At 37.1% G+C, this 124,154-nt stretch overlaps 1 protein-coding gene and 1 long non-coding RNA gene across 5 annotated transcripts; both read left to right on the top strand.

The window, feature by feature from the left end:
- Positions 1-22,451: 22,451 nt before the first annotated feature.
- Positions 22,452-105,901, top strand: UBE2E3 (ubiquitin conjugating enzyme E2 E3). Of its 4 annotated transcripts, none has more exons than XM_035007611.1 (6): positions 22,452-22,618; positions 24,078-24,296; positions 26,097-26,147; positions 99,925-100,057; positions 103,774-103,921; positions 105,130-105,901. In XM_035007611.1, exons 2-6 carry the CDS (start codon positions 24,103-24,105, stop codon positions 105,225-105,227), a joined length of 624 nt encoding a protein of 207 aa, XP_034863502.1. In that variant the 5' UTR covers positions 22,452-22,618; positions 24,078-24,102; the 3' UTR covers positions 105,228-105,901. The 4 variants fall into 4 exon arrangements, with proteins under 4 accessions (XP_034863502.1, XP_034863498.1, XP_034863500.1 ...); XM_035007607.1 differs by lacking the exon at positions 22,452-22,618 and adding an exon at positions 22,688-23,043; XM_035007609.1 differs by lacking the exon at positions 22,452-22,618 and adding an exon at positions 23,214-23,443.
- An 11,224-nt stretch (positions 105,902-117,125) lies between these two features.
- LOC118012266 lies at positions 117,126-120,568 on the top strand. The gene is made up of 2 exons (XR_004679660.1): positions 117,126-117,753; positions 118,110-120,568. It is a non-coding gene; the product is annotated as an uncharacterized LOC118012266 (long non-coding RNA).
- Positions 120,569-124,154: the final 3,586 nt, after the last annotated feature.

Raw genomic sequence — 124,154 nt, 5'->3', positions numbered from 1 at the left:
CACATCAGAAATAGGAGGTGGTTAATACTTCATGGTAATATTACCTTAACTGCTAGCTTATTTTAAGGAATTACACTGAACCACCTAGAGACATATGTTAGTGTGTAAGAAGAATATGGTTAACCTGATAATTAAAAGAACATTATTTCCCCTTCAGTTAAGAGAAAAAGTCAAATGATGCTAATGGTAATAGTTAAATACAATATCCATAGCAAATGATTGTTTTCATTTGCTCTATTTTGGTGGTAAGGAACCTTTTGGAGTATGTTTGTAACTAAAGCACTAACCTGACTCTAATTCCAAAATAGGCAAAATTGTAACAATTTTAATGACTATTAGGTAGGTTGTGCCCACAATATATTGTCTCACAAGCCACCTCTATATAACATACATCCATTTTAAACATTGAGTTTAGAAAGACAAATACTATCTTCCTTCTATGTGGAATCTAAAAAAACAAAACAAAACAAAACAAAACATAAAAAACAGAGATCAGATTTGTGGTTGCCAGAGATGGGGGTGGCAGATGGGGGAATTAGGTGAAGGTGGTCAAAAGGTACAAGTTTCCAGTTATAAGGTAAATGAGTTCTGGGGATGTAATGTACATCGTGATGACTATAGTGAAAATATTGTATTGTATATTTGAAAATTGCAAAAAGAGTCGATCTCATCACAAGGGAAAAGAAACGTAACTATATGAGGCGATGGTTGTTAACTAATCTTATTGTGGTGATCATTTTGCATGTATACATATATCAAATCATTATGTTGTACACTTTAAACTTACACAATGTTATTTGTCACTTATATCACAATAAAACTGGAAGAAACAGTTTAAACATTATTTTAAGGACTTTCCTCTTTGCTATTTATTTTCACCACTTAAATTTTTGCACGTTTTAACCTGTGATGCTGCTATTTTGTTCTGCTTAAAATATATCTGAAATATAGAGAATATGTATTGGTTGGCAGCCTGTAAGATGGCCGGCAGTGATCCCCACCTCCTGATATTCATACCCTGTATATCACCTCCCTTTGAATGTGCACTGGACTTGGTGACTCACTTCTAACAAACACAGTATAACAAAAGTTATACCCCTTTTGATATTAGATTATAAAAAGACTGTGGCTCCTGTCTTGGGTATTCTTGCTCACTCTCTCATTCTCTCTTGAGTCTTGTTCTCTCTTGAATCACCTTGGGGATGCCAACTGCCATAATGTGAGACTGTCCTGTGAAAAGGTACATGGGAGTGACCTTGGAACTGGATCTTCGGAGGCCTACCAAGAGCCACATGAATGAGCTTCGAAGTGGATACTCCTTCAGATGAGACTACTGCCCTGGCTGACAACTGGATTGCAACCTTAGGAGTGAACTTGAGCCAGAACCATTCAGCTAAGCTACTTCCCGATTCCTGATCCACAGAAACTGCTTGAAGTGGTAAATGTTTGCTATTTCCAGCCACTGAGTTTTGAGATAATTTGTTACATAGCAATAATAACTAATACAGCATAACATTGTACACTATGTAGTAATCAGTTTTCTTTCTGTCTTGAAATTTGCCCAGTCAAGTTTTGGGTATTGGGAATGGGGCTGCTGACTATATTAAATTTGGTCTTCTGTGGATAAATACATCATTATGTAGTCTAATTTTCAGTGATTTCCATAATTAACCTTAGTAGATTACAATGCCCTGTTGTGTTATGTGGATAAATTTATTTCAAAGATCTTGGTGAAATCTTAAAATGTCAAAAACCTCCGTATGTTTGGAATATATGACTTGTTCACTCCTGCATTCATTCCATTTATCATTAATTTAGTTAGAAAGCATCTGTTGAATCCCTGTTATAATACTAGGCATTATACTAGGCATTATACTAGGCAATTCAGATACCAAGTGAAATATTATTAATCTTGCCCTCTAGAAACTTAAGGTTTAATAGGATAGCAAACCAATGGCAATCATAATGCAGAGTGATGATCGACAGAAATAGCAGTTGGTCCTGGATGCTATTAGCACCGAGGGAGGGGCATTAGGGGGATGAGAGAAAGCTTCCTTTAAGAAGTCATGACTGGGGCACCTAGGTGGCTCAGTTGGTTTATCGTCCAACTCTTGGTTTGGCTCAGGTCATGCTCTCATGGGTCATGATCTCATATGTCGTGAGATCGAGCCCTGCATTGGGCTCCACACTCAGCAGGGAGATTGCTTGAAAATTCTCTCCCACTGCCCTTCCCCTAACATGTGCATGCACATGCTCGATCTCTCTCTCTAAAAAAAATAAATCCTAAAAAAAAGTCGTAATTGATTTTGAATGATAAATAGGATTTAGTCAATTAAAAGAAAGCATGAAGGAAGTATTTCAAGCAGAAGAAAGATGTGTGTCACAGCACAGAGTAGAAACAGAGTTTACAACCTTAAGGGCACTTCAGGTTGTTTACTGTAGCTATAAGGAAAAAGGTGTGTGGTGATGGTGAGACAAGAAGCTAGAGGGGTTGGCAGGAGCAGATATTAAAAGGATTTGTGAAACAATCTAAGAATTAAGGTAAACCAATTTGTTCCCAGCAGACTAGCTACATTAGAATCACCTGGAACACTCATGAAAGTTATAGATTCTCACATTCCCCCTGAGACCCATTTAATCAGATTCTGGAAACTGAGAATTAAACATTCTAGTAAGCTCTCCTGGTCAATGTTTCTAAAATTAATGTAACATAGGGGCAGTTTTTATAGGAAAAACAAACTGGAACTGACCACCAGTATTTCCAAATGAAATATAAACAAAAAACTGTGAGACCAATAAAATTTAAATCTAATAACCCATTTCCATTGTGGGATGGAGTTGTTTGTTGAGCTAAATTGGTGCTTCATCAGTGACTATGACTCTTCCTCCTGTTGCAGCACTAGATCCTTCAAGTTTAGCATGTCAATATGATTATGCATCATGTAATGATGCTGTTCCTCCCACACTTTTTCCTATTTGAACTACTATGAATTCTAATTTATACAGCCCACTTTGACGTCATTTGACCTTTGCTTAAGAATGTTTTGAGTATTGAATCTATGTACTCATGAGGATAAGTTCACTTACGAGTGACCAAAACCCAAACACTTAATTTAAACAGGATAGGTGTTTATTATGGTCTTGTTATTTATTACTCTCTTATATATGTCTGGGAAGGCACCACATGTTAGTATAGTCTCCACTGTGTCAGAGACCTGGGCTTCTTTTGCACTATCATGTTACTTGGCCCTATATGGCCCCAAATAACTCATCAACTAAGAAAGGTACTCCAGCTTCAGGCATGAGCATATATTCTACACAGAAGAATATAGAAAAGTGAAGGAAAAGGACATGCTTTCTCTCTTTAAGGACACTCCCCAGAGGTTGTACATACCACCTTCGATTATAGCCTGTGGTCACACCTAGCTGCAAGAGATGCTAGAAAACATAGACTTTCTTAGAGGCTGCTTTGTGATTCTGTCACTGAGGAAATGGGAACAACTGATTATTGACAGTTTGGTAGACAATTTGTAATCTCTGATACACATCTTTATTTTTTTCATCATTAGCCCACAACACAATTAGTTACACTATTTTTCATACATTTTATCGTAAACATAAAAATAGACAAGGACATTGCACAAGGGAGTCATTGAGATCCTCCAGAGTACACTTGTTTAAATTGTCTTAGATCTGGGGCGCCTGGGTGGCTCAGATGGTTAAGCGTCTGCCTTCAGCTCAGGTCGTGATCCCAGGGTCCTGGGATCGAGTCCCGCATCAGGTTCCCTGCCCTTTGGGGAGCCTGCTTCTCCCTCTGCCTCCCTCTCTTTCTCTCTCTCTCTCTCTCTCGTCTGTCTGTCTCTCATGAATAAATAAATAAAATCTTTAAAAAAAATTGTCTTAGATCATCATGAAAGTGAAAATACAAATGTAAAAATAGTCATGAAATCCATGACAAAATGGGTCCCAGCTTAAGTAAAACTACCAATGTTACGAAAATCATGAATTTAAAAATCAATGCTAGATGATGTAGAACCATTAAAGAATTTCAAGTAAGTTTATGTTAACAATATTAGTTCTCAAAATGTGAGGGGCTATGGAGAGCCAAGCCCAAATCTTGGGGGATTTGGGAGAGAGAGAGAAAGAGAGAGAGAGAGAGAGCACACACACACACACACACATGTGCTCGAGTGGGGAAGGGAGGGGCAGAGGGAGAGGGAGACAGAATCTTAGAATCTTAAGCAGGCTCCATGCCCAGCACTGGGCTTGATCTCAGGACCCTGAGATCATGATCCGAACCTAAATCAAGAGTCAGTCGCTTAACTGACTGAACTACTTAGGTGCCCCAGGGGATTTGCTTTTTAAAAGCATATGAATATGTATCTCCTGTTTTTGTGATATGAACAGCAGAAAGTAAAGTTTGATAATATCTCTGTGGGACTGCACTGAAGGTAAAGGGAGAAACATTTTAGAAGGCATAGGTTGGAGAAGTTGACAAATATTGCTTTAGAAAGACCACTCTGATACGAGTGTGAAAAACCATTTGAAAATAAAAGCAGTAGAAAGGAGTCCAATAAAGAGGCAATCACAGTTATTCGAAGAAAAAAAATAAAAGACATGAACTGTCGCTGGAGTGGAAATGAAGAAGAGCAAGTCTGTGTTAACTTTACATTTTCTGGCTTGGACCGTGTGAATGTGGATGGTCTTGTTATTTACCAAGTCACTGAACACAGGAGATACAGGTATCATTTACTCGTACCAAATGATTTTTGTTTGTTTCAACTATAAATCACACACTGTTCTACATACTGGGAATATGGTGTGAACAAAATGAACTTCCTGCCTCTTGGAACTAGCACTTTAGTGATGGAGAAAAATGTATGAGCAAACAAATTATTGAATTACAAATTGTGGTAAAAGGAATAGAAGGGAAAACTAGTGTGCTAAGAGACAGGGAGGTGATTTATATGGAAGAGTGTTACTGGGGAAAATAGTTTTTAGACATTTATTTTTTAGATGATTATGGAATATCTTCTTAGAAAAGTCCCAATACAATGTATACAGAGAATGGAACTAGGAAGAGAAGCTGGTCTTAGGGTTAAAGACTTGGGTTTCACCAGTAGATTGACATTAGTTAAAACCGTGGATCTCAATTATGACTCAAGAGAAAATGTGTAGGGTTATCAAACTGTCAAATATTTAAGGAAAGTGCTTTTTGAGGTAGATTTTCAAAGTATCTGATTAATTTTAATCTGAGAATGTTACTTTTTTACATCAGATCAGTACAGGGTTTAAAAACAATTTCAAAGACTTTTCAGTAAGTTATAGTATTAGCAACCACAAAAATGGTTACCAATGCAATGTGCATTCAGAAGTTCCATTTGGTAAGTTCGTAAGACTAAGAGGCAGTTAAGTTTAATGCTTAAAAAGTGCGGAATGTTGTGAGGGCTGCCTGGTTTCAAGTGTAGGCTTGGGCACTTACTGTGTGACTGCAGGTTAGTTACTTAAAATCTTTTCATCTCGGTTTGTCTCTCTGTGAAATGGTGATAAGCCTTGTACATTTATATTGAGAAAAAAATGAGAAAATACAGGTCAAGTCTCTAGCACACTCTATGTGCTCAATTTAAAAATAGTAGCAACTCCAAATATTATTTTTTTAAAGATTTATTTATTTTAGAGAGAGAGAGAACACAGGTGGGAGGGGCAGGGAGAGGGAGAGAGAATCCCAAGCAGACTCTGCGCTGAGTACGGAGACCGATGCAGGGCTAGATCTCACTACCCTGAGATCACGACTGAAGCCGAAACCAAGGATCTCGATGCTTAACCAACGGCACCACCTAGGCACCCCCAAATATTATTCTTAATGCTATGAGTATTATTACTTGTGTCTCAATGCTTATTCTTAATGCTATGAGTATTATTACTTGTGTCTCAATGCTTATTCTTAATGCTATGAGTATTATTACTTGTGTCAGTAGTAGTAGTAACAGTAGTAGTAAAAATTGTTCTGTGACAACTTTCTGAAAATTTGTGGGATATTTTGGGCTATAGAATTATCAATATTCTGATATTTTCTCATGGTTATTGCTTTAGTTTTTCATATGACCACAAAGGAGAGATGTGGGTTTTTATCTGTTTGAGATAGGGACAGGGGAAAAAGAAAGAGGATTGTGAAAACACTAAAAAAACAAGGTCAAGGAACCAAACACATGCCTTCTGCCATGGGATCTAAAAATCTTAGGATTTCTCAAGATCCCCATTTGCTCCTGGGACCTCAGATGCTTGGTATTGCTAAGAAATGTGCAGATTTCTCACTCTGAATAAATGTGGAGATTATTTCTTTATTGCATATTGCATTATTTTAAATATGAAAGTGTTATTAGATTTTCTCAATTGTTGACACTGTGAGAGAGCTGAAGATGTGGTAGACACCTTTAATTTACGTTTATCTTTACCCCTTTATTCTCTTTGAGATCCAGATTTCATTTCTTTTGGATATATACCGTGAAGTGGGTTTGCTGGAACGTATGGTACATAGTTCTGTTTTTAATTTTTTGAGGAACCTCCATATTGTTTTCCACAATGGCCGTACTAATTTATATTCCCACCAACATATACAAAGTTTCTCTTGTCTTCACAACCTCACACACTTATCCTTTGTCTTTTGGTAATTGCCATTCTAACAGGTGTGAGGTGATATCTCATTGTGGTTTTGACTGGCATTTCCCTGATGAGGAGGAATGTTGGGCATCTTTTCATGTACCTGTTGGCCATTTGCATGTCTTCTTTTAAGACATGTCTATTCACATCCTTTCTCCATTTTTTAATTGGGTTATTTTCATACATATTTTATAATTCATATATTGAAATCCTGATCCCTAGTATGATGTTACCAGGAGGTAGGATCTTTGAGAGGTGATTAGGTCATGAGGGTGGAGCCCTCATGAATAGGATTTTGTTGTTTGTTGTGATGCCAATCTCCCCCTTTTTAGAGGACTCTAAAATCCTCACACTAAAATCAACAAAATGCAGCTAATACAGTTTCCCAAATGTTTGATCATAGAGTAGCACTGATATAGGAATATTTTTATTGGTTCTTGGATGAAGTGAGGAAAATAATGTTTTTTCTAAATTAAATTTATTTAAATATTTGCTCCTATATGTTTTATTTATCTTATTATTTCTTTTTAAAGCTGTGTTATAATATGCTGATGTTATGATATAATTCTAAACAGTAAGTTTAGAATAAGGCAGGAAAATTAAAAACTGGCAATTGGCCCTAACATTTTTTGGAGCTTTTACTGGCCTATTAAATTTACAAGTCTAGGAACTATTTACCTAATGCAGATAATCAATCATAAAAATTTTTCTACCTTATCAATGTTATTAGTTACTTACTGCTGATGTAATAAATTGCCACAAACTTAGTGGCTCTCACCAACAAACATTTATTATCTTGCTGTTCTGTAGGTTAGAAGTCTGATCTGGCTCTCGCTGGGCATCAACATCAAGGTGTTGTGAGGGGAGCATCCTCCTCTAGAGGCTCTAGGAGAGAAAGCGTCCCCTCGCCTTTGCTTTTGCCTGACTTCCAGAGGTCTCCTGCATTCCTTGGTTTGTAGCTCTTTCCTCCATCCTCAAAGTCACTAACAGTGGATCGAGTCTCATACCACGTCATGTCACTACAAGCTCCTCCTTCTTTACATTTCCTTGTCAGAGCCTTTTCTTCTGCCTTGCTCTTTCACTTCTAATGATCCTTGTAATTACATTGGGCCCACCTAGATAATCCAGGATAATTTCCCTACTTTAAGATCCACTGATTAGCTACCTTAATTCACCTGCAACCTTAATTTTCCTTTGCCATGTGACCTTACATATTCATAGGTTCCAAAGATTAGGGTATGGACTTCTATTTTTTTTTTTTTTTTGTGGGGGTTGGGGACATTATTTTGTCTATCACATTAACAAACTTAGTCTAAACAGCAATGGAGAGAGAAGTATTAATGTGATTTAATTTTGATTATTTCCTTAGAATGAATTATAAGCTTTGGCATTGCTGGATATATGCATATTGTAAAGGTTTTGAAGCATATTTGGCAAATTGTTTTGCAAAAACCATTGCAAAGTATTACACAAAATATATCAAATTAAAGTTTAGATTCTAAGAAGCATTATTATTTTATGTGCCATTAAGGAAGAAAAAGCACTGCCAGTTAAACTGTGACACTATTTTTTATCACTTAGAATTTTTATTTTATAATTATTTAAAGAATTTTCTTAAACTTACTTGGCCTTGGGTATTTATTACGCATTGCAACAACATAAAGAGCTATGGCCCAGCTCATGCAGTCACGGGCAATGCCAACCCCGTCAGAAGTGCTTCCTGGCTGAGAGTGATTTAAGACATCATTGATTGGACGGTACATTTTGATTTCAGAGATGTTCAAATGTGCACGTTGGAATCAATGAAATGCAATATTTATAGAATCAGGAGGTCCTTATAACATGATGATTTAACATTCTTGATTCCCACTCTTCAGTAGTCCCTGAGATAGTCGGTGATGGGAGGTGATTTCACCTTCACTGAGACATATGTTGCACGTTTCCTGTTTGGTCACAGACCCAGGACCTCAGTTTGTGAATGAGCGTGGTGAGTTATGCACTCGATTCACATAGCCCTGAATGCACCCATGCAGCAACTCACATTTTCCCTGCCACTCTGCACCTAAATTTAAGAATATGCAAAGATTTCCTGTAACCTTCAGAATGTCAAGTGTGTGGTGGGCAGTTACAAAAAATAGCATATATTACTCAGGGGAAAAATAGGCCTTCAAAAACCCTGCTTGAGTAATTAAAAAATAACTACTATTTCTTTAGGGCTTATTATGTGCCAGGTACTATGCTAAGGGCTCTGTCAATATTTCCCCATTTAATCTCTCACAACTAACAACCTTGCACAGAAGATACAAATATACCCCTTTTATAGCTGAAAAACAGTGAGTCTTGGACTAGGTAAATGATATGTTCCAGGAAACATGGCCAGGACGGCAGAGCTGGGTTTTGAACCCTGGCTTATTTGAATCCAATCACTGTACTATTCTGTCTTTGATATTAATTATATTGATTGTTTCTAAACAAATAAATCACTGCTTCCAACTTACTGAAATTACATTAAAGTTGGGAGAATTTTTCTGTCTCTACAGTAATTCATCTTTCTTACAGGATAATGCTTTTAAGATAACTCAGGAAAACATACTTTAGGAAAATGAGCAAGATTCAAGGAGTAACATAACAAAATACAGATTTATTGTTTTTTCCCTAAACCGAAAATGGCTAAAATCCACTTCCCAGGGACATCCCTGCTACCTCCAAGTACCGTTTGGAAAATATTCATTCTATTTTATGACTTACACAATAGTATGTATATTGTAAAGGTTTTTTAATTGATAGAATATTTTTGCTAAGCACCTATTCAAAACCACTTCTTTGAAAAAGAACTCCACAAATTAGAAATAATTACTAGATATTGAAATATAGGGAAAACTGATATCAGTGCTGTACTTCAATCTTAATAAATAGGTGAATACTTCTAATCTCTAGAAATTTACCCTTTCATGTAATAAACAGAACTGAAGTTATGATTTTCAAAGAAATCTGAAAAAAAAAATAGCCTGATAATCTCTTTCTACATATCATTGGCGTACAGCAATTTGAACAATCACTGACATTTACTCTCTAATTTAGCAGGTAGACCTTTTCTTATTGTTTCTCCACCTCACCAATTCTCAGCATCCTTACCACGAAGGAGTTCTCCACCTTGACCGTATATTGGAATCACCTGGGGGAACTTTAAAAAACTACTAATGTCTGGGTCTCACCCCTGGAGCTTATGATTTCAGTAATTGGGAGTGTGACCTGTGCATCAGGATTTTTAACAGCTTCCCAACCACCAAAGATGATTCTAATGTGCAGCCTAAGTTAAGAACCACTAATAAAAGGGTTAGATAATAGAAGACACATCTGTGAGTGTACGAAAAAAGGCTGATTCTAATGGCTTAATAGTGATGCTTTTGAATTAGTTACAGATTTTGACATATATATTACATCTGTTCCTAACACCATAGACAATTGAGATTTAGTTATGTTGCTAAATACTGTAGGCAGGTCATGGACCAAGAAATATAACCAGATCATTATCTCATTGTAACTCTGCTCCTAAAATTATCTTATTTGCTCCTGGAATTTTGTAACAAATTTGTGTTTGGATTATAGCACCAAGAAATTCAATGGTACTACTGTCTTGGGGGAGAGGAGCGGGAGTGTATAGTAATAAGATTTAAAATTATAACGTACCATCTTGGGCAGAAATCACAGCCAATTTCCTTAAAAGGCAATTTGACACACTAATAAAACTTCTGCCAAAATAATCTTTTGCAGGGCCAAAGTAACTTTAGGTATGATAAATTGGCCCCAATGCATGAATTTATGAAACAAACAATTGTAATAGGCTATCTGTCCTTCTGATATTGCTGTTTTCTCTAAAAACACACATAGGGGAAGGCAAGATTTTGTATAGCAAGTGGTAGTGATTTGGGGTAGGCCCCAAATAATAATAATTCCCACTGATACAGAATTTTATAATTTTTTTAAAGCTTCTTCACAATAAAGTTCTTTATTTGGTTTCTATGGTGATTTAAAGTCACCTCACTTCATGGTAATGTTCTTTCTTAAATAAATGTTTTTAGAACTCAAGCAGTGTACTAATGAGGTAATTTAAAAGAAAATTCATGATTGGTTGATTAGAAGCTATCATGATGTTGTCGAGAAGGATAAGGTAAGTCACTATGATGTTTATATCTGGTGTTATCGCTGTTTCTAATTAGCATATTTACCTTTGGTTCAGACTCTACATCATTATACATCAATACGCCACTTTACATAGCTCCTTAGTGTTATGTCTTCTAAATAGACAATTGGCAACCGCAATGGCAAACACTCCGTAAGAGGAAAATATGACCTCTTAAGAGGAAAGTGTCATCTACTGGGATTTGATGTCAGCGAATGAATATTCATTCAAATAAACATCTGTTACTTCCACAAGCCACTGCAGTAAATCAGTTTTAAGAAGCTGTACAGAGATAAATATCACATCACCTTCCCTCACCCCAAATCAATCTCTTTAAAATGGGATCTCTTTTGTTTGGATATTATATCGCACATACCACACTAAAACACATTGTAGCTACTTAGCTTAGGCAATATAGAGCCTGGGCATATACTCCTGATGTCGGTCCCTGATATCGGTGTTTACTTATTCCATATCTGCAGCACCTAAGTTATGTGGTTATCAAGTTATGTGGTTGTGAATGCTGCAATGTTGATCCTTATGTTTAGTCTTTAACAAACAAGTGCTTGCTCTTGTGGCAAATTGACTATCTGTGTGCACATGCACAATACATATGTGTATGTATATTTGCACTGTTTTGCTAATTAGACTAAGTATGTTCAGGTTAAATCATTAATCCAGACACTGTTTGTACCAAATTGCCTGGTAATGGTGAGAATTTTCTCTAGACAACTCCTGTTAATGACTATTATTTTTATACATGCACATGATTAAATGCACAAATGTAATTTATCAGTTTTAGTGTTTTTTTTTCAGAAACTGAAAAACTTCAGTGTTCTAAAAGCAATCCCTTTGCTGACATTAGGCACAAGTGAACTCTCTTATTTTAAATGAAGAGTCTAATTAATGTTAAAATGTTCTTAAATCTAAATTTGGAAATATTTTTTAATTTAAAAGAAAATGTTAAATTTCAACATGAAATGCTTTGTATTTAAGATTTGGCAATCTCTTCTAAAATTGAATTGATGGAGTGCCCAAGATTTATTTTCATAATCTCTTACTTTTTAAGAATTAGTCCATTTTGGGAGACTTTTCTTCTATTAAGAGTCATTGATCTGCATTTACCACACTAAAAAAGAACAATCTTGAAATAACTTCAGTTGTTTTCCTTTCATGGAAGTGCAGAGAGAGAGTGGGATGATATATACATTTGATTTAATAGATACAATAATTTATTTTTTTAAAGATTTTTATTTATTTGAGAAAGAGCGAGAGAGAATGCGAGCGGGGTGAGGGGCAGAGGGAGAAGCAGACTCCCCACTGAGCAGGGAGTCCAATGCAGGGCTTGATCCTAGGACCCTGGGATCATGACCTGAGCCACCCAGGCACTCCTAAATACAATAATTTAAAATTTAGGTCAGCATTAAAACAGGCTAAAAGGGATAGTAGAAAAAAGGACAAAGGAAGAGAATGGCATGAAGAAGGAGGATGAACTAAGGAGAGATTGGCTGAAGAAAAATTGCCCAGAAGGACACAAATAATTTCTGATTGTTATAGGAGCTTCGTAAGTGTCTCTTTCTCACTGGGCAGTCTCTGTCAACCCCACTATCCAAAGATTGTCCAAAAGCTACCCCCTTGGGATGCCAAAAATCACAGCACTTCCCCATTCTTCACTGACTATCAACATCTCCAGCCTGTCCTGGGGGTCCCAATTCTTACCCTTCTGACTGTGGGGCCAGTGATGTTTATTGGTTCCTTCTCTCCTCCCTCCCATCTGATCACTGGGAAGGACAGTTATTTAGAAGTCGCATAGGGGCGCCTGGGTGGCTCAGTCAGTTGGGCGTCTGCCTTCGGCTCAGGTCATGATCTCAGGGTCCTGGGATCGAGTCCCACATTGGGCTTTCTGCTCTGCGGAGAGCCTGTTTCTCCCTCTCCCCCTGCCCTTCTCTCTCTCTCTGTCAAATAAATAAAATCTTAAAAAAAAAAAAAAAAAAAAAGAAGTAGCATAGCATAGTGGTCAGAAGCATGGGTTTCCTAGCCAGGGTCCATCGTTTACTAGTCAGATGACCTTGGGCAAGTTACTTTAATCTCTCTGTGCCTCAGTTTCCTCATCTGTAACATTAATATATAATCATAGTGCCTGCCTCATTGAGGCTATTGAGAATATTAAATGAGTCAATGTATATAAAATACAGCATAAAAAAGATTAAGTATTACAGAGTGCTTATTATTCACCAGATATTTATTGAGCTTCAAAACAGTGCTAGGCACTGAGGATACAGTTGTAATGTCAGGAAGTAAGTGAAAGAAACCAATATCTTAGCTGGAAGGTTGAACTCTGAACTCTGTTCACCTAAAATAAATAAGTAAATAAATAGATAAATAAATAAGAATAACTTGCTGCAATGCAAAAAATAATTCAACTGCTGTTTTTTAACCATGTAATTTAACTCATTTTCCATCTATTCAAGTAATGCCTACTTCTTCAGCACCTGCTTCGTGTGTGTGTATGTATGTGTGTTGAAGGACATCCTATCCACATTCAAAAATACAGTTTTCTTATTTGTTGAATAGGTACTTAGTGTTTGTTTGTTGAGTAAGCCTATAAATCCCTCTCTTACGTCCTCTAGCTTCTCCTCGAACGTATTTGAAGGCAATTCTAAGGCATTGCTTATTACATGAAGAATAGGTGAATGAAATTCTGCCATTGTTTTGTTTTGTTTTGTTTTTAAGATTTTATTTATTTGAGAGAGAGAATGAGAGAGAGCACATGAGAGGGGGGAGGGTCAGAGGGAGAAGCAGACTCCCTGCCGAGCAGGGAGCCCGATGCGGGACTCGATCCTGGGACTCCAGGATCATGACCTGAGCCGAAGGCAGTCACTTAACCAACTGAGCCACCCAGGCGCCCCCCTGCCATTGTTTTTTAGACGGGAAACTCCTGTTCTTGTACTGTGAAAGCCTCCCTCTTAAACCATCCTGCTAGATTATAAACCTGACAGCAGAGATGGTATCATATCTTGTTTGGCACATAATCTTCTAACACTGTGCTTTGTCCTTTAAAAGGCCTTTGTTACATTTGTTAAATGAGGAAATAAAGTCTCAGCTATGCAAATAATTGTATTTCCGAAGTTCCATTTTGTGAGGGTTTTTGTGTGTGTGTGGCACAAATAGGGGCAAGGAAAAATTAAGTTTAGAATTAATCTGACCAGGAAGTGGGCATCTCACCTGGTGTAAACAACCTTATTAAAAATAACATTGATTATTTTCTTTACAAAACTTCAAACAACTAGAATTTCTAGCATATATTTTCCCACTTAACTTAGTAGCTGGTTTGAATGCATAGATATTCTTTTAGCCAAAATAACGGGGTGGGGGGGTGGGTATGGAGCAGAGTGGCTGGTTATGGTAGCCTTTATTTAAGAAAGACGTTCAAATTTTTAAAAGCCAGATTGCATTTTAGCAGTTAATCAACTTGTGTGGATACATATGGCCTTAAATCATTGTTGGCATAAGTCTTGACATGAAGCACTGTTAGTGTTTTAAAAAGCACTACCAGCCTTGTTAGTTTATTCAGTTTGTTCAACAGCACTTACTTACACAATAGCATAAACCATACAGATTCCAGAATTGGAAAGAATCTCTGGACTCTCTCATTTTGCTGATGAGGAAACTGGCATCCAGAAGGCTGAAGCAATGTAATCAGAACTAAAACCCCAGGATGCCAGATTTCTGGGTCACAGACCACGATGTTCTCATTAAGAGCTAGAGAAAGTTGAACCAAATATTTAACAGTTTTATTTTTCCATCAGTCCTTTTAAATATCTCTGCCAGTGGGTCTGAAATTGACTGAGGTTGATTGATTTTACTCTTCATTGCTACCATTTAGCTTTATGGAGCACATAACTTGATCTCCTCTATGTAGACATTGTATAAACAGGGAAAACAATTTTTGCTGCCCTACTGTATTTTTAGAAAAAAATATAAGCCAATATTCATTCTCTGACCATGGTTCTATTAGAAGTTTGGTGAGAAAATGTGGTCATTGTTCTCCTGACATCTATTTCAGAGGTTAGGGTCATATGCCAAACACCCTTGATTCATTTGAATGTATGGTCATATTGTTCTTTGATTTATCTAAATACTTTTGGACTCCTGTATTGTCGGCCTATACTATTTTTTATAAAAATCAGGTTAGGCAGTGTAAAAAGATTGTTTCTTGTTGTTGTTGTTGTTGTTTTTCTATAATATTTCCTTCAATTGACTTTAAAAGTGTGAAGGGAACTTGGCCATTCATTCATTCAGGAATTATTTACTGAATATTTTATGCTAGGCACTATTTTGGACATAAAAACCAGATATAGTCCCTGCTCTCATTCTAGTAGGGAGAGAAAAATATTAAAGAAATAATCACACAAATAAGTATTTATTTAGAAACTGTGGTATTTTAGAATATATATAGGGTACTAGGAGTGATTCTAATAGGATTACCAAATTTATGTCAATGTATCAGAGAAGATCATTCTCATGCTCTCAAGGGTGAGCAAACATTGTTAGAACTTTCTGATGACTTCCTTTTAACATCTCTACAAGAGCTGGTGATTTGGGAAACTGGACTATATGCCTTGGTGGATATGACAGTATTGTAGAATGGGGACAAAATTCCAATGTTCTGTATACAGTTCTGTCAAGAGCTACCTTTAAGACTTTAGGGAAATTATTTAGTATCTCTGAGTCCAAATTGGTCATGCTATTTACCTCCACCACACACTGAGTATATATTCTTACTGAAAATTATTTGTCACTTTTTCAAATCCACTTATATCACTCTGTGATATTTACTTTACCTGAGTTATTCTGGGACATTATAATACAGAGAAGTTAAAATGTGCACTCTGACATTTTACTACGCATACCTTCGAGATCTTTTATAAACTATGACAAACTTCTAGAATTTGGACCTGAAAAAACGGAAGTATAACTCTCAACACATTTAGATAATATCCCCATTTTAAATATATTGTTTTACTTCTTTAGTTATAAAGACATTCAACTAAAATGTAAACTTGTTTATTCTGTCAAATTAAACCACTTTCTTTGCAGCCCCACATTAAAGCATATTGTTTCCTATTAGATCTCTTTCAAGTAGATAACCACTTGTATAATATAAAAAGGTAGCCAGAATCACAAGTAAACAGGCCCTTAACCCGAAATGATTGTTTGCATATTTTTTCCAAATCTCTTTTATACATTTTCAAGATAATCATATTGTGCATTTTGTTTTCTGAAGCATAAAGCATAAACTTAACCTGATTTTACACTTGAGATACTGTAAAGCATCTCAGAAAAGTTTAAGTGACACAATGTTAAGTAAAAACATCAGTCAAAAAGATGATGCCCAACATCTTTTGTTAGTCTTATTAACTAAGCAGGACATGAGTTGATCTCATAGAAAAGGATTACCGTGAGAAGGAAATGATGTCCAAAATGATAGTTATAATACTCACTATTTTATATTCATGTATATTCCATTGAGTGAATGGACCATAATTTACTAAAGCATAGCCTTATGTTGGACAGTTTGAGTGGTTTCCATTTTTATATAGTATAAATTACACTGGGATAAACATTGTCAGGCATATGGCATTTTTTAATATTTTCGATTATTTCCTTAGGATAGATTCCCAGAAGTAGAATTACTAGGTTAAAGGGTATGAACATTTTTACGACTCTTGAAATACATTGCCAAATTGCTTTCCCAAAAAAGGTTGTATCAATTTACAATGCCACCAGCAATATAGGAAAGTGCTCTTCTCATAATATTCTCACAGGTATTTGGCATCATAGAATTTCTAGATTTGCAAATTTTGTGGACAAGAATGTAGTACCTCACTTTAATACATTTCTTAGTGGGGTTTTTTGTTGTTTGCTTTTTGTTTTTTTTAAGGCAACATACTGTTGAATAACTTCGAATTTCTGACATGTTCTTTAACTGTCTATGCTGATTTGATAATTTTATAAGCTTATACAGAATTATATGTGATTATATTAAACCTTATTCATAGTACAAACTTCTGTTTTGTTGTTTCTTTTTTTTTTTTAAGATTTTATTTATTTATTTGACAGAGAGAGAGACAGCGAGAGAGCAAACACAAGCAGGGGGAGTGGGGGAGGGAGAAGCAGGCCTCCTGCCTACCAGGGAGCCCGATGAGGGTCTCCATCCCAGGACTCTGGGATCACGACCAGAGTGAAGCCGAAGGCCTAATGACTGAGCCACCGAGGTGCCCCTATTTTGTTGTTTCGGTTTGGTGCATGTAGGTGTATGTATGTCAGGAAGCATATTGAGGATTTAGTTTTTGTACCTGGTCAAATACTTGTTTTCTTCTGTGATTTTTTTTTTTCCTGTTGGTTTTTAGCATAACATAACTCCTCTTTATCTACATTAAGTATGTAAGTTATCTAATTTTTCTAAGGAGTGACTTTTAAAAAACATAACTCTTGAATTCATCTGTAATTTATATTGATGTATGGTATAAAGCATGGATTCCAACTGATCTTTTCTCCATATCAGTTACTAGTTATGGCAATATCATTAGTTGAGTAAGTCTTCATTTTTCTGTGTTTTAGGTGAAGTTTCACTTGTTACATATTAATTCATCTAATTCTTTTTTTTTTTTTTTAGATTTATTTATTTGACAGAGACACAGTGAGAGAGGGAACACAAGCAGGGGGAGTGGGAGAGGGAGAAGCAGGCTTCCTGCAGGGCTCGATGCGGGGCTCGATCCCAGGACCCTGGGATCATGACCTGAGCCGAAGACAGACGCTTAACGACTGAGCCACCCAGGCGCTCCTTAATTCATCTAATTCTTATTTACTTCTTCTGTTCCAGTGATCTATACTTGAACCAGTGCTTATTTTTTTATTTAATGTAGAGTTCCCCCAAATGGCTTTCTAAGGATTTAAAAAATGGTCTTGCCTTTTTTAAAAATATCAACCTGAAAATCTTGACAAATTCTAAAGCAGTCTGCTTGAATTTTCATTTAATTTATAAATAACAATTTAAAAAAATCTGTTCATAAAAATTTTTTAAAATTAAAAAAAACTGTTCTCTCAGAATTTTCACCAAATGTATGCCTTTGCAATTATTCACATCTTTTTGTTCATTATAAAAGTAGTGCCTATTTAAAAATGATTAGAAAAATACTGACTATAGAATGAAAAAGGTTATTCATAGTTGCTTTAAAATATAAGCATAGTCAACCTTTTGTAATATGTTCCTTTCAGATAGTTTTGTTTGTAAAGATGTGCGTATTAGGCAGATATTTACTGAGCACTTACTTTGTCCCAGATACCTTACCAGGCATTGAGTCAGGCTCTGACCTCATAAAATAGACAACCCCTGCCCTCATTAATATTTTATCATAATCCATTCTTATATTTTGCATACTCCTCATATATCTTCTTTTAATAACTGCAAATTTCATTGTGTCATATGAATCACTTTGAGTAATAATTTTCCTAGAATTGGACATTTCCAATTTTTCAATGTTATTTTTTCTATATTTAGAATGTTTCCTTAAGATACATTTCTTGGAATGGAGAAAGCTGGTTAAGGGCATGAACACATTTAAGGTTCTTGACACAAACTTCCAAATTGCTTTTTTAAAGGTACTAACTTTCACTGCCACTGGAAATGGACAAAGGGAAATTTTTTTACCAATTTGCACTCAGTGACTATAATCACTAAAAATTGTTTTTGTTGTTTTGACTAGTTTTAATTTTCCTTTTTTGATACCTAGCAAGGTTTGAGGTTTTTTTAATAAGGTTAAACAAACGTAGTTCTTTGAAAATTTTTCTGATCATGCTTTTGCTCTATTTAAGATGCTTATGTTTTATTTTCATGCATATGAGCTCCTTATGGAATAAAGACATGAGCCTTTTTGGTATTTACCCTCCTTCAGAGTTATCGCAAAGGGGAAGAGCAAAATGATCACTGAGTTTGGGGCCCTGAAGTACCTGAAGTCAAACGGAGGTTTATACACCTTTCCATTTCCAGGGCCCAACTTAGGGTTGGGCCGGAAAACAGCAGGCCCAGTGGAGGAGCACACAGATGTCAAGCAGTGCATTGGATTCTGGGGGTCCAGAGACACCGAGACTGACAATGGCAAACATGGCTTCTTAAACTAAGCCTGGGCCAAGAAATGACTTCCTAGTAAACCAATCCATTTTTATTGCTAGAAAGAAAAAATTTTATAGCCAGAGGGCAAAAGGATACAAGTAACTGGGTAGCATCTAAAACAGCCTGAAAAAAAGAAAGGGGTGGGGCGCCTGCTGGGTGGCTCAGTTGGTTAGGCGACTGCCTTCGGCTCAGGTCATGATCCTGGGGTCCCAGGATCTAGTCCCGCATCGGGCTCCCTGCTCAGCGGGGGGTCTGCTTCTCCCTCTGACCCTCCCCCATCTCATGCTCTCTCTCTCTCTCTCATTCTCTCTAAAAAAAAAAAAAAAGGGGTAAAATGAAGGGATAGTGAGTGGAAAGAAACAAACAAAAGCATTTGGAAATCAACAAAACAAATTAAGTGTTGATTCTATATCCATTATGTTGTGGGGTATGTTGCTGTGGTGGGTTATTAAAAAAGAGCCTCACCAAAGTTTATATAATTTGTCAATTCAGAAACTTCGTAGGCAACTCAAATGATATAGTCCTGTAAAATTCCTGGTTAAACACACAAAAACTTAGGTACACATATAACACTAAGACTCACTGGAAGGTTCAGGAGAAAGCATCTCCCAAACTAAAGAATTCTGGGGCCTGCCTTCTTTGCCCTTATAGTGACAGGTCCCTTTTAGTCACAAAATCTGAGGGAAAAGGGGAGAGAAGGTAATTATGGCACTATCTGTTGCCATTGGATTTAGAATCTTTCTTCTTACCCCTGCCTCTCTCAGGGTTGTGAGTGAGAAGCTGACAGGACACCATACCAACAAGAAAAAAACAGGAGACTGAGAGGGGACAACCTTCTTGGGGTAGCTGGTGTCTGCTTTGTGGTACTATTTTGATGGGTCATATGGGAAAATTTTTATTACATACTTTATGGAATAATTTACATTAGGTCAAATTTATATGCCCTCAGGAGTGCCTATAAAACATGATCCCTAATTTCAAGAGTAGACCTGGCAAAAACAAGAAAGAGATAAAATAATTACAAAAAAGGGTGTCTTGTGAGGAAGAACTTCATGTTAGAAACAATTCATAATTTACAAGTTGCTTCCGATCAAGATGGTGATGTGATCTTACCTTGGAGATATGTGGGCTAGAAAGAATCACTTGAATGATACCTTTAGTCAGGTGAATAAAGGCAGCTGGGTACCTAATATTTTGGGGGCAGGCCACTACTCTCCCTAACCTTAAGGAGCCACTCATTCTCTTTATGGTGACTTTAACAATACGGTAAGTACTATTTATTGAACATCTATTATGTCAGGTACTTTGCCAAGAGCATCATCTGTATTATCACCTATTCATTCCTCCAGGCCCAGTTCACTGTTCTTTTAACGCACCCGTGACTTATACCCCAAGCTGAATTAATAATGCCATTACTGATTAATTGATGATTAATAATGTTCTTCTCATCCTGTTCACTCCTTTAATGCAGCACTTCTTTTCATAGCCTACATTTCTAACTGTTCCACTACCTGAGCTTGATAAGACCAGCATCCGTGTTTTATTCCAACTGCCCAGCATCTGGCAGTTCCTAAGTACCATATTCTGTTGAGTGAATGTTGAGTGGGACTTCATGACTTCAAACTCATTGAAGAATCATGGAATTGTTGAGCAGGAGAGCCTCTGGGACCTTTGCTAGCTACAAGCTTCTTTTACATATGAGAAAAATTAAGTTAGAACAAGTAACTTGCCTGAGGTCACATAAACCTGGTGGAATGAGATTAGAATCCAGTTCCCTTGCTCTTCAGCCGAGTATAGATGCTACCGAAACACAACTAAGTATCTTTATTTCCCAATCTCCTGGCCCCACCCAAATCCTATCATCAGTTGGCCTTTGGACCTTCAGGCTATTTCTGTGATGTATATTTTCTAAAGGAACCCACTTCTATATACAGGTTTTCTTTCATAGCTCCCCATTCCAAACAAAGCCCAAACTCCAAATTAGCTGGCTTGCACTGTAGCATCACTGTAGAAGTTGGGGGGGGGGGGGACTGTCTGTCTATATTTTTACTAACAAGCTCTTTCCACAAGCGCCCTTTGATCCACGCAAATCAAAATGCTTGTCAACACGCACACCACACCATGCTCTTTCTTCACCATCCCTTGAGACATGATGGTCATTCTGACTAGAGTATCCTTCCTCCTTATCAAGCTGGTGAACTTTAATGATCTGTTCCCCCTCTGGACTGGGAGCTTCTGGCACAGAACAGAGAGAACTGGCTTTAGTCTCAAACAGCATTTGAATGAGTGGATTTTGTGTCCCGCACCTAGCAGCATGGCCCTCAGTAAGGTTCACTACATGACTCTGTTTGGAAAATTACAGAAATGTAACTTACTCTTCAGGGTTGTAAGCAGCCCTCAACCAAAACTTTTCTGTTTGGAGGAAAAATAAGTAAATATGTTGGCTCATTCAGTCTTTTTCTCCTTCTTTTTCCTTTTCGTCTGCTTCATCTGTTATGGCTGCCATTCTCACTCCCTCTGTGAACTGTACATTCTCCCAGCACCCCTGCCCCTGGACACTTGTGGGAGAGGAATCTACAAATTCCTCTGGGGCTCCATCAGTGGAGCAAGTTCTCAGTAGCTGGAGGAGATCTGGGCTGCAAACAGGAAGTTTTTGAACTTCTGGCTACTTTGTGCCTGGGGCAAAAACTGCAGAGTCCACCTGGACACCGTAAAAGAGAATGATAGAACAAAACTAACCTTCATTATCCCCATCTGAAGTTTTTTCTGTGTGGACATTCTGACCCAGTATCACTCAGGGCTTCTTTTACCAGAACTGTTGTCTAGCATGCACATCAAAATAGCCCCGCAGGAAAGTCAGGTTTGAGCCCCCCTAACTCCCTTCCTTCACTTTAAAAAATCTTGAGCAGGACATTTAAAATAATGTTTCGGATTTTTAAGTTTTTAAAGCATCTGAAGGACTGTTCCCTTTGGAAGCCTGAGGGCCAAAGAAAAGCAGAGATTGGTCCCCCGGTCTCTAAATCCCCTTTTCCTCCTTCTATGCCCTACACCTCATCTTGCCCCTTTGACTCCAAGGGGGCAAGAGGCAGCTTTCCTCCGCGGGCGTGCCTGGCCTCGTCCACGACACCCATTAGTTTCCAGCCTTCCAGGGCAGAAGGGGACTCCCGACCACGCGTCCAGGGCCCTTCCCAAGCTTAGGGGCCTCGGGGTCCACGCCGGCCCCAGCGCAGACAGAAATGAATGTGCCCAACCCTAGGGATGACCTCGGCGCGCCCGCCCCGAAAGCACCCCGGCCCCAGCCTGCGGGGCGGGTAGCCCAATGGGCAGCCTCGCTCCGGAGGCGGGCTCAGGCCGGAAGCCACCCCGCGGCACAGCGGCCCCACGAGACGGCGCCCGCGCCCCCGCCCTCTCCGGCACGGGCTCTACGGCCAAGGGCGGCAGGGGCCAGCCCGCTGGGTCCCCGCCGCGCTCTTTGTCCTGGCCGCGCGCGGGCGGACGCGTGCGCCCCCCGGGTGAAAGGAGGCGCGGAGAGCGCGCGCGGGAACGCGCAGGAAGAGCTCGCGCCCGCCGGGCGCCGGGGGCGCGCGCCCCTCCGCCAGGCAAGCAGCGAGCACGCGCGCTGCCGCCGCGCCCGCCCCTCCCCCCGCGCTCGCCTCGGAACTTGCTGACTGCGCGGCCGGGAGGAGCCGAGCCGGGCGGCGGCGGCGGGAGGCCACAGCGCGCGGGGGTCTCCCGCGTCCCCTCCGCCTCGCCGGGAGCTCGCGCCCTCGCCCCGCCGAGCTCCTACCCCCCCTTTTTTCCGAAGGCGCTGGGCGGCGCCACCCTCCGGCCGGAGCCCGGCACTGCACAACCCCCTCCGACTTTCAATGTTCCACACTCCCCGGCCAGAGCCTCCTCGGCTTCTTTTTTTCCCTCCCCCCCCTTTCCCCCCCCCAGCTGCCTCCATTTCCTTAAGGAAGGGTTTTTTTCTCTCTCCCTCCCCCACACCGTAGCGGCGCGCGAGCGGGCCGGGCGGGCGGCCGAGGTAAGGCGGAGGGGCCGGGGGGCCGCGTGGGGGGCGGCCGGGGCGGCGGCGGTGGGGGAGGGGGCGGGGGCGGGCAGCTTTGTTCGCGCCGGGCGCCCGCGCCGCCGGTGTCCGCGAGCCGCGGCGGGGCCGGCCGGGCTGCTCGCATCACTTGGCGCCCGGCGCGGCGAGCGCTGCCCGCGGCCCCCGCGCGGCCCTCCCCACAAAGGGCCGCGGAGCTGCGTGGCCGCCGCCGCCGGCCGCGGCTCGCCTCGGCGGGCGCGGAAATTTGTTGCACTTCTTGGGGCTTTGTTTGTTTGTTTTGCCTGATTTTTTTTTTTTCGTTATTTTGGACAAAATGTCGGTCCGTGATGTAAAAATTGAGCGAGGAACCTTGATGGCATTGGGAGCTTTGCAGAAGGTGCAGTTTGGATTCTGCTTTTCCCAGGGTGGCAGCTCGGTCTTGGCCGGATGAATCTTCGCTGCTGGCCGTGGAAACGGCTAGAGCAGCTTGTTAGTTGATTTTTAAATTCCCAAGTGTTGTATTTAAAGGCTTACGTGCACAGAGGAGGAATCGCCACCTTAAATAAGCATATGGGCGATTAACAGGGTATGTTTTCCTCTCGGAAAGGGAATTTGGTAGCTTTGACCAATGTCAGTGTGTAAATATTTAGACGTTATTAGTGACTTTTTAACATTTTTCAGCGAGATCTGTTATTTACAGTGTGTCATATGTTATTAATGCTCGTTGCCTAAGTTCCCTGGCAAATCTGTTTCATGCCTTCTGAGAAAGTAGACAATTGATAGATTGTCCAAGGGATGGAAAAAAATGTGAGTGGGTTTTCTAACTTGAGTTCGGTAAATCCTTGAACGCTGGTGTTTTGAGACACATCACCTCCCCTGTAACCTTGCTATGTGATGAGATAAGTGTGAACACTTTGAAGTGTTTTGCATTAAAATACGATTTTAGGTGAATATTGAGAGAAGAAAATGCCATTGGTTTATTTCTTAGACTTAACATTTCCTTTCTCCCCCCACCCTTTTCTCTTTAAAAGTTTTCCAAGAAATAACTTCACCAAGATGTCCAGTGATAGGCAAAGGTCCGATGATGAGAGCCCCAGCACCAGCAGTGGTAGTTCAGATGCGGACCAGCGAGACCCAGCCGCTCCAGAGCCTGAAGAACAGGAAGAAAGAAAACCTTCTGCCACCCAGCAGAAGAAAAACACCAAACTCTCTAGCAAAACCACTGCTAAGTTATCCACTAGTGCTAAAAGGTAATGTGTAAAAGGATTAAGACATTATCAGGTTGTCTTCCAAATGGTTGGACACTTTTGTTGGTTTTACATCAGTGGCATTGGTTCAAAAATATTTACTTCGTGATCACTTTTATTTGCACTTGAATGGGTTGTCATTCTTTAGGTGGTATATAAGCCACCTCCCTGGAATTGTACTTTTAAGCGAACTTACTCTGTACTTTGGTAACTTCAGTAAGAGTGTCCTTGAGTAGAGAGCTTGGACTAACATTCTGACAGATTGTTTTAGGAGTTGGCAAGGAAAATTTGGTGAGCCCAAATTAGCTGGTACATTGAGGATGTTCCTTTTTATGAGTCATACTCTTCTTCTTTGAAATTGACACTTCTAGAGATCAGCAGCGCTTCTCCATGAAACTTAATGATTAGAAATGATTGTTTGCTAGAAAATTTGTAAATTCAAGGCCTTGGCTATATTTGAAAGCAGATTTAAAATTTTGCTCCAAATTTGCTTTCAATTTTACAAACATGACTTTAAGCCATGCATCTCAGGTACTACTTTTTTGTAGCTAACTTATGGTTATGCCTTATATTCTTGTGAATGCAAATAAAACCAAAAAGTAGCCATTTACAATTTTGGGTGGCACGTGGCTATTGAAAACTTTCATTGTGCTTGTGACTCTTCACTCTGAAACTTGTGGATATGCTTGACATGTTAGTACTCAACAGCAGAAGAAACATATTTTGTTGGGTATATATGAAAGGTCATTTGTTTCCTGTTGATTTATATTATCTTTGATGGCAAAAAAAAAAAAAAAGATTCTGTCAAGGGGACTCCATTGGTAGTAGTAGGGGAATATCCATGAATTCTATTAATTATACATCAGATATGTCTATAGCATTAGCCAATATTGACATTTTGTTCATTTTTATTGATCACAACTAAAGGAAAAAGAAAATATAAAAACTGTTCAAATATTGTGTTCTGTCGTGATTTAGAAGTAATCTTATTTTTCTATGGACTTTCACTTCTATCAATAACCAAGTATTAATAATTTGAGAATATTTTATTAAATAACAGCAGTCTTTTAAATAATTTAGAGTCCTCCTCAATTTGCTGTAATCCTGTTGAGGAGCATGTTAAACACATCTTAAGTTTTGAAAGCATTTTAAATTTGAATAAAATCAGAGAACTGCTTTTTTCCCTCTTAACTAGGCTATATATCTTATTATTTCTTTCCTTCCAAATTTATTCAATTTTAGTGCTGTACTTAAGGTTAAGGAAAACAATTGGTTAAATAAGAATGTCAGAGTCCTTTAGAAGTTTTTCCCTGGTAAAGATGTTTGTAAATTTTAAACTTTTTTTCACATAAAATATTGTCAGAAGCGTTAATGTACTCGTGTAATAGCTTGTTAATACTTACCTCTGTAAAAGTGACTTGAAGTCATTGTCAAATATTCTAGTGCTTTCCCTCCTCCCTTCTTGTCTCATTTGCATATAAGCTTGAAAAGAGAATTTCTTTGGTAAAAAGTGTTTTAAAATAGATTTTACAGCCATTATTGAGTACTAGTAGAGGACTATTTCTCAAATCAGGTGTGAATGTCATACTTATTTACAGTAGCAAGTGAGAAAAAGAGCTGCAAAGTTTCTGTTAAGGGATTTGGGTTATGCCTCTGAGAACAAAGAGGAAGCAGCCATGTTAGCATTACTGAAGGCAAAGCCAGCCTTGCATTTAACTGCATGGTGGTAGAGGGCAGTGTAATTCCCCGGTTATTCTGTAGACTATCTCAAATCCTTTTTGTCTGTTCTCATTTCACTAACAGAATTCAGAAGGAGCTAGCTGAAATAACTCTTGATCCTCCTCCTAACTGCAGGTAAGAAAGAAATTTTGTTGTTTTGATTACAAAATGTGGAAAAATATCAAGAGATTAATGCATCGGCTTTGGATATGTGTGCTGGGGAAGAAGCTACATTTGCTTCTCTTCAGCTTTGCAAGTGGATTAAATAAAAATTGTCTAAGGTGAATTAAACAAGTTTGGGGGAAAAAATACTCTTTAGCATGTATCATACATTTTAGATTTCTGAATATACTGATTTTATGCTCCTTATTGAGATTAGTGTGAATGGTGCTGATTTTTGTTCTGTTGTAACATTTCTGTAGAGTGTTTATTCAGAAGTACATTGCAGAAACTTCTAAAATTTTGCTAAGCTTTAAAGTTACTGTTTGTGTGCAATCTGAACTGACCTTCCAGATTTAGAAATTGCTGAATGTGGTGTTACAAAATGTAAATGCAGTAAGCAAGAGTATAGTTTCTGTTTGATTTATTCGGTAATGTGCCTTAAGGACAAATTTTATGTGCTAAGCTAATGCTTTTAGTTGTTTTCTAGAGAATGTGTTGTTGGAATTATTTACATTTTAATCAAATGTCTTAATTACTTTGGAAAATTCTTAGTAATTTTGGTCCTTGAAATATGTGTATGAAAAGGAGTAAATGAACTGGAATTTGTAGGAGGAATTCATTTCAGTGAAACTCATGTAGAATAATTTAAAATTGTTGGTTGATGTAAGGTGCATTAAAAGTAACTGGTTGACAATTTAGTTTGTAAAACGTTTTTTCAGTTTGTCTTACTTAGTGCTCTGTTTTCAACAGTGACTATGTGGCTTCCAAAATTCGTCAAACTTAGGAAAAGCAGTTTTGCAGATAATTTGCATACAGATATGTGCTCAACAGCGAGAGTGGTGGCTAGGAATAAGGCAGAGTTATGGCTTGATATGAAAATGTATTCTCGTCTTACCTGTATTTTTGGTATAAGTTGTGTTCACTTGTGATGATCAGACCTATCTCTGAAGTCTACTTGAGATATAATTGGGTTTAATTCAGTTGCTTCTTGTGTGTATTAACCAGATCCTTAGATAAGGTGATCTGATCCTGATTTGTGTAGTGAATTAACAGTTTGGCTCATATTTATAATCAGCTATTTTCAGTTCAAAAGGCAAACATGAATGTAAACTAATTTTAAGCAGGTAGTGGTATGTCAGATCTCAAAGGATTAAGAGCTGTACTGCCCAGTAATGCAGCCATGAGCCACCTGTGGCTGTTGACCACTTTAGTTGTCCAAAATGAGATGTGCTCTAAGTATAAGATACACATTGAATTTTGGAAACTTAGTATGAGAGAAAGAATGTAAAATACCTTATTGATTTTTAAAAGTATCTATTACATGTTTGATAATATGTTGGATATGTTGAGTTACATAGAATGTTTTATTTATTTTTTACCATTTTAATGTGGTTATTAGAAAATTTAAAATTATGTATGTGGCTTGTATTACATTTCTGTTGAACAGTGCTGCTTTAGAGAATAAATAAAAGTATTGCTTCCAGCCTTCTCATTGGTATGTCAAATCTGTAGCCATTTAGTGAGGTCAAGTTAAATTTGCTCCCTGGAAGAATCACTTACCTTGCAGAGTGTATTCTGATATTTCCCTTTATAAAAGATATAAAGATCTATCAGTTCAAAACTCTTAAATGTTTTAAAATTGCATGTAAGGTCAAATATTTTTAAAGGTTTCTGTTGATTTCTTACAAGTGGCGCAAACTGGTGTACGTGCGTAAATCTATAGAGCCCAGTAGACGATGTGTTGAAGCAGGAGTGTAGGGTTGCTGTTGCTGAAGATGTATGCTTTGTATGTTTAACCCAGGAATGGTTCTACAAGGGCACTGAGGATTATTGTAGAGGAAGTAGAATGTTTCTAGGAGGCAGAAAGTTTAACTTGTTTATTTTTCTGTTTATATACGATATTTCATTTCAGTTCAGGAAGTAATGCTTCACATTTAGTGATCAGTGAAATAGCGAACCTGTGGGCTTGGGAACAGTAACATGGACTACATCATCTGTGCTTTTCCTGGTCACAACTTGTGATGATTGTGAACTATTGCAAGTTACATATTTCAGGTCTTCAGTTCTTTTAATATTTGAATTTCTTTGTGGCTATGTGACTGAAGAAAAAACAAACAAAATATCAGTCTTAACAGGGAACTGGGAGAAGTTGTTGTTTTACTAGTTTGGGGACGGTCTTCTTTATATGACTGACATGTAAAATAGCCAGATACTTCTGTGTCTTTTATTATAAGTGTTAGAAATTTTTTTGGGTGGAAGATGAACTAGTTCTTGTCCTTGAGCAGGGATTTGGAATATTGACTGTTCAGTGGAGACATTTTAGAATTTTGACAGCTAAGGCTGAATTTGTGTTGTATTTTTACCTTCATATCATATACAATTATGGTGTTCTTGTAATTTGGTGCATGGGTGAGGATTTTAGCTTTACAGTGATTGTACAGTTTAAATTTATTAATTTATGTTATACTTTAAAATGGGATTCTATATTAATAAATTCTAAAATGTGTGAATTCATATTGTTTGAAATCTATGAAATCTAATACTTTTTTGACTTTGATGTTTGACTTTCATGCGGAGCTAATTAATCAGAATTCCATTATGGTTTTAAAAATAATTTTTACAAGTTTGTCAAAGTATGTGACAGATATAATTCTTCCTCAGGGAAGAAATGTAAAGTATATCTGTGTACATTCAGGAAAAAGTTGATTGAAATACAAGAAAACGCAGCAAAACCAAAATTACTCAGATGAGACTAAGAATTCTCTTAGATCCCTTCCTCCCTTCCTGTGTTTTATTAATAAAACATCCTTTTTTTATGTTATATATTTCTTTACTGTTATATAGCTGTGTCTAATATGTGTACACTGAGAGTGATCTTAGGATAGACCTAACTGTTGAATTAAGTGTGTGGCTTTAAACAGGTTTGAATATATTTTGATAATAATGATACTTCTTTTCCTGATAGTATGAAAGTTTGATAAAATGTTATTTCCAATGATTTGACAGCATTTCAGTTTTTAGGTATTGGGAGTTCCTTAGGCCAGAGCATTCTAAACATTAGGGATTTAATATTTATGTAGTGATTTTAATTTTTATTGTTTACATACTGTATTCTAAATTATGGAATAAATAGTTCATACATCAATGAGAATGAAGGGAACTTGTGTTATGGGCATTTCCCTATCTGTTTTTGGAGAAAGTGATTGACTAGAATTGTTGAGTAATGTGCAATTAAGACATTTATGTTCCCTCTGTTTCGCAAAGGGTGCCTTTGTCCTCACAGTAACCACTTCTAGAAGTGGCAAACATTTAGGAAGTTGCTGGATTTTTAACTCAACCTCTAATTCTTTCCATATATGAGAAGGCACAAATACACACTCAAACTATTTTTCAATATGTTGAGATTGAATCTGTGTTAAAGTTAAATTCAGGGGCATTTGTAAATAGTTTGTGGCTGTGGGAAAGGCCTTATTGGAGGGAGATGTAATAGTATTAGGTTACTACAGTATTGATGTGTGTGCTTGCAGAACTTGAAAGGTACTATATTGTAAATTTTGCTAACCTCCTTCTTTTAAAAACAAAATTAATACAAGAAGCAATTAAGTTCTAAACCAGAAGCTGGCAACTCTTGATTTCCTCATAAGGCTTTCATTGTCTAACTGTGCGTGAACTTTACCTCCTGCGGGTTACTACCACGTGCCACTATTTTCTAGGGTAGACTAGCTTTGCTGCTCGTAGGGTGATCTTCAGATCAGCAGTGTCTGCATCACAGGTAAGATTGTTACATTCCCATACTGCAGAAGTACTGAATCAGAAACTGAATTTCACCAAGATTCCCAGGTGAATTGTATGTATATTAAGTTTCAGAAACATTGGTCTGGGTTCAAATCCCTGGTCTGCCTCTTACTAGTTTTATGTTATTTTAGATCAGTTAGGTTATTATTTCTTTGTTTCACTTTTCTTAAATGTAAAATGGAGATTAAAATAATGCCCCCCAATAGGTTTATTGTGAGGATTAAATGAGTTAGTATGTTTTAAAGTTTTATAATGGTGTAAATTGGGTCAGTAAAGTGACCACAGCATAATTAAAGGGAGAGAGGCAGTTTAGACACATGCCCTCACTCTTGCTGGCATTTTCTCTAGTGGGTCAGCATCGTACTATAGGAGTAATTTTATTTTAAGCAGTTTAGCGCCTATTTATTTGAGAATACATCAAGCAAAATTTTGTGTTTGTATATATATATGTGTTTGTAGACATATATGTGTCTGTTTACATATATATATATGTAAAAGGAGTTCCTTGGAACTTGAGTAAAAAAAATTAATCGAGGGCATTGGGCAAAGATGAAGAAATAGTATACCCCTTTCAAAGGAATATGCATGAGGTTAATGATAACTTAATTCAATAGAGAATACTCTCTCTGCAGTAAATTATAATGAAAAATTTTAAAATAAGGGTGATAGTTATGTTTTCCCTTTTAAATACCCTGTTATAAAAATTTGCAGTTTTACTGAGAATGAGATTATATCAGTATTTGGAAAACTTAGATTCTGAATTGATATAGTTTGCCAGTTATCTACACATAGCAGTTTTTTTCCTTGTCTGTGATTTTGGAAGCTTTTTGTAATAAACAAAAGGTAATAATCAAAATAACATGTGATATCTGCATAACTTGGTTGCTTATACAGCCCTTTATTTAATTTAATTTTAATTTAATTTGAGGGGACAGAGGGAGAGGGAGAGAGAGAGAATGTTAATAAGCAGGCTCCACGACCAGGACAGAGCCAACTTGGGGCTCAAACTCACAACCTTGAGATCATGACCTGAGACAAAATAAGAAATCGGGATGCTTAACCTACTGAGCCACCCCAGTGCCCCTGCAGTGCTTGATTTTAAAGCCTCCCACATACATACATAGATTGCTTTTTTCTTTTTTACTTACACATGTGATTGCTGTTATTGTTGATATTAGGCAGTGTGTGCTATGTGAAGGAAGATACCCTCTTCTGTAAAATGAAATTATATCTCTTTAATCATCTAGTCCTTTTATTTTCAACTCTTCAAAAAAAATTTTAGCACTCCTTTTTTTTACAAAAATTAAATCTTAATTGGAAGCTCTCTTTCTAAAAGATTAAATATAGAACTACTCTCGTTGAAGGTGTTTTCCATACCACCCCATTGTGGTCATCTACTGATGGATAGTTCTTATTATTTTATTAATTAAATTTTGGCATCTGCACAGACTCTCAAAAATCCTGAGGATTTTTTTGGAGACTTGGCCATTACTGATAATTTTAAATGATGTTTTATGTTTCATTAAGCTAATACGAGCTTCAACACAGCTGAAACACGTAATACAGTATGATGATGCTGTCTACTATAAGTATTGTTGTCTACCTTCTCTAGTAGTGTTCCTTTGAAAGGAGGATGGTCTTATACATTTTTGTAACTCTTGCTTTACGCCGTGTTTTGCTTGTGAAGATTTGTTAAATTAATAGATAAATTGAAGTCTGTCAAATTGACAGGAATAGAAATTCCAGGCAAAGCTGACTTTGGATTGGAGAAGATCTATTAAAAATCCCGTATAGGGGCACCTGGGATGCTCAGTCGGTTAAGCGTCTGCCTTTGGCTCAGGTCATGATCCCACATTCCTGGGATCAAGCCCCACTCCCCCCCCCCACCTTGGGTTCCCTGCTCAGCGGGGAGCCTGCTTCTCCCTCTCCCTCTGAGATCTCTCTCTCTGTCTCTCAAATAAATAAATAAAATCTTTTTAAAAAATCCCATATAGTCTTTACTTTTTTTTCATAATTACGATTTTTAGTATGATTATTCAAAGGCATTTAGCTCCTGTTTCTATTATAAAAGGAAATTGATAATTACAATAAGCCTAATTATTTGTCTCATATGTGCCAGCACAGCAGGAGGACCCAGTGCTGTTGTGACTAAAAACTTTTTCCAAAAGAATGACATGATTGAAAACAATATTTTTCCCCCCAAAAGGTCACGTTTTTATTAGGGACCTATTATGTTCAAAGCAGATAATATAGTTAGAAAATAGGTGAAAACTGTGTGCGTTTACTACCGGTTGTTTGGTCAACTTTCTGTAGTTAACCAATTGGTACCTTATTCCCTCCTTGAAAAGAGTTGCTGTAACAACAGATGGATAGATATGTTTAGTTACAAGAAAATCAACAAATCTTTCTTGCTTTGAGTGCAGGGGCATTCGGATTGAGAATGGAGAGCTTGATCTGCCATTCTCATCTTCCCTACAAAGTAGAGATTAAAAACATATGATAAAACCACTTGTAGATTTAGAGAAATGGAACTGATTTTTTTTCTTCCTATACTGCATTTGACAGGGAAGTATATTTGGCATTTTATTAGAATCTAGAAGAAGAAAGTCCCTTTAAACTTTTATTCTTTCTCTTGCCTCTAGATCAGTGGTTCTCAGCTGGGGGTGATTTTTGCCACCCTACTCTTGCCTACCAGCTCCACCCCCCTCAAAAAAAAAAACAACAACAAAACAGCTTAAGGAACAGTTGTCAATGCCTGGAGACTTTTTTGCTTTCTCAACTTGGGGGGAAGAGGGGTTGCTACTGATATTTAGTGAGTAGAGGTCAGGGATGCTGCTAAATGCCCTGCAGTGTGTAGGACAACCCCTCTACAACAAAGAATCATCTGGACTAAAATGTCAGTAGTGCTCAGGTTGAGAAATCCTGCTGTAGATATTTACTCTGATACCTTGCTGCCTGAATTGTTGCATAGTTTTCTTTTTACCATTTTCCTGTCTTATTAGTGATGACTGCTTAGTATATTCTCGTACACGTTCCTCAGAGCTGATGGCTCTATCTCCCACTAATCCCATGCTATGGCTTACATTTCTTGTATATTTTTTGACATGTGTGTATGTCGTTTTTTATGTGAAACCACAGGAATGGCTACCTTGAATACCTGTTAAATTATGGTCTGTTGAGGCCAGAAATGCTTTCGGCAGTATTTTCATTTCTCTTCTGTCTTCTACCAGTTAATTATACCCCTGCATGATCTAGCTTTAGGCTGTTGTATCTGTGTTCTACCAGAAATACTGAGGTACAATGCATCAAGGAGAAATACCATTGGAAAATCATCAAAATTCAGCTGTACATTGAATTGCAAACAGGTTAGAAAGCCATGCTCTTGATTTGCTTTTTAGTTTCATCATTAAGACAGTACAGATCTGGATTATTCACTTCTGTTATTGTTCTAAGTCCACAATCTTTTATTTCCAACCCTTGGAGCCAGATGTGTTTCAGAGTACAGAAAATTTTAGATTTTAGAAAGGGCATATGATGTGTTTGCTTTATCTTATGTAACAACCCCAGTGGGACCTTCAAACACATAATATTTCTCCACCAAAAATGTGTGAATATTTATACTAAATGGATAGAGACTACAAGTAGTTTCAGGTTAGCTCATGTTTGGTGTTGCTGCCAAATTATTTTTCTCCAAACTTATTTTAAAAACCTTTGATTTTTAGAGCTTTTGGGGTTCCAGAATTGTGGATAAGCAGTTGTGGTCCTGTTCTGCCTGTGTTACAATGACAATTGACTGCAGCCACTTCATGAAAGTGTTTTAAAGTTGGTCTGCTTTCCTTTCTTTTAACCTGTTTCCTAATAGCAGTTTCCACTTTCTCACTTTTTATTTTTGGATAACTGCTTTTGTTGTTGTTGTTATATGACTTGTATGTCTGATTAGAAAAAAACTTAAGACTCTTGATTTTAGAAATCTTTATGCTTAAGGTGAAGCTATGTAAGTATCAATTTTTTTTTAAGTTGTGTATATTGGATTACTTTTCCACTTAGTTACTAAGTATTGTCTTTTAATCATTCCATTTTTTCTAAATATACAGAATTACACCGAAAGCAAGACATCCTTTAATACTTAAACATAGGATTTGCCATTTGTATTTATGCGTTTTGTCCTGCAGCATTTGAGTACAATTGGGCAGTAAAAGGATACATTTAATCTTGCTGTGTTGAGTTAACAAACCAACCTAGAAGGCTCATAACCATAAACATACAAAGGTTTATTTCTCTTTCTCATATGAAGTCCACTGTAGGTCCAGGAGCTCTCCTGGGTAGCTCTTTCACATGTGGACTCAGATCTTTGCTTCTTGCATCTTGTGTAGCTCTGCCATTTGAAACATGTGTCCAAGCAAGAGAGTTAGAGGGTCATGTGCCAGCTTTTAAGCGCTTTGATCTGGAAGTAAGACCTGAATTAATAACATGGCCTCAACTAACTGCAAGGTGGCTGGAAAATGTGGGGGAGCATATGGATATTCGGTGCGAAATCAGTTTTTCTGCCACAAAGGATATATACTTCCATGAATAGATGACTTTTACTCTTACTTCAAAAGAGGAAATAATTGAGCATCCAGCCTGACACTGTACTGGATTCCATAGTATAGTATATTAATACACTACATAGTATATTACATACATAGTATATTAATACACTAACGTGTTTAATTCCCCAAAGAACCCTCTGAAGAATCATTCTTTTTAAGATTTCAAAACTGAATCTTAGAGTAGTTGAGAAAATTGCCAAATGTCACATATGTAGTGCATATACATAACAGATGCGGGGCAAAAATCTAGGTTTACTTTTTGACATAAAAGTAAGCACTTCTGCTTTTGTACAGTGCCGCTTGAGAGATCTGGTAAAAACATTCACAGTTGATTATGGGTCTGTAGGTGCATGCTAAGTGTAAGTTTATCTCCCATTTGTTTGTTTATAGTTTCTCAAAGGATCCAAAAATACTGTTTGTTGTAGGGTTTTAGGACCTGGCATGTAAGGTCCATATGGTGAGTTGGAGAAAGAAAAGAGTTTCCTTCTTTGGCTTGGGGGGTGCTAGGCTTTCTTACCTTTTTTTTTTTTTTGAATTTAATTATTATTTTTTATTATCATTTAAGCTTTTTTTTTTTTTTTTTCCCAGAGAACGTACCCCAGTTGTCCGCTCTCTTGTGTTATTCTCTTTCCCTGTAAGAAAGAAGGTCAGGGACTGAGTATGATCACAACAGAAAAGGCAAATCTTTGTTCTCTGCCTTGTAGTTCTTTGTGTATGGCTTTCCTGTGGGCAGAGGAATATCTTTAAATCTACCTCTCCTTTTTTCTGTGGGGTATTGTGAAGCAGCCCATGTTTATGAATTGCTTTGAAGTTGGAAAAAATCCCTCTGCAGATAAGAATTCCTAGTTTTATGGAGAAAAGCCCCAATCACATAGGATTTTAGGAGAATTTGAATGCTGATTTCTCAGCAGCATGTGCACTTACTATTTTTTGATACTGGCACTAGATCTCACTTTTTAACAAATTTGGCTTCATGTTAGAGTCCTCTTAATTTTGTCTTGTTTTTTATAGTTTCATAGTTCATTTAATCACTGTTTTTCCTAAATTTGTGAATTTATACAGAAATTATTCCCAGATAGTAGTATGGGGATTTGCTTTTTTCTTATGAGTCTCTTTGGGAAAGGAGCTGGTCCACTTAGCAAAACAGACCTACTAATGTTCTCAGAGTGACCTGCTTGGTTTATATAGTTTGTTTTAGATTAATGAAACTAATGAGTTTTATGAATCAGTCTGTGCCTTGCATTTTGTCTAAAGGCAGTCTTAAAGTTAGATTCTAAAGCTTTGACGTTTTTCTCTTTGTTCACATTTCATTGGTTTTATAAGGGTGTGTAGATAAACAGCATAAGCTTATTTATAGCACCTGTTTTGGATGTGATGGTCAGTAAGAAGCGATTAACCTCAAGAATAACAGCAATAGGGCCAAATTTCCAAGATCATTACATTTAAAAAAATTTCAGTCCCTTCTTGGTCCTGAGCATGTGTTATAATTATTTTAACTTAATGGTTATTTGCAGCAAACAAAACTGAAAAAATTGTGGTAATTCCATCTTCATTCATTGTCTGTAGTTCATTCTGCCTCTTTTGGAGGGATTTGAACCAGTTAGGCCCTTCCAAAGTTCCTTTGCTGCTTCACTGTCCCAGAGCAAATACACTTTGTCATTCTGTTTAACTTCTAGCTTGTCTGGGGAAAAATAGACATCTCTTGTCTGAAATTGCTTTTGGGAGTATAGCTCCACATGTTTTGGTCTGAATGAAAGGCCTAGGGAAGCATGAATTTTGTTACCTTTTTATTTTATTTTCCTTTACTTATAAATCATCATGATGATCACCCCCTTTACATCCATGCCTCTCACTTTTTATAAACAACATTCATTCCCTTTCTGAGGGTGGTTATTTGTAGCTCGTTTTGCCATTTACAATCTTATAGGTCCTTTACAAATGGATCATTTTTTCACATTAAATTTTAGTAGGTCAAGAATCCATTTATTCAGGGTCCCCAAGAGAATCGATCTCAGAAGATTGTGGCTACATGTTTTTTATGGCTTCCTATTGCTTTCCTTAATCTTCTCAATTTAAACAGTAGTAACAACAAAATATAGAGGACACCATAAGGCCTTGGCTTTATGGTTTTATTTTTGTTTCACACTTGTTTCTAAGGGTATTGGTAATATTTGTTGGGTTTGCGATATATATGCTTGTGATAAATTTACGTGCTCTCACAATGAGAAAAAATCTGGCATTTGATGGGTTTGAACATGAGTTTAGGTGCATGTGTTCCATGTGGAATTCAATGGCAGTTTTAACTAGTATCCCTTTAGATTTTCTTTATTTTATTTACACCAGTGTCTGTTTAAAATTTTAAAAGACATTTCTGTTATATCTTCCCAGATGCTTAATATCCCCATATCCATTAGAGGACTGTGCCAAGCATTCATTTTGTTCTTTTTTAAAACCCTAAAATAAACATGTTGCAAATGATTGCTTTCCCCTCCTGCTGAGGTTTCTTAGTTTTTTAAAATTAACTTTTTATTATGGACAATTTGAAACATACACGAAAGTAAATAGACTATTAGGAAGAATCCCCATGTAGCCTTCACCCAGTTTCAATAGTTACCAACCGTTGACCAGTCTTGTTTCATCTGTCATTCCATCCATTTCACCCTCCCATTATTACACTGAAGCAAATCTCAGACATCATTTCATCTGCATTTTTAAAGAACAGATATTTTGCTGTGTATTTTCAAAAAATAGGGACTCCTTTTAACTACGTCATTAACACACCTACATATTTTAAATCTAAGTTCCTTAATTGTTCAAATTTACAAATGTCTCATGGATGTCCTAGACAACTGTCCTCCCAACCCCCACTCCCCAAACTATCTGAATCAGTATCCAAAAAAGTAGACGCACTGAGATTGGTTGGTATGTCTTTTATATCTCTTCTAATCTGTAAATTCTCTCTCTCTCCTTTTTTTTTTTTTTTCCCATTTTTGCAATTTAATGAAAGAACTGGGTGGTGTTTCTGAGAGTCTGGATTTTGCTTACTGCATTCCTATGGTGTAATTTAATATCTTTCTTTGCGTTCAGTGTTTCCTTTAAATTTGGAAGTTAGATTAAGAGACTTGATCAGATTCAGGTTTGATTTCCTCCCTTCCTTCCTTCCTTCCTTCCTTCCTTCCTTCCTTCCGACACAACTGCCTCATAGGTAGTATGCTTTTCTTTCAGTAGACTTGTAAGATCTGATTCTCTTTTTGTGATGTTAGTAACCATTGGAATAGATCTCTAAAGAGAAACTTACCCCATCTTCCATTTGTTTACCCAGTTGGGTAAGTTACCTAGTGAAGGCAGATTAAGTGTTTAATTCTTTTTCCAGTTTATCAGTTTTATTTTTAGTGCTTTTTCAAAATAAGAGTTGGTTTCCTAGTATCCTTTTTAGAATCATTGTGAACTTGTATCTGTTGTGTTTTAGTCCATTGCAGTTCTTCTGTATATTGCCATTATAATCCTTACAGACCTTCTTAATTTTAAATAAACTTCAGCTTAAATTGCTTTACCTTAGGGAACTTTAGATGTATAAAAATTGCATGGACATATTTCGGGGTAAAAAATAATGCAAACACATATATTCAACTTAACCATTGCCCTAGATATTATTTCAAAAACTGAATACTTATTTAAGTATTGTTTTAAACATGTGACATTCTCCTAGCTACCTCATCATTTGTCAAGGGATAATTAGTAAGTCTTAGCATCAGGATGACTGAGATACCTTTATTGGAACTACAGGTCTGTTTTTAAGTTCTGAATTAAAATCAAGGTGGAATGCAAAGACCTTTATCAGAATCAAAGTAATTTATCACAAGAAATGAATTTAAAAATCAACCCTATTGTAATGTAAATATACAATATAAGCAGCCTTCCTTATCTACTTACAGTGTTTCTCATTAGGGCCCCCCTTTGCATTTGGTGCTAGATTGTACTTTTCCTTGGAAGACATTGAGCATCCTTGGATTCTGCTGCCTAAATGCTAACAGGGCCTGTCCCAGTATTATGGGCACCAGAAACCACCTTCTCCTCCCATTTCCAAATGTCTTAAGGAAGGAAAAGGGGTTAATCACTTCCAGTTACAGATTACTGGTCTAGATTCCACATTGTAATGATAGTAAATCATAATGTAATAAAAAAATGTATAGCATTGCTTCAAATTATAATAATTTTTAGTAAATTTCTAATGTAAAATCTGTCATGACCAAATGTGTGATTTTACTGCCTATGTAATTATCTTCCACGCAAAAAAAAATAGATATATTCTCCCTCTAGCGTTTTACTTTTTACACCTCCCCCAAATTCTGAACTATCATACTAAATTTGAACTTTGTGCATGAGCTTAACATATGTATATACACACTTGCAAATATGTATCTTTGAATATTCTTTTGATCTTTTTATTATTTAGTGAATTTTATCTTATTTAGAGGGAAACCTGTGTACCTGGTGGGATTTTTATGCTGGCCCATTGCCTCAAACTGAATTGTTTCATTTTCTTTTATTTCTAATCTCTATTAACCTTTCCTGTTTTTCAGAGATTATTTAAAAGCTCTTTTAATTCTGTCATCTTTTCTCTCATTATCTCCTGGCTTCTCATTTATCTTTACTGAGCAGTGTACACAGTTACTTCTTCATTTTTCTCTCTTGTATGTATTTCTTTCATCTTTTTGTAATCTGGCTTTTTGTCTTCCATTTTATTTAAAAAATGTCATTTGGCAATCTTAGCTGTCAGTGTTTTCTTCCTGTGACTTATTTGTAATTTCTTTTTTTTTAAGTGCTCACCTTGTTATGTCTCTTTACTTTTCAGCTTCTTTTCTGTTGTTCATGAAGTGTTTCTTTTTTCTCCTAATTACTCTTCTTTAGTATTTAGTATTTCTTCCTATACGTGATACCTGTTCGTTCTTCACCCATGTATCTTTTTTTTTTTAAGATTTATTTATTTGAGAGAGAGAGAGCACGGGCGGAGGGGAGGGGCAGAGGGAGAGGGAGAAGCAGGCTCCTCCCCACTGAGCAGCGAGCTGGACGTGGGGCTTGATCCCAGGATTCCAGGATCATGACCTGAGCCCAAGGCAGATGCTTAACCCACTGAACCACCCAGGCGCCCTATGTGCGTCTTTTGTCTCTTCTTATCTCCCTTAGGCACTCAATGCCACACTGTGTCAGAGGGGCCTTTGGTTACAGAATTTCCTCAGAAATCTCAGTGATTGTAGGGCACCTGGGTGGCTCAGTAGGTTAAGCATTGGACTTTTGGTTTCATCTTAGGTCATGATCCTCAGGGTTCTCAGATCGAACCCCCCGTGGGTTTCCACACTCGGGAGTTTGCTTTAGATTCTCTCTCCTCCCTCTGCCCCTCCCCTCCCCCTGCTCGCATGTTTGCATGCTCATTCTCTCTCTCTCTCTCTCTCAAATAAATAAATAAAATCTTAGCAATCTCAGTGATCAAACTTTTCTGCATTTGGCTCCTGACTTTTTTTTTACCTGTTAATATATAAAAGCCCTGTGCTCTAGTGAAAATGGGTCTATTTCCCACCTTTTGGGCATAACATGGGTTTTTTAGGCTCTGCATCTTTGTTTACTTCCTCTCATTGCCCAGATTGGCTTTCATCTAGGCAGTAGTGATCTTTTATTTATTTTTTTTAAAAGATTTTATTTATTTATTTGACAGAGAGAGACACAGCGAGAGAGGGAACACAAATAGGCGGAGTGGGAGAGGGAGAAGCAGGCTTCCCGCTGAGCAGATAGCCTGATGTGGGGCTGGATCTCAGGACCCTGGGATCATGACCTGAGCCAAAGGCAGACACTTAACGACTGAGCCACCCAGGCGCCCCAGTAGTGATCTTTTAAGGCCCATTTCAAATCCTACATCTTGTGAAGCCTTTCCTGTACATCTCTTGAGAGACTTATATATTATTTATTCTCTGCTATTTATTGCGTCTTGTCATTTGCCCTTTCTTCCCAACTAGACTTGGGTATGGGTCTCATGTTTCCTTATATTTTCATCTCTTAGTGTAATGTTCTTGCATTACATTTTAGAATAATTTTAATAAACTTGTTAATATATTAAACAAATACTTTGTTAAAGTAACTTTCCAAAACATGGAGTTAAGATTACTTATTGTGTGAAATTGGAATAAACAAATAGTGTTTTTAAAAAATTGTTAGTTACAACTTTTATAATATAAGCTCCCGATGGATGAAAATCTTAAGTATTTTTTTTTTTTAAAGATTTGATTTATTTATTTGAGAGAGAGAGTGAGAGAGAGCACATGAGAGGGGGGAGGGCCAGAGGGAGAAGCAGACTCCCCGCCGAGCAGGGAGCCCGATGCGGGACTCGATCCTGGGACTCCAGGATCATGACCTGAGCCAAAGGCAGTCGCTTAACCAACTGAGCCACCCAGGCGCCCGAAAATCTTAAGTATATTGTAAAAAGTCAAACTGTTAGAAAACTTTGGGGAATGGGCATATGTATTGTTGGTTGTTCTGGAACATCCACATTGTGGGTGTCGTTTATACTGTACTCTGTTGAGCATAGCACAGCACAGAGTATAGTAGACGTGGCACCCTGGAGCTGTATAGTATGGTGGCCGTGATCAGACCCCGAAGATTAATTTTTAATCCATAAGCAAAATCATAAAGGAGATGATTGAGATAAAGTAAGAGCTCTTGTGCTATGAAAGGAACAAAATTTTAAACACAGGAAAAATATTCGCAGCAGCATTGCAAAGAATATGTATTATAAGGAGCTTATATTAATAATAAAAATGTCAAGATTCATAATGACTAGATGAAGGATATGAATTCGCACAAGCTCTTAAAGAGACACAAACTGGAAACAACATGAGAGGGGTAGTACTCCTAGGACTGCTTCAAAAACCTATTGAAAGCTATGAACCAACTCTTCAGAGAAATACTTACGCATAACATTTCAGGAAGTTTAGGGGACCACAAAGTTTTTTCTAACTTCTGGAGTTTTATAAATGAACATTTAATGTCAGCTGGTGCAAAGAAACAAAGTAAAATAGTCTGTCACTTATTCAAGAAAGATAGGTGGGAGAGAAATAACTAGATAGCCTCCAGAAAATTGAGAGCTTGCATGTAGAAAGTAGAATTTAAAGAGCTTCCTAAATAGCTGGGGAAAAAAAAAATAAAATTATGGTTTGCCTTGAGTTCTGGAAGTCCACCTGCCAGCTATGAATGTGTAAAGGAATAAGACGTGGAAATAGAACAAAGAGATGATTTCGAGATGGAGGGGTTGAGAGAACACCTCAAGCACAATGAAAGGAATAGGCAGAGAAGTAGAAAAAAGGCCAGAAGTGGCCCAATGAACCTCTCACAACTGAAGGTAAGTAAGCATCTTGACATGAAGGGCAGTAGGAAGCCTTTGCCAGGGTATTGAAAGAGGAGTTGGGATTTAGAAGTAACGGATTAGCCTGCAACCTGAGTTGTGTAACTAATTGACAAATGAATGATTCTGGGGGGAAAATGGTCCAGATGCAGTTCAATTTGAAATCTGTTAAAAAACACTGTTTTCAAATAGGGATAAGGAGATTTTATAATTTTATTTTTTTAATCCTCCAGTAAGACAGTGCTCTCCTGACTATGAAATATTTAGTGACTAAAGAAAAAAATGTGATGTGTGTCCATGTCTGTGTTTTAATAATGGAAGTTTACAAGGAAGTTTTGCTTTTCTAGTTGTTACACATGGAGATTCAAAGGCCTGAATATCACAAGCAACAGGCGATTCAGTAGAAGCCCAGTTGGCATTAGCTGGAAGTGTATGTGGCCTTCCACACCTTGCTGGCAGATGGAATTCTAGGAATTAGGTTGACTTTATGGTTGGCCTACTACCTACCTCTTGGAATGGATTCGTTTTCATGGATTTGTTTTAATGAAAATGTGTAAAAGTTACTGGCTGCATGATAAAAACACTAGTTCATTAGTGACAGCATAATGTTTTCTGATCTATTTTCAGGTGTAATCTATATCATATTAATATGTTTATTTCATATTCACTGCTGTTAGCAAGGCATGCTGAGGTTGTATGAAAATGTGTGAAAGGGTACAGGAAATGCAGATTGTGTAAAGCGGAAGATATGTATCTCTTTTTCTTTTGTTATAAACAAACTTAGGAAGAATTACAAATGAAGAAAATTTGCTAAACTCTTTTAAGTTCAGGTGGCTTGATTTAAAATAGTGCTATTTAATAAAAATATAATGCAAGCCACCTATGTAATTTTTTATTTTCTAGTAGCCACATTAAAAATTAAGAACTATGTGAAATTGATTTTAATATATTTTTATTAACTCAAATATCCAAAATTATTATTTCAACATGTAATCAACATGAAATTATTGATGAGCTATTTTAACTTTTTTTTTTTGGGCACAATATTTTTGAACTCTGGTGGATATTTTACATTTACAACATATTTCAGTTCACACCATCTACTCTAAGTGCTTAATAGCCACAGGTAACTAGGGGCTGCTGTATTGGACAGCATGGATTTAGAATATTTGCCCTGTGTCCTTCCACATACTGTGGATTAATTTGTTTTTACTCCCTTTTACCTCTTTTTATTGTGCATAGGTATCAAGAACTGGGGCACACCCCTGTTTGTAAAAGGAAGACTAATAACCCTTTTTGGCTAGAGGTAATTAGATGTGAAAGGTCCAAAAGTTCAACAGTCAGTACAGAAATGCAGGCTGTTTTTTAAAGGATTTTGTTTTGAAACACAGGTCTCTCTGCCCATGGTTTTCATTATTGGTATCTTATGGTAGTATATGCATAATTGAGAGGGAGTCTCTGTTCTTTTTTTTATTGGTTTCATTGGTTTTATAAGCTGAAATGTCATTTGTAATGAGTTTGACTTTTTTTTTTTTTTTTAAAGATTTTATTTATTTATTTGACAGAGAAAGACACAGCGAGAGAGGGAACACAAATGGGGAGTGGGAGAGGGAGAAGCAGACTCCCTGCCGAGCAGGGAGCCCGATGCGGGGCTCGATCCCGGGACTCCAGGATCATGACCTGAGCCGAAGGCAGTCGCTTAACCAACTGAGCCACCCAGGCGCCCCGAGTTTGACTTTTTTATAGTAACACTTTCTCAGCAAGCATGAGCTAAAATATTTTAAATGTTTTATCTTGTTATAGATAATCTTGCCATTAGCAATACTATTTCAGATAACCTTTAATGGACATTTATAGAAGTACTTTGTAAATAATTTTAATTGAAATTATTTATGTCTTTCTGAGAACTTCTAGGAGGGGTACATTGTCTCAGGATTTAAAATTGACTTAATCTAACTATAGTTTGTTGGACTTTATTTGATATAACTTCAAATAAGATAGAGTTAGTTCCATTTTTTGGACTGTGATTTCTGTTCACTACCCTCATGTCATAAGGCAATCTGCTGTTTTTGAACACTAAATTTTAATATTAAAAACTTTCGAAAACACAGTTTATTTGTTTGCACATAGTATATCATAGAACCAGACTGTATTTTCCAAGATGTCTAGCCTTGTGCATTTTTATTGCCATTTACTTTTTTCGTCTGTGTTGAATTATGACAAGTATCAGTTAATTGCAGCTGTGCATGCCCATTTGAAACAATAGCTATTACTTATTGATTATGCTAGGTACTTTGTTACATAACTTACGTATATTATTTTTCAGTTCTGTCAGGGAGATATTACCATCTTTTTAGAAATAAGAATAAATCTGTCTGCAAGAGACTCATTTTAGACCCAAAGACACCCCCAGATTGAAAGTGAGGGGGTGGAAAACCATTTACCATGCTAATTGACACCAAAAGAAAGCTGGGGTGGCAATCCTTGTATCAGACAAAATAGATTTTAAACCAAAGACTGTAATAAGAGATGAGGAAGGACACTATATCCTACTTAAAGGGTCTAACAAGAAGATCTAACAATTGTAAATATCTATGCCCCTAACATGGGAGCAGCCAATTATATAAGCCAGTTAATAACAAAAGCAAAGAAACACATCAACAACAATACAGTAATAGTGGGGGACTTTAACACCCCCCTTACTGAAATGGACAGATCATCTAAGCAAAAGATCAACAAGGAAATAAAGACTTTAAATGACACACTGGACTAAATGGACTTCACAGGTATATTCAGAACATTCCATCCCAAAGCAACAGAATACACATTCTTCTCTAGTGCCCATGGAACATTCTCCAGAGTAGATCACATCATAGGTCACAAATCAGGTCTCAACCAGTACCAAGAGATTGGGATCATTCCCTGCCTATTTTCAGACCACAATGCTTTGAAACTAGAACTCAGTCACAAGAGGAAAGTTGGAAAGAACTCAAATACATGGAGACTAAAGAGCATCCTACTAAAGAGTGAATGGGTCAACCAGGAAATTAAAGAATTAAAAAAATTTCATGGAAACCAATGAAAATGAAAACACAATGGTTCGAAATCTTTGGGCTGCAGCAAAGGCAGTCCTAAGAGGAAAGTATATAGAATACAAGCCTTTCTCAAGAAACAAGAAAGGTCTCAAGTACACAACCTAACCCTACACCTAAAAGAGCTGGAGAAAGAACAGTAAATAAAGCCTAAACCCAGCAGGAGAAGAGAAATAATAGAGATCAGAGCAGAAGTCAATGAAATAGAAACCAAAAGAATAGTAGAACAGATCAACAAAATGAGGAGCTGGTTCTTTGAAAGAATTAACAAGATTGTTAAACCCCTGGCCAGACTTATCAAAAAGAAAAGAGAAATGACCCAAATAAACAAAATCATGAATGAAAGAGGAGCGATCACAACCAACACCAAAGAAATACAAACAATTATAAGAACATACTATGAGCAACTATATGCAGCAAATTAGATAACCTGGAAGAAATGGATGCATTCCTAGAGATGTATCGACTACCAAAACTGAACCAGGAAGAAATAGAAAACCTGAACAGACCTATAACCACTAAGGAAATTAAAGCAGTCATCAGAAATCTCCCAAGGAAAGCCCAGGGCCAGATGGCTTCCCAGGGGAATGCTACCAAATATTTAAAGAAGAATTAATACCTATTTTTCTGAAACTGTTCCAAAAAATAGAAATGGAAGGAAAACTTCCAAACTCGTTTTATGAGGCCACCATTACCTTGATCCCCAAACCAGACAAAGACTCCATCAAAAAGGAGAATTACAGACCAATATCCTTGATGAACATGGATGCAAAAATTCTCACCAAAATACTAGCCAATAAGATCCAACAGTACATTAAAAGGATTATTCACCATGACCAAGTGGGATTTATCCCTGGGTTCCAAGGTTGGTTCAACATCCGCAAATCAGTCAGAGTGATACAATACATTAATAAAAGAAAGAACAAGAACCATATGATCCTCTCAGTAGATGCAGAAAAAGCATTTGACAAAGTACAGCATCCTTTCTTGATCAAAACTCTTCAGAGTATAGGGATAGAGGGTACATACCTCAATATCATAAAAGTCATCTATGAAAAACCCACAGCAGATATCATTCTCAATGGGGAAAAACTGAGAGCTTTCCCCCTAAGGTCAGGAATGCAGCAGGGATGTCCATTATCACCACTGCTATTCAACATAGTATTAGAAGTCCTAGCTGCAGCAGACAACAAAAAGAAATAAAAGGCATCCGAATTGGCAAAGAAGAAGTCAAACTCTCACTCTTTGCAGATAATATGATACTTTATGTGGAAAACCCAAAGGACTCCACGCCAAAACTGCTAGAACTCATACAGGAATTCAGTAAAGTGGCAGGATATAAAATCAATGCACAGAAATCAGTGGCATTCCTATACACCAACAACAAGACAGAAGAAAGAGAAATTAAGGAGTCGATCCCATTTACAATTGCACCCCAATCATAAGATACCTAGGAATAAATCTAACCAAAGAGGGAAAGAATCTGTACTCAGAAAACTACAAAGTACTCATGAAAGAAATTGAGGAAGACACAAAGAAATGGAAAAACATTCCATGTTCATGGATTGGAAGAACAAATATTGTGAAGATGTCAATGCTATCTAGAGCAATCTACACATTCAGTGCAATCCCCATCAAAATACCATCCACTTTTTTCAAAGAAATGGAACAAATAATCCTAAAATTTGTATGGAACCAGAAAAGACCCCGAATTGCCAGAGGAATGTTGAAAAAGAAAAGCAAAGCTGGTGGCATCACAATTCTGGACTTCAAGCTCTATTACAAAGCTGTCATCATCAAGACCGTATGGTACTGGCACAAAAACAGACACATAGATCAGTGGAACAGAAGAGAGCCCAGAAATGGACCTTCAACTCTATGGTCAACTAATCTTCAACAAAGCAGGAAGGATGTCCAGTGGAAAAAAGTCTCTTCAACAAATGGTGTTGGGAAAATTGGACAGCCACATGGAGAAGAATGAAATTGGACCATTTCTTTCCACCACACACAAAAGTAGACTCAAAATGGTTGAAAGACCTAAATGTGAGACAGGAGTCCATCAAAATCCTAGAGGAGAACACAGGCAACAATGTCTTCGACCTCAGCTGCAGCAACTTCTTCCTAGAAACATCGGCAAAGGCAAGGGAAGCAAGGGCAAAAATGAACTATTGGGACTTCATCAAGATAAAAAGCCATTGCACAGCAAAAGAAACAGTCAACAAAACCAAAAGACAGCTGACAGAATGGGAGAAGATATTTGCAAATGACATATCAGATAAAGGGCTAGTATCCAAAATCTATAAAGAACTTATTAAACTCAACACCCAAAGAACAAATGATCCAATCAAGAAATAGGCAGAAGACATGAACAGACATTTTTCTAAAGAAGACATCTAAATGGCCAACAGACACATGAAAAAGTGTTCAACGTTGCTCAGCATCGGGGAAATCCAAATCAAAACCTCACTGAGATACATCACCTCATACCAGTCAGAATGGCTAAAATTAACAAGTCAGGAAACAACAGATATTGGCGGGGATGTGGAGAAAGGGAACCCTCCTACACTGTTGGTGGAAATGCAAGGTGGTGCAGCCACTCTGGAAAACAGTATGGAGGTTCCTCAAAAAGTTGAAAGTAGAGCTACCATATGATCCATCAATTGCACTACTGGGTATTTACCCCAAAGATACAAATGTAGGGATCCGAAGGGTACGTGTATGCCAATGTTTATAGCATCAATGTCCACGATAGCCAAACTGTGGAAAGAGCCAAGATGTCCATCAACAGATGAATGGATAAAGAAGATGTGGTACACACACACACAGAGACAATGGAATATTACGCAGCCATCAAAAGGAATGAAATCTTGCCATTTGCAACAACGTGGATGAAACTGGAGGGTGTTATGCTGAGCGAGATAAATGAATCAGAGAAAGACATGTATCATATGACCTCACTGATATGAGGAATTCTTAATCTCAGGAAACAAAATGAGGGTAGCTGGAGTGGTGGGCGGTGGGAGGGATGGGGTGGCTGTGTGATAGACATTGGGGAGGGTATGTGCTATGGTGAGTGCTATGAATTGTTCAAGACTGTTGAATCACAAATCTGTACCTCTGAAACAATACAGTATATGTTAAAAAAAAAAGAAGATAGCAGGAGGGGAAGAATGAAGAGGGGGAAATTGGAGGGGGAGAGGAACCATGAGAGACTGTGGACTCTGAAAAACAAACTTAAGGTTCTAGAGGGGAGGGGGGTGGGAGGATGGGTTAGCCTGGTGGTTGGTATTAAAGAGGGCATGTTCTGCATGGAGCACTGGGTGTTATACGCAAACAATGAATCATGGAACACTACATCAAAAACTAATGATGTATGATGATTAACATAATAAAAAAGTGCATTATTAAAAAAATAAGAATAAATCTTTGAGGGATTATGTAACTTGTCTAAAGACATACAAATTAATGATGGAAACAAGACTCAAACTCAAAGTCTGTCTGATCCCAGAGGTCGTGCTGTTCATCACACTGCCTTGATGTTGTCATGGTATCAGGTATGTGTGGGCAGGGCAGGAGGTGAAGAGTAAGGATAATCAGTTTGGACAGTACTCTGACAAGGAATACTTGTTCAGTTTATGTTTATGTTGTGTGCACATGCATAGGGCTTGTTTCTTTTTAAAGAGGTGAAGGCGTTATAGTCTACTGTGAAAAAAAGTAATGTATATTATATAGTAAGTAATAATGAGGACCACTGTTGCTTCTTGGCCTTTTGCCAAATGTAGTTTTAAAGGCTAATGGTTGTATGTTAAACCTTAAGGTAGACTCTATCTTATATAGAAAATGTTTTGAAAGAATTTTAAGTAAAACCCAAGGGCTTATATTTGCATATACTTACTGGTATTTTGGCAGCCTATAAGCCAAACTCAGCACTGTTTATGTGAGAGTTATTTTTAAAAATTGACTTTGAATGCCTGTATCAAGACTCATTTGGTTGCATTAGTAGAAAACTAAAACCAAACTGGCTTAAGAAGAACATGTTTGTTGGCATAACTGAATAATGGCACAACTAAATAAGTTGTTTGACATAACTGAAAAGTTAGGGTAGAGTTGGCCGTTATGCATGTCATCTTACCTCTCCCATCTGCTAGCTTGCTTCCATTTAGTTGACTCCATTATGAGATGGGTTTTCTTGTTTTGGTCACAAGATAACTGCTGGTATCACCCAGCTACATCCTTCAGGCTCAGATGCAGTGTGAAATAGTGTGAGAGTCCTGGCTCCAGTATTTTCATCAGAAGTGTAGTTGCATCTCATTAACACTAATTGGATTCATCATTGAATCAGTCACTATGGGGTGAATGGAGTGGGGTGAAATACTCTGTACGTATGGTTCATGCCTAGGTGACTGCTCTGTCCCTGAGACTGGGGTAGCATGAACTCTACTGGAGACATGTATAGGTGCTGAGAAGGGCTGCAAATGTGAAATGAGTCACCACAAGTCAAGTGCATAGAGCTGAATAGCAAATGCAATATGCATCTTTTTTGGGGTGGCAGCCATTTTCTATTTCACCATAGTCCTCACTCTTCCCAGTATGCTGGCTTACATAACTAATTTGCATTATTTATTTGGCACTTAAGAGCATTTGAGTTTGATTCCCCTGGCTTACAGCTTCCCGTTACAAGGACTATTGAAGAACTTGTGGTTATATAAGTGTATATTTTTCTCAGTTTAACAGATATAGTTTTAATCTTTGGATATCTGTGTCTTAGATGTTCTTATAAGTATATTTGAGTTGTGGAGCAGCAAAGATGTTTGTAGGCATACCTCTGAGATTTGGGGGGTTCAGTTCCAGACTCTTGGAATAAAGTGAATATTGCAATAAAGTGGGCCAAATGAGTTTTTTGGTTTCCCAGAGCATATAAAAGTTCTTTTTGCACTATGCTGCAGTCTATTAAGTGTGCAATATCATACTAAAAATGTCATACCTTAATTTAAAAATGCTTTTATTGCATAAAAACCCTAATCGTCATCTACGCTTTCAGCAAGTCCTAATCTTTTTGCTGGTGGTGGGTCTTGACTTGATGTTGATGAGTACTGACTGATCAGAGTGATGGTTGATGAGGTTAGGGGTAGCCATGGTAGTTTCTTAAAGAAGACAACAATGAAGTTTGCCGCATCGATTGACTCTTTCACAAGCGATTTCTGTGTAGCATATGATGCTGTTTGATAGCATTGTAACCAGAGAAGAACTTCTTTCAAGGTTTAGAGTCAGTTTTCTCAAACCTTGCCTCTGCTTTATCAACTGAGTTTATGTAATACTCTAAATCTCTTGTTTTTTCAACAATCTTCACAGCATCTTCACCAGGAGTAGATTCCATCTCAAGAAACCACTTTCTTTGCTCATCCATAAGAAGCAACTCCTAATCTACTCAAGTTTTATCATGAGATTACTGCAATTCAGTCACATCTTCAGGCTCCATTTCTAATTCTTTTGCTGTTTTTACCACATCTGCAGTTACTTCCTCCATTGAAATCTTAGAGCCTTCAGAGTCATCAGTGATGACTGGAATCAACGTCCAAACTCCTGTTAATGTTGATATTTTGACCCTGCCCATGAGTCACGAGTGTTCTTAATGGCATCTAGAATGGTGAATCCTCTCTAGGAGGTTTTGATCCATCAGAGGAATCACTATCTATGGCAGCTATAGCCTTATGAAAGGTATTTCTTAAATAATAAGACCTGAAAGTTGAAATGACTCCTTGACCCATGGGCTGCAGAATGGATGTTGAGTTAGCAGGCATGGAAACAACATTAATCTCATTGTACATCTCCATCAGGGCTCTTGGGTGACCAGGTGTATTATCAATAAGCAGTAGTATTTTGAAAGGAATCTTTTTTTCTGAGTAGTAGGTCTCAACTGTGGCCTTAAAATATTTAGTAAACCATGTTGTAAACAGATGTGCTGTTATCTAGGCTTCGTTATTTCATTTACAGAGCACAGACACAGTATATCTAGCAAAATTCTTAAGAGCTCTAGGATTTTCTGAATGATAAATGAGCACTGGCTTTCACTTAAGGTCACCAGCTGCATTAGCCCTTCACAAGAGAGTCAGCCTTTGAAGTTTTGAAACTAGGCATTGACTTCTCCTCTCTACCTATGAAAGTCCTAGATGGCATCATTTTCCAATAGAAGGCCATTTCATCTACACTGAAAATCTGTTCTTTACTGTAGCCACTTTCATTAATTATTTTAGCTGCTTGTTCTCATTTTCTTAATTTTCCAACTGCATCTTCTCAGTAACAGGCTGCAGCTTCTACATCAGCACTTGGTGACTCGCTTTCTACTTTTATGTTAGAGGGTCGGCTTCTTTCCTTAAGCCTCATGAACCAACTGTGCTAGCTTCAGACTTTTCTTCTGCAGCTTCCTCACCTCTCTCAGACTTCCTAGAATTGAAGAGAGTTAGGGCCTTGCTCAGGATTAGGCTTTGACTTAAGGGAATGTTGTAGCTGGTTTGGTTTTCTGTCCAGATCACTCAGACTCTGTCCATATCAGCAATAAGACTGTTTCACTTTCTTATCATTCGTGTGTTTACTGGAGTAGTGAGAGACCTGCGACTCTTCCTTTCACTTGAACACTTAGAGGCCATTATAGGGTTATTAATTGGCCTAATTTCAATATTGTTGTGTCTCAGGGTATAGGGAGGCCCGAGGAGAGGGAGAGAGAATGGGGAATGGCTGGTCAGTAGAGCAGTCAGAACACACAACATTTATTAAGTTCCTCATATTATGGACGCTGTTTGTGGTGTCCCCAAACAATTACAATAGTAACATCAAAGATCTCTGATTACAGACCACTATAATAAATATAAGAATAATGAAAAAGGTTGAAATATTGCGAGAATTACCAGAATGTGGCACAAAGACACGGAGTAAGCAGATGCTGTTGGAAAAATGGTCCTAATAGACCTCTGTGTTTGTAAAAACACAGCACCTGTGAAGTGCAATAAAGCAAAGCACAGTAAAATGAGGTATGCCTGTACAGAGGATTTGAATTAATTAGTTTTTTTAGAATGACTTTACCAAAACAAGTTTATTTGTTGGTAAAACCTCAGCTGGATATCTTGAACTGCTTCACTGCTTCTGGCAGGTTTTTAGAAGAGCCTTTAGCCAGATTTGGGTTTGTATGAATAGTTACTTCTAACCCAGGAGCTACTGATCTAAACACCCAGTGGATGGGCTGAGGGTCAGATGGCTACCATAGCTGGAATGGAGAGGGTCCAAGCCTAGTTCTTCTGTAGGAACAAAATCAGGAGACATTTCCAGAGTCCTTCACTCTGAGTACATGCCTGAACTGAAGCGGGTACAGAGGCACAAGTCTCTGGCACTATTTGGGCTTTGTGTCAACAGGATGAAATTAACAGAGTGGGAACTAGAATTGAGCACAACTAATGTAGAAAAAATTTCTCCAACAAGATTCTCATGAACTGGCATTAGATTCAAAGGCTCATATGCATGTCTTTACTTGTTTTAAAAGCACACCTCAGTGTAGTATCTGTATTTACTCTACCATATTAATTGTGGTTTCACATTTTGTCAACTTCCACTCTTCGCCTTTCCAGATTCTATGAAGGCTAATATTTTTGGGTCTAGAGAGGCCAGATAAAATATAGTACACCTCATTTAAGCTGAATTTCAAGTAAATAACAAGTAACTTGTTAGCATGAGTATATTCCAAATATACACAGGATATACTTATATTAAATGTTTATCTTTGTTTATCTTAGATTTGTTTATCTTTGTCTTAAATTTTATCTTAAATTTCAAATTTACCTGGTTATTCTGTTTTTCTTTAATTAAACTTTTTATCTTGAGATAATTGTAGATTTGTGTGTAGTTGTAAGAAGTAATTTGGAGAGATCATCTTGTATTTTTTATTTGCTAAATTGAGCATGGGTCTTTTCATCGTAAGGTAGTCCAGCCTCAAAACGATTGTGTTTTGCAAAAAATAAATACTAGTTAGAAACCCTTTGGGGGCCCTCTAACACTTCAGAGGAGACTGGTATTTGAAAGAATAAGTTTTGAGGAAAGATACTACTAAAAGTACTTAAACATTTATAAATTTCAGAATAAAATTACTTTAAAAGCCATGCAGGGTTTAGGATGTTCTGTAATTCGATCTCCTTTCTAGCAAGATAGTACTGCATTGGAAATATTATGAAACCATGAACTAACTTAGCTGGTGGCATCCCTGAGCATGTAATATTTTGAGCCAGATGGTCTCAGGTCTCTTTCATCCCTCAGTCTTTCAAAGTTGTTCCAACTCTCTTGACCCAGATTTGGCAAGAGGGTTATAAGGCTGGAATTACAATTTGAATAAATCAGATCCTCTATGCCCACACTCCTTTGAATAAGATGAGAAAAAGAAAAGAAGTGATTCTTCAGGTTTTCAGAGTTCTTGAGTCAAAGTGGAGCAGCTTGCTTCCTTATCCTTTTCCTCATCTGGACAGTGTGTGGTAGGGCCTAGCGAGAAGCATGGCCAGCTTATTTCCCACACAACTACTTAGTCAATTCCAGCTGTTACTCTCCATTGGTAAATAGACCTGATTAGTACTTTTTTTGTTTTCTTAAGCAAATAGACTGAACTGGGAAAAGAAGAGCAAGTGGAACTAAGTAAAACTGAACTAAGTAAAAACTGATTATCTCTTTTTTCCTTTGTGCTTGGAAATAACCTGGGTGAATAGTTGTAAAACATTGTTCTCTAACGGGGAGATGGAAATTGGAGCTGCGATTAGTTACGCCATCGGACCTTCCATTGGATCAGTTTTGGTCTCCAGCTTTACTTCCTCTGGAGGAGCACCGCATCAAGATGTTCTTTCTGCCACTGCTCGGTGGGTGGCAAGACAGTGAATGGAGGCCAGGAGAGCAGATGGTTAGTGCTGGAGGGCTTTGTCTACACCAGTGTTATCCAAAAGAACTTTCTACAATGGTAGCAAAGTTTGATACCTGCCATATATGGGAACTGAGCACTTCAAATGTGGCTAGTACCATTAAATAACTGAGTTTGTAATTTCATTTTACTTATTTAAACATGTAATAGCTGCATGTGGCTAGTGGCTACCATATTGTGAATGGAGTCTTGAACCTTTATCCAAACTTACACAGGAACAAAAAAGTCATTTTGTGCTTATACCCCAAGCATACACTGAAAATAAAAATCATACAAATACAATATTTTGTATTCTGAATAGTCTGTAGCCTGGCTTTTTGAAGTAGGACTTGACAAATATCAAGATACTCCATTTAAGCTTTGGCCTTAGTGATGAAATAACCAGTTGTGACATCGTGGGGTCTCTACAGTATAAACAAATATGATTACCATGCCAGCCAGGCAGTTATTTTGCCTAAGGGTTTTACTTTCCTACCTGAGGTTTGGCTGGACACTTTGCAACTAATTCTACTAATATTTATTGAATAATTACTATATGCCAGGCATTGTTGCAAGTCTATAGCAGTCTTATGAATATTATTTTCACTTTGAGATGAGAAGACTGAGGCACAGGGAATTTAAAGTAATTGCCTAATATCATATAGTTAGTAAAAGGGGGAACCAGGATTTGAACTCAGACAGGTTCCTGAGTTCATGCTCTTAACTGCTACACTGCATTGGTCTAGCAAGTTGTTAAAGTGGCCTTGGACATTGTGTTTGTATGCACAGAAGTTGACTCCTGGTGGAAGAGGCATTCTTTGTTCCAGCTGAGGTCCAGGGATATATATTACAGCCTGATTGTGTCAGGAAGGGCTTACCAGTTCCAAGCCATTGAGGGCAGTTTTACAGGCAGCTCTGGGTTGTAGCCATGAGAGGTTGGACCTGGCTCCAACACAGTGTATAGTGATAAAGGGAGGGTAATGGAGGTAAGGGAATTCCTCAGTGGCTTTAGGCTGGGAAAAGGTCATACTTTAAGTGGGTCAAAGAGCACTGGGCATGCTTAAGGCAGGTCAGCTTCTTAAAAGCAAACGTTAAACAGTTACTGAGAGGTAGGTGATGGTTTAATTTCTTGAGGTCTAAGTTTGAAATAATTGATAGATTATGACCATGATTGTCCCTACTAATCTTTGACAAAGTCGGTCAGTCTCATATTGTTTCCTCATCAGACTAGGCTATAATTTGTTTTTAAAGAATAACATTGGGTCTTGATGCATTAAATACTATGGGCATGCTAAAGGTGGTTATTCTAAAACAGCATATTTTATACTATTTGCATAAAATGGTAAAAAGGCAAAGGATGTAGTTATTTTTGTAAGCCAACTGACATTTTGTCACCTGCCTGCTCCTTATGAAAGAATATCCTGACTTAATCCCTGATTGTCTTCAGTAATGGTTAATTTAATGCTAGTGTGATGTTTTTCCTGGCCATGTAATATTTTTGATATTGAGAGATTGGGCACATTACAAAAGTAAGTGATTTTTTTTCATTATCTATGAATTATTAAATTGACATACTGTATTTGTTTGTTGTAGTGTAGAGACCTGCTTGGAGTCAATGAATATAATTTTCTTCCTTTCAGTATTTATTTCCTTCTTGAAGTGCCAGTTGTGAAAATTTCTTTTGCCTCCTGTAAAGTACATGCTAATACTAATTCCTCCAAGAAATGTACAAAGCACTGTTTTAAGATTTTGTTGATATTTGGATTTCACGGTGGTATTTAAAAGCACATTGGCACTTAGCTACTGTATACGTTTTCTTATAAAGGTACAATCTATTATTATTTTTCTTGATAAACCATTCCAGTTTAATATATTTGTTTATTCTTCGTTAATTGCCCTCTAAGGTATGTATATTTTGATACTGTAAATGCTATTACTATTTCCTATTCTAGCCAGATGTGGTTGTAGTAAGATTCCAGTCTCATCCTTTTAAAAGCAAAACCCTTCCTGGACCACGGTAATGTTTTACAGACTAGAAACAGAGTAAGATGAAAGTCACCCAAAGTTATTACTTCTGCTATAGTACTGGTGTAATAATTAGAAGATACACATTTGTGGTAGGTAGACTGTATTCTTTTGTATTATTAATTGTGCCTCTCTGTGTATTTCCTGTGTTCATTCAAAGAAATCAGTAAGTAGTAGGTGCAATTTCAGGTGTGTTAGAACTGGTTGCTAACATGTTATGGAACTACTGTTTCTTGTTTGTTCTGTCCTTTATAATATTGGAGGGTTATTATTTTTTTTTTTAAAGATTTTATTTATTTATTTGAGAGAGAGAGAATGAGAGAGAACACATGAGAGGGGATAGGTCTGGAGGGCAAAGCAGACTCCCCGCCGAGCAGGGAGCCCAATGCGGGTCTCGATCCAGGGACTCCAGGATCATGACCTGAGCCAAAGGCAGTCGCTTAACCAACTGAGCCACCCAGGCGCCCCTGGAGGGTTATTTTTTTGAGGTGATTGCTTTTAGCTGATTCCTTTTTAAAATAAGAATAGTGGTCGGTTTTCTTAGCTGTAGAAGAAGTCAAAGGGGTATTCATGTATTTCAGTTTTGCCTATCTTCCTTAATCTTTTTGTGTGCTCTTCGGTAGAAAGAGATTTTTTTTTTTGCAGATACTACACGGGTTTTTAATATTTCTATAAGATTGAAAATTCTCCTTGCTATGGTGTAGAAATTCTAGTAGGATTGGCACTGTTTTAGTTAGATTTTGGCAATTGTTTTGTAGCTGCCAAAAATGGATTCAGAAGTTACATGTGAAGTTGGTTTTACAGTTAGATATAAAAGGAAAACAGTAGCGAGTAGAATTTTTCTCAATATCATATTATACTTTTCCTTTTTTATGTTTGGATAAACAATGTTTTCTAGTGGGACTTCAGAATAACTAAAACAGCCTTTGACATTAGGGGAAAAAATTCTTTTTGATAAAAAAATGATGTTTTAGGGTATTGAAAATACATAACCTCCTGATGGCAGTTTGTGTTACATCCTTTTTTTTTTTAATCTTTTTTGCCTTTTATTCTTACATGGATGTGCTTAGTGGCAATATTCAATTATGTCTCAGACTTCTGTGTGTGTTTTGAGTACCTCTGCAAAAATGAACTTACTCATTTCCTTATTAGTGAGTGTTGTGAGTTAAAATTTCCTATTGAAGACTTACTAGCTTTAGCTGCACATCATAGGACAGGCAGGGCCATTATGCACTTAACCCACTATAAGCCCCTCACTTTGTTAGTAAAATCAAGGAGAGACTTAGTGACTTGGCCACAAGATCTTGACTCATTTTTGATCAGAGCCAGAACAAAAGTCCAGATCTCTGGGCTCCATTCCAGGGTTATTTCTAGTGCTGCTCAAACAGAATTTTCTTTTAGAAAGATAACCCAGAGACAGCAAAGGAGCCATGATATAGAAGTGTCATTTCTAACTATATTAGCTGCCAGGTAATGTTCTTCCATTTTTCAACTTCCATCTTAATGTCAGCATTGTGTGAGCTATAACAGTTTAATCACTGAGATCCTCTGGCAAGTAGTGTTATAAAAATTGGATCATACCATTATTTATTGTTCTTATTTTAGCTTTTGAAACAAACAAACCATATGTCCTGCTTTTAACTGCTTTTAGGAAGAACAAATGATAAAGATTAACTAACATTTTTTCTGATCATTTAATTTCACTTTATGGACAGTAATTTTTGTTTATTTGCTTTTAGATTCCCTGAGTAAGGTTTGTTAGGCAAAGCGGACTCCATAGAATACATCATGTTTTCCTGTGGCTTTAGTGTTTCAGAATTAAACTATCATTTTATGTGGAAAGGCAGCTCTGTTTTGCTTCACTGCAAGGTAGAGGACTCAGTCACTAGTTGGGAGGTGGAAAAATTATTATTTTCTTTTGAGAGAAAGCATTGTGATTGGTCGCTAGCTACAAATTTGTTTTGCCCCCTGCCAAGTACGACATTTTTGAATAGTATGCGTATTCCTTTTTTATGCAGCAGTGTGTTAGCAACACCAATTAGATTAGTTTTAACAAATCTATTATATATAAGTGTATGCTGTCAATTTGCATCTTAGCTCAAATTTTGTTTTATTCAGTTGATAAAAAGTCAAGATGGTTTATCAGTTACAGTTGTCATTTGAAATCAGTATTGTCTTATGATTTACATTATTTCCCAGGTAGTTTGCTGTATATTTTAGGTTATCTTGCTAGCCCTTAAAAAACAAACATGGTCAGGGGGTGTGTGTCTGTCTGTGTGTATGTATATACACGCACATGCATAGGTACATGCATTTTCATGGATTCATGTCTGTGTGTAATTGATTTTAAGTTATTTATATGACAACCAAACACTGTCAGGTAAGCACACAGAGATTTAAGATTTAATGCCGCACATAATCTCTGTTATGCCTGAAGCCAGTTTGGAAGATCTAACTAGTTAAATGAGTGCAGTATATTTTATGTGTGCTAATACTTTGATAAACACACATACAAACACTCACCCCTATTTCTATTTGTCGTATATTTATTTATTTGTAAGTCTCTGTTTTAAATTGAGGTATTAAGCCATTTGATGACATAACACATTGAACTAAAGTTTTATCATTATAACACATTTATAGTTATGAATTTAGAGGTAAGGTATTGGTAAACACATTTTTCATTGAATATTTCTGGAGTACCTACTATGCATTAGACATTACTTGGTGTCAAGCATGTAACCGTGGACAAGTGAGGCTTTGTCTCTGTGCATATTCTCTTTTTTTATTTAGGAATCCACATACGTTATTTTTTTTTTAAATTGCAAATATGTTAAATGTAACAACAACAACAAAATACTAAGTGTTAGGATAGTGTACCAGAAGGGTTGTGTTAGTTATATATTGCTACTTAATAAATTGCCCCCAACTTAATAGGCCAAAATAGAAAACCTTATTATCTTATACTTTTGATGAGTCAGGAATTTGGGAGAGGGTTAACTGAGTGGTTCTTGTTCAAGATCTTCCACCAAGTTGCCGTCATGGTATCAACACGCTAGTTATCTGCAGACTTGCTTAGATTAGAGGATCCATTTTCTCGATGGCTCGAGAAAATGGCAGGAGGTTCAGTTCCTCACTGTCTGTTGGCAGGAAGCCTTAGTTTTTTGCCACATAGGCCGCTTTATAGGCTGCATAAATGTCCTCATAATATAGAGCTAACTGCCTCCGGAGTAAGCATTGGGGCAAGCATTCTGAGAGAAAGACTGAGAGAGAGAGAGAGAAAACTAGGTGGAAGCCTCCTTCCCTTTTTTGATCTAGCCTTGGACGTCATACAGCATCACTTCTGTATTCTGTTCATCAAGTTAGTTCCAGAGTCCCACCCAAATTCAAAAAGAGGAGAGATAGACCATGCCTCTTAATGGGGAATGGCAAGGTTCTAGAAAAGCATTTGCACCAAAAGTATTGATGTGGTCCTTTTTAGAAAATATAATCTGCTGTGGAAGGGAGAACAAGAGATGTTAGATCCGTTAACATGCTTCTAGTGGTTCAGGAGAGGTGATGGTGGTGGCAGTGGAGGTGGAAAGAAGTGGATACCTGTAAGAGATATGCCAGAAGATGGAAAGAATCTTGTGATTGGAAAGATGTGGATAGTGAAGGAGATGGGATGTGAGGTATGACTTTCTGACAGCAGCAATCACATGAAGGTGGTGCTATATCTGCGATAGGGAAGCCTGGATAAAGGCCAAAGTGGGTATGGAGTTTTGGTTTGGTTTTTGTTTTCAGTGGTTGTGGTTGTGGTGGGCTAAGTTAGTGGGAAGATTCTGAGTTCATTTCTGAATGAACTGAGTTTGAGTTACATGAGAGACAGTCAGTGGAAATGGGAAGTTACCAGTCTAGCACAGAGAAGCAGTCTGGGCTGGACATAATTATGTGAGAATTTCAGGTATATAAATGGCAATTTTAGGTGTGTAGGTATTGATAAAGTTCACTTAGGTGAATGTAGACTGAGAAGATAAATTTTAAAAAGAACTCTGAGGAATACTGTCTTTTAATGGTTGATTAGAGGAGGCTAATCGGCAAGTAAGGCTGAGAAAGAGGCCTGAGAAGGAGGAAAACTAGGAAGATGCGTGTCAAGGAAACCTAAGGAACATCGTATTTCAAGGGTGTATCAAAGTCAAGTAAATTGAGGATTGAATAATGTGCAGTGGATTTGGCTCTTGGAGGTGACTTTAGCAAAATTGTTTTTGAAGAATGTTGTGGTGAAGATAAATTGGAGTAGCGTGAAAAGCGAGTGGGAAAGAAGGCGATAGAGGTACCCGGTGAGGCAACTCTTAAATTGAGTCATTGTGGTGAGGAGAGGGACTGAGGCCAGTAGCTGCAGAGGAAAACGAAGTAAAGAGATTTTTTTTTATATGAAAATTTCCCCTTTTTAAAATGGAAGGGGCGGGCTTGATACCTTCAAATGTTTAAGGATCACGAGAGAGAAAAATGCAGGCAGAACTATTTGTATGTTGTCAGCTTAGTTTAAAGGGGCATACAAAAGGATACTTAAAAATTGAAATAAGGTATTTATGGCCCAGTATATAAAGCCACTCCTACCTGGGCCACATTTAGCCATTTTCAAAATCAGATTTTTACTTAGCTTTATTTTATCATGTAGCTTGTATGTATTTTTCACAAACTAAATTGGTTTTTTTTTGGTTCTAGTAAATCTGGAACATTTCTCAGTAACTTCAGTATTTATTGAAATAAATCAGGAATATATGGTACTTGGTGGGCTTTTGCAATGAAGATGAATAAAGGTAAAGGATTTTATTTTTTACAAAACCAAATGAAGTAAATGATAAAGTATAATCTTGTGGAAACAGACTAGTGACAGTGTTAAAAGACAATGTCTGCATTCTTGGAAAAATGAACAATTTCCATTAAATGATAAAGGCAAGACTACTTTTTACTTTTAATTTATCATTTCAACAGATAAGAACTGATAAAAACAAGCCAGTTGGCTTAGGAAGTCCCCAAGAAATAATAGACATTTAAAAAACAGATGGTACAAATTCCATCAACAGTGAATGGTAACAAAAAATTGGCAAGTACTTAAAAGAATGCAAAGTAGCCTGAAATGGGTATAATCACTAAGCAATCACTTGGTCCTTGCCCCATGTACTAGAGATGAGACTTAGAGAAATTACAGCTAACTGTACTGTAAGAGCCAAGTAGAAATTGGGTCCTCCTCTCACCCTTTTGAGAATGTTGTGTAATACCATAGAGCATGTTGGAGTAATGAAAATGGGATTGGAGTAATTGCCAGTGAAGATGAAAATGTGTCCAATTAGCCTAGTTTTATCAAGTTACAGGAATTATTAGGAAGGTAAAAAGTATCTGCATGCTGCCTCTGGCATTCATATGCAGGCTTTGAAATAAATGGTAGTGAACAGTATAATGGGTTCAGTGTTACAGGAACTGAATTTTAATCCTAAATTTGCTACCAGTTTAGCTGCACAAACCTGGGTAAGACCTATAGCTTTTCGGATCATCAGTAAAATGGTGGAGTTGGAGACAGGGCTATAAAAAACTTAAATTATTAAGCAGCAACTATGTGACAGGCATAGTGTCATTTTCTTAAAACTTTTCTCATTTAATCCTTACAACCATCCCATGAGGCTGCCCATGTTAGCTCCATTTTACAGATGAGGCTAGGTAACTTGACAAGTGATAAAGGTAGAATACCTACCCAAGTCTGTTGACCCCCAAAGTGATGCTTTTTACACAGCATCAGTGTGTCACAAACTTCATTTATTTTTGTACCTTTTTTTTTTAAGAGGGAGAGAGAGAATCGTAGGCATGCTCCATGCCCAGCATAGAGCCGGATGCCGGGCTCCATCTCACGACACTGAGGTCATGACCTCTCTGCTCTCTGCTGAGCAGAGAGCCCAAGGCGGGACTCGATCCCAGGACTCTGGGATCATGACCTGAGCAGAAGGCAGTTGCTTAACTGACTGAGCCACCCAGGCGCCCCTGTATTCACATATTTTACTCAAATTTATTTCAGAAGGAAACTGCTTGATAAATAAAAACAACACTAAACAAACATATGAAAGACTGAAAAGACAAGGAGCTCTCCCTCCTTCCCTAGGGGAGAAATGAAAGAAAGAAAGAAAAGATAAGTGAAAAATAGAGAAAACCAAGGGTCCAGAGAGAAAGAAATCTCTTTGGGTTAGAGGCCAGGGCCTGGAAATGCCAGAACATTTCAGAAAAGTGGGTTTGGGACTGGCAATTTGGATCCCATTTGAGGACTGTATCACAGACAAGAAGATGGGAATACTGTTAGGAGCACCTGCATTTGATTTAAAAGAGCTGGAGGTTAGGAGACAGAGTTGGGCCAGTAATGGGACCTGGATTATCAGAGGGTCTGGAACCAAGAGTTTGGAACACTTCCTGGAAAAGGGGAGAAGGACAGAGCCTGAAGAAGGGGCACAAGGACTGGGGGCTCAGATTAAAGCAGGACAGTGGCCAGAGCTCTCCAGAGATTGAAGGAATGCTCAGGTGAAGGTTGAGGCCCTAGTGGGAGGCTCAGCAATGAAGGCTTAAAGGTGGGTACATCTGAGATTGGGACCCCAGAGACTGAATCATGAGTGCTATAGTTCTGGGAGATTTTCTCCACGAGACTGTTGTATACGGTAGTATGTACACCACCCTTTTGGTACCTCTGGTTACTTCTAGGTTTGATTCATCTGTCCCTTCAAGCTCTGGGTTCTCCCTTGACCTATTTTGTCAAGTACTTACTCTCTTTTATTGTATGTTTATTTAAAAATAGTGCTAAATAAAAGGTTTAAACATTTTTTTTTTTTAAAGATTTTATTTATTTTTCAACAGAGAGAGAGACAGCGAGAGAGGGAACACAAGCAGGGGGAGTGGGAGAGGGAGAAGTAGGCTTCCCGCTGAGCAGGGAGCCCGATGCGGGGCTCGATCCCAGGACCCTGGGATCATGACCTGAGCTGAAGGCAGACGCTTAACGACTGAGACACCCAGGCGCCCTTAAACATTTTTTTAATTTAAATAATACTTAGATCTAGAATATTCCTATAGTTTGCTTTGTCTTTCAGCTCCCAACTAAAGAGGGGACTTTCATAAGCAGGGGGTAGGAGGGGAATTAGTCTGCTTTTCTAAAGAGAGGGACTGACCTGAGAGAATGAGCGTCCTACTTTGGGTTTTCTAGGTCACAGGAATCCCATCTCTCCTGTTGTCAGCCATCATCTTCCAGTTCCCTCTGAGTTTGGTTTACTTTTTTCTCCATTTTCTTTCAACAGTATTTTTACTTTCTGCTTTCTCTTTCTACATATATGTTCACCTTAGTGATTTTGTTGTTGTTCTTACAGTTTTTACCTAGTTCTACATAATGAGACCACCATGTTAACTGTGCTTTGGGTTCATTCATGCCTGTTGGACTTTCATTTTCTTTGCTCTTGGTATTTTGTCTGCCATCTTTTCTAATACAACTAATAAAAAAAGTTGTAGTAGTACCTTATGGCACTAAAATCTAAAGAATACTATTTATATTTAAAGATTCTGCCTCTCACCAGAATGTATTCTGGTGATGTTCGTGTATACGTAACTGCACACATATCACATAAAAGCACCCATATTTACACATGTGGTTAGTATTTTCAGCTGTATACATAAAATATTTGACCTGTAGGAAGACGGTGTGTGTACTATATATCTACAAGGGTGTTGTGTGTGTATATATACATCTACATAAGCACATACTTCAGTGAAGAGGATTCATTCATTATTAGCTTTTGGACCCAGGGGAGTGTAGGTAGTTAAAGCTGTGTGCCTTTCTCACTGCTGACACCTCTGCATTTTGTTTCAATTTCTAATGTCTGTTCTTTTATTAGACCTTTTAATAAGCAGGTCTGAAAAGCTTGAAGAAGGAAGTAATTTAATTGCAGGAGTTAGTTTGGTCTTTCTCGTTCTTGTTTTTCATTCTGCCAGGATTCTTTATCTTTGATTTGATACAATGGTAATATCTCAATAAATGGCTGAAGTGTAGTAGTACAACATTTATAAATTTTCTTTTCAGTGTCTGGAGGACCTAGAAAAGCTCATGCCTTTTATATAGGAGAGAATTATTATCCTGATAAATAGTAGGCTAGGAGCAGAAGAGATCTAAATTCCCTGGTCTCAGATTTTTCATTGTAAAATGAGGAAGTTGGAAACTAAAATTCTGAAGTTCTCTTGCTGCTCTAAAATTGATGAGAGTTTGGATCTGTGAAAGTCTTGGATGACAGACATTAAATCATGGAGCATGTTCAGCCAGTGCTCAAAATTTTCTGCCCATAAATGTCACTCAGAAGCATATTAACTTTGCATTAATCTCTTTCCCTCCTACCAATATAAACTTTCAGACTTTGAAAATACAGTGCACAGTGGCATTTTTAACTTGCTGTTTCAGGTTACTTCTGAAATCACAGCATAGATTTTGTTCAGTTTGCATTTTGAAGGAATAATAGCAACTACAGAACTCTCAGGAGTTGGGAGCTTCATTTGTAATTATAGCACAATTTATTTTCAGTGTAGGGCATAATGTACCAGAATTTTTTTAAAGTCTTTTTACTATTAGTTGTTTTGTTTTGTTTAGTTTTGAAGGTTGATGTATTAGTTTTTTTGGGCTCCAGTAACAACATAGCCCAAACTGGATGGCTTTAAACATAAATTTATTGTCTCACAGTTCTGGGGGCCAGAAGTTCTCAAAGGCAAGGTATGGGCAGGGTTATGCTCCCTCTGAAACCTGTAGGGAAGAATCTTTCCTTGCCTCTTCTAACTTCTGGTCTTTACTGGCATTCGTCGGCTTATATATACATCATTCCAGTCTTTGCCTCCTTTGTCACATAGCCATCTTCTTGAGGGTAACTGTCTCTTCTCTTCTTATAAAGATAGAAGCCATGTTAGATTAAGGGCCAACCTTATTTATGATCTCAATTTACTTTAGCAGTGATTCTGTTTCTAAACATGGTCACATTTTGAGGTACTGTAAGTTAGGACTTCAACACAACTTTGGCGGGGGGTGGGGCCTGGGGCGGGACACATTTCAACCCACAACAACTGTTAAGGTTGTGATCCTAAATAATAATGTACTAAACCCAAATTTTTGTCCTTTTACTCTTCATTTCCTAATTCTTTCAACACGGCTGCTACTGACTTTCCATCTGCTGGGCAAATGTTACTGAACTGTTTTTTGTTTCTGACATCTAAGATCAAATAAAAGCGCTAGTATAGATTCAGAGGAAATGTTCAAACTAGTTTTCATATAAAGCTGAGAGAAAGAAGGTGAACAGTTAAAAGTGGGTTTTATATGTAATACATAAGAAAAAAATACTGGGTAGTCATAGGAACTAGAAAATTTTAAATTCACCTTAACATATCCAGGAATTCCTAGATGTGAGTGTAAAATCTAGTGACATGGTTGTAGCTGACTGGTAGATTTAAGTTTTCATTAAGTTTTTAGAGTTAGAGAATGATAGAAGTCAGAAAAAGAAAGGGGGATTTTATTTTTCCTGTTTCATAGTATTTTATTTGGAAATGTTTCAGTATTTTAACGCATTTGAAATTAATGAAAGGGTTATTGCGTACTTTGTCAACAATTTTATAGACTACTGTGCATAAAAACCAGTAATTATGTTGAGAAAGGTGGCTTAACGGGTACAAAAATATGGAGTAGATAATTGCTACAGCAATATACCAGTCTTTGTGGACTTGCATATATAATAACATAGTTAAAACTAAAAAACCTGAGCTTAGTCAGGATGGTGGTGCTTTTACTGGCAAACAAAATATTAATCCCAGTGGAATGTTGTTTTTTCTCTTATGATATTATATATTCATTTAAATTCTACTTTTCTGTTCTTATCCAAGTTTTAGAAATTATTCAAATAATTGTAAATGGTTTTTACAGATTTTCTTTTGGATATGTAATGGATTAATATCTGTGGTCATGGAACCAAGTAAAGTGATTTGTGGTATTTGAACTGATAGATTTCTTAATATTCTTTTAGATTAATTATTTCTTTTGGGTTATACTTCATCTTTTTCAAGAACCATATGTACATTGGAAAATGTTTCTGGGTTTTGTTTTCTTAACTTAAATGATTTCCAAGTACATCTTCAGGTTCAGAGTAACAGTCCTGAGAATACATGACTTTAGACTTGCCTATATGTGAAACCACCAATTTTTCTCTTTTGATCAGTTGTTTTGTTAAGAGTAAAAGCTACCGGGCGCCTGGGTGGCTCAGTTGGTTAAGCGACTGCCTTCGGCTCAGGTCATGATCCTGGAGTCCCTGGATCGAGTCCCACATCAGGCTCCCTGCTCGGCAGGGAGTCTGCTTCTTCCTCTGCCCCTCCCCCCTCTCATGTGCTCTTTCTCATTCTCTCCCTCTCAAATAAATAAATAAAATCTTTAAAAAAAAAAAAAAAGTAAAAGCTACCTGCCTCACTCACAACTTTTCTGAAGATAAAATAACAATGTGTATATCATTTTGGAAATCATAAAATGCAGTACAGATGGAGTAATACAGCATTAAAAATAATATTAGAATCTAGGTGGGAATCTGTATTGGTATCTTCCAGTTAATGTTTGTTATGGTAAATGTACTCTAAGTCTAGGAGTCATGGACCACTTTTTTAAAATGAATGTTTAAAGTTATCTGATAGGAAATACTACATTTTCGGTAAGACTCTTGAAAATAGGATTAATTTTGCTAGCTCCGTTCATTTCAGGAAGATTTATCAGATGGTTAGGAAAGGAAATTCATTTGATTTTAATTATTTGCGGTGGTTATGTTGCCATGAACACTGAATTAGTGAACACTGAACCATTGCTCCTAGGACAAATACAGGGTTAGGTTCCTGTGAGCCTCTGGTTACATTTCATCAACAAGTCAGTACATGACTTATGTTTCTGTTTAAAGATATCTTATTTAATAAATATTGTTAATTCATTAATATTGAATCCATGGCCATTAACACTGTATAACTCATGGCCTGAATGAAGCTTATTTATATAACACATGTATTTTCTCATAAGGTACACCAGAGCTTTCTTCCACTTTTAGGGATACTACATAGCACTTCAGCGCTAAGCTTGGGGGCCATTTCAAACAGTGAAAAGCACAAAAATGCAAAAAATGTGGTACTAAATAGATCATGAAAGGAGCACTTGTTTACAGTATGAGAACTGAAACAAGAAGGCAGAGTATTGCCTCATTCTACCTCAGCCAGGACTCAGATTTTCTTCCACTCTGCAATATGCCTCGAATGACTGCAAAAGCACTGCTAGTATTCATGTGGGTTATGGTAAATTCATTTGGGGGTAGGTGAATTCACAATTTCAAAATCCAGGAATGAATGACGATACTGTATAGGGAACAGTGAAAGAATGAGTTAAGTCATTACAGTTGGATTCAGATACTTCTTTTCTTAATTTCCTAAATTTGTTTGCAGTTAACATCCTCTATCTTTTGTCTTCTGATTTCTCAGTGTAGCCACAAAATCTCCATTATCAATGATATTTGTAACAAATAATTTAATGCCTTGCCCTTTTATTTGATGATAAGGAATCTGCGACTTAAAAGAATCATGAATTGGGGCGCCTGGGTGGCTCAGTCATGAAGCGTCTGCCTTCGGCTCGGGTCATGGTCCCAGGGTCCTGGGATCGAGCCCCGCATCGGGCTCCCTGCTCAGCGGGAAGCCTGCTTCTCCCTCTCCCATTCCCCCTGCTTGTGTTCCCTCTCTTACTGTGTCTCTCTCTGTCAAATAAATAAATAAAATCTTTAAAAAAAAAAAAAAAGAATCATGAATTGCTGTTTGGTATCAGAAGGAAGACAGAGGACTTTGATCTCTGTAATGAGGGTGTAACATCCCTTACGCTACCTGACTGAGCAATAGCCCTGCTCTCTTTAAGTAACTCCACTCTCTCACCCTCCAGGTATTTCTGGGCATAAAAATCAGGGACATTCAGTATAACAAAGGGATTAAGAACATGGGCTCTATCTTGTTATCATCACTTACTTGATGTGTGAATTTAGGTCTGTTAAGTTCTTTTTGCCACAGGTTCTTACATACTGTGAGGGTTATAGTAGTATCTACTTGATGATTTTGGTGGGAGAATTCAGTGAACTGATACATAGAACATACTTAAACTAATGCCCACCACTTAAGTTAGTGCTCAGTACATGTTAGCTATCACCATTATTACTACTATTGTTCTCCTGAATTTAAGTAGACCCTTTTTATTCCTCTGTACCCCTTACTGTCAGGGGTGGTAGAACAATTGAAAAGGCTGTGTTTTATGATATTTCTCGTATTTGCAGCCTCTCCCAGCACTCATGTTTATCATTGATCTGATTAATTATGCTCCTCCTCCCCATTTTTACTATCATTGCAAGAGGTCATGTAGGAGAAGAGATAAACATGTATGTTTAGTCCTCCGTTATGAGCCAAAAGTTGATACAGGACTTCAGCAGTGAGTCACCAAAGGATTTTTTTAAATACTTAATACCTTCTATCTTCTTCCAAGATTCGTCTTTTGACTGACTTGTTCTCAGAAAATGGTTGACAGTGTATATGTAAGATTGATTCTTAAAGTGAATTGTGGATTATGTTAAGACTTCATTAGGAAAAAGTGAGACTATCCTTCCATCCTGCCATCCTATCCACTTACCTTGTATGAAAAATAATCTGGAGAAGTGTTCAAAATGGAAGGAAGATTTAATAATGTATTTTAGAAACTGAGTTTCAGTCATCAATGAAATTAATAAGGAGTAACAGGTTAGGTAAAGCTTCAATAAAATAGAATTATAAAACTATAAATTACACTGCGAATTTTTTTAAATTTATTTTCAGACTTTAGATTTTGTATATAATGATTTTGTAAAGATAGTAATTGCAGTGTGCTGCTATGTAGATAGGAGTCAGTGTAATCTGTTTTTCTCTCAGCATTTTATTGTGAAAATGTTTAAACATACAGCAAAGCTAAAAATTTTACAGTGACTGCCTGTATGCCCACCACCTAGATTCTTTCATTGAGTAATTTATTTTCATAAAGGTAATTTGGTATAGCAGTATTATAAATGAAAAACTGTGCCCTCTAAAGAACAAATATGTGAGGGGCTCCTGGGTGGCACAGTCAGTTGAGCTTCTGACTCTTAGTTCTGGCTCAGGTTGTGATCTCAGGGTCTGAGACTGAGTCCCAGGTCGGACTCCATGCTCAGTGCAGAGTTGGCTTGGGTTTCTCTCTTCCTCTCCCTGTGCACCGCCCCCCCCCCGGGCACGTGTGCACACGTTCTCTCTCAAATAATAAATCTTTACTTATATAAATTAAATACTGACTGAGCCACCCAATAAATAAATCTCTAAAAGAGAAAGAAAAAAATACATGATTACCAAAATCTTTAATAGAAATGAAATAAAGGTCGTTTGATTTTTTACTTATGTAATTTGCTTGAATTGTATTAATTCAAATATGGTAATTTCAAAAATAGGTTTTTCTGATATATATTACAATATTGTTTCATGTTAACTCCATTAAAAGAAGTCAAATAATAGAATAATTGTCATGTTCCCATTGGCAGGATAGCCAATTAAAAAAAATTTTGTTGGGGTACCTGGGTGGCTCAGTTGTTTAAGCCTCTGACTCTTGATCTCAGTTCAGGTCTTAATCTCAGGATCATGAGTTCAAGGCGTGTGTTGGGCTCCGTGCTGGGTGTGGAGCTTACTTAAAAAAAAAATTGTTAAGAGGCTCCTGGGTGGCTCAGTAGGTTAAGCAACTGCCTTCGGCTCAGGTCATGATCCCAGAGTCCTGGGATCAGGTCCCACATCAGGCTCCTGGCTCAGTGGGGAGCCTGCTTCTCCCTCTGACGCTCTCCCCTCTCATGCTGTTTCTCGCTCACTCTCTCAAATAAATAAAATCTTTAAGAAAAAATTGTTAAAGAGTTTTAGAATCCTGCATAACCATTTCTTGAGGCTTTAGTCACACATGGGTGGGTTCTGGGACCAAAGTTGGAAGTATTCTTGGAGAATTAAAAATAGCAAATAACTTTTAGGGACAACAGTGTTTAGAGGTGCAGTTTTGGATTTAGGTTGGGTCTGGGCATTTGTCAGAAACCAGACCACTTTGTCCAATGTACTTGACTTTCTGTTTTCACTAGCCTAGGCACTCCTAAATAGAGCAGAAATCCTGCTCTGAATAACATAAAGACAGTGAAGTGAGTTTGTTTTCTGAACGTGTTTCCATTTTCATTACCAGCATTTTATTTACAAATGAATACACTTTTGCAGTGTCATTTTGTTGATTTTCTCAATAAAAATGTTATCTGTTTTTTCCCCCTGATATTTGATCTGTTGAGATTGTTAGGCAAGATAACTTTAATATTTTTCTCCAGTATTTATTGTGAAAACAGGTACAATTGCTTGGAATATAAGTATAAGAATATACTTAAAGGTATTCTTTAGAACAGTTATATAAGAGATACTTTTAATCATAGTTGTTAAATACTACATGTCACTTTCTGGATTTAAGCAACTACCATGCTGTGTTATTGGAACTTGTCTCAGAAATGATGGAAATACATGGTCATTATATTAAATTAATTCTGGATTTGAATTATGTTATTGGCTATTAATAATCTTCCAGAATCACATCTGCATATATTAGCAGGAAAGAATCATTTTAGTGACAATCTGTTAGACTTAATAAAAAAGAAAAATTTGAGTTTACACCTTGTCTTCTGTAAGAGCAAGTCTGATGTCAGTGTACAGCCCTTTTTTGTTTTTAAAACACTCTAAAATAGTTCAGTTTTATATGGGAACAATTTTCAAAAGAGCAGGAAATGGATTTATGGAAATTGGCACATAAAGTTGCATTCAGATTTTATTTAAAATGTGTACAGGTTATTTTTAGTGTTCAAAAAATGTTAAAATTTGAATAATACCAAGAAGCAATTTTATTTCATTTAGGGGATCCATGGAATAGTTAATAAAATGGTGATAGAGCTGAAGAGACATTCATCATAGGATCAGGTGTGTTGGGATAATGAATACTTAAATAGTTCTAATTAAAATAGATAAAACTGAAAAAAGCAAACTCAAACCCATTGGAAGATTTAGTAAAAAATTTGAAATATAATGATTTGAGGTTAATATTAGATATTTTCATTGAAACGGAAAAACAGGTTTTTGAATATTGCAGATACAGAGTACATATTCTATAGATTGTTTATTGGCATTTTCTTGTAATCTGATTTTTTTTTTAATTTAAGAAGACATTGAATAAGCCTTAGGTAACTCCTTCAGTTAAATTCCCTGAAAAGGCAGCTTTAATCTCTCATGGAGCATTTGGATTCCTTTGGTTTCTGTATCTTTTTTATCCGAAGATAGGGAAGAGGTTTTTTGTTTGTGTGTGTGTGTGTGTGTGTTTGTTTTCCGTCAGCCATTTATTAGATCTTTCAGCCATTTTTTGATAATCCTGGGGAAATGTCCTCCAAAAGTTGAGGAAAAAAGAGGGGGAAAACCTGCATGTAATGGGCATTAGATAGAATAGTGTTCTTCAAGTTGCAATAATGCCATTAATTGAAATGTTTGGCTCTGGCCTTTTAGTAGATGAGATACATTATGTCTTTTATGTCAAGCACTATAGTTGTGTTTAATTAAACCTGTAGCAATGACAATACTGGGTGTATTATACATATACTGTCAGTAATCTTATATTAGTTTGATACTGATTGAAATTCATGTCTAACTTGAGTCTGTGGACCATATGACATTTTGTATATTTCTATGGTTACTGTAAAGATAAGGTTGATAACCAGTTACCCAGGCAATTGATATTGTAAATGTTTCAATTTGAATTTCACTAATCAAATATCTCTGTCCATGAAGCTAATTATTTATTAGTGAGATTTGTGAACGGTTTTATTTTCTGTCTCCCACTTTAATATCACTGTAGCTCTACTTTCCTAGTCATTTCATTCTGCAGAAAAAGTATACTCTTTTATTTTGTATGTAAGTATACTTCTAAGTATTCACGCAGCACATAATGCATAGAAAAGAATAAGTCGGGGCGCCTGGGTGGCTCAGTCGTTAAGCGTCTGCCTTCGGCTCAGGTCATGATCCCGGGGTCCTGGGATCGAGCCCCGCATTGGGCTCTCTGCCCCGCAGGAAGCCTGCTTCTCCCTCTCCCACTCCCCCTGCTTGTGTTCCCTCTCTCACTGTGTCTCTCTCTGTCAAATAAATAAATAAAATCTTTAAAAAAAAAAAAAAAGAATAAGTGTAACATGCTATGAACATAATAATAAAATAAACATTAATGACGGCATCCCACTTAAGAAATGGAACAAATCATTGCATCTGTCTATAATGTTCATCCTTATCCAGTCTGCTTCCCCTCACCCAGGTGAGGTTTTTAAAAGTTATTTCCTTACTATTTAAAAAATACAGGTTGTATGTATATTCCTAAACAGTGTATCTTTTGCTTATTTTTAAGCATTATATACTTGATATCATAATATAACTAGATTTCTACAATCTTCCTTTTGTCTATCATTTTTTTAAAAAATTTCTAATGAGATATAATTGATGTGTAACATTATATTAGTTTCAAGTTTATAACATAGTGATTCAATATATGTATATATTGCAAAATGAACACCACAGCAGGTCTGGTTAACATTGATAACCACAGATAATTAAAAATTTTATTTTTTTCTGATGAGAACCTTTAAGATATTCTTTCTTAACAGCTTTCAAATATGAAATATAATATTGTTAACTATTGTCACCATGCTGTATATTACATGCCCAGGGCTTATCTATCTTACAGATGGACGTTTGTACCTGTTGACCACCTCACCAGTTTAACCCACTCCCCATTCCACTTGCCTCTGGCAACCACCAGTGTTCTCTATGAGTTTAGTGTTCTGTTTTTAAGATTCCACATTTAAGTGAAATCATATGGTATTTGTCTTTCCGTGTCTGACTTACTTTACTTGGCAAAATGGCCATCCATGTTGTTGCACATGGCAAGATTTCATTCTTTTTTACTAGTGAATAATATTCCATTGCATATATAAACCACATTTTCTTTCTTTATCCATCAGTGGACAGTTAGTTCGCATACATGTTTTGGCACTTGTAAATAAAGCTGTAATGAACATGAGGTTGGATATATCTACTCGAGTTAGTGTTTTCATTTCCTGCAGGTAAATACCTAGAAGTGAAATTGCTGGATCGTATGGTTATTTGTATTTTTCATTTTTTGAGAAACCTCTGCACTGTTTTTTGTAGTGGCTCTGGTAATTTACATTCCCACCAATGGTGCACAAGGGTTTCCTTTTCTCCACATCCCCAACACTTGTTATTTTTTTTTTGTCTTTTTAATAATAGTCATTCTAATAGGTGTGAGGAGATACCTCACCATTGTTTCCATTTGCATTTCCCTGATTAGTATACAGGGCATGTTTTCATGTACCTGTTGGCCATTTGTCTGTCTTTGAGAAACTGTGTATTCAGATCCTCTGTCCATTTTTACTTTATTTATCTATTTATTTTTAAGGACTTATGTACTTATTTTAGAGAGAGAGAGCATGAGTGGGAGGAGGGGCAAAGGGAGAGGGAAAGAAAGAGACTCCTGCTGAGCGCAGAGCCAGATGTGTGGCTTGATGTCAAGACCCTGAGACAGTGACCTGAGCTGAAATCAAGAGTCCGACACTTAACTGACTGAGCCACCCAGGCACCCCTGCCCATTTTTAATTTAAAGAAAAAAAAATTTTTTGGGGGGGCTTTTGAGTTCTATGAGTTCTTTATATATTTTGGATATTAACCACTTAATCAGATGGGTGATTTGCAAATATTTTCTCCCATTCAATAGCTTGCCTTTTCATTTTGTTTATGGTTTCCTTTGCTATCTAGAAGCTTTTAAATTTGATTTAGTCCTACTTGTTTATTTTTCCTTTGGTTGCCTTTGCTATTTGTGCCTGATGTGAAGGAGTTTACTGTGTATGTTTTCTTTTAGGAGTTTAATAGTTTCTGGTCTTATTTTCAAGTCTTTAATCCATTTTGAGTTGATTTTTGTGTATGGTGTAAGATAATGGTATGATTTCATTTTTTTGCACGTGTTTGTCCAGTTTTCCCAACACCATTTATTAAAGAGACTGTCCTTTCTCCTATGTATATGCTTGGCTCCTTTGTTGTAAATTAATTGAGTAAATATGTATGGGTTTATTTCTGGACTCTTTCTTTTCCAGTCATTTCATGTGTCTTACATCAGTACGGTACTGTTTTGATTACTGTAGCTTTCTAGTAAAGCTCAAAATCAGAAAGTGTGATGCCTCCAACTTTGTTCATTTTGTTCAAATAGCCAAAGATTGCTTTGGTATTTGGAATCTTTTGTAATTAACTCCATACAAATTTTAGGATTGTTTGTTCTATTTCTGTGAAAAATGTCATTGGAATTTTGATTGTGGTTTCATTGAATCTATAGATTGCTTTGGGCAGTATGGACATTTTAACAGTTTTGAGTCTCCTACTCCATGAGCATGTATTATCTTTCTATTTATTTGTTTCTTCTATTTCTTTCATCATGTCTTAAAGTTTTTATTGTACAGGTCTTTCACCTTCTTGGTTAAATTTATTCCTAGGTATTTTATTCTTTTTGATGCAATTATAAATGGAATTGTTTTCTTAATTTCTTTCTGCTACTTCATTATTGGTGTATAGAAACTCAACTGATTTTTGTATATTGATTTTGTTTTCTGCAACTGAATTTACTTATTAGTTCAAGGTTTTCTGGTGTATGTAGTCTTTAGGGTTGTCTGTATATATCCTGCCATCTGTAAATAGAGGCAATTTAACATCTTCCTTTCTGGTTTGGATCCCTTTTATTTCTTTATCTTGTCTAATTGCTCCAGCTAGGATTTTCAGTACTGTGTTGAATAAAAGTGTGGTGAGGTAGTTATCATTTCTTCATCAAGATCGAGTATGATGTTAGCTGTGGGCTTCTTACTATTGGCTTTATTCGGAGGTACAGTCTCTACCCACTTTGTTGAGAGTTTTTGTCTAAATGGATGTTGAATTTTATCCTTCATTTTGTTAATGTGGTGTATCACATTGATTGATTTGCATATATTGAACCATCCTTGCATTCCTGCAGTAAATCTAACCTGATCATGTTATATGATCCTTTTAATGTATTGTTGAATTTTGTTTGTTCATATCTTGTTGAGGATTTTTACATCTGTATTCATCAGGATTATTGGCTTGTAATTTTCTTTTCTTGTAGTGTCCTTGTCTGGTTTTGATATCAGTAATGCTGGCCTCATAAAATGAGTTTGGAAGTGTTACTTTCTCTTCTATGTTTTGGAAGAATTTGAGAAAGATTGGTACAAATTCTTCTTATAAATGTTTGGTACAAGTCACCAGTGAGGTCATCTGGTCCTGGACTTGTGTTTGTTGGGAGGTTTTTGATTACTATTTCAATCTCCTTGCCAGTAATTGATCTGTTCAGGTTTTTTATTTCTTCATGATTAAATCTTGGGTAGATTGTGTATTTCTAGAAATTTATCTACTTCTTTTCTTTGTCCAGTTTGTTGGTGCATAATTGTTCATAGTCTCTTATGATCCTTTGTGTTTCTGTGGTATCAGTTATTCTATCTGCTGTTTCATTTCTAATTTTATTTGAGTACTCTGTCTTTCTTGGTGAGCCTGGCTAAAGGTTTGTCTATTTTATCTTTTCAAAAAACCAGCTCTTCATTTCAGTCTTTTCTTTGTCTTCTTAGCCTCTGTGTCATTTATTTTTGCTCTTATCTTTGTTAATTGTTTTCTGGTTATTTGTAATTCTTTTGTTCCTTTCTTCTTCTCTTGCTTTCTTTCTTTGTGATATATTTCCTGTAGTGATATGCTTACATTCTTTTTTTCTTTTGTGTATATACTATACGATTTTGCTTTATGGTGACCATGAGATTTATGTTAAACAGCTTCTAACAGCCCATTTTAAGTTAATAGCAACTTAACTTTGAATGAACTCATTCTGAGTGTCTACATTTTTACTTTCCTTTTCCATGTTTTACGTATATGTTACCACCACTTACATCTTTTTATCTTGTGTATCCATTAACAAAGTATTGTAGTTATAGTTATTTTTAATACTTTTGTGTTCTAACCTTCATACTAGATTCGTAAGTGATTAATCTACCACCTTTGCAACACTGGAATGTTCTGAATTTTACTATGCATTTACTTTACCAGAGAGATTTGTACTTTCGTATGTGTTTCTGTTACTAATTAGCACCCTTTCATTTCAGCTAAAGAAGTACCTTTAACGTTCTTTGTAAGGCCAGTCTGGTGGTGATGAACTCCTTTAGCTTTTGCTTTTCTGGAGAACTCTCATTAAATTCTGAAGGACAACTTTGCTGGTCAAGTATTCTCATTTGGCTTTTTTTTTTTTCTTTCAGCACTTTAATATATCTTTCCAATCCCTCTGGCCTACAAAGTGTCTGCTGAAAAATCTGTTTATAGTCTTTGGGGTATGTTACAAGTTGTCTTTCTCGTACTGCTTTTAAGATCCTCTCCTTGTCTTTTACTTTTGACATTTTAATTATAATGTGTCTTGATGTGGGTCTCTTTGGAGTCCTCTTATTTGTGTCTCTCTGGGCTTCCTGGATCTGGATATCTGTTTCCTTCCCCAGGTTAGTGAAGTTTTCACCCATTATTTCTTCAAAAAATTTGCTGCGCCTTTATTTCTCTCTTCTCTTTCTGGGAACCCTATAATGCAAATGTTAGTCCACTTGATGTTGTCCAGTAAGTCCCTTAAGCTATCTCCACTTTTTTTTTTAAATGTGTGTGGCTGCTCTGATTGGGTGAGTCCCACTGCCTTGTCTTTAAGGTCACTGAGCCTTTCTTTTACTTCATTTAGTCTGTTGTTGAAGCCCTCTGTTGTATTTTTCAGTTATTGTATTCTTCAGCTCCGTGATTTCTCTTTAGTATTTTCTTATATTTTCTATCTTTGTTGAAAGGCTCACTTTTCTTTATGTATTATTCTCTTGACCTCAGTGAGTATCTTTATGACTGCTATTTTGAACTTTTTATTAAATAAATCACTTATTTCTGTTTCATTAAGGTCTCCTTCTGAGGTTTTATCTTCCTTCATTTGAAATAGATTCCTCGGTTTCTTCATTTTCCTTGACTCTCTGTGTTGGTTTTTATACATTAGATAAAATGCCACCTCTCCCAGTTTTAAAGGAGTGGCCTAGTTTAGATGAACTCTCATTGTTAAACCTTGCCCCAGCTCTTAATTGTCTTTCAAACCTTGTGATTGTCTCCTTTATTCTTAGGTACTCCCAGTAATTCGGGGTGTGTTAACATTTGTCAGTGTTCAGATGGGAGGATCTCAGTCAGCACATAGATTCAGGCTGATTAGAAGCTGAGCTTTTAGGTAGTATCTTTTAAAGTATGCTGTTATACCTCTTTTAGAGAACAACTGGGAGATGGGTGTTCTCTCTGCTCTCTCTGTACTGAGCCCTGGGGTGATAGCCAATTAAGAACTGTTTCTTTGTTTGCTGCCATCTGTTAGACCTGTCAACACAAGCCCTGCTGGCTATCAGAGCTGGGCTGTCAAGGGGGTGCCAGACTTGTTCATAAGCTCCTTTCTAGGAGATACCAATGACTTAGAGTGAAGTAAAGGGAGACAGTGAAGATGATGCCTGCTGCCTTTGTGGCTTTTTAGAGGGTATTTCAGTAGGCTCCTAGATACGTGTTAAATTAGATGCCTACCCCTTAGGTAGAAGCTTTTAAAATAAGTGCTTAGGCCTCTTGAATGGAGGGACTGGGTATTTCAATCAGTTGCTTCTGCTCTGGGTCCTGTAGTATAGCTTCCATGAATATGGGTGAGCCCGTTAAGACCTGGTTCTCAGTTTGTGGTAGCCTTGTGGATATTGTGGACATATGCCCTGTTGGCTTTCAAAGCTGATGTTTTGTGGGCCCGTCTCTTAGGTGCAGGTCTTAAATGTTGTGGTGCCAGATATAGGGTCAAACCTTTGCTCTTTAGAGAGAAGCAACCCTTTGTTTCTCAGGGAGAAACTCCCTCTTGACCTGGGTCCCCACACCAGGGGTGTGGTCAGATCATGTCTCAGGCTCTTCTGCCCATATCAATGTGGGTTTTTTCTTGTTCACATAATGTAAGGAGTAACTCCACTGGTTTTTAGGTTTCTTTCACAGGGAATTGTTCCATATGTAGCTAGCTGTAGATTCAATGTGTCCATGGGAGGAAGTGACTTCAGAATCCTCCTACATTGCCACCTTGGGGTGAAACTTCTTTTTCTCTTAGATCTTATTTCAAGATTTGAATAAGGGCATGTAGCTATAGTTCATTAAATTTTACTGCTGCATACCATTTTATTATGTGAATATACCTTGATATAGTCTACTGCAGTAGGGAATATGGGTCTTCTATGTTTATTTTGTCATGAGCAATTTAACATGTGTTTTGGTATATGTGAGTAGATTTTTTAGTTGTATATCTAGGAATGGAATAGGTGGGGGGGAGGTCACAGGGTATGTACATGTTCATCCATGCAACATAATGCTAAATTGGTGATGCATCATTGTACAGTCCCATTGGCAGTTTGCTCTGTATGCTCAACACTGACCTTTTGATTTTTTTCCTAATCCGTGTATGTAAAAATGGTTATCTTGTCATGGTTTAGTTTTGCATTTTCCTGAATGATAATGAGGTCAGACATCTTTTTATGTTTATCTTCCATTTCAGCTTTTATTTCTGCATTTTGTTGTATCGGTCTCTTGTATAGTTAGCCCTTTTTTTTTTATGTCATGGTTAAGAACTGTTTAACAGCTATAAGGACTTGAAAATAATATCAATATCTTACTACAGATTTGCTCCTCATATTTATTTTAAGTCTATCAGGAATTGATTCTTTGGACAGTGTAAGTTAGGGGTCCAATTGCATTTTCCTCATATAAATGACTGTTTTTGTACGTTTTATTGAATAGCCTTTCCAGTGCCTGGAGTGCCACCTCTGTCATTTCATGGTTGTGTATTTGTGTGTTTCTATGTTGGGTTCTTCCGTTTATCGATCAAGTTGTCTGTCCTGCACAAATATTACATTATACTGTTTTAATTACCATAATTCTAATGAGTCTTGATGTCTGGTAGGACAAGAATCCACATTTCCCATCAAGCTGCTTGACTCATCCATATAATTTGAGATTCAGCTTATCAAATCCTTGAAAATTTCTTTTTGTAGTTTTGATTAAAATTTTGTTAAATTTGCTTATCAAATTAGGGAGAAGTAAAATTCTTAAAAATGTTGACTCTCATTGTACATGAACATAGTACATCACCCCATTAATTTAGGATTTCTTTGAATACAGTTAAAAATTGTTTAAGCATCGCATATGTTTTGTTAATTTATTCCTAGGTGTTTAATATTTTTGATGGTATTATAAATTACATCAGCTAAAAATTTCAGTTTCCATTATGCTGTATAGAAATTGATTTTTTTTTCTGTTGTCATTGTATCCATATCTAGCACTCTTACCTAAACTCTTACTGATCTAATAATTTGCTTATATATATATTTGAGCTTTCTAACAATCATGTTACCTGTCTGTGAATGACAGTTTTATTTTTTTGAAGCCCTCCCTTTTCGTTTCATTCTTTTTCTTACTGTAATGTTCAGGTCTACAAGGTCATAAGTGTGCTTCCTGTCTTGTTCCAGTTTTTAAACAAGAATGAAACACATTTTCATCTTTGAATGTGCTGTTTCTTATGGGTCTTTATCGGTTAATGAAAGTCCCCCTCCCCACCTTTTTTTCCCTAATTTTCTAAGAAAATATTTTGGTTGTTTTTGTTAGTGATGTTCTTATGTAAAATATTTATTGGTTATTAAATTTTATCAAATGTTTATCTGCTGTCAAGGAGTAAGCATGGTTTTCCTTTGTTAATGTGAGAAATAATGTTTACATATTTTTCTTTTTTTTGTTTGTATATTTTTCTAATGTCTAACTTGCATCACAATTTGGTTATGGTATACTATCCTTTTTTAAATTTATGTTATTATTTATGTATTAGAGAGAGAGAGAGAACATGAGCAGGGGGAGGGGCAGAGAGAGAAGCAGACTCCCCACTGAGCAGGGAGCCCAATGCGGGACTTGATCCCAGGACCCCAAGATCATGACCTGTGCTGAAGGCAGATGCTTAACCGACTGAGCCACCCAGGCACCCTGTATATTATCCTTTTTAATAAAAACACTCTTGGATATGGTTTGTTATTAAGAGTGTGCATCTGTGTTCATTAATGAGATTAGTTTTTAACTCTTTTTGAATTGTACTTTTAAAGCCTTCTTTTAATACCAAGTTTATATTGGTCTCAGAAGAAATTTTCTGGGAATTAGAATGATCTATTGCTTAAAATTTGTTAGAACTCTTCTGTAAAATAATACTTGGACCTGGAAGGTTTGCATTTGAGGTGGTTTGATTTAGGGAAAACATAAAGAATAACTACCAATCCATTACTTTTTTGATTATAGCAGTATTCTCATAGTCCTTTCCTTTTGATAACTTACATTTTTCTAAGAATAGGATCATTTGTCTAAGATTTATTCATGTCTGTTTGTGCCTTCTCTCATTCAGTCTTGTCAGAGGTTTATATATTTTACAAAAAAAGGAAAAAAACCTTAATCTTTCTTGATTCTGTATTCTGTGTTTGTGTTCTGTTTCACTAATTTATACTCTTACCTCTGTAACTTCCTTTCTTATTTATTGTAACTTTATACTGTTCTTTTTGTAGTTTTTTAGGTTGGGCGTTTAGCTTGGTGATCTTCAGCTTTTTTTACTCTAAGCCTCTAAGCTATAACTTTATCTGTAATTACTGCTTTTGTGGTGATTTTAAATATTTGATGAAATTTTCTTTTTGCCTTAATACATGTTTGGATTTTATAAGTATTGTTAGTATGTTTGAGAAAAATGTGTCTTCTCTAATTGTTAGGTGTATAAGGTTCTATATGTCTCTGTTACATAAAGCTCTGTATGTCTCCATTGTATTAACTGTGTGGTTCAAATATTTTATATTTTCATTTTTTTCCCCTACTTGACTTACCAAAAACAAAACAGGAAGTGTGGGATTATATTGTCTAATCTTTCCTGTATCTTGAGGTTATTTTATTAGGTAAAGCAAATTAAAAATGATACGCCTCAGTATTAAACATGGCTTTTGATTTTTGTCTTTTAAAAATACTTATTACTGTGTGTATATGCGTGTGTGTGTCTGTGCATTCAGTTTGACAAGTCTCTGAAAAGTGATCTATTTTATATTTATTGTGGTTGGGGCTTGTTTCTGCCATCTACTTAGTACTTTATCTTTTCTGTCTCTGTCTTACTACCTCGTCCCCCTTTCTTGTACTTTTTCTTCCTCCCTTTATAAATTTGAAGACTTTTTACTTGTTTATTAGTTGTTTTTTTTATTTCATATTTTTTCTACATCCATTTTGGAAGATAAACACTATTTCAGTTTTCTTATGATTGTTTTGAAATTTTACCATGCCTACTTAAATCCTAATAGTATCTTAATGCCTTCTCATGTAACACAGGGGCTGTGGAACAGTTTAACTCTGGTCAGCTTCTTCCCTGATTTAAATGGTTCCAGACTAATGACTTTTTAAATACTGTTGTTTCAGTCTAACTCAAAGTTAGCCAGGCCCACAAATGCCAATTTGGAAGTGCCATGTAACCTGTTCTTATCATCCAGAAGTTATTTTCTGCAATGGGCAACCTTTGTCAGGGAGGTACTCCATTAGCCAAACCTGGAAACCAAAACTGCCAATAATCACTCTTCTAAGGTTTTTATTCTCTGAAGAAACAGAAACCTCCATTGCTACTTTGAGCAGATTCTATGCCCAGCTTTTGTTGGGAGACGTCTCTGACAAAATGAAGCTTTATGTTGAAGTAATATCTTATGAAAGTAATATTATTTCAAAGGAAAAGAAAAATAGAACTTGGCCTTACTTATTCATCTAGTAGCAATTGTATGAAATAATACATATTCAACATTAATATTTAAGTGGTGGCATTTATTTTTCTGGAGAGTCAGCTTCTGCTGTCTGATAAAAATGTGTATTATTCTTGCATATATAGAGACTACAGAAAAACCATTTGGCTAATTTATTCATATGGCCTCTATCAAAGGGAATCTCTGTAGTGTAGATAATGTGGATGAAATAATGAAGTTTCAAAAAATATTAGAGCGAATCATTCTGTGTTTTTGAATATGTTCTTTGTATTTTAGCACTTTCTCGTTTGTACATTTTTTTTGTTAACTCTAAAGGTGTTTTTTTAAGCTGGTATTTTTCTAAATAAGAAAAAATTAAGTTTGAAAAATAAAAGAAAATTTAAGTGTATCATCAAACTTTGGACACACAAAGAAAATGAGACTTTTTTAAACCTGCTTCCTTATTCCCAGCTGTGATTCAGAATCACTGAAATTTATGAGCAGACATTTGAAGTAATTTTAGGTTTATCAACCACTGTCCGAAATTTGCTCCAACTATTTTTGTTGCAGTATTATTTTATGCCCCACTCAATTATAGTATGTATATCAGTTGCACTTCATTTTTATTTATATTGATGTTTCAAAACAGGTATTGAAAAGAACAAAATGGCTTTCAGTAGGTAAAATGGCTTGAGTATTAGAAAAAATGAGATTTGCATTTAAACACAACTTTATCATTGTCATGTAAATTTTTCTAATGTTAACATTTTTAAAGGATATGTGATAACATAGGGAAGAAATTTTGACACTTGTAATTTAAGAAAGGTAAAGCACTAGTATTTAGATTATTTTGGTAGATAAATTCTGCTTAGGTAAATGGCAAAATCTCATTTAGAAAAGCTACATAATATCTATAATATAAAAATCATAAACTATTCAAGTTACTTAAGTACTTTAGAGTTAGTATTCATAATTACTAATTTGTGTGTATTATAGGAAAACAACTGTTTTGTTTCAGTGTTTGTATGCATTCTCTTTAAGGAGTAGCATTTTCAGTAGTGAAAAGTGAAATCTTTAAAAAATTTCTGAGGTACCTGTTATTCTGTGATTTGTATAAGGCAGGGATATATATGGAAATAATATGCAGATAGGTAGGTATGTAGATAGATATATATGAGTATATAAAGATGGATATATAGTGATATAGATATATATAATATCCCTTTTTCTGAGGTATTTTGGGCATTGTGTCAGTCTGTATAATGACTTTTCTTTTTCATATACAAGAATTATTTTATTGAGTTTTTTAAATATGTTTTTAAAGAGTATGAATTAGTTTTTAAATAATGATTAATCCTAATACAAATCTTACTCCATACATTCTCAGGGTTCTTGCCATGGAGGCGGGAAGAGGGTTACATAATAGGCCATATAAGTTTGTAATGCATTCTTTTGCTCTTTCAGTAGTCTGCTGTCTTGGGTTCAAGATTGATTTTATGTGAAATTGAGCTCTTGGTATATGTTAAAGGAAGCCTCCAGTGTGGCAGGTGAAGTCAATACAGTACATTCTTTAAACAGCAGAGATATATTTCTCATCTTCTTGAGTGGCATTTTTGAAATAGCAGAATTTTTTTAGATTTATTTATTTATTTTAGAGAGGGGCAGAGGGAGAGGGAGAGAGAAACCCCCAAGCCGACTCCCTGAAAAGCTCAGAGCCTGACATGGGGCTCGATCCCAGGACCCTGAGATCATGACCTGAGCCGAAATTAAGAGTCTGATGCTTAACTGACTGAGCCATTCAGGTACCCCTAAAATAACAATTTTTTAATTGAAATGGACAGGATGGAGGGGCTGGATCGTGTCTGGCACCATTTTGGACATTCTAATTTTTGAAAATATAAAAATAGGAGGACTCGGACTACTTGATTTTAAGACATATCATATAAAGCTACAGTAATCAAGATAGTGTGGTATTGGCAGGAGGATAGACATATAGATCAGTGGAACAAAATAGAGAGCCCCAAAATAGATCTACACATAAATAGTCAGTTGACTTTCTACAGAATTGCCAAAGTAATTCAGTAGGAAAAGGATTTCAACAGTTGGTGCTAGAATAACTGAAATCTATTTGTAGAATTATGAGCTTTGACCTTTGCCTCTCATCATACACAGAAATTAACTCAGTGGGTCATAGATCTACATGTAGAAGCTAACGTGATAAAACTTCAAGAATAAAACATATGAGAAAGTTTCATGACCTTAGAGCAAAGATTTCTTAGGATACCAAAAAAAAAAAAAAAAGGAAGAAGAAAAGGAAAGGAAAAAAAAATGGGTAAATTGATCTCATGAAAATAGAGAAGACTCTGTTGAGAAAATGAAAGTCAAGTTACAGACAGGGAGAAAATATTGCAAAACCTGTATCAGATAAAAGACTTGTATCCAGAACGTTCACAGAATTCTTACATCTTAATTGTGAGAAAAATAAATCCAAAATGGGCAAAAGATAGAATAGACATGTCACCTACAAAGCTTTATAAATCATTAGTCATGAAGGAAATGCAAATTAAAACCACAGTGAGTATATACAACTACACTACACTACATGGACTTTAACATTTTAAAAAGAAAACAAAGAACAGATCATACCAAGGGTTTGGGAGGATGTGAAGTTGCCACACATAGCTTTTGAAAAGGCAAAATGGTATCCCTTTGAATAATAGGTTGGCATTTTGTTGTTATAAATACGCACTTACCATATGACCCAGTACAGGTGGTTGAGTTGTGTCGCCCCAAAAGGGTATATTTAAGGTCTACCCCTCAGTACCTCAGAATATGACCTTTTTTGGAAATAGGGTCATTGCAGCTTATAAAATAAGGTCATATTGGAGTAGGGAGTTCTTAATCCAGTATGACTTGTATTCTTAAGAAGACACAGAAAGGAGAGATGGCCACATACAGACGGAGACATAAAAGGAGAGTGCCATATGAGGATGGAAGCAGAGGTTGGAGTTACGCAGTTTAAAACCAAGGGCTGCCAGTACCAGACAGTATTGTATGAGAAGCTGAGAAAAAGACATAGAACAGATTCATGCCCAGAGGCTTCAAGAGAGCTTGGCTCTCTACCTTACATCTTGATCTCACACTTCTAGCCTACACACTTGTAAAGGAATACATTTCATTGGTTTTAAGCCACCGATACTGTGATACTTTGTTGTAGTAGCCTTAGGAAGCTAATACACTCAGTAATATCACTTAGAGGTATTTACTTAAGAGAAATGAAAGCAATACTTTCACAAATATGTGCTTCAATATTCGTAGCGGTTGTATAGTCCTAATAGCCAAAAGTCGAAAGCAGTCTACCAGTGTCTACTAATTGGGTGGATGAATAAACAAATTGTGACATACCTGTGTGATCGAATGAACTGATACACACCACAACATGGACGAGTGTAAAGGGATTATGCTAAATGAATGAACTCAGTTACAAAATTCTACATACTATACGCTGCTAGTGATAGGACATTCTAGAACAGACAAAACTATAGTGGCAGAAGTAGATCAGTAGTTCCCAGGAGCCAAGGGTGGAGAGAGGAGATTAATTTCAAAGGAACACCAGGGAGCTCTTCAGATTGTAGAAATGTTCTATATGGTGATTGTGGCAATGCTGTAAAATCGTATATATTTGTCAAAACCCATCAAATTATTTACTTCAAAATGGTGAATTTTATTATAAATAAATTATACCTCAACAAAGCTGATTAAAACATTTAAAAGAATATAATAAATGGTTATATTAAGTATATAATGACTATATTTCTATGTTGAATGGAAAAAAACATTGATCTTAACATTGTACAAATGATACTTCTGGCTGATAAAATTTTTGATAACGACATCAATTACACAGTCAAAAAGTGCTGCATCTCAATAACCTAGAAGTGAAGATAATGTACTCTGAAAAAGGATTCAAGTGATGATAATGACACTAATCTCAAGGAGTTGAATAAAATTTTAAACAGTGGAGGAAAGCATTATTTGCAAGTTAATTTATTATTATATTGGGTGATTTTAAATATCTGTAGCTGAACTAGTTATTTTAAGTGTTTCCTTGGCATTCCAAAAATCATACACTTAAATGGGGGTTGGGATTTTTTTTTTTTTTTTTTTTTACGGGGAAAATGGAGGATTGCCATGTATTCCGGCATGCATAGAGCTTCCTCTTATACCCAGTTAAACAGAGTTGATACGTCCTCCTTCGTTCTTCCATGTGTCATTGAACTATGTCTAGTTCTGCACCTGTTATACAGTATTGCATTTAACATTTTCATATCTGTAAATTTAGTTAGGTGGCATCTTCTTTATCCCTACCATAGTCTACAGTACCTGGTTGCTGGTATACATAAAGTAAAAAATTGGTGGGTAAGACAGAACAATTTTTATTAAGAATCAATCTTGTGCCATCATCATGCCTTTTATAATGTTTGACATTTATTTAGTCAGCAAGCACTTATTGAGTGTTATGTGGAAATAATTATACTAGCTGCTTTGGGACATATAAAAATGCTGTAACATCTAAACTTTTAAGGTTAGAATAAAATGTAATCTCTATTTAGTGAAAGGTGTAACAAAGGATGAGGGTAGGTAATCACTAGAGCTTTTAGGTAGATCATAGGTTAAAAATATTGGAAAAACTGTTTAGTCTGATGACAGAGGAAATCACTGCAGCAGCCATAATATTCAAAATAATCATGGTTTAAATGTCATTTAACAAAATACTTCCTGGGATTTTTGTAAAACCATTTTCCTTACTGTCATATTGTTAAGTTGATCAAAAGAGTTGGACTGTGCAGTAAAAGAAATACTCTTCACCTTACAAGAGCGGAAGACTTGAATTTTCATAAGTAGACTCTTAACAGTTTCCTTCTGATGCTTCAGCATATTTTCTTTTCTCTAAAGAAGTGCAAGAAAGAATAGTGCCTCTAACATTCACCGTTGTTTGTTTTTTACCCTTTTAAGTAGATCTCGGTCTTCATATAGGGTGTCAAATAGCTATGAGACAAAACCTTTACCTCTCCTCATAGGGGCATTGAACAGGAAATAGAAGCTTAGTATGAAGTATTTTAATATAAATGATCGGTATAGCTCCAAACTAATTGTTAAAATGGATGTCAGAGTTTTCTGTGAATGTTGTGAAACATAAAGATTCTTAATACTGCAAATTGTGATAAGGTGTTGTCAAATAGAATTATTCATGGCTGATGCGTTCACTCAGTGAACTGAATGAAAACCAGGCCTTGGACATGAGGCGTGGGGTCCAGAAGAGCACTGGAATGTGAGAAGAATTCCTCCCTACCATCACAAAGTGGAGGGTCATCTCAGTATTCCTTAGTACTGTTGACTTAGTACTCTACGGATGCCTATCCCTTAGGCAATAGACAGCAATTGTAAATGAAAAAGCCTTTTTGAAGCCTTCTGTTACATTTGTCAAAACTAATATTAGATGATTAGAAATTAATATTGATAAGTTACTATTAGCTTAACTCTAAGCTTTATTCATATATTACCAGTTTTTCACTAATACCCGTTTTTGATTCCAGGATCTCTTCAAGGATACCACATTGAATTTGGTTGTCATGTCTCCTTGGTCTAACACATTGATTTTCAAGCGCTTTTGAAGTTTTACAGATGTTTGAAAATTAATGTTTGCCTGTATTAGGAAACAGAATATGTGCTGAACATCACTCAATCTTTTCTTGTTAACTCAAGGCTGTTATTTTGAAACATGTTACTATTCTGTGCCTTCAGGGGTTGTTTACATGTTTCATGTTTTTTGCCTTGACCTCACACCACCTTGCTCTTCTTCTAGTTGGCCTTCAGTCAGTGTGTCCTAACCAAAAAGCCAAACAGCTGTGTGTACTAGAGAAGTTGAAAAAGAGGGAAGAGTCTTGCAGCGTTATGGAAGGCCTTCTGTTTGTTAATGAATTCAGATAAAGAGTATTGAAAAAAGTAGGAGTGATCGGGGAGATAGAAGAAATGACATGAACAGAAACTTGAGGAATTTTTGCAAGGATTCTGAAGGACTTCCATGCCTTTCCAGTACAGTTGTTTGCTACTGCCATTCTTAGGATATAAGAAAGATGGCACAAAAGGACTTCCTGAATGATTGGATACAGGGCCTGGTGAGGAAGGAGGCTTAAAACTAAAGTTTTGTGTCTGCACAACTGGAATGATAAATGAAAGTGCCATTTAAAAAAAATACTTTTATTTTCTGATTATAAAAGTATAATTATCGTAAACATTTGGTAAGACACAAAGGCAAAAAAAATACATAAAAAAATCAACTGAGTTTACTGTAGATATAACCACTGTTGATGTTTTTATCCGTATACATATTTTACACATTTAGATTACTACTGGTATACAGTTTTGTGACCTTTCTCACCTTAATCCATCATATTTTTTCCACACCATTAAATAGCCTTCAAAAACTTGAGTTTTCGTGGCTACATCATAGTTTGTTGAAAATCAGAAATGATTTAACTATTACCTTTTTGTTGGACATTGAAGTTATTTTGAGTCTCGTTACTGGTTATATTGTTTTCAGTCTCCTTATAGAAAAATCTTTATCCACGTCTGTATTTATTCTCTTAGGACAGTTTCCTAGGGGGTGGGATTACTTATCAAATGGGTTTTACACATGTGGCTAAGGAACCTTTAAAATGTTATGCTCCTTTCTCCTCCCACCGGTAGTGTATAAGCATGATTGTCCCTCTCACACTTTTGCCATCACGAACTGTAATTGTTGGACTTTAGAAGGGCCAGGAGGGCCAGGTTTGTTTTGACTTTGTGGAGTTTCAGGTGACAATTGAACAGTCAAGTACAATGTTTAGTAAGTAGTACTAGAAGAAGCCGAGTGAGAAATGGAAATATATAATGCTACAACTGAAGATTTAGAAACTCTATGTGTAGTTTATATGAAATAGGATATTTCTAAGCAATAAAGATATATAGTATGGGTAATGATATCTGTGGCATTACATACAGCAAAAAGTGGGGAGCTAAAGACTGAACTTCAGGGAAAGCCCAGGTAATACGGGATGGAAGTGGACAAAAGGATCTTTCAAGGTGTAATACAATGCTGGAGATGATAGAGAATTGGGTTTATATTAGTAGCAGGTTATGTTTTCTCTAAGGCCTGTCCTAAGGAGTATTTGGTTTTAGCTTAATGTATAGCAACTGCTTTTGTAATTTCAGATTTCTGACCCAGTCTCAATATACCACTGTCATACCAATAAAACTGTTTTATGTCACATAGACTAATATATTCTTGATCTTCTTAGTGAATCTTTGCTTTTTTATATTCTTTTAGATGTGGTAAGGTATTACTTAAGTCCTTGAATGGCAGTTATAGGCCTCAAACTGTTCAATTCTGCATAATGGTCATATAGTAACTGGTCATGTTACTGGTGCGTATTCTAGACTTAATAATTATATATTATATATAATATATTTTCCCATTATGCAGAATTTTCTAAATGTTGAATAGAAAGTGAGAATTAATTTGTGTTTATGCTTTTAAGTCTGTTTCTGTTTTGTAGCAGAAAGGGAGGGAAATGGAAAGAAAGCATAGAGCAGAAAGAGCAAGGATCTTCAACTGTGATAACAGCATTTTACTTTCTAATGACAAACATTACACACAAAATTACTTGTGATTATGTGAGTAAGAATATTTTTGAGACCTTTCCTCATTTGACCAGTGTTTTGAAAAAAGTTGTATTCTGCTCGTTGTATCATCGCAGCTTTTTGAGATGGTGATAGGGAAGTTGCCCAGGAAGGCTGGCATGCACCTGGCTGAGTGCAACAGAGCAGCATTACCTTAGTACATTCACTATAATCCAAAGATGATAATGAGTTTTGGCATAAAGTTATTACAGTCTCTTACATCTGTCTACCCAGTAGGAGTAACAGTTACAGAGCCCAGGTAGTTATGTCATATCTGAGAATTGGAATATTTTCTCATGTTTCCATTCTGTCATTCCCCATTCTTCTTGCATGTCAGATCTCTTCTTTCCCCCCAGTTGTTTTGAATCTCGACTGTACCCGAGAGTTTTTAAACCTCAAACCTCTCTAAGCTTGGATCACACCTCTGCTGAGTAAATCAGAATCTTCTAGGTAGGGCTTAGGAATCAGTAATTTTTAAAGCTCTGTGGGCAGCCAGGGTTGTGATCTGTGGTTTTAGATGTAGTAATGCCATCAGTGAAATTAGTAGTTCTTAAGGGGGATGCGTATTAAAATCACCTGAAGTTTTCTCCACAGTATTCCTTCCCTCCCTTTCCCCTTACTACTTGAGTGAACCAGTGTTAACTGATGGGAGTATATAGCCCATGCCTTCGATGAGTTAGGACCAAAAACCAAAGGATCAATATGTTAAGTAAGTACTGTTTTCCTGTACTCTTTTTGGTAGGTATTCTGCTTATGTAAGTGACTTTGCGTTTATCCAGTGTTATTTCATATTAATAATTTTGTGTTGTTTGTTCACTATTTGCATATTCTCTGTGAGGGCAGACATCATATCTGTTCTGTTCATCACTCTATTTTCAGTGCCCAACACATAGTGGGTACTCAGTAAATGTTACAAGAGTGAATCATTAACACTGAGTCTTGGGAGTACCTCACTATTTTATGTCTATATGCACTACCTTAAGCTTTATAATTACATTATCCACTGAGGAAAAAGATCTTCTGTAAAGCAGAACATAAGCAGGAAATAGATGTATTGAATTTTGAAACTCCTTTTCATGTCAGGGATTCTGTGTGGACATTATTAAGGTTTGAACAGAATTGCAGCTCACAATACAAACATTTCCTGGTAGAAGTACGTGTTTGCATACTTGGCCCTCATATCAAGTGTCAAACCAAAACGCATAGAAAAACTAGTGAACAAACAGGTACTTTTAGAGTCTAGTTTAAACTTCACAATAAGCTAGAGTCTAGGCTTATATATCAGCTTGTTAGTTGTATTTTACCCATAGTCTGTCTTAAAGTATAAGGTGGAAACTAAAAATGAGGTGATCCTGTCAAATGTGCTTGATTTATGATACAGATTTACAGTATATTGGCAAAATGGCTTGAATTTTGGATGAGCCCTTAATTTTACAGTGTGTAAAGAATGAAGTAAAGGAAGGTACCTAAGAAAGTCTAAGTAGTTCTAGCCAAAATATCTAAAAGCTCTTCTTAAATCTATGTTATTTCAGAATTAAGGAATCTCTGGTGCCAGAATTCTCCAGTTCTAGCATTGGGGATAACAAAATATATAAATTCACTCTGCATATTTAAAATCCTTTATGGTTTACATTTTCTTCTGTAATTTTTTTTTTATTTTTATCTTTTTTTTTTTTTTAAGATTTTTATTTATTTATTTGACAGCGACAGAGATAGTGAGAGCAGGAACACAAGCAGGGGGAGTGGGAGAGGGAGAAGCAGGCTTCCGCCCGAGCAGGGAGCCCGATGTGGGACTCGATCCCAGGACCCCGGGATCATGACCTGAGCCGAAGGCAGACACTTAACGACTGAGCCACCCAAGGCGCCCCTGTGAGCTATTCTTGATAACCCCTTCTCATGTCCCATATTGCAAAAACATAACTTTAGTTGATTTTTACCTCCTCAGTCCCTCTCAAATCCATCCTCTTCTGTTTGTCTCTAATATGGCCTTAGTCTAGCCTACCATCTTCACCTGGATTACCACAGAAGTCCACCCACAGCCCCTCTCGTCCTCTTCCAGACCATTCTCCACATAGCAATCTGAGGAAGCTTTCAAAATGTAAATATTGTATGACCCCCCCCCCATGCTTAAATTATTTACTGACTTTCTGTTGCTTTTAGGATGAAGCCAGATATCTGTATAGCCTGACAAGGTCCTGCATGGACATTCATTACTACTTCCCTCTTTTGTTATCTCTTACTGCACTCTCCCTTTGTTCTCTTTGTTCCTGCCACATTGGCCTTATTTCTAGTCCCTGCTACTCCACCTTGCTCCTTACTGCCTCAGGGCATTTGCATATGCTATTCAGTCTTGTCCCGCTCTTCCTTTTACCTTCTCTTAGTTAACTCCCATTGGGTGTTTTCTCAAGCATTGCTTCCTTTGTGAAACTTCCCTGATCTTCCTAACTAGGTCACATTCCCCTGGCACTGAGTAAGGTATAACCCTCCTTTGTAGCAAATTTTCTATTTCACTTTTTGTGTGTGTGCATTTATATTTGATTAATATTTATATCCCCAACTAGATGGTAATCTCCCTGAAGGCAATGGCCGTTACATCTTTAGTTTCCAGCATAGGTGCCCAGCACAAAATAGTAGACACTTAAATCTTTAGTGAATGAATATTATTTATTTCTATTTTTTCCATTGAATCTACTGTACTTTTCATATTATAAAAGCTCAAATACATTTTTCAGATTCAGAGTGAATTCATATGCCCCACGAGGTACAGTATGAATTAATAAGCAATAAATACCATCATTTTTTTTTTTTAAGAGTTATTTATTTGTTTGACAGAGAGACACACAGTGAGAGAGGGAACACAAGCAGGGGGAGTGAGAGAGGGAGAAGCAGGCTTCCCACTGAGCAGGGAGCCCGATGTGGGGCTCGATCCCAGGACCCTGGGATCATGACCTGAGCTGAGGGCAGACGCTTAATGACTGAGCCACCCAGGCGCCCCAATAAATACCATCATTTTTCACCAGACTTCACAGGTCTTGTATTTACTGGAAAGAGGTCATTCTGGGGGGAGGGGAATAGGAAGGTAAGATCATTGTGATCTGCTAGCAGATAGCTAGGTATCTCTTTTTAGTTAGTAGAATTATTCCTTGTATTGTTTCCTAAGCCATCTCCCCTCTCCTATTGTCTTGTATCTCTCCCTAATAAGTTGTGAACTTCTAATTCCTCCAAACTAGAGAAATATGACTGTTTCCAAAGCACTCAGGAATAGCACCTGTTTACTTAAAACAAATTGCCTAAAGTTTGGAAAGAAATAGAGATGTGGTTAAGTTTATATTCTCTCTAGATAGACTCACTGTGACTGCCTTCCTACTACAAGCCAGAAGACTTTAGCGGGGGAAGCTGCTTAGCTGCTGTGAGCCTGGGTTTTCTCATCTGTGAAGCTGGGATAGTTACAGTGACTTCTCTTTCATTCTCTTGACATTGTCTTTTACAGAGCAGAAGATTTTAATTTTAATGTAGTCCAGCTTACCAATTTTTTTCATGGGTTGTGTCTTTGCTGTTTTATCTAAAAAGTTACTGCCATACCCAAAATCACGTAGGTTTTTTCCTGTGTTCTCTTCTAGGAGTTTTATAGTTTTGCATTCTATAGTAGTTCTGTGACCCATTTTGAGTTAATGTTTGTGAAAGGTATAAGGTCTGTGTCTAAGTTTTATTTTTTTACGTGAGGATGTCCAGTTGTTCAGCACCATTTTTTGAGAAGACTGTCTTTATCTTTGCTCCATCCTGTTTCCTTTGCTCTTTTGTCAAAGGTCACTTGACTTTATCTATGTGGGTCTATTTCTGGGCTCTCTGTTCTGTTCCATTGATTTGTTTTTCTCTTTTGTCAATACCACACTGACTTGATTACTGTTGCTTTTGTACTAAGTCTTGAAGTTGGGTAGTGTCTGACTTGGTTCTCCTTCAGTATTGTGTCAGCTGTTCTTTTTTTGCCTCTCCATATAAACTTTATAATCAGTTTGCTGATATCCACAGAACAACTTGGTGGGATTTTGACTAGGATTGTATTGAGCCTATAGATGAAGTTGGGAAGAATTGACATCTTGACACTTGAGTCGTCTTACCCATGAACATAAGAGTATCTCTCCCTGTATTTAGTTCTTTTTTTGGTTTTATTTGTATTTTTAATAGGTTTTGTATTACTACATAGTGCATTAAAATTCAGGGAGGGGTGGATAAGTCCTATCAAAGTTAAATTAATACGGCATCTTAATTCAAGCTCTTCCATTATGTAATCCATGCTTCAATAAGAACTTCGTGGTTTTTTTTTTTTCATTTCAAATGCATCCTACACTGTATATATACAATATACATAGGAATATTCATTTTCACACTGTAATGATTTAAAATGGGACACCTAACCATTATACCACCGTTTTCACAGTTGACATGTCAAAGTCTTAAGTCGTTATGTCCTTTTCTCTTCAAACTAGTTCAGCTTATTTTAAGTTAAGACTTTTTGCCATAGGGTTAAAAAAAGCATAGAATTTTAGTATAAATCTTTGCATTTAGCTTGGTACAGGACTAAAAAGTTGTGTGTATAAAAGCATTGTTTAAGAAAAAATGCTTATTTGTAAAATGAATCCATTATTAAATTGAGCATTTGAAACCTTATATTGGGAATCATTCCAGTGCTGGAAAAGGATAGTGTTAATGACCCTTGCAGTAATTGTTAATTGTTGAATTAATATTCAGGCAATGAGAAAATGGATTTTGCTAAGATATGAGTCCTCATGCTGCTAATGTTTAAAGTTATGTCAGTGGTTAACAATAAGAGCAGCTAGTAACAGAAGATTTTTAGGTTAAGTTTGTCACTATCTAAACTTCCTACCTGCTTTTTACTTTTGTTGTTTTGTGTAGAACATACAATAGCTTATAGGAAACATGGTATTTAGAAGGAGAGATGAATGTTTGTAGGGCAAAAAACAATTGAATAACTATACTTCTCATTTTCTTAATAGCATTTAAACCAAAAATTGCATCCTCAATTATGGAATGTAATAATGGATTTTTTTTTTTTTTTTGCATTTGTGCGTATTGAGGTTTCAGTAAACAAAGCTGCTGTTAATTTTGTCTCTGCTTTTTCATAACTTGACTCAGAACTGGAATAAATTTTACTTTTGCTGTATTGGTGAAGTAAATTAAGTAAATGAACCCTTTATGAAGGTAATATAAGAAAACGTTCCCTTCCCCTTCCATCCCCTTCTGTCCCTTTCCTTTCCCCTATTAAACTGGCTCTGTGAGATCTCCCTTTCTTCTCACCTTGGGCAGGTCCCGCAGCTCTTCAGTCGCTTTGAGTTATTAAAATAGTTCTCACTTTCAGGGCATAAAAAGCACAATCCATTGTAGGTTAAAGAGCCCAGTCTGTATCTTACAACCTCTTGGAGCTTACATTCTAGTGAGACAGACTGACGATAAGATAAATAGGTACACTATATAATACATTAGAGAGTAAAAAATAACATGGAGAAAAAAATAGAAAGGAATACATAAAATGTGTGGAGATCATGTGTGACTTTTTTAGATAGAGTGGCCAGGAAAGGCCTCACTGAAACGGTGACTTTTTAGTCAAGACCTGCAGAAGGTGATGAACCCGAACCACGTTGCCGTCGTGAAGAACGACATTCCAGGCAGAGCTGCATCTGTGCAGAAGCCCAGAGATGGAAGTGTACGTTGTGTGCTGGAGAAACAGGTTGCTATGGCCAGTTGAACAGGAAAGAGGAACAGATAAGGATGATGGTAGTGGTGGTGGCAGCAAACTATACAGTGCATTGTAGGTCTCATAAGGCTTTGACTTGAGCACAGAATAGGAAGGTAAGCCTTTGGAAAGTTTTGACCAGACTTACATGAACTGATTTACTTTCTAACTATCACTTTGCCTAATTTCATTTGCAAATAGACTACCATGGTGGGAGTAGAGCCAAAGGTGGAAGCAGAGAGGCTATTGTAACTAACCAGGAGAGGATTCTGGTGTCTTGAATCAAGGTCAAGATGGTAGGAGTAGGGAGAAGTAGTAGAATTTTGAGTTTGTTTTGGAGATAAAATCAACAGAATTTGTTGAGATACTGGATGTGGGATAGAGTGTTGTCAAAAATGAGGTCTTTGTTTTTGCCCTGATGAACTAGAAGGATGGAGTTGGCATAACTGAAATAGGGAAGATTGTAGGAGTTCAGGAACTTACTTTGGGACATGTTAAATATGAGGCACTTTTCAAAATTATTAGGCTCAAAATACTAGATTTCAAAATAAAGACTGTTTAGTAAGCATTTAGATGTATAGTTCTGGAGCTCAAGATAAAAAATCTGGGCTGGAGATAGAGATTTGGGAATTAAGAGCCTACTGGTGCTGTTGGAAGCTGTAAAACCGCATGAGGTCAGCAAAAGAGCGGATGTGAGTAGAACAGGGAAGAGGTCCAAGCACTGAGTTCTGAAGGACTGGCTGTATTGATAAGTCAGGGAGATAAGGAACAGCACTTAACGGTTGAGAAGGAAGGACCAGAAAAGTTAGGAGGAAAACCAGTAAGTATGTTACTCTATGAACAAAACAGAGGAGTTCTATCAAGGAGGAAGAAGTGATCAACTGTGTCCGATGTTGCTGGGCCGGTCAAAAAAGATGAAGATTGAGAAATAAGCATTGGGTCTACTGGTGAGGTCATTGGTGACCGTTGATGAATGCTGTTTCAGTGTAGTGATGAGGAGTAAAAGCCTGCTAAGAGACCACTGAGATGGGACCTGTAAGGGGGAGAGTAATAGAGGTTTGTTTTTTAATAAAGATTGGGGAAATGTATTGTGATATTCTTTGAACATGATTCACCAGAGAGGGAATAACAAATGATCTAGGATGGCACGTGGAACTGCTTGGTAAGAGAAAGAGAATGCGAACTAGTGAAAAGGTGTGAATAGCACCTGTCTTGAGATTGTTAGTATTTATCCCTCATTTTCTACTCAGCTGTGAAGCCTCAGTGGCAGGTCAGACGCTAGCCTGGAAAATGCTTTGCTTGAATTTGAATGGAGTCACCTCTTGCATCCAGCATCTCACCCTCCACCCCCACCACCAGGAATGTCTTGATTGGCACATGGCACCTTTGTGAGAAGGAAAAGGGCTCCTTATTCCAAACAAGGCTGCCAAAACAAGGGCTGGATTTTAGCCCTCACTCACCTTAGGCTCAGTATTCTTGGAACAGTAAAGGAATCATACTACCATAAGCTTCAGCCTTGCTCAGTCTCCCCTAAGACAACAAGGAAAGCCACATTTAATATTCTGCTATAATAAACATATCCTTTGTCCTGTGGCAAAACAACATAAGTGAGAAAAAAGCAAACTTAAGAACCAGTACAAATTTGGTGTAGGAATCCCTGTTCTTCTGCCACCTGGCAGAGGGTTTTAAGACGCATCATTTACTTTCTGTGCCTTGGTTTTTTCAAGGTAAAGGCCCGGGGCGGGGTGGGGGGATGGCTTCACCCAGATTCTTTTCAGTCTGAAATTCTGTGATTCATTAAAATTCATTAAAATACAGTAATCTCCAACTTCTGAAGCATAGCACAGTTCTGCTAAGAACTAAAAAATATCACTGAGGAAGTTTGTTTTGGGTTTTTGTTTGTTTGGATAACAGCGCCCCTTGGGTTCTTATACAAATAAGTATTAGCAGAATTTGGAGATTAAATTAGATGTAGCAGCACTGAAATTAATAAGAGGAAATATAGCAAACCATTGAGGACAATACAGACTAGTTCACAGACTTTATCCAAGTTCTGTCTGAGTCATTTTGTGGCTGTGGGACATATGGAAAGTTATTTAACTCTCTGAACCTTTGTTTCCTCATCTAAAGATAGGAATGTACTAATAGTACCTACTTCATAGATTTGTAAGGAGAATTAAATGAGTTATGCACTGTGATGCTTTGAACAATGCCTGACTTGTAATGAGGATGGAATAAACCTTAACTAACGTTGTTATTATTATTACCACCACCACTGTGTGATGTGTATAGTTTAGAAACATTTTAGTAAAACCATAGAAGTCTTTGACATTATAATTTAATTGTATAATGATTACCTTAAGTCACAAGGGAAAAATTAACTTGGAAGAGTAAATGCTCTTGAATCAGGTTAAACCTTTTTTGTTTGTTTACAAAATTAGTACTCAATTTTATGTTTTTAGTTAGAATAAAAATTCACTTAGGGAATATACCTGATTCTCAAATGATGACAGAACAGTGAGCCATTATTGTAATTAGCTGCAGTTGCTGTGTATACTTGAAACATATAAAACAGTATTTATTTTAAAAAATGTTTTTACCTAAATAGGCCAAAATGTGAAATTTTATTGTTCATGTACCTGCCTTAAAGATAGGTATTTAAAACATCCTGCAAACATTTTGATTATACCATCAAGTTTTCTACACCCTTTCTGTGTGAACTATTTTTTTCAGAGCACACATTTGATTATTGATAGCATCACTTACCTGATGTTTACAGTTCACAGTTTGTTTTACAGAATTAGTAAGATACAGTTTAATTATTTTAACTATACTTTAAAGTCCTGTTGTGATTAATATGGGTGATTTATCAATGCTGGTTTACCCTTATTTTAAATCAAACATTCAGATCATTTCTAAACTAGTGGTCACTTTTAAAGAAGAAATGCTGTATATGTATTATACACTAGTTCAGAAAGTCAAGATAATTTATGATGGCAAAGGTTAGGGAAAAATGGAAGTCTGTAGGTAAATTGGAAGGGAATTTAAGGAGTATTGGATGTGCAGCAAATAATTGTGCAGCTAGATTATATTTGAATTATCTCTCTTGTTTCAGATTTTATAAATGAAATATATATTGTTGAGCACAGTGCAATGTACCTGGGACTTAATAGCACCTAGCATTCAGACTTTGGTTTCTAACATTCCCTAAATGTGAGATTAAAAGGAACCAGAGCTTGAGGAAGTGGCTGATTCCAAAGCTGGAATCCTGGGACATCTAGTTAAATAATACACAAATTCATACAAACGGGAAAAGAGAGGGATCAAGGGCTAGCTGGTAAATGTGAAGGAAATGCTGAAGTTGGAAAATCATGATTTTATCACCATCACAGTCAGTATAGTTTATTAGTTCAGCCAAGAATCACAATTGGATGTTAAATCTAGGGGTGAAATTTTGATGAAGAGCAGGATATTTGTATGGTCTTAAGGTGTATATCCAAAGGTTATTTATTGGTTGCAGGGAAAAGATAATAAGTAAGCAGTAGGAAAATCAGACAGTTTTTAGTGATGAAAATTAATATTACCAGTTAGGGATAGGTGAATGAATATCTTGGTACCCTGAGAACACATCACTTATGTACTATTTTGGCCAGGAATGCACTGTCTGCATCTAATGAGGAAAAATCTGATAACTCCAAAAAGATGAGCATTCTATTAAAAGAAGGAGATGATGGGGAAGAAGATAACTGTATTGTTCAGAAATTCGTTATAAAAGTCAAAGGCGGAAAGATTCCACATTAAAGGAAACAGAAGACATGGAACATAGATGATCACAAGAGTAGATTCTGCATTTGGATGAAAACTAAAATTTTAAAAAGGCATTACTGCGTCAGTTAACATTATTTTGCAGATTATAGGTTAAAGTGTTTTATTGATATATTCACTGAAATTGTAGCTGTATTTTGATTCTTTTGGAGGTTAATTTAGGAAATGTGCACACTTAAGTATTTATGGGGAAAGGGCCAGATGTATTCAGCTTAATCGCACATGGCTCAGAAAAAAGCACTGTGGGTGTTGGTGTGTGTGTGTGTGTATACACACACAGACAGAGAGAGAAAGCAGGGGAGGGAAGGAGAAGATGAAAAAGTTAATGGGTCAAAATGCTAACAGGGAGAGTCTGGGTAAGATTATACTGGTGTTCTTTGTTCTTGGAGTTTTTCTGTAAATTTGAAATATTTGCAAATAATTTTATACATACATGTATGCACACATTGGGGCTTCTTTTATATTTATCTCATTGCTCTAGGTTGCTAATTTACCCTTAATACTTAATTGGTTTAAGATGTTAACATTCGTTGCTTACAGATACACACATTGATTTTTAATTTCTTTTAAATAGTGCTGGGCCTAAAGGAGATAACATTTATGAATGGAGATCGACTATACTTGGTCCACCAGGTTCTGTATATGAAGGTGGTGTGTTTTTTCTGGATATCACTTTTTCATCTGATTATCCATTTAAGCCACCAAAGGTAAGAACCTAGAAGTCCATTCTTTAATATTTATCCTTCTCCAAAATTCTAGAGGTTAAATGTGTATTGATGTAATCATTTTTATTTCATTGTTTTTCGTGAATTGATATGGAAACTCTCATGTAACCAAGAATTTTAAAACTGAAAGAAATTGATTTCTGCCTTATACAAGTAACTTTATGATTAGCAGAAAGAGGGTTTGTTAATTGTAAATGAAAGTATGCCACTTTGCATACCAATAAAGGAGATAAATTTTTTAAAAATATTTATTTATTTGACAGAGAGAGAGAGTACAAGCAGGGGGAGCGGCGGGCAGAGGGAGAGGGAGAAGCAGGCTCCCTGCTGAGCAGGGAGCCCAACGTGGGGCTTGATTCCAGGACCCTGGGATCATGACCTGAGCCGAAGATAGATGTTTAATGACTGAGCCCCCCAGGTGCCCCAAAACAGAGACATTTTAGATTTATGTTGTAAGGGAAAATATCCTATGAACCTTCCTTGAGAAACATATTGGGGTAAAAAGTAAACCTGTTTGACAACTTGGAGAAATAAGAATTAAATAACTTGAATTTTGTGCTCAATTCCTTACCTTTACTGATCAGCAAAAACTAGAAAACCATAGCAAAGAGGAGGGAAACTACTATTATTTAATCAGCTTACTTTGTGCCTTCTGTAGATAATGATGTAGTAATGGGAATGATGGTGGCTAGGTGGCTTATGCCTCAGTTGGCTCTCTATAGGAACTGGATGGGTAACAAAAGGGTTGAGTTGTACCTTGTAATAATTGGCGATTATTTTTCAAGTCTTAAACATAACAATTACCAGGATAGTTTCCTCCTCTCACTTCTCATTATAAAGTGGTCCAGCCAACAGGTAAAAACCACCATTATTAAGCCTGAACATAATTATGGTCTAGTTACAGAGACTTCTGACATGTCAGGGGAAAAGTATGTTGTTATCAAGCCTTTAACCATGATGAAATGTTTTCCTTTCAACATAGTTCCTTATGTTCCCTACACTATTTAAAATACATGTAGCAATTTGATGCCTGCGTGGCAGTTTAATGCCTGGGCTCACTTGCATGCTTGGGGTGGGGCGGGGGGGCAGGGAAAGTAAAAATTAAGAGTTTGTTTTTGTTTTTAGACCTAGGATTTTTCTCCCATTATCTAATGAGATAACAGTTCCACCTAGTGGTATCTACCTCAAAGTACATACACCAAGGTTCCCTATCATCTAGAGGTATTTTGCCGTCAGCTAGAGTTGTCAGTGTTTTTAGTACTATACTAAGTGATCCTATCAGAATTTAAGATCTTTAAATGATTGTCTTATTGAATGCTTTCACGTATGTAGAGTATATATCCTGCTAGTTCAAATAAAGGAACAAAGCCCTCATGTTAATAATACTACATACTGTATTCGCATTCAAAATGACACATGTTAACAGTGCTGGTCTATCACTAACTGCTCAATTTGCATTCACTGGTGAAGTTTCCTTTATTGCAGAAAACAAAATCATAGCAAAATAGTTCATGGCTGTCTTTGATAAATAGTGATACTTATTTCTAGATGCCTCATTTTTCTTGAAATTGGTTTTAATGTGGTAGCAAAATTAGAAAAAAGTTTGCAACATTTATTTTTTTTACAAAATTATTTTGTGAGGGAAGATTTGTTAAGACTTTTCTGTTTTCCTTGGCATCTTTTAATGTAAAATAGAAATTGACTAACATAAATCTTTCAAACTATAGTTCTGTATATGACTTATTAGTTGTTTTGGTTAGTACAGTGGTTATGTTTTAATTTAGGATTTAATTTTTTTACCGAAGTCTCAGTATTTTAATTTTCTAATCATTCCATGTTGAATCATTCCTCTTGCCTAAGATATCTGACACAGTATTATGAAGCACTATCTAGATCTGTGGTTGAACAAGTGAAAAAGAAAGAATACTTCTGCTCTTATCTTGGTGTTAGGTACAATTATTTCTATACAATTCTGCTTATTTTTGAAGTTTGGAAAAGGTGTTGAACTTCTTGAGGAATAATAAAAATTTAATTCTCTTCTGTTCACCAATTATTAATAGCTGAAAGGATTTAAAGTATTTTTTCAAGATTTTTAAAAATTTATTTATTAGAGAGCGCACGCACGTGCCAAGAGTGAGCGAGGGAGAGGGAGAAGCAGACTCCCAGTGGAGCAGGGAGCCCCATGCGGGGCTCGATCCCAGGACCCTGGGATCATGACCTGAGCTGAAGGAGATGCTTAACCTACTGAGCCACCCAGGCGCCCCAAAAGGATTCAAATTATTAATTGTGTTTATAAACCATGCATGTCTGTTGAGTAGTCAGCTGTCAGTGATCTAAACATACATTATTCCCATATTCTAGAGCAGAAGTGTCTGACAGAAATCTAATGCAAGCTACATGTGTAATTTTAAATTTTCTATGCGCTACATTAAAAAGGGTAGAAAAAGACAGTGAAATTACTTTTAATAACATCCAGTACCTCCAAAATATTGTCATTTGAACATGAAATCAATGTAGGAGTATTATTAATGTGATGTTTTACATTCTCTTTTTGGTACTGTGTCTTTGAAATGCGTCTGTATTGTACATTTTTAGCTGATCTCACTACGACTAACCGTATTTTAAGAGCTGTAAAGCTAGTATGTCTACTGTATTACACAGAAGTTCTGGAGGTACAGTATCTTCCTTTTTCCTCCGCTACTAGACCACTGGTTTCTTTCTTGTTTTTAATTATGCATCCTTAATCAGAAATATGCGTTTGAGGGCTTTTAATATTTTCTTTTTAGACTCCACCTGGGAGATCATATAGTACAATGCTAGTTCCAGGAGATTGGGAACTGTTTTTTTCTTTTTTTCTCTGCTATTCCAAATTAAGAATTAGCCACCCAGTTTATTTGTGATTGTTTTGGAATTTGCCAGTATTTGTTCCTATGATTTATCAGAGATATATTAGTTTCCTTTATTCATTACCTTAAGACCTTGCTTATTTCATTTTACTGTGTTAGTCTAACAAGATACTGAACCAGTTACAGAAATAAAAGGCTGAAAAATAGACTGGTGATTTCATCAACCTTCCTCTAAATCCTTGCCAATATTTTCTGATACATGACAGGACATTAGCTGAGTTGATACTAATCTTTTCTACTAAGAAACCAATATAACTTTTGTTTTTTATGGTAAGAAAAATTCTTCACAAGTTTCTTCTTACCTTTGGCACTAAAACACTTCTGTTCTCTCTCACATGCTTTATACAGAGCTGTATGTGCACATGTGTGTACGTATATATGGTATATATGGTCATGCATACATAGAATTATTGTATCATTCATTTAGAGTAAGCCAGCCAAATCAGCTGCTCACTTTGGTGTAAAATTGATATAGTTCCTAATCTGCAGGGTAAAAAAATTCCAACTGAATTGAATAAAACCATTTACTTTTTTTTTTTTTTTCAAGTAGGCTCCATGCTCAGTGTGGGGCTTGAACTCACTACCCTGAGCTGAGATCGAGTCGGATGCTTAACCCAGGCACCCCAGTTAAAATCATTTACTTTTGATATTACTTAAACCTGGTATTTAATTAGCTCTTCAGTAAATTATTTTCTATTTAGTATCTATGATATATTACCCTTTACTTTTGCTGGTGAGAGTTTTAGTGGGTAATAAAGCATTCATTTTCTTTGTTTTTAATGGAACTGCCCTTAGGTTACTTTCCGCACCAGAATCTATCACTGCAACATCAACAGTCAGGGAGTCATCTGTCTGGACATCCTTAAAGACAACTGGAGTCCTGCTTTGACTATTTCAAAGGTTTTGCTGTCGATTTGTTCTCTTTTGACAGATTGCAACCCTGGTAAGCAAACCTTTATTAACACACACAGTGGGGCTACAGAAATCGGTGTGTTTTGGCTGCCTTAACTATGGATTTGAGAAAGTAAATGCTGTTGGTGGAAAGATGAGCATAAATTATTTTGCAAGGAAATTATCAAAGCCATTTCATTTAGAATAGACCAGAAGTTTCACAGTAACTTTCTTTAGTTTATTAATGGCATGCTACCTATAATTACTTTCTTTCTGTCATTGATGGACTTTCTTCTAAATTCTGTAGCTGTACAAACCATGTTTGACAGGAAGAAAGCCCTGACTGGCCCCAGTGCCTCCTTTTCTTACTCCTTCCATGCTGCCTTGTGCTCTACAGCAACCACTTAGTAACTAAGGGCTTCTAATTCTCCCTTCTTTCTTGGATTATAGTTAGGTATTTTAGAAGTAGTGGTAGTGGATATTAAAGTGATAGTTTATGAGTTGGACTAGATTATATTAATTCAGAGATAAAGCCATTAATAACATAGTTCCTAACATTTGTAAGAAGTGCTTATTTGCTACATATTAACATGTGTAGTTGACTTGAAAAAGTGACGTTTAGACCTGGGATTTTGCATATGTTATCTTACAAGTGGTCATTTTTTAAAGAAGTTGAATTACTTTTTCTATATATTGGACTAATCACCAAAGGCTTTTACTTTTATCATAAACCCAGCAGTTATACCTATGCCCAAGAGAATTAAAAAGGGTGAGGCAGCTCTAAATGAACTGATAGGGAAAGCTCTCCAAGATACATTAAGTGAAAGAGCAAGGCACTGAAGGAAAGTACATATGTATAATAATATTTTAAATGCTTATGAATGTGCATAATATCTACACCGAAATGCTGTAAACTGTATTGTAAGATTTGAGTTTTTATTTTAAAAATCACATTTTTAAACAGAAGAAGGTAGAACTATAATCACCAAGCACACTTTCATTGCTGAATAAAATGCCAAGAGTAGTATTAAAAAATCAAATTTATTAAGTCAACTTGTATTTTTTAGTTTAAAGGGCTTTTCTAATTTCAGTATTAAAATACACAGATGATTATGTTATTTGAAGCATTTTAATCTTGAAAATTTAGCCATTATATACCAAGGTGCTGCTGAAAAACTAATGTTTCAATTTAATAGACTATTAAAACCGTAACTTTAAGACACTGTATAATATCTCTTAATGTTCTTTCTACTTTTCCAGCGGATCCTCTGGTTGGAAGCATAGCCACTCAGTATTTGACCAACAGAGCAGAACATGACAGGATAGCCAGACAGTGGACCAAGAGATACGCCACATAATTCACAGAATTTGTATGCGGTGTGAAGGAGCAGAAGGCCCCTTCCCACTCTGCTGCAAATCTTTATAGCCTTTACAATACGGACTTCTGTGTATATGTTATACTGATTCTACTCTCTGCTTTTATCCTTTGGAGACTGGGAGACTCCCCAAAAAGGTAAATGCTATCAAGAGTAGAACTTTGTAGCTGTAGATTAGTTATGTTTAAAACGCCTCCTTGCAAGTCTTGCTTCTTTGGGATATCAAAATGTATTTTGTGATGTACTAAGGATACTGGTCCTGAAGTCTACCAAATATTATAGTGCATTTTAGCCTAATTCATTATCTGTATGAAGTTATAAAAGTAGCCGTAGATGACTAGGAATTATGTCATTTGTATTAAACCCAGATCTATTTCTGAGTATGTGGTTCATGCTGTTGTGAAAAATGTTTTACCTTTTACCTTTGTCAGTTTGTAATGAGAGGATTTCCTTTTACCCTTTGTAGCTCAGAGAGCACCTGATGTATCATCTCAAACACAATAAACATGCTCCTGAAGGCATAGTTTCCTGTCGTAATATTTTAAGTCAATCTTGTTAGAAGGTGTATCTGAGATGATTGTTGATGAAATAAAAATGCGGATATGAAGATTGACTACTAAGGACCAGTACAAATAAATGAATTGTTAAATTGAAAACATTTGAAATCTTGTTAAATGTGTAGAGTTTTTTTTTTTTTTCCTGGAAGTACTGAGAGAATATAATGAGCTTAAACATGTAAAACTGGATTTAAAATCATTGATCTCAAAACACATAAAGCTCTACTTCAATAAGATGATATTTGAGCAAAAGATAATAGGAAATTGTGACTCACTGAGGAATCTGGTATTAACTTACGGAATATTTTGTTTCCCAATTGGTGATTTTCATCCACCATTGGACAGTGTTGTCAAATAACTTTAATCTGATAGTGCTTCTGTGTCATTGGTACATTTTTCACTTCTAGTACTGGTCTTGAATTTTCATGGTGTATGGTGTGTATTACCATTCTTATTATGGCACTTAGCCAGCAGATAATAGCTAGAGGCAGAGTTGAACACAGAAACCATTGTCTGGCCTGAAGGTAGAATAGAGCTCTGGATTAGTGTGCAGATCTGGCATTTATTTCTCATTTGAAAAAATAACTAAATTTTAAGCGTTTTACAGGTTATATAAATTCCTTCTTTTTGGTTACAATTATCAAATACTAGATTTCTTACAGGAGTTAGAATTACTTTGCAGTATTCAGGTTTGGTAAACAGTATAAATGTGCTTAATATTTTTCTATGGCTACGATAATTATTGAGGTAATTCTCCAGTCCTGTAGCCAAGGTTGTGGAATGTGGGGCAAATGTCTTCTCCAGTCCTAAATATGGAGCTTAAAGTACCATCTTAAAAATGTATAGAGTGGAGTTACTAGCATAAAAATACATTGCTTCAAGCTAATAAAGTAAAACATTTATAGTTGCATATACCGTCACTTAGTGGGCCTCCTACTTGAGTATTTGTCAACAGAAGTCTTAAATCAGGGTAAAAATAAAGTTTTATGTATATTTTTCACTAACACCCACCCCCCCGCCCCATCTCTCCATATTACAAAGGGGACACTAAGCAAATAGGTAGTATTTTGAAGAATTCAGGCTTAGGTCTATGAAAACCTTTGAGCCTTGACTATTTTAAGTGGTAATAATAGATAATGGAGTTCAAGTCAGTGTGATGAGAGTGGGGACCTTTTATGTAAACTCTAAGGGTTTCTGTGTAGGTGAGCTGCAAAAGTGGTTTTTTTTCCCCCACTTCCAGTATCGTATATTCTGCATCCTAGAGTAATGAACCTTTCTCTTGATGCCAGAAAAGCTTTCATCATAATGAATATTAGGATGTTTGGGGTATTATCGTTAGACTTCCTTTATTTGTTATCCCACTAATTACTACCATCAACCTTTTTGCTACTTTGTAGGCTATAACCCATGCTCACTTGGGACAGAGAAGAGGGAACTGGTTACTTAAAAATGTTCGTGGCTCTTTCACAAACTACCTTTGTGGCCTTGAATATGACACTTTAACTTCTTTGAGTTTTAGTTTATTCATCTATGAAACAAAAGTTGAATTTGATTATCTCCCTATTCTCTATTAGCCCTCAAACTCAGTAGTTCTAATCCTATAACATTTGTTACCCTTGTTCTGCTTTCTCTTTCAGGAAACAGGCTACAATTTCAAATGGACTGAAAAATAACAATTATCATTTGGTTTCTTTCTGTTAGGTTCCCCTTAAAATCCTGAATATTTTTTACCTTGTTTTCTATTTCTGAAAAACTGTAGATCCGCTTTTCAGTTACATAGGTATTCATCTATGTATACTACAAATACGGTGGGTTTTTTCCTCCATGAAACTTTGCTCTGGATGTAAATTGTGCTATTTGAGAACCCGGATTTTTTACATTTTTACTTTTTTTTTTTTTTTTTTTTTTTTACAAATTTTACAAGTGAAAGTCCAATGTACTTCGTATGTGTTCAAGAGGAGTCATGGCCTGTGTATTGCATTGAGCCTGCTGTGCTTGAATTCTGGTCACGTGCCCTCAGGGGAGCCCTGCCGGGTGCCGCTGTGTGCCAGCCACAGCTTAGCTACTGAATATCCCCTGCCGAGCTTTAGGAGAGGAGACCCTCTGACCATCTTCGGTTGATAGAGTGAAACTGATGCACAGACCGGTTCAATAACTTGCCCAGATTACACAGCCAGTACGATGGGGAGGTACATCCTCTGTTCTTCACCAGGTTGTGGTTTGTAACATCACAGTTAATCTATGTAACAGCAAATATACATAGATCAATAACTTCTGAAAAGGAGTCTAGGATAAAGTACAATTTGCATTTTAGTAAATTCTTATTTTAAATTTTATTTTAAAGTCTCAAATGTAACCTTACAAAATAAGGCTTTATTAATTGATTCCAATGAATTTGAGATATGTTTATTTATCTTCTACCTTAGATACTTGTCGTAGGAATACTTTTAACATCACTAATTTCCCTTTGTTGATTGAGAAAATGAGATAAATGATGTTATCTTAAATTGTTTTAGTTATACATTGCATAACCACATCAGGAAATTTATATTGATAAATATGTAGCAAGCATTTAATGACTACCTTTTTCAAACTAACAAGATGTATTAGTTATATAGACGTTGCTTTTTTTTTTTTTTTTTTAAAGCAGGAAATCTTAATCACAGGGATAAAACTGTGTAGGCATTTGCGGTTTGGATTGACCCTAAAAGTTCTAATAAGAACTTTGAGGTGTTGGACTTAGAATCAGCCCACTAATTTGTCCAAATGTATTACAACAACACAAGAATGACTGTATTGTAAAATTTAAGTCAGTTTCAGTCCTGTGACTCATATATTAACTTGTGTTGAGTTGTGTTAATGCACATTTTCACTTGACATTTATATTGTGGTCTTTGGACAGAATTATGGCATGATATGAAAACATTATTTTTATAAAACCAATGCAGATTATTTTAAGAGGCTGAGATAATGAGTCTACAGTGATTACATTATCCACATTTCAGTTAGTGTTCTTTATTTTAGATGAGTAGAGTATATAAATAGATTAGTTTCATGTCTAAATAAATTAGGTTTTTTCAAGTAATTCCCAAATAAAAAATAACTCATAATTACATTTTGATATATAGGCATTATTTGAAACATCAGTTTTTTGTTACTAATTTGTCAACTTCTGTTTTGGTGTAAAGTTCCTCAGTGATTTTACATAGGCCTTTCAAAAACCGTTATAAAATGAATTTCTAAAAAAAAAGAATTTCTGAGACTGGTTTGTAAACCAGATTGCCAGCAGTGATGGGTAGTGCTAAAGCCTTGTCAGACAGAATCAACCTTGTCAATTAGAAATGAGAAGTTAAGAAGAAATGAGAGACCTTAGAGGTGGATGCATATTGCCACACCTATCTTCACTTTCCTCTTTTTCTCCCTGATGTGCTCCATAAACTCATAAGCACTTCTCTGAAGGGAATATCCTGGATTTTGAGTAGGGTCTCTTGTTTTAGTTTGCCATCTGCTGTGCTCTCAGCTTCTTATGGTTCCAAGTGCTCCTATGACGAGAAGCCCTAGGTGATTTTTAACTGATAGTATCCTATTAGCAAGACCAAGCATTCAGAAGCTAAGTTTGAAAATTAAAAAACAACAACAACAACAAAATGAGAGATTACTCAGATTCAGGCACACGGACATTGTAAACTCCTTTGACAGTATTTATCATTAATTTAGTTGTATATGAGAAAGAATGATTTAACTCTGATTAGGCATCAGAGCTCTGGGTCCTAGCCCTGGATATATTTCAGAAATAAACAGAACTATGGCATAGCAAAGGAATTGATCAACAAATCTAGATATTACCAATGAGTCTATTTGGAGATACTTAAATTCACTTTAAGTCTTCCACAGCTACAGGTTACCTTGTTGACATCCAGTAAGGCTAAAGCCAATACGCCAGTCTACCCAACACACAACATTAAAAGCAGTTTTTTCCCCTAAATCCTCCAATCCCTAAAGTTTATCTCAAGTCCAGAACCTTCCATGAAACCTTCCCATTTTACTATCATGTACTTTTAGTCTATCTGTTTCTCTGAGACTCCATGTGCACAAACATCAGATAAAATAAAAATAATTTAAGCATGTGCATATTTCCAAGTGCCAGCAACAAGCCAGGTGCCTTCCTCGGCAAGAATCCTTTTTTCTTTTTCTTTTTCTTTTTTTCTATTGGAGGGGATGGAGGTTGGTTATGCTATAGAACCCCTTAACTGACCTCCAGTTCGTTCTACACATTTTAGGTGCTTGCTAATTGAAGATCCTTTCAGGCACTGTGATGCATACAGAGATGAATACATTGTCACATCCTTAAATAGTTTATCATTTTCCTGTCCAGATAAGATTTTTCCCTCATCTTAGCAGAGGAGAACACATCTTTGCTAATGTGTATCCATTTTCTGTTGAATGAGAAATTGAACAGATGTCCCTGCTGATTTAGTTATGAAAATATTAGTATAATAATTTTACCCAATCTATATGATATTAAACATACTTAATACTATTTGATGCTTCAAAAATAATTGCTGTCTTTTTTTTTTTAAGATTTTTATCTGAGAGAGAGAAAGAATGAGAGAGAGAGCATGGGGGGGGGAGGGCCAGAGGGAGAGGCAGACTCCCCACTGAGCAGGGAGCCTTATGTGGGGCTCCATCCCTGGACTCCAGGATCATGACCTGAGCCAAAGGCAGTCTCTTAACCAACTGAGCCACCCAGGCACCCTAAAATAATTACTGTCTTTCAGATTACTTTTAGGTACCCAGTGTCTATAGCATGCATTTTGGCATTTTATTACATTTAGTTTAATACCTTATACATATTTCTGAATAGTGAGCTCTTGGAGGATAGTATCTATACTCCTTGTCTCTATCTCAGCATAATATCTAATATGATATATGTTTGCTGAATGAATATTATGCCATAGGTATAAGTTTTCCAGAAGGTTATCCAGAGACCATATGAAGCAAATCAGTCATGTCATTTTTAATTCCCTGTCATACTGATTCAGTGCTTAATATGTAGTAGGTGTTGGATATAGTCCTGTTAACTTGAAATATCTGAAGTAGTAGTGGGTTGTTCCCATAACCTACTTGATGTCTACTTGTTTAAAATGGAGAATACCTTCATCTTGTCATTTTTAAGGTCCTTAAATACACCAAAATGCATTTTGTCCTACAGAGTTTACATAATTTTCCCTTGTCATTACTCTCTTCTTGATTTGATATATTTCTCCTGTTCTCTTTTATTGGTAAAATGCCTACTTCAGACACAAAGGAATTACATGTATGTGCTAGCACATGAAAATCCCCTTCCTTATGGTGTTTATTTGCCATTGCAAGGAAACAGACAAAAAAAGTTTTTAAAAAAGTTAAAAAAAAATGTGTGCGTGTGTGTGTGTTAGATGGTAAGTGCTGTGGAGAAAACTGAAGCAGGGAAGGAAAGAGGCACGGTGTGCTGAGCAGGAGAAAGGGGAGGTTTCATTGTGGTTATAAAATGGGTAGTCCGAGAAGATCTGACCAAAAAGGTGAGTCAGGAGCTGAAGATGGGGAGAGATGAGCCACATGGAGGAAGAGTATTCTAGGCAAAGGGAATAGCAAATGAAAAACTCGGTGGTGAGAGCATGCCCAGTGCATGCAAAAACCATGCAAAACCCAGCAAGGGCTGGGGAAGGTGGAGTGAGCAACTAGGAAAAGAGTGGATGGCAAGGTCGAGACTATGACAGCTGGACAGACCTCATAGGGTCTTGTAGTCCATTGTGGGGAGTGGGGTAGTATTCTAAGACAGGAAGCCATTGGAAGGTTTTTTAGCCAGAGTGATAGGATATGATGTGTTTGATTAGAATCTCTGATTACTGTTAGGGACGAGAATTGGTGGAGGGGAGGAGAGGGAGGGAGCAGGGTAAAAGATTGTGATGACTTCTACTTGGGTAGCAGTAGTAGGTGCTAGTAATAGTAGGTGGTGAGAAGTGATCAGATGCTGGTTGAAGGTGGGGCTAACAAGATTGGCTGATGATGCATTTAACTGTGGTGGTGTGGAAAAGAAATCCATTTGGCACCAGAGCAGATTAGAAGGCTAGAGTTGCAGTTAACTAAAATGAGGAACCTGGAGGTGGAGCAGGATTGGGCAAAATTGAGAGCTCAGTTTTTGACAGATGAAGTTTGAAATGCCTATTCAGTACGCAAGTGGAGGTGTCAGAGCAGTAGATATGCAAATCTGGAATTCAGGGGTAGTTCTGGGCCAGGCATGTACATTTGGGACTCCTGCGTGCATAGGTGTTACAGCTATGAGACTGTAGGAGATCATCAAGGAAATAAGGGCTGCTAGAGAAGAAAGAAGTCTGGGCACTCCAGTGTTAAGAAGCCAGGAGATGAGGAATCAGCCAAGGAACCCAGGAGGGAGCAATCAGAGAAGTAAGAGGAAAACCCCAGGAGCCGGTGGGTAGCTGGAAAGGAAGTTTCTCGTGGAGGAGGTAGGAGTGATCTGGATCCAGTGCAACTGATAAGTCAAATAAGATAAAGACTGACGTGTCCATTTTATTCAGCAACTGATGGGTGGTGGACATTAGTGACTTTGATTAGCAGTTTTGTTGGAGTGGTGAGAACAAAAGCTCCACTGGAGTGGGTGCCAAAGATAATGGAAAGACAGAAACAGGAGATGCCTGACAATTTTGCAGTGAAGTTGGGAAATAGGGAATAGTTGGGAGTTTTGTTGGGGGGGGGGCGGTGGTGGTTTTAGGTAGAAAAAAACTGTTGACGGGAAAGATTAAATAGGAAGAAATGAATGAGTGGGGCAGAGAGGCAATGTCCTGGAGAAAATCATCTGCTCCACTGTTTACTGAGGGTGTTTCCAAAGCTCCTTGCACTTGCCTTGGACGTTTCTCTCTTTCTGACTAGACTTAACTATTTGGGAAACAGTATCCCCACGTAAAGCAGTCTAGGCCTTCACCGAATTCTTGAATTCTAGGTAGGCAGGAGGGGATGGGATCTAACACACAAGTGAAGCGGTTGTCCTTTGCTGGGAACTCAGACCTCTCATCCCATCCGTAGTCAACAGGAGAACAGGCAGAGGACAAGAGGATAGGTCCAGGCTGGAGGGGCGATGCAGCCGGGAAGCTTTCTTGTTGCTTTTATGCCTCCATGAAATAGGTGGTTATTGACTGAAACTGAGGATGGCAGGACCAGAGCTCATGTGTTTTGTGTGAATCCTCGTGCCCTGGAGAATCAATGTATGATTAAGTGATTTCTTTTTTATCTAGATGGGCCTTTAATTTCATAGTTAACATGTTAATAATGAAGTAATTAAAATTCTAGTAGCATTTGGAACAGTTCTTTTAATCCACGTACGGTCAGCAACTGTTAGTTGGTTTCAGTCTTAAGCACCTTAATATTTTCTTTCCTTCAAGTGATTTTCCTTTTGTCATTGAAGAATCTACCTTGACACCATGTTTAACTAGAGGAATTTAAGTTATCACTTAAATTGAAAGCTAATACTGCTATACATGCTGGAAACAGAAGAAACTTAGGTCTCTTAAAGAGCTCATCATAGTGTAGTCAGGAAAAGGAATGTCCTAGGTAAGTAGAGAGCTTTGGAGAGTTGATGTGGCAGAAGACTGCTTTTCTTTTTAAGATTTTATTTATGAGAGAGAGAGAGAGCAAGCGAGCACAAGGCGGGGAAGTGGAAGCGGAAGAGGAAGAAGCAGGCTCCCCACTGAGCAGGGAGCCTGACTTTGGACTTGATCCCAGGACCCTGGGATCATGGCCTGAGCCAAAGGCAGACGCTTAACCAACTGAGCCACCCAGGCATCCCCTCCCCTTTTTTTTTTTTTTTAAGATTTTATTTATTTTACAGAAGACTTTTCTTAATTGGGTACAGCAAAATGGTTTATCAAAGATGCCTTCTTGCTCATTCCGATAATTCTTAGGAAATTGGGCATTCTTTACCCTGGGTCTGCTAGGTGGATGTGATGGTCAGAGAAAGACGTAACACCAACTCCAATTACCCTGACTTCTACCCTAGTCCTGTGGTAAACACTCCTGGTTCCAGCCTGCATCCCTTTGGATGAAGCCTTCCCTTACCCAGGAAGTAGGGAATTGGAAGAGCAGGTTTCGTTGCCAGAGAACTGAAGTGGCAGTGAACTTAGGACCAGGGTTCCCATCTTCCTGCTGCTTTCCTGACTTCCTGCCTCCCAAGGACCCGTACATAAGGGGGCTTAGCTTAGCTTATTTTCTCTGAAAATCTAAGGCCTGATTCATCATTGGTTCAACCATTTAATTTTGCTTAGAGTAAAAAGTTAACAAATTGTTACAAGTTAAATTTTTTTTCCTGATCAAGTCTTGGTGGAGCAGTAGCTTTGCTGTGATTATTGCACATTTAAACCCAGCTATACTTACGATCTGAAATTAAATAGGGCATGACTCTTCTTTCTCAAGTTAGTAATGTCCTTTAGAATATTTCATGTATCCTATACAGGCTAATCGTTGCTGTCTTTTTCCCTTATTTCTGAAGGACGTGTGTTCGTGTTCTGTTCTCCTTTCTAGTTCTAATCTCTTTGTTTAAAGTAGGCTCCACACCCAGTGTGGAGCCCAAGGTGAGGCTTGAATTCACAACCCTGAGAGCAAGACCTGAGCGGAGATCACGAGTCAGATGCCTAACCGACTGCGCCACCGAGGCGCCCATATTATCTTAATGTATTGTTTAAATTTAGATAGCCACATGTCCCAGTCCTCGTCCTGTTCACACCCTCACAGTTCTCCCTTATCGCTAGGAGCCTTTTAAGTTCCCTTCTTGTCCATACAAAGGAGTCGGCTCTCCTTCACACCCCTATCACCGTAATCTTCCCAGGGCAAGCGCTTCATCAGGACACGCCTTGCTCCTAAGACTTTGAGTGGTTGCCCATTGTTTACAGAGTAAAGTGCAAACTCCTAGAAGCCTCGCTTTCTGTCAGGATGAAGCCGCGTCCATTTCAGTACCAGCTTCGGATGCACGCGTTTCGTAGTGAAATCCCAGAGCCACTCTTGCCAATGGCAGCGGTGCCATCTATCACTTAAGAATATTTTCTCAGAGAAATAGCAATAGTGACTCATTGAGAACTCTTCCTTAATCCTCTTACTCTTCAAGGCTTTCTGCTCATAGGACTACAACTCTTCGATGCGCTGACATTTTTATAATTTCTTTTACAAACAGCAGTTCAAAGTATTGATGCATGTAACCTTGTTGCTGGCCATGTTAAGTTTCAGACCTCAGAAAATGGATTGCTTAGGGTACATTGCTAGGCCACACACCAGTATTTTAAATCTGAATTGATATACTTGGAGCTTCAAGACAGATGGTGCATTGCTTCTGTGCCTGAGAGCATTTGGCAGTGCTGAAATGGAGCCTTCTGTTCAGTCCAGAATAATTCAGTGATGAGTGGGCAACTCTGTACTTTTTTTTTTTGGCTGGATTTGAATATCTGGAAGTGTTGTAGCTGATACATTAACTGCAAGTGCCTTCCTAAGATGACGTTACAGGTGTAGGTAAGTGCATAATCAGTGGATACGCACCGTGTTATCAGTTTGGCATTTGGCACCCCTTGTTTTTATTTTCATTGCAGTGATTTGTTTCCAGTAAGGTTAACAAGTATTTGACCACATTTAAACACAGGTATATCAAACTTTGCAGATTTAAAGTTAACTGTTAGCTAGGCTAATGTTAGTTAAGATCAAAAGGGAAGCTTCCCAGATGATACTGATGAGAGTTTAAAGTAGCAGAGGTTTTTAAGTCTTGTGTTGGTCGTTGTCCCCAGTTTCATTTTATTCCCCTGGTTAACACCTCTTCCCAGGCACCTTGCAAAGACAGCATTTCCTTATTTAAGGCCTGGCTGGAAGACTGCAGTGAGAAACCTCTCTAAAGCCCTATATTTTGTTACTTAAAATTAGAAATCGTTTCTTATTCCTTTTGATGTGCAGCTCGTTAGAGCCTTCTTGGTGATTAGCTAGAAATGTACTTTTTCTTCTTCATGTGTTTTCAAAGTAGGATTTATGTAACTCTGTGGTTATCCTTTGGGGAACACTGTGTGTTAAATATAGGATGCCAGAAGCCCACGAGATAACACACCAGTGGGAATCTCTGAAGAAAAAGAGCAAAGCACCCCTATCCTGCACTTGGTTGTGGGTTATGATGTTGATGGAGGACTATGATAGTTGATTTAGGAGAAGGTACTGTACTGTGAAGAAAACATCCAGACCATTTAAGCTTTGGGAAAAGGTATACTCTTTTGAGCTTGGGTTAAAAGTCCTGTATTGCCTGCTCTCCTAATGCTGGAAGGATAAAGAGATCAATAAAAAGTTTCTTCAGATTCTGTAAATCAGACTTGTCTCTGTTTTCTCTGCATTTCCGGAGAAGCCAAGCCCACAGATTGGTGGCTTCCGGTGGTGGGAATATTAGTATTGGTTCTATAGTGTTCCTGTAAATTCTTTTTCTAACATTAAATGTATTGTGCACACGTACTCTGACCTGACCGCTCCTCGAGATTTGTGTCAGTTACATACCCATGGACTGATCTCTTAGTAAGTTGCCTCTTCTTTAGCAGCTACGACTTTACGCTTGTCTACAAGACTCCGTTCCTGTCTGTGACATAGTGGCATATGCATATTTTGGCAGCATGAAGCCAGAAGCGTGACTTAGGAGGACAACACCCCCCACCATTTCCCGCCCTCGCCCCCCCCCCCCCCCCCCGACTGATGACTTCTCAGAAAATACTGGACTCTGCTTATTCAACACTGTAGGGTTAGTAACAGCTCCAAAGTTGGAGTCCTGCCCAGGAATCTTTAAAATCATTTCCAAAATAAAGCTGTATCATCAAATGAAATCTGTATTATACTATATGAGAACGAATTACCAAGGGTCGGAGCCTGACATACTTGACACTTTCTCTTGAGAAATGAATATGGAGGGGCGCCTGTGTGGCTCAGTTGTTAAGCGTCTGCCTTCGGCTCAGGTCATGATCCCGGGGATCCTGGGATCGAGCCCCGCATCGGGCTCCCTGCTCTGCGGAAAGCCTGCTTCTCCCTCTTCCTGCTCCCCCTGCTTGTGTTCCCTCTCTGGCTGTGTCTCTTTCTGTCAAATAAATAAAATCTTAAAATATATATATATATATATATATTTGGGGGGTTCCTTGGTTGGTTCAGTGGTTAAGCATCTGCCTTCGGCTCAGGTCACGATCCCAGGGTCCTGGGATCGAGCCCCGCCTTGGGCTCCCTGCTCCGCAGGAAGCCTGCTTCTCCCTCTCCCACTCCCCCTGCTTGTGTTCCCTCTCTCGCTGTGTCTCTCTGTCAAATACATAAATAAAATCTTTAAAAAATAAAAAAATATGGAGATCACAACTTTCAAATTTTAGTTGTATCATCACTTAGAGTAATTAGAAGTCATTGATTTATCACAATAGTTTGCATGTGAGTAAAACACCCAATAATAATAATTTCAGTTCTGACTTGTGGGTCTTTAGGATACTGAACTCTAGAGCCATAAGTTTAATTAACCACCAGCCTGTTGCTTTCAAATTTCTTTCTTACTGTACTGTCTTGTTCTGTAAGGAGAATTTTTTTTTTTTAAACTTCTCTGGGCCTGAATTTTCTCAATTATTGAACAAAAGATAATGAACAACACTGCAGAAATATTTAGTGATGGGAAAAAATTGGTAAAATACTGGGCATTATAAAGAATCTGGAAAGACTTTTTTTAAGCAGTAAAACAAGACAATTGCAAATTGTATGGGTAATTATATGTTTGAGTATAGCATGAAGCTTCACTATTAGAATATTGTTTTTGCTTGTGCTAATAGGTTGTATTGCATCTTTTTTGTTGTTTTTTGTTTGTTTGTTTTTGTCTCTGGGCTCTGAAGATTGAAGTGTACTATTAATTGCCAAGAAGGACATAAGTGAGTATATTTCTTTTAAATTTAACAACACCAATAACAGATACATATTTACCCAACGGTGTTTGGTTATAATTAAGCAATGTAGCTGCCTTAAGATTCTAGGATTTTACATTTGGGAGCTGGTCTAGTCTAATCATTTCTAGATGATTCGTCTGATTCCCAGACATAAATGAAAGAGTGAAGGAGTTGAATTGAGAAGCATTCTGGGTGGGGCGGGAACAAACTCATGCACATTCTTCTCAAGAGAAAAATCACACATTTCCTAATCCTTGAGGTTTCTTTTAGTTCCATGCTATTTCCTCCAGTCTGAAAGTAAGATGTTTGCACTTTTTTTCCATTCTTTCTTTTTTTCCCAGAAGAGGTGTGGTGGTGGTGGAAAGGTCTGCCAGAACCAGAGGCTAAGCACATAGCAGTTAAAGGAAAAAAAAAAAAAAAATCTTTATTCCAGCTTCCAGAATTCTTCCTCTTCAACCTTTCCTGTTCAATGAAATAATGAAGCCATTAAGCAGTGGTGTACAGAAGTCCCATCCAGTGGCTGAAGCCTGGTAGAAAACAAGGAAGTAGGCTGGTGTAGATTGAGCACTCAGTCCTTAACCACATTCACTAAAGGGGAAGAGGGGACAAACTTTAAATTTAACTCGTCCTGTAGCAATGTAATGAGATTGTGACAATCTTCCAACGAGTATTTGGGATCTTAATTTAATCACATGTTAAAGTTTGCAGGTGTCAGATTGACTTTCTCCTAAAGCCACTCAACATTTATTTCCTGTAGCCTTTGGAAAGGACAGAGATGAAACATAGAGCCAAACTTCACTGATGGTGCTAGGCATTTGTGAAAGCTCAGGGCGATAGAAACATTTTATTTTATATTTTTATTACAAAGTAAATGCAATATATTTAGATGAGCAAGTTTAGATAAATTCTTAGTGATATGTGCTTAAAGGAAATTTACCTCTGGATTTAATAAAATTCTCACCACAAAGAGGTATAGAAATTAATTCAAGGGATGTAATGAAAAACCTGGAAAACATTTCCTCCACATTTCCCCTCCCGTCATTTCTCTTCTCCCCTTCCTCGATAACCCTTCCCTGCATTCACTGTAGAAAGAAAAGAGCCGGTGAACACACACTTGCTCTTTTAAACGGAGTCAGAGGGAGGGTTTTAGGGATATCTCACGACTGCAACACTAACCAGCTCTTTGCCATCCCCTCATATCATCCCCTAACTTTTCAGTATCTTGCAAATTGGACAGTGTTTTTAATTTGGTAACAATCAAAATAAAAATCTACAAGAAGTGTACTTTTCTTTTTTAATTCATTTATATTTTTTCTTGCTGCTTTGCCTAAAGACCAAAAAGAGCTTTTGCTTCTCTCTGGCCCCACCGGGACTATGAAGTTGATTTGGGGTGTGCACTTATCCCATAGTGCACCATAAATCTCCACTAGATGTCAGTGTGTCACTAAATGAAACTGGTTCAGCATGCTTTCCAGGTCTGTTCTTGAAACATATTGGAAAGGTGAACTCATTTATAATTTTTAATCAGAATGACACAGAGAACTTTTAGTATATAGGTTAGTAATAAGTTATATTTGTCCTAATATAGAAAATGAATTCTTTTATTTAAAAAATCCAATAGCTTTTATCTGAGGGGTTTCTTCCCTTGTATTCTGGTTTTGCCATCATATCCTCAAAAGAGATAGAATGCAAATATTTGTTTCACATTTCCCAGTAGAGTAAGCTGAACAGCACGAGGACAGAATGATTGGCCCAAGATCACATAGTGGACATCTCATGGACCCAGGCTGGTGTTTCTGTGATCACACAATCTGCTTTACCTAAATTGTGCTTCTTAGGTGTAGAAGTGTATTTAACTGCAGATTTCCTTGTCTGCTGGTTGTATTCACTACATTGCTCTAAAATGAGTTCAAAAAGAGTGGAATAATAATCGTTGTGGTTATTGGTTAGGTTAGTATGGGGATATCAGAGATGTAATTTTAAGATTGTAGCAAGATTGTACAAAGACAATATGCTAAACAACTGAGACAACAGCTATGTTTTACATATCCTGTGTTAGGATGAACTCAGATTAATATGAGCCTCATCTTAATTAAGGTACTCAAGTGGAGAAGGAAAGAAAGGCAGTTGTAATTTGGTCATCAAGTTTTAAGCTCTTGGGTATTTGGGGATTATCAGGCATAGTGTAGGTTTTACACTGTATAATTTCCTTAAAGAGGAGTCTACTTACAATCCTGTATATTAGTTTTTAAATAGTGATTGTCCCCAAATTGTGTAAATACGCAGGTTATAGCTATGTAAAAATTATGTTTGTGGATAAAGATTTAAAGAATCCACAGAGAAGATGTTAGGGTTGTGGATTTGTGGGTAAATTTAATATTTCCCTTTATGTGGTAATATTGTTTTTATAATAAATAAAAATAGAGAAAAAACGATTTATCCTTTATTGTTCATCTTGTAAAGATTTGCCATGATCTCAGTTTCAGAAAGCCTTGTTTCATATCGATGAGGTACATTGTAAACGAAATTCAAGAAGATTTGGTTTGGTTTGTTTACTTCAAATGTGTCCGTTAAATTAGAAATCAAGCTTAAACTGGCAGAAGTACAGGGTCATATTTTCAAACTTAACTATGAATTTTAATTGAAAATAAATGATTGTCCAAATCCCAGCAGGCTGTTTGCTGTAGTATTTAGTGCACTGTCAATGTTAACTAAATATCGATGAAAAAGTGTTTAATAAATGTAGCTCTCCTCAGTCTGTGTTTTCATTTTAAAAGGTGCAAGATTAAAAGAGTTACAATAAAGTTAGATTTTCAAAATTAAAAATCATAATAGCTGTTGATCTTACATGCTTGGACCTGTGTTTTTTGTTTTTTGTGTTTTTTTGTTTGTTTTAAAGATTTTATTTATTTGACAGAGAGAGACACAGCAAGAGAGGGAACACAAAGCAGGGGGAGTGGGAGAGGGAGAAGCAGGCCTCCCGCGGAGCGGGGAGCCCAATGCAGGGCTCGATCCCAGGACCCTGGGATCATGACCTGAGCCGAAGGCAGACGCTCAACGACTGAGCCACCCAGGCGCCCCCGGACCTATGTTTTGATTCAGAACTTGTATATATCAAATCATGCATGGATTTCAGATTGAGATATAAAGTAACTTGACATACGTGAAAGAAAACTTGTACTTTTATGATATATCTCATTTCAAGTAATAACAGTAGCCACCACTGAATTATTTATAAAAACTTCATGGACAGTAATAAAACACAAATGATCAGTAATTACCAGTTGGAGAAGTTGGGCATGTGTATCAGAATCACCTAGAAAATTTAAACTGTATGTATTTCCCTGCCACCAGCCCCATCCTATAACCGTGACATTTGGAAACCTGGATTTCCAGATTTGGCAATGGGGTAGGTGGATGGAGGAAGCAAGAGTGTGCAATTCCAGGACTTCTCAGGGCGCTGCAAAGTACTGATGCATGTAGTATACGCATTGACTGGGGCAAAAATCTCCCCACCCCAGGTGTACGCTCAGTTTAAGTTAATTCTTGGGCCCTGGGAACCGCTAGAATGTTACTAGCCTGAAACACCATGAATATGGGGCTCACGGTGGTTGGTCTGGAGTTAGGAGATGAAGTATATCTAGGTGATAGGTTAGTAGAGGTGATTGGATACCCATTTGGGGGTGAATTCTTTGCTTAATATAAAGGAAAGGAATCCAAGGAAGACCAAGACGAGCTCAGCCTACCTCCAGTCTGATCTGTGGCAAATGAAAACTACAACTTCCACAGAACCTTTATTTTCTCTACCAGTCTCTCACTGTGCCTAGAATCCCAGCATTAGAGATTTATTCTTTGGCTTAACGTATAATTATCTCCAGAAATCTTTTTTTTTTTTTTTACTACTGATACGACAGGAATCAGTAGCACATTGAGTTTATCAGTAACTATACACTAAAGCTCATTAGCTCAGAAGAATCACCCCCCATTCCCATCCACACTGGCTAAGTAAGTTGTTGGGTTAAATGGAGATTTTGACAGGAGAGAATGGAACAAGCCCAGAGCGCTCTATCTACTGCTTAAGAGCCTGCAGGGCTGACTGTAAGCTCCAGGAGAATGGAGGAGATGGATTGTCCACTAAAACACAGATTCTGATTCTGTAGGGCGGGGGCAGGAGATTCCGCGTTTCTAACACGCTCCCAGATGATGTCCATGCTGCCGGGGTGGAGGAACTTAAACTCCTTCACCCGTTTGTCTGTAGCGAGCCCTGTAACCCGGCTCGCAGCGGTCCATTAGACCCGAAGTTCTCGCACTTGAGCGAGACCAAGAATCACGTGGGGAGGTGGCTGGGCCCTCCCACCGAGCCTCTGAGGGAGGACCACGAAGTAGCCTCTCCAACTTCCGCTGCGCAGAGCAGACTTGGAGTAGCCGTGCCCGAGACAGCGCGCTCACAGGCCGTGTCTGCGACTCTGGCGGAGCACCTGGCAGCCCCACCATGTGCTGACCCTCCGAGGTGTGGGCGCTTCCTGACGTGCTGCCGACGTGAGCCCAGCATTCTTATTTTTGCCAAAAAATCCCAGGTAGGAGATCCCGTTCAAACTCTCACGATGGTTTTTTTGTTTGTAAGCTTAGCCATACGCGGTGAGATCCCGGTTTTGTATTAATGCCTTGCATACTAAGTTACAGGAGGATAAAACATAGAATTTCCGTAGGCACAGGACCTCAAAATTATGTATGTCACAGTTGCCTGGCCACGGTGGGTCGAATTGCTTAAAATCCACAACTTGCCTAAGGATATTCAGCGGGAGTGAGGAATGATACTGTTTTAAATATTTCAGGCTTTCCTTGGCAAAGTCTCTTCAAAACTTCGATAGAAATATTTTAAGAATTCAACGTTTTGGGGCGCCTGGGTGGCTCAGTCATAAGGCGTCTGCCTTCGGCTCAGGTCATGATCCCGGGGTCCTGGGATCGAGCCCCGCATCGGGCTCCCTGCTCAGCGGGAAGCCTGCTTCTCCCTCTCCCTCTGCCTGCCGCTCCCCCTGCTTGTGCTCTCTCTCTCTCTGTCAAATAAATTAAATCTTAAAAAAAAAAAAAATCCAACGTTTTCAAAGTATTGGTAAAAAAAAAAAAAAACATCCGTAGGCAATTGGGAGAAACTGCTGAAAGTTCCTATCGCCTTAGAACAATGCTTATTCTATTCTTAAGTTAAAGGATAAAGATGAGGCTAAATATAAAAGTATTATAACTTAAAATAAGTTACCTGGAAAGGAATTTCAGTCTTAATCATTACTGCAACTGCTTAAAACACAAAACTGTTACTCAAATTTTTATTTTCCAATTAGCCATCCCCTTTCCATTTTAATCAGCTCTTTTCTTCAGTATCTTTGAATGTGCCATCACCATCATTACGAGAAATACGGTTACAGTTCCTTAAACTTTACATAGCAGTATTTGATAATAATTGCTTCAGCTTAAGGGTTATCAAAATTTAATTGTTTCAGAGATTAAATATGGTAAATATAATGTTCAAAAATACATTTTAAAATGTGTTAAGGGAAATTTACTCCTTTCATTAGTTCATTGCCATTCTCTTTGAACTACAGTGCTGCGATTTGTGAAATCTCTCTCAGTGGGCATGAATTTAAGAACATTAGCTTTCCTCCTTGGCAATTTGTGAGACAGCTGATAAATAATAAAGTGTCCCATGCCACAGCTGGGTATTACAATAGGAAATAGCTAAGAAACCCTGGTTTCATAACAACTATGTATGAAGCTATAATAATAAGATTCATCAAATATTACTTGTTAACAAGAGGCTGGCCTACTGAGCAGTGCTAATCAGAACAAATCCAGATCACATTTCTTTTCCTTCCTTACTTACAGAAACCTATAGGTCATCGACTGTAGTGGATGAATTTCTTAAATAACTTTCAGTGCTCATCGTTCAGTTACTTACATACTGTTCTATTCCTATAAAAGATTTTCACATGGGAAACCCTCTCCACCACACCAACCCACTTAGGCCAGTTTTCTTTGTTTTATTCTCTCCTATAACCAGGCTCTTTCCTTAGTAGAAATCACTTCAGTCCGTAATTAGGATATTTTCTCATTATATCTATTTGGCTGTAGATCTTTGCCACCCGAGCATCTGAAGCACATGAGCACGAGGACCGTGCCTTCTGACTCCTCACTGCAGGCCTGGGGCCTAGCAGGGTGATAGTAGCTTGAGAAATACTTACCAGTTATTAGCTCTTCCAGATGCCTCTCCACTCCCACATAACAGATACTATTTCCCGAGGTGCTAGGCATCAGCGGCCAGTCAAAATGTGTGTTAATGGTTATTTTGTTCCTTGGTCCCTCCAAGTTCTCTCTAGTTAAAAAAGGAGAGG

The sequence above is a fragment of the Mirounga leonina genome, unplaced genomic scaffold (genome assembly GCF_011800145.1).
Source record: "Mirounga leonina isolate KUSES-001 unplaced genomic scaffold, KU_Mleo_1.0 Mir_151, whole genome shotgun sequence".
Classification (NCBI taxonomy): domain Eukaryota; kingdom Metazoa; phylum Chordata; class Mammalia; order Carnivora; family Phocidae; genus Mirounga; species Mirounga leonina.
Note: the sequence above shows the minus strand (reverse complement) of the source record. Positions and strands in the feature narration are given on the sequence as shown.

Excerpts from the sequence above, each read along its gene's own strand:
- UBE2E3 (XM_035007611.1), top strand. The coding sequence starts at position 24,103 with ATGTCCAGTGATAGGCAAAGGTCCGATGATGAGAGCCCCAGCACCAGC. Across the intron at positions 100,058-103,773 it reads ATCCATTTAAGCCACCAAAG|GTTACTTTCCGCACCAGAAT; the intron begins GTAAGAACCTAG and ends AACTGCCCTTAG. Across the intron at positions 103,922-105,129 it reads TTTGACAGATTGCAACCCTG|CGGATCCTCTGGTTGGAAGC; the intron begins GTAAGCAAACCT and ends CTACTTTTCCAG.